Source organism: Lepeophtheirus salmonis, chromosome 7 (genome assembly GCF_016086655.4).
Source record: "Lepeophtheirus salmonis chromosome 7, UVic_Lsal_1.4, whole genome shotgun sequence".
NCBI lineage: Eukaryota > Metazoa > Arthropoda > Copepoda > Siphonostomatoida > Caligidae > Lepeophtheirus > Lepeophtheirus salmonis.
In genome coordinates this window covers 6,509,536-6,643,446 of record NC_052137.2, presented here as the reverse complement: position 1 = coordinate 6,643,446, position 133,911 = coordinate 6,509,536, and the positions used below count along the sequence as shown (strand labels likewise).

Sequence of the window (133,911 nt, the reverse complement as noted above, 5' to 3'; positions counted from 1 at the left end):
AGCCTTTTTCATAGAACCCTTGTTTCTGTCCAATGCTTCGGACTTGCTCACGGCGTGGACGGTGGTCCTGGAGACGCCCAACTACTTGGAGTACGCGAATAGAAATTCGTCAATCATGTTCAAGTGTCATTTTCTCGACTTGTATATAACCTAGACAGCTCAGGTTGGTTTTGTTTTGTAACTAGGCTTTAATATATCGATATATGGATTAATTTTAATAACTCAATCTTAATTAATTATTGAATTAGTATGTGATCGGATTTCAATGGACCACCCGGTTTATCTTATCCTAAAATCTATGAAAATATTTTATTACATCGTTGTACTATCGAATTTCCCTGTTGTGGATAAAAATTAACTATTTCAATTAGAAGAATTTTTTTCTTAATTTTCTAGTACTCAAATTGATCAAAAAAAAAAGAAAAATAATAATAATAATTTACAAATCTTCCAATTTTTAGGGATTTTCATAACATATTACTTTGATATAATTTAGATAAAACTGTCTTTTATTGACATCAAGTAGTATTCAATACAGATGTTAAGTCTGTTTTTATTCATAAAACCATTTGATGAAGTTTACTAAAAATTTAATAGAAATTTGTCCATTATATTTATTGGAAATATCAACCGTCCCCTTTTTACATTAAGTTCAAGAGCTTTTTTTTAAATTCCTGGAATGTCCGATTTTTAATGGGAAAAATTATGGAAAATTGATTAAATATCTATATTTTATTAAAAAAAATTAATTAAATTTTTCAAAAAAAAATTTTTTGAACTATAATTAAAAATAAAATTTAAACAAAAATTGAATTAGCTGTTACTAGCTATGGATTTTTGAAATTTTTTTCCAAAAAAATTAATATGGGAAATAGTTTTTTTATATTTGGAATTTAATTTTTCAATTTTTTTTAAACGGTGGGTGGTTTTTGAAATTTGTTTCCAAAAAAATTAAATTTTTGGGAATAGCTATAGATTTTTTTTTTCCAAAAATTTAATATTTGAAATTTAATTTTTAATTTTTTTTTTAAAATTTATTTATACAATTTGGTTTTCCAAAAAATTGTATTTCTATGAATAGTTGTGAATTTTTGATTTTTTTTAGTGAATTACTATGGATTTTTGAAATTTTTTGTTTTTTGATTTAAAAAAAAAACTACCCTCCCCCCTCCAAATATATATATATATAACCCTGTGGACGTCTCTGATGCCCCTGTTATCAAACCGTAAATCACAGATGGCATGCATACTGACTAACTCTCCCTTAATTTATAAATACATTATAGCATGTTAGTACATAGTGGTTAAACTAAGAAAATAAGGTTTAATATATAGAAATTAAGAAGGTAATCTATTGTATCATAAGTTTCCGTCACTTAATAATACATAATATTTATGTCTAATGACTTACACAAAGGGAAAAGGTATAATAAAATTTTTGGATTGATGTAAAGGGATTTACTAATTTGTCAAATTATCATTTAAATAGAATGGGCCATTTTTAAATGTAAACATTTTTTGAATCCATTCTGAATTAATGATATCAATTATGCTATGGCGAAAAGTTATGTTATACATAGTTTAATAATAAATAAAAAATAAATTCTGTTAGAGGGGTGAAAAAAAAAGAAAAAAAAAGAGAGAGAAGGAGCTAGAGCTGGGAACACTGAAATGAGGAAAGGATATCAATTATCCTCTTCTTTTGGCGTGAGCTTATATTGACTGGATTGCAAAATAATTTTCTTATATTTATAAGGTAAATGCTTCAAATTCAAACTTTAATACCTCATATCTCCCCCATTACAAAAAATAATTACATTTTTATTAAAATAAGGTGTAACAATTAAACAATTCTCCTTTCAATGACGTTGAGTTGGTATTATAAAATTTAGACTAATTTAATAATAAAACAGATTTATAAAATATAAACTATCACCACTCAAAGTAAAATGTGGCTAATTCATTCACAATTCAATCAAACTTTTTTTTTACAAAAAGCAGTTGAATTATTTTTTTGAAACTATTTTCCATTACCGAAATAACCTTTACACTTTCAAAATAGAACTTTCTCAAGATGTATTTCAGCAACCAGCTGTAATGGGTGTCAATAAACTATGAATAACTAATATGATGTCTTGGCTACCCTAATCCTCAATGTAGCGCCCCCCCCTTGGCAGCAATGATGGCTTCCAGGGGGCCGCAGAAGGCCTTGCAGCTATTGAAGATGGCGTCCTTGAGGTTGTTGAAATTTGGACGACGGACGGTGCAGTCTTTGGACTCAACCTGCACCCAAAAAGGGAAGCCCAATGGGTTGGCATTTGCTGAGTAGGGGGCCACATTTTCTTTGTCCAGGAAGGCAAGTTGTCGTCCAACCACTTCTGGCCCTTTTTTGGACGTGTGTGCTGGCGCACTATCCTGCTGGAACACTTAGTTCATGTCCGGATTTGGACCCATGGTAACAACTTCTCCCTTCATTGGTATCTTGCCAGGGTCCAAAAGTGCGCGGACCAAAATTCTTTGGTCAGGTTCAGATGCCATTTTCTCGGCTTCTAAGACACTTAGGAACATCCAAGGTTAATAGAAATACCAGTTTATACTATCATGTAATCGGGCTTGCTAGAATTTTCAATTTAATGTATCGAACCGACTGCTGGGCAACAAAAACAGATTTTGAGAAACACCCAACCCCTCATCCACCATGACGTCAATATTAAAAGCGTGGTCGAAGTCAAACATCAGCCGTACACACGTTTTAGTATAATCGTGTTTTTTTATTAACCTTGTGAAGATCTAGTTTTTTTTGTTTGTTTTAGTGTTTGACCGAAACAATTGTACTGCATTTACAGAAACCTTGATGTATGTAGCAACCGGTAATTATTTGTATCAAGTTGGCTCTTTGGTGCAAAAAAAAATTTTACCTCAGAAATGGCAGAAATTTGTTAGAATTTGGTTGAAAAAAGCGGAGTAGGTAGTTATTACTGTATGACGATTTTTGAAATAGCGTTACTTCGATAGAAAATTGATTTTATCCCGCACTTTTGCATGAATGTGCTTGGATACATATCTGTAATAGTGTATATTGTACATTTTTTAAATGTATTTGTTGTTAACCTGCAAAACATTAGTGTTGCTATCAATGATATCTCTCGTTTTTTCAAATTTCAAACGATTTAGCAAGCAAGGAGTTAGGGGCGTCCACAAGATTATATAAAATGGTGTCAATCCGTCGTATATTTTAGCTGGCCCGCTAATTTATAATTGGTAATATAAAGAAGGAATTTTCTTATCCTTAGCAGTTGCCATTATTATTTAATTCTTGACTAATGAACTTCTTTTCCTAAATGGATTTAATTATGTTCAAACCCTGATTGAAAATTTGTGTATGCTCTTAAAAGACGGAGCGTTACCCTGAGTATTTGTTGTGGAGTAATTCTAACAAATTTCCTTGTTTATCTTCTTTTCTCCTTCCTCACTTGTAACAACTGATGGATGCTGATCTAATGAAACGTCATGAACATTATTCTTTCTCTCCTCCTAACCATATCTTCAAATTTTCAGGGTTACCATGTTGATTTTCGGTTTCTTTTTTTTTAACATGCCCATTCTTCACTGGATTTTCATCATTTTCATTAGAATTTTTTTTTTAAATCAAAAATTTTTAAAAATTATACTTTAAATATTACATTTTTAGGAAAAAAATTAAAGCTATTCACTGAAAATTCGCAGCCATTAAGAAAAAAATAATTTTTTTGAAAAAAAAATTCAAATATGAAATTTTTTCTGATATTCTTTAAAATCAAAATGGTTCGTCTTCAAGAATAAAAGAATAATGACAACTGCTGTGGGAAATAAAAAAGTATGTTCAGACGAGCAGTTAAAAAAATCCGTTCCCACTTTCTATGACATATTTTATACACTTTTTGTTATATTTATATATGGAAAACTTCATTTGAACTCCAGTCAATCACAAAAAAAGAGCGCACTCCATATTCCTTTTTTAGTCTTCCCTCGCTAGCTGGAGAAAGAAAGAAAGAAAAATAAGAAAGAGAAATAAATAACACAAAGAAATAAAAAAAAATAAAAATACAAAGAAGTGAACTAAAGAACTAGCAAGAAGTGAGGAATGTATTCAATTTGAAATTTATTATTCCATTGCTCTGCAATCCAAGTCCCTGGATCATCATCATCACTGGAGTCTTCATCCTCTCCAAACCAAGGAATAGAAACAAACATCGTTCATAACATTGAGGGTCGGCTAAAGGCTTTAACTATGTACATTGAATGGATGACAAGTTTTTAATGGAGTTATTTAATTTATAATTACTCATTATTCATTAATTACATCTATTGATATTATCATCGAAATGGATTAAGTTAGACTTAGTGAGTATTTTTAGCCATTTCATAGAGTTTAAGGAGTAAAAAAAAGAGGTTTTATGGCAATTCATTTCCTTTTGTTGTAGACGGATCTAGGATAATTTTCCGTTGGACTAGTCCCTATGTAGGAAACTCTGTATCAAGCAAAAACATAGGCTGGAATTACTCTTTTTTCGATCCTTAATTCTACTCCGAGTCCAACACTCAGTGTTACACTTCCAACACTGTTCAAGTTGCCAACAACATGCTAAAAAATAAGTCGGATTTACGACCCTTATTGTTAGACTCATCGTAGAATTGTGAATCCACATTAGAGTAGTTATTCTCGTATGTAAATGCAGAGTGGAATTTGTGTTAATTTTCTTCCCTCAGCAATAACTTAAGCATTGTTGATGCCGATCCATATAGAGACCTAATCAATCAAATTTTATAAGAAGAAAAACCATTTTTGAATTATGATTAAATCAATAGGGGATTACTGCTTTGTGTTTCGATGTCCAAATAGAACAAATTAATGGGCTTAAAGCTTTACGGTGTATCACACTTTTATATCTTTGATGTCTAGCTTGATTGTTCATTTATCAAACACTTATTATATTAATATGAATAAAAAATATCGTTGACCCAGTGCGAAAACATGCTATCCGGACAAAAGCCTGATATTAAATATTTAATTTTCAATATTTAGGTGACTATACCTTCCCCAATATTAAAGCTAGGGGATGCAAATCCAGCGCTTAACTGTTTTGAATTGTATAATGTAGTGTACATTTCAAGGATATATAACTATTTTATTTAACTAAGACATGATGCAGTTTACTTAAAATGGTCTTGTGTATTCATACATCTAGCTATTGAAGTAAAATATTGTTATAATTATATTTGTTAAAGGGTCATGGATGACCGCAGCAAATAGTCGGTGTAAAATAGTCACATTTTCTATAAAGGAATACTAGATTACATTGTCAAACCCACATAGAATAGTATTGGACTGAATAGATTTATAGCACATCGCAGTTAGCTTATTGTCGCTTTTGAAATATGCAAAAAATATTGAGTTATTACAGAATGAGAATCTTCATCAATGGTTACTCCATAAAAGTGATTAAACTATGTATTTATGTGTTGCCAGTTAGTATGTTTCTGTGCTGGGTCAACGACATGTTAAAAAACTTGTGAAATGTGTCCTAAAACCACGAAAGATGATCACGTATTGACAAGAGACTTTCTTCTTCATCCCTAGTATATTGCCGTCAACTTAAAATAAAGCGCTGAACAGATAATCTGTAATGTAATAAGAATCCCGGATAATGTTCCACCTCCACAAAAGTTTATTTTATTTATAAACATTAATTATTATATATTTAGTTGACGGTATTATGATGGGTAACGCTAATTGCGTATTTACCTCTACTCTAAATCTGACCATATGCTTGGTAAAAGTGTGTTCACATGAAAAAGGCTCGAGTTTCTCATGGATTTTAAGACTCTGGTTATAATCAATAAAGAAAGAGTTGATTAGTATTACACATTTTAATGTAAAAATTCCTTTTTGATCCTTCAATTCTTGAGTCTTGAAACAATTTTTGATGGTCCAATGTTTCAATTGGTTATTATTTTAAAAACTCTAAGTGCTCAGCTTGTATATTTTAACCCTTGATGTGACCGAAAGTATGTCTTATTGGATTTGTTAACTGACGTCTCATCACAATGTTATATTGTTATTTTTTTCGTATCGAAAATACATTTTCAAGTTATGTTACTCATAATATGACCATATCCTTGGCTCGCATGAAAAAGCCAAGAAAAAGTGGATAAATCTTTGAAGCCTTGTGTACGTATTCTTTTTTCAGTTATATGTGTCAGTTTTTTTAACTCTATAACGTCATACGTATTATATTTGATACATAAATTTGAAATCCTTGTTTTGAACAGTTTGACAATTTTTCGATCCAAAAACTTGATGACAGCAATTGAAAATGTATTATCCATAGATCATAATTAAACAGGGGAAATGTGATTTTCTTACTGTTGACCTTTCAAACTGCCCCATAGAAAAAGCATTAAAACCACTTGTTTTACAAATGGTTTTATATAATGGTTCTATTGAGAAAATCTTTTTTTTTTAAATAAACATCCGTAAAAACAGCTAGTCAGTTGCTTTGAACAAAAAAAAAATCAATTTTTAACCAAAGTCCACAAATTTTCGCTTTCGAAGTGAAAAACATCATTACTTTTTTTTTAGAAATGGACAAGGATTCTAATTTATGAAAATTCTGATCATGCATTTTCTTTTTGGGCGTTATAAGGCTAAATTATTTGGATGGTTTAATGTCCATTTGATCATTGTATTAACTCATTTTGTAGATCTTGGGAAAGTGTGCTCCCTTGTTTGATTTGTTAACTCACTGAAACGTCCAATCCTAATTCATATTGTCTTCATTCCTCACTTTGCTTCAAACTAATTGTTGATGTTAATGTGTGAGACATAGTGTTATAAATTACTCAGTCGTTTGTGATCTGGAGAACATTGGAGAGTTCAAATTTTATTATTACATAGATAAATGAGTGTTTCTGCTTATATAATAATCGTTATCATCTCTTTGTAGTTGTGTAAACTTTTTTCAGTTTGTGTTCCTTGGTGCATGGGCAGAATTGATATTATCTATACCTAAATCTAGATTTCCCCCCATTGTATTGTGAGCTTTAAACTTCTTTTAAAATATTTTTTTAGGCGAACTCATAAACCTTTTTTTTTAAATTACTAGGTCTCCAAAATTATTGGAAAAAAACATGCAAGGATGACTACAAGCTCTTCAACATTAGTTGAAACTGTCTCCATTGATTATGAAGATTTTAATGAATCTTTCCTCACCTGTGGAACTTGTTTGTGTACGTGGATTTATTTCATTACAGTTTCTAACTTAATTTATATTTTATTTATATTTATTTCAGGCATGTATGATGGATCAGAACATACTCCAAAGCTTCTTCCCTGTTCCCATACTGTTTGTCTGCAATGTTTAGACCGTATCATTGCAACTTTTGCTCGAGATTCTGGACAGTTTCGTTGTCCAATATGCAGAGAACTCATAACCATCCCAAGAGGAGGTATTCAAGCTTTACCTCCATCTTTTTTAGTCAATCAACTTTTGGATTTGATGGCAAAGCAAAGGAGGGAAATTGTTCCTAAATGTTCAAATCATCCTAATCAAGAATTACTTTTTTGTGAAACGTGTGATAAAGTGTTTTGTAACCAGTGTACTGGTGGAAATCATGAAACGTCATCTGGTTTTCTGTCTGAAGGCTCTGATGGATCCAACTCGTCGACTCCAAAGCATATTTCTAAATTTATTTCCAATGACCATACCGTCATTCCCTTTGCCATTGCAATCAAAAGAATGTCAGAAATACTTATTTATAAAGCAAACGAATGTACTTCAAAAGTAAGAGTTAGCTTTAATTTCATGCTGCATAAATTGATTTTTATATATTATTTTATTTATTTCTGTGACAGCTAAATGATGCATGTGACGCTGTTAATTTAGAAGTCGATAACCTCGATCGTAACGCTAATGAAGCCTACAATGCTGTCAACCGGGAGTTTAAGCTTGTGTCCGAGGCTTTAGAAGCTGAAAGAAAAGATGTTATGGAGGCAGTCAAGAAAGCCAGAGATGAAAAAAAGAAAGTACTGGAGGAACAATTATCGTTGATTAACTCTGAAAAAACCAAAGTCGAGGCAGATATTAAGGTATTATATATTTTTTATAAATTTTAAGACTGAAGAACTAAACCCCTTGTGTTCGTTTTTTAGGCCTCTCAACAACAAATAGAAGTACGTAGTATAACCAAAAAGATAGCAGACTTGAACTGTAAGTTAGATGCCTTGTCTATGCTATCTGAACCTAGAGAAAACTCATTTATAGAATTTCATTTAAATAACAAGAAAGTGTCGGAAGGGCTCACCAAATTACTCTCAACTCTGGGCTCCATCAAGACAAGTAAAACATTTCCCTCTCTTTGCCTAGTCACAATGAATTCTCCTATAGCTCATATTGAAAACCTTGCCAAAGTTCAAGCCATTGATTATAACGGGTCTGTGCAATCCTTGGGAGGAGATCCTATTTCTGCAACTGTTTGGGACAGTTCTGGAAATGAGATTAAGTCCGTTCATTTAAAGGATAATTGTGATGGAACATATGATATCTGCTTTACTCTTCACCTTGTTGGAACATACTGTTTAAAAGTACTCATATTTGGTCGTCCAATTAAAGATATGCCCCTATTTTTCGATGTAAACGATCATAATCCTCCTACACTCAGCTTTGGATCTCGAGGAACTAAAGAAAAAGGATTTATGCAACCCTGTAATGTTGCTGTAGATACGTCTCATGGAAATGTATATGTGATAGACACCGGGAATTCTCGCATTAAAGTATTATCAGAAAATCTCAACTTTGTGAGGCATATCACAAATGAGGGTCTCGAAGGTAGATCCGTGACTGGAATATGCCTCAATGGAAGAACGTCTTGCAAAAGTTTATTTGTTATCAATTGGCGAACAAAGACCGTAACAGAACTAAGTATTTCAAGTGGAGAAACCCTCTTTTCCTTCACTCATCAGGATTTTCAAGAGCCGATCGATCTCGCTTATTGGAAGGCCTCTGAAGAAGAGGATGACAAAATTTTAGTTGCTGATAACGGATTAGGCACCATCCTAGTTTTTGATGCCAAATCGGGAGAAATATCTTTTAGTATTAAACCACCTTTTCCGAGTGCCATCGCAGCTTCATCAAATAAAGCCAAGAAAAGCATTGTTTCCAAGAATAATGCGAATAATATTAATAATTGTCAGAATCGAATCGAAAGATTTCGTGATTTAACAGCTGTTTGTGTTGCTCCTTCACGAGGAGACATACTTGTGGCTGCTAACTCTAATATCTTTATTTTTGATGGCCGTGGATCCTACCTTCGTAAGATTGAAACCTCCGAGAAAGGTCGTTTTGTTGGAGTAGCCGCCGATAGCTTTGGCTTTTTGCTCGCAACTCGTTCAGAAAAGGCTAAGTCTTTCATACAGGTATTTGACTTTGATAAAGGAACACAGTATTCTATCATAGATTCTTACGGATCAAAAATGAAGAGACCTACCGGTCTTGCCGTATTTCCCAATAAACATGTTCTTGTTGTTGATATTGGCAATGATTGTGTCAAAAAATATAGGTACTTATAATTAATTGAAATAATATGTCATTAAAAAAAAATAGAGCTTTATCTTTAAAATAATAGTTTTATGTATACCATAATATAATGTCATTATTACACTACTTTCTCCTTCAGTGAAATATATGATTTCTGGTTTTTTTCGTCAGACAGATGGGACAAAAATATAGATTTAGAAACTACTCAAAATAAGTTATTAGTCGTATTGTACAGTGATGTTAAATTTAATTTGTGCATTACAGTTTTTTTTGTAAATATTTTTCCTAAAATTTATATATATTTATGAATTAAATTCACAATTTCAATGATGAACAAAAGATATATCGATCTCACTTTTAATTTAAAACACAAATATATATTATCGACAAAGTTCGTCACTGTATTGGAGGTGTAATGATAATCATGGGATTTTTTTCCAATGTTCTTCTCTCTTTTTCTTTTAATAAATATTCCGTTGTGAGTCTTCTTTTACGAAGTCTCTGATAACTTTCAAAATTGATAGGTTCAGATGTTCGCCGGTTGTTTGAGGAAGGATCCGAAGAATTGGTCATTTCTACTTAAGATCCATGGAATAAATAAGATATTATTAAAATTAATTTTTTTTAGGAACAATTAATTTATTATTTGGGGAGGGAGAAAAAGCCGATTAATCAATTGATTTTTTGTTATTTGAAAGTAATCTTGAACCCCCAGTAATTTTTTTTTTTCGTAGAAAGCCAAGAATCAGCATTTAGAATTATGCGATTTCACATTATTATTGAATATTTATCTTAGGGAGTTTAATATTGTGGAATCATTTTCGTATAGGACAGGGGTCGCGATATTATTTCCAAAAAAAGAAGAATATAATTCTTAAATTTACATTACTTTGATTAGCATCAAAACTTAAATAATTATGAATGTACATATTATTTATAACTCTCTTCCGGATCATTTTAAAAATTATTTCCCATAACATAGCTTGATACGCTCTGGATATCTGTAATCTAACTTGGAAGATGCAGTTCTCGAATTTTCATGTGACAAACACTAAAAACCCATTTTGATACTAAAACACTTGGACAAGTTCTGGATTTCTAGGATGCATAAGTACCCACTGGTTGCTAAAGCAGCTTTAGATTTACTAATAACCTTGGCTCAACTGATTATGTGAGAATACTTTTTCCATATCAATTTATATCAAAATAAATACAGATCGCAGCTTAATGTGGAGAATGATCTTGGAGTTGCTGTCTCCAGAATTAAACTGAGAATAGACCTACTTTGCTCAATGCACATGCGTCATATTAAGACCCTGATTCGTTTATAAACCTATTTGCACATCCAGAGCCGGTAATGTTACTTGTTTGAATCTCAATTTTGAATTTATTTACCGCCAAAAAGAGAGTTTATATTATGGAAATGATTCCAATTAATACATACGAAATATATTAAATTATTTCGTCGTTTTATTTCTTATATATTTCAAAATATGTAGAATTAAAATCCTTATATATTTTTGAACAACATAGTCAAATAACTTATATTATTTACCTCTAGGTTTAACTTTATAGGGTTGATATACGGCCTTTAAGTCATTTATTTGCATCAAATTAACTCTAAATTTTATATTCATCTCTCAATGGTAAGTGTAGGAGTTGCATAGTGTCTAGCAACATATTTAAGGGTCAAACTAAGGGAAATTTGTGAACCACTGTTGTAGGCACAATGACGTTTTGTTTTATTTTATTAATGGTCGTCGATGCGTCAAGTTTTTAATTGATCGACAATAAATGTCGATCAAATAATTTTCTAAAAATTATGACTATTATAAGTCATTTCACATTCTTTTAATTACATTTATAATTATCAGCCCTGGTCAAAAGGAAAGGAGGGGACACTGAAGGCAAGGAAGGTAGGATTTAGTAGTTTTCAATTCTGATTGGCTTAAAAATAGAAGTTGCTACATGTTCCTCCAGATATACAGTCAGTTTAAACTAAAGGACTCTAGGCAAAGAGTGGACACTCAAGGCAAGGAAGGTAGGATTTAGTAGTTCTCAATTCTGATTAGCTTAAAATTAGAAGCTGCTACATGTTCCTCCAGACACGTAGACAGTTTGAACAGGCAGTCTCCCCCCTATTTAAAAGAGAAGAATAGGGCAACTACGTCACAACAATAACACGATATTATATGTCGATGTTAGGAACATAGTTTTCCTTGTCTTTTGATTGAATTGTTTATTTTTCCCTTGACCGCTCTTTCCCTAGAGCCCTTTTGTCAAAAGTATCCGTTAAAGAGAAAAGGTTTACCACATCTAGCCACATACCAGGTGGCTATACATAGTTTATTTCTATCACGTAATTCCAGACACAATATGTTTCGAATTCCGTGATTTCTATGAACTTTGGGGTACCATAATCTTCAAAACTATCCCTCTCAAAATAAGAAGATTCTGGGATTTAAAATATATGCCTTGTTTGTAGGAATGAAAACGTAATGGTTAATTAAATTTGAATCACGAAAACTATTAATGTGTCCTTTTCTTGTCCTCCAAAAAAATAAACTTATAATCAATATACAAAGTTTTTAATAATATATTGTCTATAGTGGTACATATAGCATTTTCACTGACGTCATAAATTGCATCATAATTGAAGGAAACACCATTTTGGGGGATCCACCTTGATATTCTACTAGATAAAAGATACAGATTTCCAATAAACCTTGATAAAACTCCATCAAATGGATTTATGAATAAAAAAGAATTGTCAATTGCATGGAATACTACTAAAATCAATTGATAAACTCTGATATTTAATTAAATCAAAGTAATATGTAATAAAAATGGCTAGATTTTTACTTTTATTTAGATCGATTAGGGACGAGACAAGTAGAATAATATAACAAAAATATAAAATTATTTCCATTCTAATAATTACCTTTTATATGCAATATGGAAATAAGATTATATAAAAATGTAATAACGTATTTTTAATACATTTTAGTGCCAGATATATAATAAAACTAGGCAGTTTTATGAAGGAGATAATTGTGATAGATGATAAGGTTTTGTCCTTTTATTTCTTGGTCTCATTTTCACTAATTTCCTTAGTAATATTGTTTGTATTAGTCCTAGGACTGATTGCCTTGCCAAACTTTTTCCCCCGACCCTTTCAGTCTTTTTTTATTATACCAGTCCGATCTTTTTTACCATTCAACGATCATAAGAACTGATACATCGATCTTTCAGTCCTACGGTCCTAACTATCTTTTTATTTTCTTCACTCATTGCTAGGATTGAAGAATGTAAGGACTAAGAAAACAATGACTGACAGCTGGAACGTATAACAATACGCTCTAGTCACGCATTTCCTACAGGTATCTTGTCACTTTGAAAGAGGTAATAATGATTCATTACCTCTTTCGTTGAAACAATATTAATTACTAATGAATTATTAGTGTTGAGACTCGGTCCATCAACGATTTTTTTCCGGTTCGATCTTAAGTTATTTTTTCTACACGGATTTGGCCCGATTTTTCGGTCCAGATCCCGGTCTCAGACGGTGGACCAATTTTATTCGGTCTCACTTTGTAGACCGATTTTGTTTTTGTCTCACTTTATGGACCTATTATTTTTTCGGTTTCAATTTATGAACCGATTTTTTTCGGTTTCATATAATACGAGAGACCATTTTTTTTTCTAGATCAACAATCATTCCTTTTTTTCAAACAATCTCAAAAGTACACGATAAGTTCTAGAACAAATACTGTATAAATATAAGAGACGGTGGGATCATAATTAATCCGAGCTATCTCTGTTTAAACGTCGTATAACGTCATTGTACTTGAAAAAACATATGATGTCATGTTATAAACAGTTTATCTGCAAAATCGGTCCAGACCGATTTTTTGGGGACCGAACTAGACGAATTTTTATATATGACAGGATTGATAGGTATCCAGTCTTTTAAGTTTTTTTAGACTGATCCAACACTACCAAGTATGAATAAAAAAGAGTTTAATTTCTATAAAACTTGTTTGTTTATGCCTCCATAATGGCTCACATCAACAATTCTGACATCACGTGAAAATGGTTTATACGTGTACGCCTTTACTTAAATGTCCAACACGCTTGAGTGAGGCCCATGACTATACAGGGAGTATAGTAATGGGCCTCACTCAAGCGTGTCCTGATTGTTGTTAAATATGAAATATTTTGTTCAAACGTTTATAGTCAAAATTATAACTTTAGTTTAATGTATTTAAAGGAAAAATATGTCTTTAAAAAAAATAATAATTGATTTTTTTTAAAAACATTCTGCCAAAAGATTAACTTCCCTGACATCCTAGTCACGGTCTCGGTCTGTGTTATCAAGGGTTAACATAAATTTAAAAACTTTTTTACTTGTTGATTTTGTTTTATAGAGGAAAAAATATCAGTAATAATTAATGTGCAAACTTTCTCAAATGGTATATAATCGGCTTGTTAATATATCGATTGGGCTCTAATTAAAATATTATATTCACTTATTTGATTTCATTTACCTTTGTTTTTTCTCCAATGCACTAAATACGGAGGTACGCCAATTTTTTCATTAGATTGGTTATATGACAAACTAAATACTGAAATAATGAGCATCTATTAGACTAAATCAATTCAAATAGTACCACCGGCAGGCTTCTTTAGAGAGGTATAGTATTGGGTAAAGAGATGAAGGACGTACTAATTATAAATTTGTGTTGACTTATTTGAAAGAATCTTTTTGGACATAAATAGATAATCAATTTCATTTCTGGTTCCTGGCTTATAAATAAAACGTACAATACACTTTTTGTAATCCGTACTACCCCATTAGGTATCAGGAATAACTGTGGTATGTCAACATAGAAACAAATTTGAATAAAAATCCGGAACATCATATAGGTATACACTGTACTGTGTAGAAAATAAGTATTTGACTCCTGGCGATTTTGTAAGTTTGCCGTCTGATAAAGAAAAGAACGGTCTAAAACTTTAATGGTAGGTTTATTTTTATAGTGGCTGACATTACATGGGCAAAAAATATAGTGTTGGGGGAAGAACAATGCTGAGTATAGTGTTGGATCGGCCTAAAAAGACCGCCGTCCTATCAGTCCCGTCCTAATACAGTGTGTCAGTCCTAAAAATAATCCTCATCATTCTTTTATGGAAAGTCCAACACTTGAAATACGTAGGTACTACTAACCACGTCATTTGAGTTGCTGAAGTTTCATCATAATTTATAACCTCTTTCAAAGAGACAAGATCCCAGATGTTAAAAGTAAGTATATTCTTCAATCCTAGCTAGGATTGAAGAATATAAAAGATTGTTAGGACGAAAAAATCGAGGTATCGGCCCTTAGGAACGTTGAACGGTAAAAAAAGGTCGCACAAAAAAAGGGGTTGGAGAAACTGATTAGAAAATCAACATTAGCTGAGTTTAACCCCAAATATTCGGCCCGATCCAGTCAATTATTAGGACCGGTCCTACCAGTCATTGGGACTGGTTTTTAAGACTGTCAGTCCTTTGGACTATCAATACTAGAGCTGATTTAAAAAAAGAAGAAATAAAGTTAAGTGATACCATCAAGGACCAAAATCTACAAGTTTTTGGACTGATACGCAGGACTGAACTGGACAGAAATGCAGTCTTAAATAAGGACTGACACAATACTACCAAGAACAACATCCGGAACGTGAAGGGGTGGAAACATTATGCCTTGGAGGGGTTTCTCAGCTATGATGAAAGGGTGACTCATCTTATCGAAGAGAGGATGAACGAGGCCCTCCACTGGAACATTTTGGGCGTCAAACTCTACCCCCAGGGTAGTGTCATTAAAAATGACCCGCGTAATGGGTTTTCCAGCGCAAGAATACATAAAATATACGACTAACGCAACAAATGAGATCTCAAGTAGAAGCACATTGAACTGGTCTAGCCAGTCTCTGAACCTCAAGCCCATAAAAAGTCTTATCAGTGGGCAAACTTACAAAATTGGCTAGGGATCAAATGCTTATTTCTTCCACTGTTTATATGGTTTGTGGCATAATAGTCATTGCCCCTCACACCCCTCTTTAGTGGAATTTTTATAGTTATAGAAAAAAAAAAAAAATCATAGCGTCTAAAAAATCTTTATTCGATTTGTCAATTATACAAATAAGGTTCTTCGTTTAAATTTTATCCCTTCCGAAAAATTTAATTTCTTAATAAAAAATAAATAAAAGACGTATTTGAGTCAGTTAGATGATTCAAATTAATGAGATGAGATAATCTACCCAACAATTTTAGGAATAGTATTAAACCATTATTCTTTTATTAGGCCAATCAATGTTGGCTACTTTAAGAGTACATTTGGGGACACACCCAAAGGGTGAATACAAGCCATTTCTTGATATCAATTGAAGATAACTAGTGTTGAATCATTCCATGGACTGATCACCTTATCAGTCTTTTTTTTTATCAATCCGATCTTTTTTACAATTCAACGATCCTAAGGACTGTGTTTTCAGCCTTAGCTATCTTTTTATTTTATTTTTCACTCATAGCTAAGATTTAAAGAATATAAGAACTAAGAAAATAATACATTCTAGTCACACATCTCCTACAGGTATCTTGTCTATTTGAAAGAGGTAATGAATTATGATGTAATTTCAGCAAACTCGAATGACAGTAACTACTACGTAATTTTAGCTGCTGTAGTTTCTACAAAAGACCAAGAATACTGTATATTGTGTATCTATATGATGTTTTGGATTTTTGTTCACACTCCATTTTGCGATAAATCATTCTAACTTGCTTTTATATTGATGACCCATGTATATACATATTTCATACATAGGAAAAGAGTTGTTAAATATCGGTTTTACATGACGTATATGTTCATAGAGGTTTTACATAATATTGACGAATCAATGAATAGATTTATGACGATAAGAGAACCCATTTACGTATCAAGTATTACGTATGTGTATTTTTCTATTTATAATAGATGAAGTATGTACCGGCCTTGGTGGTGAATGACTATTAAGCCAATTAAAGGGGGGTAAATATTTACCAGGCATACTTATTCGTCTCTCGGGGATTTTAGGTAAAGTTGTTACGTGTCTCTTTCGCACTCTTAATCCTGTCGAACCTGTTTGATGTATATTGAATATCTTGTAAAGTTCCTTCCGTATGGAACGATTTAGCAGCCCATAAAGGAATGGATGAGAGAAATAACCTAAATTTGAGGCCCAGTAGGAGATAGTATGTCCAATTTGTGAGCTGGATCCAGAGATTAAGCATTCAAGTGTTCTTACAGCATCTGGGAGAGAAATGATGAGGAAGAATCCCACAATTGAAACGAGAGTAAATATGCTTTTGATGGGGGAGCGGGCTTGGAGGTTCCAGAAGTTGTTGGTGCTTATTTTGCGTTGAAGCGTGCCGCTTCTTCGATTCAACTTTTATGAAACAAAAAGAATTAATATTACGTAGAATTATAACAAATATTTGATTTATAGAGATCATGCAATCACAAATCGAAACGAATTAAGTATTTAATCGTTGGGGCGTCCATAAAAATTTAATTTTTGAAATTTGTTTTCAAAAATTTAATTAAATTATTCAAATTTTTTTTACAAAAAAATTAGTTTTCTGTGACTGGTCATGGATTTTTGAAATTTATCACCAAAAAATGTGTAATATTTGAAGTTTTTATTTAATATGTGATGTTTTTTTCAAAGAAATTAAACTGTTTGAGAACAGCTAGGGATTTTTATAATCTTTTTCCAAAAAATTTATTGTTTGACATTTTTTTCAGAAAAATTTATTTTTTGAAATTTTTTTGTGAACAGCTGTGGATTTTTGAATTTTGTTTTCGTAAATTTAATTATTTATGAACAGTTTTTCCTGATTTTATTTCAAGATTTTTTTATATTGAGAACATAAATGAATAATTATTTATTATTAATGGTTTATGAATAAATAAGTCGAAACAATTTCTGGATGTTTGCTCTTGATTTTTTTTAAGTTGACCTACCACAAATTTTAATTATATACAATTTTTAAACGTGGAATTTTATACTGATATCCCATTTTTCCAAACTAATATTTCTATGGGAAGTCACTCAACCCTATTAAAACTATTTTTGCTGACATAATCAAATAGGGCTGAAAATTCCTTGGCAGAAGGGAAAACCTCTACGGCAAGGTTAATAGAAATACAAGGTATACCATAACGCGTGTACGACTGATGTTTGACTTCCACCACGCTTTTAATACTGACGTCATAGTGGATGAATGGTTGCTTGTTTTGTAAAAATCTGTTTTTCTTACCCAATAGTCGGTACGATACATGAAATTAAAAATTCTAGCAATAGTGACGTCATAGACTATGACTGGTTTTGTGTTTTGTCAAAATCTCCCTGTCTTTATAGCAGGCCTGATTACATTATTGGTCTATCCTTGTATTTCTATTAACCATCATCTACGGATACTTTGATGGATTAATCCTATACGTAAATAATAGAGTAATTACAGGTAATTTTCTACCGACTGCAATTTTCCCAGGGGCGTCCGCAGGGGGTGGGCTGGAGGGCATTGTACCTTGTTAAGTGAGTCTTATAACTTTATAAAGACTCTAATATTATAATTTACGATAATAAATGCTCAAAAACTGATGAGAAACAAATTGAACACAAACTAAACGTGAATAAAATGATTCTAAACACATGCATTTGGTGTAAATATTGCTATTTTCGAGGAATTAGTATTGTAAAGAGATCTAGGAAAGCTCGCCTTTGCAAAATTTGTCTTTTAAAAGTTTGCCGTGGGATTACTCACCCTAGGAAAATTCGCCTTGGGAAAAGCTCCACAGGTCGAGGAATCATTATCCTTTATTTTATGAATTGTAATTCTTAGAAATTTACAGAAAAAAAGGGTATTTTATATCGATTATTTAAAATATTATAGAATCAGCATGGGGATATATTTTTTTTTTGAATCGTTTCATCACTATTTTAAACATGGATCAATAAAAACTTTACATAACATAATATTTTTGTACATACCATGCCTTCCCCACATTTCGAAAATAAAAAATAAAAATAGATTTAAGTACCACTCACTTGTACATTTTCTATTTTTAACTTCTCAAATATCAACTTTGCTCCATTAAATAATGTCATTAGGGATTTACAAACTAATCTTGGTATAATTATGTGTAATAGGAATTCATCAAACCATGAATTCGGTATATATTTTGTATCCACTATGAATACTCAGAGGGGAGTCCGCAGGGGGTAGGCTGGAGGGGCTGTAGCCAGCACCCCAAATTAGGGAATTTTTGCTTTTTGCTAGAAAATTTAATATTTGAATTTTTTTTTCAAAATTTTTTATTTTTGACATTTAATTTTTGAAATTTTTTGAGAATAGACTAACTGTAATATTTTTAAAAATATAAATATTTTGAGAATAACTGTGGATTTTGGAATTTTTTTACAAAAAATTTTTATTTTTGGAATTTTTTTTTCAAAAAATTTAAATTTTTCGAATTTTTTTCTAAAAATTTTAATTTTTGGATTTAAAAAAAGAAAAAAAATCAAAAACCGAGCCCCTTCTCCCCCCACCAAATGAATAAATATATATTTAATCTTGCAGACGCCTCTGATATATTTGAATATGATTCAATCAAATGTACCTTTAGACTAAATCCAGTCAAACTGCAGCACCATAGAGATTTGGAGGGGGCCAGTAATCCCCCATAAGGACTTTTACAATATCCAACATTCTCCAAGCAAATGTTAATTTTGTTTCTTTTTGTCCAAGCAACCTTGATGAATGAATTAGAATGAATTGATAATTATATTGACGGATTCTTTCTATGGATTTACCTTGAAAATAGCACTGTAGCAAAAGACAACAATCAGGAGAGGGATTCCAAATGAGAGGAGTAGATAAAGTGTCGTGAAGAGAAGGCTTTTCTTTGTGATGAGTACACAGGCTCTCTGAGCCTCAATAAACTCAAACCTTAATAAGAATATAAAGTATTGATTTGATATATATGAGCATAGAGCAATTGTCGTTCATGAACAGTGTTGGCTCATATTACTTATTTGATTAATTCTCGAAGACGGAAAGGCTTAGTAACAGTGAGGGTTTGCTCGAGAGTTATAGGCAGTGCTGTATAATATAATAGGTATTTTTCGCGTTATTTTAATGTTTTATAAGAATTGTTACAATCCTCCGATTTAAATAAAGTATACCCCATTCTATTCGATAATTTGTCAGCAAGAATCTAACTTGATAATGCCCTTCTCGTAGAAAAACAACCAATTGTCAAGGGCGAATATTCAGGCTAAATTTGTACGCCCTACACGTTGAAGCAGGAAATACGAAATTACTTTTTCCATAACCTAATATTTCCTATCGGTATGTAAAAATAAAAGAGAGAGAAAATTAACATGATTTTGAACTATATATCCATATATCTTATTCATTATTGGTCACATCAAATAACACGATAAAGTGTTGCAAAGGTAGGAGTGTATACTGCAAACGCTTTTTTAAGTATTGCGCTAGGCATGTACAGTCGTGAATTACTGTGCGTCGAGTAAATTCGTCATATTTTACAGTTTTACTACCTGAAAGGTAAAGTATGTAATGTATATTTTGCAATACACTTTCGGTTCGTGTCGCACAACAGTGGCTCGAGCGATTTCGTTCTGTTGTAGTGGAGATGAATGATGTACACCGTACTGGCAGGCCTGTTGAAGAAAATCTCCCTAAAATCATAGAAAATATCGAGATAGACCGTCATGTTAGCAGTCGAAGTATTGCTCAGGAGCTGAACATCGATCATACAACCATTTTGAACCATTTGCAGAAGGCGGATACATAAAATAATCTCGAATAGGAAAGGAATCGTGTTTTATCAAGACAAAACCAGGCTGCACACATATTTTATGACGAGCCAGAGGCTCCGAGAGCTCGGATGGCAAGGTCTTATACATCCACCCTACAGTCTTACCGACTACCATCTATTCCTATCCATAGACTGCGCCCTTAGGGATACTAATTTGGCTTCAATTGAGGCCCTTGATAATTGTTTTTCCGAGTTTTTTGACAGTAGGTGCAAGGAATTCTACTAGAAGGACATTATGAAGTTGGATTATCGTAAGTAACAAGTTATCGAACAGAACATGTCATACTTGGCTTAAATCGGATGACTGCAACAATTTTCATAAAGCATTGAAATAAAGGGGAAAATATGAAATTACTTTTTCCCCAATATAATATTTTCTTACTTTTGTAAAGAAACAAAAAAAAAAAAAAAAAAATCCAATTTCAGGTGAGAAAATGTAAGATTTCGCCATTTACTTTTAAAAAATCTGCTTTATGAAAGTGAATTTTATGGCTGTACTAGCCCAGCATCGTATGCTCAGTCTATCCAGCCTTTGCAGCCCGCCTCACACCACTCTTTGCTTAAACTATAAAACCAAGTATCCAAACACGAACCACGTGATCAACTTTTATCTGAATTTACGATAATACATTTCTGTCAACCAAATGAATTAATATATAACATGAAGTACGCTATTAATAACTAACAGCCTCCAAGAAGTACCCTGGTACTGAGTGGTTCATTCAAATTTGAACACTTTGAATTTTAAACTTAAGATATAATTTATTTATTAAAAATAGAATTTCAACAAAATTAATAGGATAAATAGATGTGTGTGCCTGAGCTCTCTTAATCATTTATGTAACCGCCCTTAGCGGCAATAATGACTTTAGGGAATGGCAAAAAGCCTGGCACCCGCTGTGGGTGTAGTCCTCTGTCATGAGGGTATAGTGCTGGCTGACAGTGGCTTTGAAGGTCTAGGTGTTTGGATGACAGATACTGCAGGGTTTCCCCTCGACATGCATCCAAAAGTTGTAGTTGAAGGGGTTGGAATCCGAGCAATGTCATAAATATTTCAAAAGAACTCAAAAGCCTCATTCAAAAAAGTAATGCTACAGAGAATCTGGGTTTCTGTCATTCCTGGTGTTAAAAGTGGCCTCTCCAGCCTCACAAGGCTCTCTCCACCCACTTTTTTAATATATTTCTGGACAGTCTAGAGTGAAACTCCGAGATTTCTTGCCCTCATGGACATGAGAGGTTTGGCCTGGGCTGTTTTCTTTAACTCATCCGGCTTTAGTTTGGGCTTTTTGACAAATCCCTTCTTCCTCTCCAACGTTTCGGACTTGCTAACTTCGTAGAAGGTGGTCATGGAGTCGCCCAAAGGCTTGGAGTGTGCGAATGGAAATTCGTCGATCACGTTCAAGTGTCATTTCTTCGACTTTTTTGTAAGCTAGAATACTCAAGTTTGTTTTGTTTTGTACATATTTTCTTATGCTTTAATATATCGAAATATGAATTAATTTCAATCACTCAAACGTCCTCAAATATTGAATTAGTTAGTAGTAATATTGAATGGACCACTCGGTAACTATGCCACCTCCCCTTTTAATTGAACTTAAGAGATTAATTCTGCAAAGGAAAATGAAAATCCTTGTTTATCCAAGTTTTATAAATTCAAAAACTAATATGCTCAATACTTTAATTTAGATACATTACTTATTTCTTAGAATTGAGAGTAGTACTTTACTTTATATAACTTATTTTTCTATATACCCTTAAGAGATGAACAATCGGGAGGTATGTTTTTCAACTTTTGGTCGAATTTCGATTATGTAGATACTAAGTCTACTTTTTTAGTTATTTTGCATAAAATTATTTTGATTTTTGTAACCAAAATAAATAGTTTAAATTATTTTTACTTTTTTTAAATTATCCTATGGAACAAAAATAAAATAAAAAGTTACGAAATTTTGATGATCTGTGTATAGTGCGGATCATTTCTTTTACATATTCAGAAAGGAAAGATCAAAGGATTCTAATGCTTTCGAAAAAACTGTTTTAATATTTGCTATAGGTTAGAATAATGTCTATTATAATACATTGATGCAAAATAATGATTAATATGTTATTTTAATCTTTATTGAGTAAATAAAGAGCTTTTGTATTATTTTGAAATTTAAACGAGATGTGCTTCCTACGGATGACATTGTATGACAATGAAATTTTGCATAGGTTATTTTCTTATCCTATCACAATTATTTTTTTTAGACAAGCCGTCATCCAAATTTGAAAAAATTGAAAAACAAACCTACCTAATGAACAATGCTACATTCAATTCGGCGGGTTTTTTGGATTGAATAATGATTTGATTCATATTTGTTATTAATATACAATCTAACTTTTACAAACTAATTCAATTAAGTAATATATGTATAACCTTCCAACATTACCCCAGACAAAGTAGACAAAAAGGGTTCAATTCCGGCCTTTTAGCAGGCCACGAACTCGGTGGGATGTACATCACATTCTCAGAATCAAGAAAATTGAGTGTTCCTTTGCTTGTATGAAATAAAGGCTGTCTTGCTTCTAGATGCTAAGGCAGTCTTTCATGATACTGTGGATCTAGGGGAGGACTTTGATGCGTAGAACACAGATGTAGATCATAGTTAACGATAAAGGGCGGCATAATGTGACTTGACTTTGCTACTAACATAGTCAAGAATCATAACTTGCTGTGTGTACTAGACTCTCATGATCCTAGGGGCGTTATAAGGACTTTTGCCGACCATCTATTGCTCCTTGAGTTATGTTTCTGGGGTTGAGAGAAATTTTTCTCATCTGAGAAGAACTTGACAAAATCATTCAGAGGAGGCTTCTATTTAAGCTTGATTAAAGCCTTTTGTTCCGGTTACCCTTTTATACCTATTTGACAGGAAACATGCAAAGCTGTGGTACCATAGATCTTTATCGATGACACGATGGAAAGTTGAACAAGATGCTGCGTTGATGCTGTCAGCGATTGCCTTCATCGATTTACCGGAATTTTTCTCAATATTTTGTATAATTCTTCAACATTGCTTGATTTCGGACGATTTTGTCCGCTTCCGGAGGACAAAGCTTTAAAAAAATAACGTCAAATAGTTCTCGCCATGATGCTTGATAAGTTTTCTATATTTGTGGACGAATCAGGTAGTGCACCCGACCGCTATAGCCAAAAATGTGTGGTCTATCTTACCATTTTAATTGCACAAAGTTTTTGTTCCTGATTAAAAGAAGTATGTATATTGTCTCCATTAGCTTCTTTTAAAACTTATTTGTTGTGGGTTGTCATGAGACCAGAGGAAATTGGGATCGTTTAAAAAAACTACTCTTTAGTTTTATTAAAAGATATTGTAAATTTGTCGCTTTAATATGATTGTGTTTTATCTTCCTAAAATTGGTCAAAAGAAAACGGAAAGGCGTTTAAAAAGTGAATGATTAGACGAATTCAAAGGGAATGATTTAGTGAACTAAACTAATTAAAAAAAAAGAACGATTAAAGTGACCTAACGATTAAAAAAGGTGAACAACATCAAGCCTGCCTATACAACGTATATAGGTTAATATTTAGGTAATTACAACTCAAAAGACATACCTACATGAAAAAATGTTTTACAGGAGATAAATATTTTTTTTTTTTTTTCCAAGACGTCCAGTTGTAATTTCCTGTCAATAATTCTCTTAATTAGAAAAAATATATATATAATATGTTTATGTATTTAAAATTTAAAAAACATCAGTCAAAAATATCAATTTATCTTGTAAAAAAATAAATAAAACGCGTGCACTTAGAAATATGTACTTGCATAAATATTTCTGTGGGATATAGTATGAGGTCCTGTAAATTATTTAATGTCAATTCAGCATTTTCAGTTCCTCCAAAATGGAGAAAACTTACATTCATCAGCAAATTTTCAACAATTCCTCATACTGCGAAGACATTATTAATATAGAGGGCCTCTTGGATTTTAATCCAGATTTACTTCCGAATCCACAACCTCTAGAAGAATGCTACAAATATTTAGAAGACCCATCCGTACACAATGCTGCGACCTCCTACATCTCTTTGGACTCTCTCCTTCCAGAAGTCATACCTTCTTCATCACCTCCAAACAACACGACCCTTCTTCCAGAGGACCCATCAAACGGAGTCATAGAGCAAGTGAGTTCCTCTTCCTCCAACGAGTCTCAATTATTTGACGATGAAACAAATCTCCTACAATTAAGTGTTCGTGAGCTCAATCGTAAATTGAGCGGACTCTCCAAAGAAGAAATCCTGCAAGCCAAGCGAAAGAGAAGAACCCTCAAGAATCGTACCTATGCTCAAAACTGTCGCTCTAAAAGAATGAACCATCGGAAGGACATGGAAGAAATGAACAAGAAGTTATGTAGGGAGCTGGGTCTTCTTAAGTCGCAATTACATGCCGTCTCGGAAGAGAGGGATGATCTCAAGAAAAGACTCCAAGAATTGTTTCATTATCAAATTCATTAACTTTCCTTTGAAACAATATTTATTATTATCTAATAACATAATTGAATAAGACTCTATTTCCAAATGAAACGGTTCAAAATATATGTATAATATCCTCATAAACTTTTATGTGTTTTTTCCATGGATATTTCCCCTCTCTAATACAATTTTAAAAGTGTATTTATGTCATCACAGTTACTCATGATAGTTAAAAAAATGCAGGGTTCCAATGCTGCCCCTTTGATGCACTTTCTTGTGCAAATGCAGGTATTTAGGTAGGTGATTTTTTTTTGTTAGATAGCTTGTTCAAGCCTGTACTATTTGAAAAAAAAAAATCGAATCAATTGACGAGAATGTTTTCCCAAATATTTGAAAAAGGAACGGAGACCTCCTTGAAATCCATCCTGGGAGCCACAACATAACGATTCCTCGAACTTTGGGACTCAGTGAGACGTTCGTTCGCAAGGTAAGGCAGGAATTTGAGGCCTTTTAAGGACTCAGCTCGCTTCCACACCTCGAAACAAAGTATCACTTCGGTCCAGGACAACTTTTTGACGACTTAGTCAACCCCTCTCTAGTCTTCTTGAGCTCCAAAAAATGATTTTGGGCAACGAGTCTAAGCCTGACACAGCTAAAAAAGGCATTCATGCAAAATTACAACCTCTTAGATTCAACGGTGTGAGCAAGCATAAAGGACAAACATGCGCACACACACATAAACTCTATTTTATATAAATACAAATATACAGTTACTAGGAAAATTGCCCTTGAAATCTGAACACTAACTAATTCAAAATTTAATGAAGGTTGACTGATTGAAATTAATAAATATTTCCATATATTATGTCATAAAAAATAAGTTATAAAACAAATCTGAGCTCTCTGGCTTTGGTACAAGTTGAGAAAATGACACTTGAACGTGTTCGACGAAATTTATTTTGCACACTCGGAGTAGTTGGGTGTCTCCAGGACTACCGCCTACGCCGTCAGAAAAGTGGCGATGCAACTTTTGACACCAGCAATGACAGAAACCCATCTCATCCATTGCAAGACTCTTTCAAATGAGTCTTCTGATTTCTTTGGAACTCTTTTTTTTTTTTGACAATTTTGGCCCCCTACAGCCCTGATGCCAACCCCTTTAACTACACCTTTTAGATGCATGTCAATTGGAAGGCCTACAGTGTCTGCCATACAAACACTGAGCTCTTTAAAGCCAATGCCAGCCAATACTGGGGCGCTATGGCAGAAGACTACATCCACTGCGAGTGCCAGGGCTTCTGCCCCTGTCTGGAAGCTATCATTGCTGCTAAGGGGTCTACATTAATGATCAAGGAAGCTCATACATACATCTATTTATAGTATTAATTTTGTTGAAATTCTATTGTTTTTTAATAAATTATATATCTTGTTAAAATTTAAAGTGGTCTGGCCTTTTCATAATTTTTTTACCTGTGGTAGAGTTTGAAAAGTAGTGCTTTATGTATGCACGAGAGTTATGAGCAGTAAATAATGATTGTCGATTTAAATTTGTTAAAATAAAGCAGAAACCAATGATTATTCGATAACACAACTGTTTCACATTTCAAAACGAACTTCGTTTGCATGGATGAGGAATACATACCCTTTCGGACAGCATACAAACTGAATTAACCTGCCCGATAGAACAATTTTCCTGTACCAAATGGTTGGACAAGTGTTAATGTTAAAGCCCTGAAGGGCCAATTTATTCTATAGACATATTCTAGTCCATTGTAGGCTTTATATTCAAATTTGTGGGACGAGTTATGATAAAGATTTTAAACTATATCTAAAATTATTGGTTATTTGATTTAAGGGACTTATGTTGGCCTGATATGGCCCTTTCAAATAAAATCTGTCAATTTATTATTCTTTTATTGCCGCTATCAATTTTTGACACATTCAAGGGGTTCAAAAATAATTTGTGGATAGAAATTGAAGTGTAATAAAAAAAATAGTAATTTCAAAGAATTATTTATTTTTTGTATGTAGAACTTACCATGCAATGTTGAAGAAGAGAGGAAAAAGACCCAGAGAGAGCCCTATTGCCCAGGCAATCACTATCATCATAGATGATTTGAACTTTGTACTTAGATGTGCAAACTTAAGTGGCTTTACAATGACGACATATCTACATAACGAATGATTTGAACACATCTGAGCTTTGATCAAAGATCTACAGGGTTGATCTTATCTAGGGGTACACGTTTTATTTTTATCATTTTTTCAAGAGTAAAACTTTAGTGAGAGGTTTTGTGAGCGTATTTATTTAACAAAATCATCTGAAAAAGTGATCGGCACAACTTCTATTCAATATATGAGCCTTCACCTCTAATAAATGCCACAGTATGAGCCGTAAATACCTTGCAGGCCTTGACTATCTGTTAAAACTCGAGCTTGGTCAACTCCATCTTGATGGTATCACATAGTCTCTCCTCCAGACGCGTCTAGATAGAGTAGTACAAGGGTTTCGCTTCTGGAGGTCCAAAAAGTATGGAAAGTGGTTTTTCAGGAAGGCCTGGCTCTTAACACTCCGATGACACAGAGATCCGTCTTGAGTGAAAAAGAAGATATGTCTGAACTTTTATTTGGCCTAAGGTAGCACTTTCATATCCGAAAGTTCGATGTCAGCATCTGCATTGAGCCGTTCTTTCTTCTCCACAAAAATGGGAGGACAGACTCCATAACGCCCAAAACCATGGTTCCGATTGTACTTTTTTGTTCTAAAGACATGTATCACTGAAGCTGAGACATACATTGTCAGGATCCTCGGTTGTGAGGTAGTGGCTGTTCAGTTTTATTCACAGTGCCATCAAGAATGAAAAAATTTCATCAGAAAAGAGCAAAACTTTGCTCGAATTCTTGATGACCTTGAGAAAATTTAGAATCCGATTTGATTTTTGCTCTGTTCAAAGATAAGATCTCATGTTGTTCTCCTCCGGTATTTTTATAGACTGAATATAATAAAATGTGTACCACAAATAAGATCAACTCTGTATATTAGTTTGTCTACCTGTCCATTGCAATAAAAGCAATGGTGGAAATGGACACGGTATGCGTCAGAGTAGAAAGGAATCCAGTGAGTGTGCACCAAAATGTTCCAAAGTTCCAAATACTTGATTGAAAAATAAATAACAGAATGGAGAAAGGGGACACAAACGTATTGAAGATAAGGCTTGCAAGCAGTAGATTCAACACAAGTCTGAAAACAAAACATATAAAATGTAATAAATTGTACTATGAGCCGCTGAGCAATAGATACACACGCTCGCTATTTAAAATTTGTTATTTTCAGACAACCAAACAAACAGACAAACTTTAACGCAGGGTCGTACAGGTAAATCCGGACCATCTTTAACTACATCCTTAACAATATGAAAGCATTTAACAAGGTTATTTCATTTTTAATGTGAGAGGTAGAGCCTTAGGTTTAAGTTAGATACGTAACCTTTAATTCAAAACAAGTATTTTGGCCTTAGAGAGAGATAATGTCTCCCACGTCTATAAAACCAAGTTTCTGGCCAGGAGCATGACACTTTGGGTCATTGTTAAGTAACAGCATTGCTTTGAGCTAAAAGAGACGGTGGTTACCGACAGGTTCTGTGAACTCCTGTCTAACCAAGTGATACCTTGGATGAAAGCTGAGGCCAATGTTGTCGAGTTCCGGTTCCAACATTACTCGACCCCTTCTCACAAAGACGTGCAAGACACCAAATTTGTTCAAAGAAGAGAACCTGTCCCTGCATCATCAAGTACTCTGACCTTATATCACCCAGCAGACGTGGTCGATGCCTGCAAATCCTAGTATTGAGCGAATGATTGGCAAAGATGGCGGACATATTGAATGATCTTTTCTTTTGTACATATTATTAGAGCATATAAATAAAATTTCAAACCTCTAATTACTTTCCTTATTGATCAGGATGCAGTTAAAGATGATCCGGATTTACCTGAGCGATCCTGTATGAGATTGATAGGATTTACAATTATAAATTGTTTTTTTCTATTCAAAAATTCAAATATCGTTAGCTGATATGTTGTCTCTCAAGTACTAGGTCTACTTTATACCTTTAAATTATCTAAGCTGTACAGGGTAGGTGAGCAAAACATGGACTGTTAATTAATGTTTATTTTATCATTACTATGAAAAGATTTAAAGATTATTTTTTGATATTCTGTTTCCAACGTCCATTTTACATAAGCAAACGTTACTAATCTTTTAGTTATTTCTACATCATAAGCAAGCAAAAAGGCAGCGCATCTCAGATCTCCTAGATGCTTGAGTTGATGTGATGAAGATTGCATACATTGTTTAGTGTTCTAGGAGCCTGCTTTTATGTTGGTCAATATGACTTTTTTTTTTTTTTGAAGACCTCTCCAGGATGTCAGGAAGTGGAGGGCAAAATTTAAAAAAGAATAAGAGCTTCTTGTTAAGTTTGGAGAAGAATATAAAGGATGAATTAGCCTTTATCCAGAGACTTCTCTATCACTCCTAGGACCATCAAGAGTGCTATGAAGCACAAATTGGAATTAGTTTCTTTCACAAGGATCCCACGCCACATTCTAAAAGGGGCATGAAATCTAGGAGGCTCAAGAGGTGCAAGAAAATCAATATGGATCAATGGGTCAATTATGAAAATTTTCTCGGACAATCAGATTTTCACAGTTGATCAATTCCACAACCGCCGGACGACCGCTGTTTTTCGGTCTATTATTCAAAATATAAAATTATTGATGTATTTTTAAATCTCTCAAGTCCACGATTTGCTGCCCTAACTGCCCTTGTTATTTTACAATTTATATATATTAAATTGGTTTCACCAAGAAATTGTGATGGGTTTGAAATATGCTTAAGGAAAGTAACACCCGGGCTCTTTTCACCACCGGAAAGTGCACCTCCCTGTTTTCAAACCAATTGTATTTTTAAAACAAAACAAAAAAGTATAGATGGTTTGAAACAATTGTTAAGAGCAGAAATAATTAATTTACTAATATTTTTATATTCAATTTAAGGAAGTAAAAATATCTTAAGGCTATGTAGCAAGTTTGTTGTACTCGGTGATTCGGGTTAAATAAAGTGCTTCATTAAGCATAAGGAGCATTGCATGTCAAATGGAGACCCTTTTTCGCAAATTTTTGATATGTTCATCACCAATTTTGATTACTTTTAATGGGCGTGTTAATACCAACAAAATAACACCAGTTTAGACTTTTGCAAGCAAAAGGGCTCATTTTGGAGTCCCTTAAAGTTTGGCCTTTTTGAAAGATCCTCAAACTTTAGTAGGATATAACTCTGCTCAAACTCAACTGATTTCAGTTTTGCTCTAAAATACTAACCAGAACAAATGCTTTAAATTAACTTTTATTAAAAAAATAATATTCATGGAAAAAATTCCAATGGAACATTATTATACTAGATAACTAGCTTCAAGTTTGATTTTGCAAATTAGGAGGTTCATCTACTCATACACTTTAAGTATGTAAAAAAAAAAAAAAGATTAGAATCTCAATCTTCATTTAGGCTTATATTTGAAAAAGGTTATATTTGTCATAATATTAGATAAAGTAATCAGTTCTGAGCGCTTTTTGCTCGAAGTCTTCAGTTAGCTATATCTCACGATTAATACATTGTATAAAAAAAATCCTGTACAGTATTATGTTTGGTGAAGCCAGTTGTGTGTTTTAGTGTTCCATAATGAAAGTAACACTGAGAACAAGCTGAAAAGGCAGACGGCCAAAAAAAAAATTGTGCTGTTTATGGACACAATACAGTATCGAATGCAACAGAAAAGCTGTGGTTCCAACCATTCTGTTTTGGTAATATGGACATCGAAAATGTCAATAAATAATGGAAATCGTCGAGTTGGACTGGCATGTGAGCACTTATTCCCTTTCCTGGGAACTGAAGATAAGCCAGAAAACCGTTCGGAACCTTCTAAATCGGATAATCCTAACTATGTTAATTCTATTTTGAAAATAAAACAACAAAAAAAACCGCTCAGAACTTTTTACTTCACCTATTATGAATGCCTTATGTACCTTGATTTTGGATTTTTTTTTAAAAATATGCTAGGTTAAAAAGAGCTTTTTGTAAACGTTGAAAAATAAATACATCCGTTAAGGGGTTGAACGAGACACTCTTAGTCCAAAAAACTCACAAAATCGAGTCCTTACCCTACATTGCACAAAATATTTAAACACATCTAAAAGAAAAGAAAAAAAAATAGAGTATCCCACCTATTAGAAGGAGATTTGAATAGTTTCTTTTTCAAGAGTGTATATCCAATCAGAAGATTGACACAGTATCCAAGCATCCAAAGTAGTATCGAAAGGATGAGCTCCAATACATAAAACACACTCCATAATTGTTTTGTGTTCATGACCGTCCTCTTTCCTCAACCTCTGGGGAACCTTTAGTTTTATTGTTTTTTTTATTATTATTCATTGAACTATGATTGTACCAGCATATGTATATATTTAGATCTATGTTAATCTTACGTGAGGTGCATGCACTAGTATTGTCTCTTATTAGTAGGGATGAGAATTGTGTATATTTTGGGCATGTTAGGAAAAGAATCCGAAAATCAACATGGAAATGAACAATGACTCCAATTTGGATCCTTAATTCTACCATGAGTCCAAAAAGAGCTTACAATTATGACTCTGCAACAAATGCTCAGTGGGACTCTGTGTCTTTTATGAGCACATACGAATGCTCAATCAGGTTACGAATATAATTTAATGGTAAACTTTAATTGCTGAAGAAAGGAAAATTCCTTCTTCAGATTACTAATTCCAAAATAACAGACTATCTAAAAAAAAACCGATTTACATCAATACTTATTAGTTTCTTTCATTGTCATTAATCTGGTACAATAACTTGTTTTGTAGATTGGTAAAACAGTGCTTGCAATGATTACAAAAGCAAACAAAATTTTGAGTGGTTGAGGGGTCGAACATTGTCTAGCCAAATATTTTATGGGTGGAACTTGACAAAGTTTGGGAACCACTGCTTTAGGCAGCAATGATTACACAAGGAAACAGCATTTTTATTCCTTTTAAAAATCTTTTAATGTCCATATTCAATCCTTACAGTACTTGACACACTGATCACGAATATGTAATTCGATTTCGCATATCAAATCTGGGTTTTGATTTGAACTTTTTGATGTTTTTTTACCCTTTTTTCGCCTTCGAAGTAATCTCCATTGGATTCAATACACATATCCCAACATTTTTTACAGTCATCGAAATATTTTTATAGGCACTTTTTGGGATGGCTTTTAGCTCTTTCCGCGAATTTTGTTTTTTAAATAGATTCATAACGGGTTCCACGGAGTGGCAATTTAAGTTAAGGAAACAAAAAAAAGACATACGGAGCTAAATCAGGTGAATATGGTGGTTGATCGATGGTATTTATTGCGTGTTTGGCTTTGAATTCGATAACAATCGTGGCTTTGTACGATGGTGCGTTATAGTCGTGTTGTTTTTCCATAGTTCTGGCCGTTTTTGACCGATTTTCTCACGCAAACGCCTTAGCACGCCCGAACAGTATTCCTTATTGACCGTTTGTCCTTTTGGAACACATTCATGATGCACCATATCCCAAATATCAAATAAAAATCATGGAGCACTTGTGAGGTAGACTGACTTATCCAGCTTTTGTAAGCAAGCTGGCCTAAAGATCGCGCTCAAACTTGGTATCATAGTAAAAGATATTGCTACCAGCCAAGAAAAAAAATGTTTTTAAATCGCAATTTAAATGACCAATTCCCGGTACTTTTTTGACAGAATGTATAGAAGATAACTCAACAACAAATCCTCTGTTGTACTGATTGTTTTTTATGAGATTCCTCACACGTAGTTACTCAATAATTAGGTGTTCTCTCCTCAAAAATGGACAAATAATAATAACAGCTTGAGAAAAACGAAAAGAAACAGGTAGACTTTAGCTCATAGCTAAACCTCATTTAAAGCCAAAGGCAGGGGCGTCCGCAGGATGATATATATCATCTTTTTAAATATGAGTTGATTTAAATGCTTCTGAGATTTGATTTATTTTTACATTCTGGTTTTAGACAATTCTATACAAATACTATATTTCTTTAAAAATATGACACGCACTCTGGATTGTTTTGCTATTTCTTAGATCATACTTTCAACAATAGATTTATGTGGAACATACTTTGCTATTCTAATATAGATTGATTCGTTTTTTTATAGAAAGTTGCTTTCAATTATTGAAGTTAATAAATAACGTCAACTTGATAGACTTTATGTATAGAAAACCTTAATTTTATGATTAATTGCTCAACCCTACCAGAGGTTTTCTTTCTAAATCAATCTAATTGTGTTTTTTTATTGTAAACTACGCAACCTTTCATCTTAAAATACACACACACACAAAAAAAAGACTCAATATCATTCGATAGTTTGTCAATGATTCCCAACTATGAAGCTGTTATTCAATAATGATTGAAAAGTGTTTCCAGCTACCAATAGCAATTTTTAATTCAACCAATCAACGTTGACTAGGAGAAAAGAAGCATAAATATCGACAGGCGCGAACGAAATACACTTTATATTTTGTGTCAGCGATATATCGTCATGTTTCATGTCTGAGTTTACTTACCCGTTAAGATTAGAGATCAACAAACCACGACCAATTAATCCAGCCCACGTACGGCTGTACTGGAGTTCATTTGTTAATATATAACATTGGTATCTTGATAAAATGTGTTATTCATATTGGAAAATACTCATATCTCTCATTTTCCCCGGTTCTAATACGACTCGATCTATGAGTGTCTCACCGAATATTCTTAGGAGTTGGCCTCACTACAGCCAATAGCCTCTTCGTCTGACACATTATAGATAATAAAAAAGTCGAAATCACGGATCCACTTCAAGATATTATTCTTGTTCGTCAATTTATGGGTATTTTCGAATATATAAAGTAATTAAAAGGTAACGGAGAAGTGATTAGCACTTCTCTTTTCGAATCCCTGTCGTGAATGCTTATTATTTAATCAATCAAAAACACAATAACGGTACAAGATACGAACTATATACATGAATTTACAGGGTTGATCTTATATAATATTTTATTATTTTCAATTTTTGAAGAGTAAAATTTAAACGAAAGGTTTTGTGAGGACATATATTTAATAGAAGCATCTGAAAATAGTGTTTGGCTCAACTTTTTTTTCTATATGTGAACCCTCAGTTCTAATAATTGGCTCAATACGAGGCCTAAATCCCTTACATGCCTGCAATAGTCAGACTCGAGCTTGGTCCACTCCTTCTTCATGGAAGCCTCTACAGACTGGACACTCCTGTGAAGAGTAGCATACATAAGATTAGTTAAAGAAGTGATCTTAGTGGTGCAATGACACGGAGCTCCATCTTGAGGGAAAACAAAGTATCCTGAGCTCCTTGTATATGGCTATGTGGGACATACTGCATTAGAGAAGCTTTCAAAATTGTATTCCTTTGTTGGTCCATTTTACTCCCTCTGTTTTTTTTTCTTCTAAAATTGAGTCGAAACTTTACATAAGGAATCTTAAGTCACAAAACCGATCTTTTACCGAATTTGATAAATTTCTAATTTATTACAATTAAGTCTTCTACTTGATAAGATCAACCTTATTATTAATATATATATTATTATTATTTTCTTTTGCTAAATAGTACTAATTAATTTACCTATTTGCCGTGCTCAACGGTCGCTTGAATTAGCCAATAGACAACATAGCTACTCAATTTTTTTATTCACCCTGTGAAAAATTGACTCTCCTGAAATACCACAAAATATAAACTACATATGTACTTAGTCCACACTTGAAAATGTCAGCTTTGTTAAAACAACAACAACAAAAAAACACACATTTCCGAATGACTCAGGTAGTGAAATATTGCGAAATTTGTGTTTGAAAAAATATCTTACTTCAAAATCACTCGTAATATTTGTTATTAATGTTTATCCAAAGTATAAGACGTTGACACAAAGTCATACTTATGATTTGAACTCAAATTGCCTGTCTATATGTGGCTTTATGGTACCAAATTACGTAGCAAATGGTCTAGATACAGACCACTCTGCAAGAACCCTACAATTTTTTATTAACCCTTCTTGTAAGGGTATCGCAATAATCCAACTTCTTTTAACCTTGCTTGCCGTTTGCATAGTCTTGAGGTTTTACATACTGAGACTAAATCTGGAATTTTATGGCACATTCTTATTTTCGAACAGTGTTATTCCGTAAAAATATTATTATTTAAGTTATCTCTTTGTCATATTTTTTAAATAACAGCGGTGATCCACTAATCAGTTTAGTACAGAATGGAAATACGAAGTATTCAGCCACAAGAGGTTGAAGAGCATGTATATGTCGAGGGATAAAAATTACCAAGCTAAAAAGTAGTTTTGTTATGTTATTTAGCAAATGTTCAACGCCTTAAAGTTGAAAACTACCCTTCAGTGAACGAAAAAGAGGAAATTGAAGTAGCCCAATTTGTTACGAATATGAATTGACGTTTCTCTGATAAAGCAAAATTACAGTTTATTACTTAAAAATAAAACCATTATAAGAAATACAAATCCTTCCATGACAATGACGACAAAAAATTGTCATACAAATTCCTACTAATAGAAGATTAGGTCACTAAAAAGTTTTTGCGTTTCCTTGTAAAACTGATCGAAACCATGGCATTATTCCCTAACAATGCCAAGGCAATTATGATAATCATTCAGACAAGAGAGGATCCCAATCGACAGTTGTTTCAATTAAAACTACAACTTTTTTATAACATACTACGAGTAGTCGATAATTGTCTTGATCACTCACCAAAAAAGCAACAAAAACAATCGAATAATAAGAATCGGATTCTTCCCTTTGTGATTAAAACGTATATTGAAAAAAAATATAAATTATTCAGATTTGTTAAACAATATATCTACTCGTATTTTTTATGTTATGTAATAAAATAATCCATTATGTTTTATTCAAATGAGTTAACAAAAGATACTGTCCAATCTTCACCAAATTTTGAAGAGTTGTTCTAAAGGTTAAGGCCAATTGTATCAGTTACAAAAAAAATTATTTCCAATAGAATATTGGATTCTTAGATAAAATTAAGTTCGTAGCAATTTTTTTATAGATGCGTTTGCATATAAATTTGACACATAAAATTAATGTTTAATTGAAATTTATGTCAGTTTCTGAATATATTTTTTTCCCCCCACTTTTTTTCATAAAACGTCAATTTTCAATTTTTGAGAAGAAATGCCACAAAACGAAGCATTTTGGACATACAATTTTAGATTCGAACATTTAAATATAAGAATGTTCATTTTCCAGATTATTTTATTAAATAATAATAGTAATATTTGCAAAAATGAACCAGTTGCCCAGGGTCATTTTTTCGACAATATTATTTTCTATAACTTTTTTGTTTTTGCAAGTATGAAAAAAATATTGGTAGGTTTTTGTTTGTCTTTACAATCATAATTCTTTTAGACTCTTTTAGTACTTTTTTTTTTTTGCAAAATGAGTGGAAAATTTTTTTCCCAATTTTCTTGCCGTATTTGGTTTGACAATTTTTTGACAAAAATAAAAGATGTACTTTGCATCTAGACAATTTTTTTCATTCATATATATTGGTATTCTATTTCAAGTCTATAACACAATTTTTTTAAGATTAATAATAATACATAGATTATAATCAGTGTTGAAAATCCGGTGTATTGTTTACCTGGTCCGTTTTTTAGGAATTGGTAATCTGAAGAATGAACTTTTGTTTCTTTAACACTTGTCATTATTATTTAATTCCTGAGTAGTGAATATCCTTTCTTAAATGGATTCAATTAAATTCAAAACTTGATTGAATATTCGTGTCTGCAAATAAAAGACGTACCCCTGAGGATTTGTTGCGGAGTTATAATTGTAAGTCCTTTTTGGACTGAGAGTAGAATTGGGGATCGAAATCGGATTAATTCCAGCAAATGTCCTTGTTTATACCCTTTTCTCCTTCTTACCTTGTCAGAGCTGATTGTAGCTGATCTAATGAAACGTCATGAACATTATTCTTTCTATCCTCCAAAATATATATTCAAATCGTCAGGGTTACAATGCTAATTTTCAGTTTATTTTTTTTAACATGCCCATTCCACACTGGATTTTTATAATTAATTATAATGCTCGCCCGCACTTAATGGGCTCTAACCATTAAGAAGAAATAATATTGACCATTGTCAATGTGATTTCCCGCTCCCTCCTTGACCCGAACAACACCGGGTAAACATAGTTTGTAATCAATATATGATTCTTTTTCGGCCAAATGTCCGTTTGTCAAATGGTCCTTCGGAGAATTGTTCGTTTGGCCAATTGTCCTTCGTCCAAAATGTGTTTGCCCAATTGTGACAGAACATATTTTACACTCCTCCACCAATCATTATAAAGTAAATAAGAAGAATTCATGATTTACAAGGGATTTATTCAAATATTCATTGTTACACCTGTACATAACTCTAAATACGATGATAAATATCCTAAGTGAGTAGTAGTAGTTTCAAATTAAATACAACCATAAACATTAAATAAATAAAAGTATTTTAACACTCTTTTTATGTATCACAGATAAAAGGGGATTATAAATATAATGTTATCGTAGGGACTTGGGAGTAAGGGACACGACTTGGGAATAAAGAGAAATAGGAGAAGGGGGGCTAGGTCTCTATTAATGTAATTGGATTACTAAATAAATAATAGGCAATTTAATGGAGACTCTTTAGGAAATATGTAATATAAATAAATAAACGGACTGACGAATTAAATCAACATTATCTATGAAAAGAATAAATACGTAGTATGTTCTAAGAACAAGGACGTCCGCAGGATTATAAATAGGCAGGGGAGGGGCTTGGTTAAAAAAAAAAAAAAATGAAACTTCAAAAATAAAGTTTTGTATATTAAATTTTTTCAAAAAAATTAATATATCCAGAAGTATTCAAAAAAAAATTCAAATGTTAATTTTCTTGAAAAAAAATGCAGATATTAAATTTTTTAGAAAAAAAATTTCAAAAAGCTATTGCTATTCACAAAAAAAAAAAAAAAAAATCGACAAAAAATTAGAAAATCCACAGCTGTTAAAAAAAAGAATTTTTTTATATCAATTAACTTGAATAAAAAATTCAAATTATAAATGTTTTGGAAAAAAAAACAGCTGTTTGAAAAAAATTAAAATACAAATATTAATTTTTTTGGAAAAAAAAATGACAAATACATTTTTTGAAAATTCGGAGATGTGAAGGGACTACAGCCCCTCCAGTCCACTCCCTGCGGACGCCCTTGAAGAAGAAGCTCAACTTTTTTAGACAAAATAACAATAATTTAACTATGAATTCATTTGGCTTTTGCTAAATTTGACTTTTATATCACATGGTCATACAGCAATTTCGTATTCTTTGATATAAAGAGTTATTGATTATTTCCGTTTTTGTATCACGCACAAAAGTTGAATGAATGCAGTTAATCAAACAACTCTCTTTAATAAATTAATTGTTTAAAATATTTTAGAAGGATACTTGTTTGAAAATTATAAAAGAAATCTAATTAGATTCAAGTCAACAAACTTTTGACATTTGGATTGAGATGGTAAGATTTTGTTTACCCAGGGGAAATGTGAAAAAGACCTTTATTTTGTAATCTACAGACTATATGTGGTACGTCAGCATAAAAATAATCTTAATTTATAATGAATGAAGAATATACTTTTTGTCTTAATTAAATCTACTATATTTTTTCAACTTCACTTAATTTTGACTATGTGCAATTTTTCCTTCATAAAACCCCAAGCCCTTATGAATTTATTTATTTTTCAAAGCTATCGAACACCCACTGGGACATGCTGTAAATATTTGTCGTGCGTCCGCAGGGGGGCTGGAAGGGGTTGTAGTCCCCCCTCCCAAATTAAGGATTTTTTGCATTTACTGCAAGTTTTGCAGCAGAGCAAAAAGTCTAATATTGAAAATTTAATTTTTGAATTTTTTTTCCAAAAAAATTTAATATTTAGAATTTTATTTATCATTTTTTTTACAAAAAATTTAATTTTCCGTAATTAGCTATTGATTTTTTAATTTTTTTAATAAAAATTTAAAATTTAATTTTTCAATTTTTTTCCAATAAATAATATATATTTCAATTTTTTTGAATAACTATGGATTGAAATATATATAATCCTGCGGACGCCCTTGTGTGGTCTATATTTTGTCAATATTTAATAGACATAGCTATGTGACTCAATTATAAGTATTGTATTCAAATTTCTGGAATGATTTAAGATACTTAAGATGAAATAAAGTATATCAATTGCAGATGATTTATTGTATATATCAATTTTGACTACGTTAAGTGCAATTTGTGGAATGCATAAATGGTAATACAAAGCTTGTTTTTTCTTGAGGGGCCACATATGTAACTCTCAATAAACCCTCATATTTTTTAGCATCCAAGACTTCAAAATAATATTTTCTAAAAAGCTCTTTTTATAACAGCAATGAATTTATGTCTTTACTTTTGAATGAACTATTATTTTGATCAGTGTCATCAAAAAGGATGAATTTATTATAATTTTAAAGAAAAAGCCCCTTTTTCTATTTTTTTTTTTTTACTTACGCAGCATTTTCACCGATAATAAAAAGGATAAAAAATTAAATAGAATATTTTTTAAATCTGAAAAAAGTCTACAAGCTATGTCTAATATATATTTGTCCTTCATATGGATCCTTCAAGCCAAAAAGTAGACGTAAATCACGTGGATGGAATATAAATCATTATTTTGCAAAAATAAAACACTCTGTAGGCTACAAAATCAGACATTTTACTTTATAAAGGTCATTTTAATGGCCTTTAGCTTTAAAGCCATCGAGGGCACAACTTTTTAATCCAAAGGCAAAACAAATTTGGTCGACAAATCTTATTTAAAATTAAAATAATCAAATAATATATGTATTTTTTTGTAGAATATCAAATCACGTTTAGCTACTAGGCCTTTAGAAAAAGGTGTTGAACTTCACTTTTCGGGCTGAGGAATGAAGAGGGGGTCTGGGAGGGAAGCTATCCATTGATTAAGTATATATATATATATTTTTTTTTTTGAAGGATGAGATAAAAAGCCAACATTTTTTTTATGTTTGAGTATAAAAAGATATAATTTTTTTTTGTCTTCACTGGTATAAAAGATTGCCTGGACTAATGTTAGGGCTGAGCTGATAGTTATCAACTCAGATACAGGATGAATAAAAATGAAATAAATTATGATTAATATTTACCTGCTAAATAAAAAAGAGAAAGGCTTCTAATTCGTCAATTCTCTGTTAAAATTAAAACCTTTGGTATCTGACTCAATTTCTATCAGTGTGGTTTTTTTATATATAGAACAATCATCTACCTATTTTTATAAAGGGTCTCTTTTTATAAACGGGACTTATTTGGCTTTGATATTAGTTATAATTAATATATAAATTAATACTACAACAACATACTTCACTGCTTGGTAATTAATTAATTATCAATGGGGAATTATTCTACATAATAATAAGTTCGTGAATTATATGAGTATCTAATGAAAGCGACAAAAATGAACCAAACGCTGGTTGGATAATACATGGAATTCTAGATACATGGAAATCTATGGACGTCATTTTTGTCCCACTTGAGTCATAAATCCATCTTCTTATATCAACTCTCTTGGTGTATAATTTTTATTTAGATACGTTTCTACTTAAAATTCTTTAGAAATAAACATATTTGACGATATCTGTGTAATGTGTCTTTTGTTTAAAATTTTAGCAATTCAATTTGTTTAGAATAAAATTTGTAAAAAAAGAAAATAAATTGTGAGTAAGACCGATCTTGGTTGAAAAGTGTAGTTTGACATTTTAATATGTGAAACACAATATATTCAATTCTTATTTGACTCTCACTTATTATTCTACACATCATTTTCTTTTAACTCATATGGGAAAAAAAGGAAAAACACCGTCGCTAGTCCAGATATCTAGGGTTCCATGGATTTAGACATAATAAATTTGTAGTAATATTTGACAAACAAGTTTGAAAATTCTTCGACAATCTTGCTTTAATACACGTATCAAAGGAATCCATTTCAAGTTTCATCTCTTGTTCGAAGTGAGGGCTGATGTAATAGGTGACTTAATTTTTCTAGGCTTTTTCTCACCTGAATAGTTATGAACAAAATATTAGACTAGATACATATAACATCAACAACGCATGAATAATAAGATACATTGCAGAGATAGGGAAAAGTAATCATACTGCGAGTCCAAGTTGAGCATAACGTTCTTCCTCTCAACTCTAAGTCCTTAATATAATATTTTCATCTACCCAAGTTTGACTCCTCAATATTATTATGTCGTCCATTTTGAGACATTACATTTCTTATGAGCTCATTTCAATATTATATAGTATAGAGCCCAAATCTTTTCTTCAGTTTGATATAAAATAGCTTTCTAATTCAAGTAGAGTCGTAAGTTTTCAAAGTATGGACATGTCCCAACTCTGCTATAAGACAGGAAAAAGATCTTACCATAGATATTTGATTCACATTGCTGTCCAGCACTTTTTGAACCTTGTCTGTTGAATCGGAATTAAAAAGGGGACTCCAGTGGTTTACTGAAGGGCTGTTACCTGATTCAAAGTAATAGGACTCAACCTAAATATCAGTAGAAAAAAAATTGAAAGAATTATACGTATCTAGATAGAAGCTCGTAGCTATTGACATAAATGTTGTTGTCAAGTTTCGAAATACAAAGATGGTTGTCTTACTTTTAATAAATTAATTAAAAATAAAGCGTTGTTTTTTTAAATTTTTAATATTTAGTTGTAGAAAAATATTCTTTTATTAAAAGAAACAGAATTCCATTTTTTTGGGGGAAATTTTGAAATATATTTAGGGATTTGAAAATTGTCTAAATCTTCAAAAGTATAGATTAAAAAAAACCAACGAGTAAATAGTATTACACTTTCTTTAGTGATCTTTTTCAGTAGATATTTTGCCTATTAAATTTGCCAAGATATTAATTTTCTTATTATTTAGACTCACGAGAATTTAGACAATTTTCCTATCTTTAAATATATTGCATTATTAATAAATTGTTGACAAATGAAAAAATCTAGGCAAATTTTAATTTGATTCGACAATGATAAAGAAATTGAAAATTTGCATTTCTAACAAAAAATTAAATCAACTTAAGTCTCAAATTTTGAAAAGAAAGAATCAAACCAAATTTCTGCCTTTCCCCTTAAAAGAAAAATATGAGATATGGGCATTTAGGAACATTAATATAAAGGGGCCTACACAGAGGGTGGGTTGGAGGTGCTGTAGACCCCGCTCCAATATCCAAATTTTTTCCCCAAAAATTCAAATTCCAGTCAAGAGCTAAAAACTTTCAAATTTTTTAAAAATAAAATAAATTTAATATTTAAATTTTGTTAAAAAATTTAATTTTTTTTTTCAAAAAATTAAACTTTTGAAATTTTGTTACAAAAAATTTAATATTTGAAATTTCTTTTTTTGAAATTTTTTTTATAAAATTTAATTTTTCAATTTTTTTTTCAAAAAATTAAACTTTTTGTGAGCATCTGTTGATTTTTGGAACTTTTGTCGAAGAAGTTTGGTTTTTGGATTAAAAAAAAAAAAAAGATCCCCCACCCTCCAAAAAAAAGAAAAAATCATTATATTCCTGCAGACGCCTTTGATATAGGCATAAAAATAAACATTTTTATTGGCTACTACTGTATGTATAATCATCACCTGTTTCTGTAAATTTTCAATCCTGAAAACCAAATATATGGACGAGCAGAGCAGAAATACCAGCATTGTCAGAATCAACAGTATCAAAACTGTAGACTTCGATGGACTTGGAAAAAGGTCCATAAAACTCCAATTTCGAACGGTAAAACTCTCCATATTTTCATCTACAAAATAGAATCATTAAAATACTAAATAAAGTAGGTTTTCTAATAGTGTTGTGACCCGGTCAGAGGCCATTTTTTTCTGATTTGTGTTTGACTGATTTTACTAGACCGATTTGGACCGATATTTAAACGTTTTCTAATTATGGACCTGGTTTTTGATTTGATTTTAATGTAACCATTTTCTCCCTATCGTAGATATGCGAGTTTTATACATATGAGTAGAGTTGTAAATCGTAAGCATTTTTAGTATGAAACAAAAAAGAAAAATAATTTACAAGATAACTCAGACAATTTGAATGTTTGAGAGGAGAGGCGTTTAGCTGTCATGGCGTTAAATTAAATTATCTATGAGATGAAGGGAATAAGCACAACCCCCACTTTGAATCAAGCAAGGACTTAGAACACATTGAGGAATTACTTCGTTTTCGATCCTTAAATCTACTCTGAATCCAACATGGACTTACACTTATATAAAAATCGTGTGGATTTGGGCATTTTTAAAAAAAAAACCAAAAATCAACATGGTAATCTTAATAATTTGAAGAATGTTTTGGAGTAGAGGGGCTTAGCTGTCATGACGTTTCATTAGATCAGCTACAATCAGCTGTGACAAAGGAGGAGCGAAAAAAAGGATATAAACAAGGACATTTGCTATAATTACTCCAATGTCGATCTTCAATTCTACTATGAGTACAAAAAGTACTTACAATTATAACTTCAGGAGTTAAATAAGAAGGACAACTGCTAAGGAAAGAAAATTTATTCCTCAAGTGACCAATTCCAAAAAAACTTCCCACCTGGAAAATACACACGATTTACATCTCAACGTATAACTCCCCTTCAAATCCTCTTCCTTTTTATGAGCAAACAGATTAATGGAAACACGAGTTTGCCCTCCTTTAGTGTTAGAGTACCACTGTTATACTCAATGATGTCAAAATCTGTATGTCTTGCCTAGAAGTCGGTATGATACATCAAATTGAAAATTCTAGCAAGCCCGATTAAATGATGGGCTAACCTTGTATTTCTATTTACCTTTCCTTTATACTATCAACTAAGCATCAAACATATAACTCACCATGATTATTTTTGAATATTATCTTTTTTTATATATGACACGCTGAGTGTCACTCGGACTCTCATTTCTAGAGGAGAAAGATGTCATATTCTATCCTCCTATATCATAACATAATAGACAGCTTAAATAAGCTTTAATCAATAATACCATATGTCTCACTCCCACCCTCTTTTCATGCCCCATATGCTCAGCCCTACATATAAATCACAACTCAAAAGCGAGTAATCCACTTACAGACAGACAAACGATGCTTTATTTATATACATTATTTTCTTCTTGCCCTTATAACAGCACTACCCTTATCTCTCACTTATAATTTGACTGTGTCCAATCAAAGTATTACATAATCTCTTAATTATACGACGTCATTGTATCGATGTTTGCAACATTTCAAAACAAACCTGACGACATAAATAATTTATTCGTAAATTGAGGTCCCGGAAAACATTAGGATGGTCTCAAACCGGTCCAGGAATTCATACAGAAACCCAAAAACAGTTTCTACATAATTTGTACCTGGTGGTCTTGATAAATTGAGAAAATATTTAAAGACTTATAACGAACGAACTAGATGGATTAGAAGCATGACATGTTTTATTATTTGAAAGCTACATTGAATGCCATTGAATTATTTATAATGAGATCCATCTCCCTCGATAACTTCGGCCATAAGGACCCAGAAGCTTGGGCAGTCCAGGGGACCCTTGCAGATCCAGCATTGCCATTGTACGGGTTGACTTCTCCAAGGCCTCAACAGATGAATGATTCTGGATACAGGCCTCATGTTTGATCCTTCCCAAAGATATAAATCATATGTGTTCAGGTCCAGTATGTTTGCAGACCAAAAATCCGGGTTCCAAAAGTGAGGACATTTTGTGGCCAAGATATCTTGAATTTTTTTGGCTTTGTGGCACGTGAACTATCTTGTTGAAAGGTGTAATTTCTTCCTTGGGCTTCTCCATACATCAAGGGGATGTAAATTAAAAGTGCAGAAACAGAACCAGCATAATAGCAAAGCTGGATCCGTATGAGGTCGCCCGGGTCTGCCAAAACTTCCGGTGCAGTGTAAGTGAGGTTATCAAGAAGGCTGATCTCATTATGAATAATTGAATGTCATTAAATATAGCTTTCAAATAATAATTTTAAAAGATTTTAACAATTTATATGGTCATCCTGTAGTTGAATGCATGTACGTACCTATATGGGTAGTAAATTTTCCATTAGATCGAGGTGTGGTAGAGGTTGCTTTGGCTTGATAAAAGATAGTTCCACTCGTTTGACTTGTTCTTTTGACTAGAAATTCAGAATTTGGCTCAATGACAGATGGAACCTGGGGATTAGGGATTTGTTCATCATACTGGATCTCAGAGTCAGAAGACTCTTCATCATGCAGAAGAACCACATCATCTTCTTCCTCTTCGTCATCTAGCTCTGTGTCCAGAGCGTGAGTAGATCCACTGTTACCCTGCTAAATAATTACAGTTTTACGCTAAAGTAGCTTTAATTCATGCAGAATTTAAGCTTGAATAACCTTAGGAGACAACAAGACAGTTGAAAGAATAATGAAACAGTTCACTCATTCACGCAAACTCAGTCTAAAAATATAATTACAATAACTTAAGATGTGACTTTGATAGACTATGAGGAGAATAAAACAGTAACTGCTCCCTATAAAAAGCCCTTTTTAGGTGAAAAAATAAGATAATTTTAAGTTTAAGAAAAGAAAGAAAATAACAATTTGGTACTTGTACTTTGATCAGTTCTTTGAGTCCTGTTAATTATTTATTTTCATTAACAAGTGCTTGACATAATGATACTTTAAAAACCAGATGGCAATACAAGACAAACTGACTCAAGAGATGGGGATTTGGACTCGAGACTTGCGACTCGACTTGGACTTGAGTCCATATTTGAGTACACAATCAAATGTTCAAGATTTGGGGTTGACTCGAAAGGTACGAATCGTCAATGGACTTGGACTTCAAAGTAATTTCTATTTTTTCAGTGAATATAAGGTACTCATTAAAGTACTTGATGAGACTATTCAAGGACTAGGAATTGATCTAGACTTGTAATAAAACACTTGAGACTTGTCCTGGACTTGTAGTAAAAGGATTTAGACCCCCCTCCCCCGCCCTTCTCCCAATCCTATGCATGGACAAAACGTAGAGAAAAATAACGAACTTAAAATTAGAAAAGGGAGAACAATTGATGCTATAGTTCCTTTGTGCTCATTCTGTAATAGATCGTCGTGGTGTTCACATCTCTCTCTGAATGATTAATTCCCGCCTGCTTATAATGTATTTTTTTTTAGATGCTTAATAAAACCATCATATTTGATATAATTAAACATAATGGGCAATACTTTCTCTAGACCTATTCTATTTTAAATGTTAAAGGTTCTCTTTTCTAGAGCAGTTATTCATATTCTCTTCTAAGAATCATAAAAGGGTACGTTGACACGGGTTTTATATTTTATTCTTGCTGAAATTTCTAGTTTGAAGATAGTAAAAATAGCATGCAAACTATATTTAGGGCCTTTTTTCTCTGATATACTATTGTATATAATAAAATTATAATATTTTCCCTCGACTAATGCTATTGTATATGCAGAAGGTTTCCCTCTTTAAAGCAGTTATTCATAGTTCATATTAATTCAGTAGTCTCGCTCCCTCCTTTTCTTCGCGCTCTACAAAATGTCCATTCCTTCACATCTCTAACAATGACATAAGAAGATGAATATAACAGAGTAAACACTTTAGACCTATCCAAATTCAAGAATATGACTTTTTCCCTACTGATATGCTTGTCGCCTCTATTCCTTAGAGTCTATTTAGTAAAATAACTTACAGATGACAAGAGGAATTCTTCTTTACGTAGTACCCTTTTCCAAACTTTAGTCATGAACTTGAGCGTTGAGTCTCTTGAAAGCAGAGAAGAAAATACATGTTTTTCTTCTGATGTGGATAAACCAACTGCATTTGGAATAATTTTGGCTGTTTTCTCCTTTGACAACATAATCACAGAGCGGATCGGGATTTGCAGCTAGAAATGAATAATTCAATCAGTCATTTTTATAATGTGATTGGTATATCTAATCCTTTCACTTACTTTAGTGATATATCCAAATACATTTGAATAGAAAGCGAAATAATTATTGGTGATGTACATTTGACCTTGTAGAAGAATGTCTCCCACTAGAGCACAAGAATATCCTAGAATGGAATAAAAACATTGGTAAGAGCTGTTAAACAATATATATATATATAAATATGGGTATATTGTCAAAGTTTGTTTTTACGTCATATTTTCTCTTTGTTTTTAGTACTTGTCTATTTCAGGAGTTAATGGATTTGATGACATAGGAGTTAGGCTTCATGATACTTATTATCCTGTAATTATACTATAATAGTTCATGGTAGATCCGAAGAATTCCTAGTGCTGAACTTAATGAGATTATATCTCCTTCGGCCTCAGTCTACAGATTCACTATGAGCCCTCCCCCCCCCTAGTCCCCGGAATAATTGTCTATATATATCGAAAAAGTACGGATCCCTCTCCTCTTAATCTAATAATATATTCTTCGCCTTGTGAAGTTATTTCCGTTATTATTTGAATTTCAACTATCCCATTGTTGCTGTCTCCAATTTCCAGATATAAAGATAAATTTTGACCTTCTAAACTTTTACCATCTAAACAAAAAAAAAACACATTTGAATAAAGCCATTACAAAAGATAAAAGGCTCACGAGTGCAAATGTCTCCTCAACGTCATGAAAGCAGGCCCACCATTGATAGTTTTAAAGACAGTTATATATCAACTAAGAAACGCTAAAACATCACTTTTATAATAAAATATGAACTGATATCCATAGGAGATTTACCCGCGAGGATATTTCAACCACAATTTTTATTTTATTTTATGATGGCGGTTTCAAAGGCGTTCATAATATTTATCTAGCCCAACAATGCACATGAAAAGAGGAGGTGTCTTATTCTCTGTAAACATGCCTTGTTTAATAATAATTAATTCATTAACAAATAATCTTATCTTTTAATCTCTACAAATTTATTAAGAGTTCCTTTCATTGTTTAGTAGAAGGTGCACTGATCAAATATAAGTTTGCTGCATGTTATATTTTCTCTTTCTATATCGAAATTGGAGACAACGACAGTGGATAGTTGAAATTAGGTTATCACTTACCATATTACTTAATGAGAGTTGATCTCCACGGCTCAACTACAAGTCCTCCTCCCCCTCCCCCTGGGAATACTTCCAAGGAGAAAAACTCACAGCCTCCTCTATATAATGAGATCTTCAATTTACTTTATTGATCCTCCATAGTACTGATTGTCCAAATATCTCGAAAAAGTCTGTTTCTACTCGAACAATATGTTCCTTATAATATAATTCCCTTACTATGAAAAGGTTCGGTATCAATCATCAAAAATCTGACGTATGGGCAAAGTTATACAATGTACCCTATAAATAAATATATATAAAATATAGTATGTATTAGACTCGGTCCAAAAACGATATTTTTCGTTTTTTATAGAACGACTTGGACCAATAGCTTGGTCCAGACCCCGATCTCAGATCGTAGGCAAATACTGCAAAAATTATTTTATGAAATGTATTGGAAATTGAGAATACTATGTATAATAATGTTGTGGTTTATAAGTGTATTGCCCCAAATGCATCGTTATGTGGCATTTGTTCTTAAAAATTGGAAATCTACGTTTGGGGGAGGAAAAAAAAAGAGAAAAAGAAAGAAAAATAATTCAGAAATTATATATATTTCAGTTAACATCAATTTTGTGCGTGATATTTATATGCAAGCGAATCTCCAGACAAATTTTATTGAATCTACGAATCCAATTTTCAAATGGAAATCCATATTTGTTCACCTGAAAAAGACAAAACTGCAATTTTCACATATTTTTTTTTTTTTTGATCATAATTTTTTTAATGTTATATATTTTTAGAAAACTTCTTTTTTGGAACAGTTGTTTTTTACGAGACCAGTTAGTTTTTGAAACATAACTCAACCCCCTATCTAGTATCTTTGAGCTCCAAAAAGCAGTGTTTTGTCTTGGGTATAGAATAAGTCCCTCTTATATGACCTCCCCCCCTAAAAAAAACACACACACACAATAAAAAATCGGCATCCCCATCTTAGCCTGACCAGGTTCAAAAGAGGGATCCATGCAAAGTTTCAGGCTCATAAGTCCAACGATGTGGGCACCCATGAAGGAGACCACCTCCATTTTATATACATAGATATTAACAGATGGTTGATGGAAATTTTCTACCGATGGCCATTTTACGATGACGATATTCATGTGGACAATCATCGTAGAAGCTTAATTATGTGTTGTTCTTTGGGTTTAGTAATTAAATTTCCTTTTTCCTTCCCTTCAAACAAAAAACCCATGTTAACTCGAACTAAATGTATGGTAAAGTATGGAATACTTAGAAATTATCCAATGAGAAAAAAAAAAAAATAGAACATGTGCTATATCATTAAGTAGGTTCATATTATATACCTATGAGAATATACGGGATCTATTTATACATATAAACCTACTCTGCAAAACAACTTCATCCGCACATTGAGGAGAATGTTTAAAATTCTTAAGGAACTTCTTTTGACGAGAGCGACTTGAATTGGTGGATGTTGTTGGGACTTGATTTTCATCCGAGTCATTTTCAGAGTCAATGCTTTGACTCTGTAGATTTGCAGTTCCTCCAATTGAAGGAAGGGAGCTTGAAACAGTTGTCTTTGACGGTTGATGCCCTTTTTGTAATGATCCACATGTGCTTGAGGATTTGAGGTTGTTCCTGAAATATACAAATGGGATTAGTATATATTCATATTAGTACATAAGTACAATCAAATCAAGGCAACCATTACGATACAAATACATATGGTTACGCAAAGAATAAAAAACATTTTAATATCTTTGAATCTGAACAGGGACAAAACGAGTCTAATTATATATGTATTTACTAGCGGCTGTACAAGGCGTTGCTCGCAGTTATTAGCCGTCGACAAACATCAAGAACTTCAACTCAATGTCATATTATTAAAAAATAGATGAATATAGGAGTTCAAGTCTATATTTATAAAGCAACGTTTGCCTTATTTTTGTTCTGTCCTCTATACGGAGTGTTCCATTAAAATCGGAACACTTTGAATTTTAAACTTTAACAATTTATAATTTATTATTTAAGAATATAATTTTAAGAAAATGAATATAATAAATAAATGTGTATCTGAGGTATGTTAATCATAAATGTTACAATTACTTTTTAATGACAAAAAACAAAAATGTTTCACTCAATTCAGTTAAATTGACTCGACTACTCCCCGCTCAGATTGTATCTCATGGTCACATAATGAAATGCCTAATTTCATTAATGGAACATCCTTTTAGATTGAAGGAAGCAGGAGTTGATGATATTATAATTACTGGAAAGTGTATGAGCATATGTGCATTCAGACAATCTTTGATTAATTAAATTACGTAAGGTGTCTTGAGTTATTGCTACAGATACTCACTGCTACATTGTTCATTATTAAATAAAGTATTTAGGCAGTGAGTAGAATTTAAGGACTTCTCCAAAATGCGTTAGTCATACATCGTATAGAAAACAAAGGGAACCACTTTGTTTTATTAACATAGACCATCGTGGTGATTACATTATAATGATTTTGAATCAGGCTTGAAAGTAAAGGGACAAACGAGAGCTGTTTGTGCGTAAACCTTACCTTTTGAACCCATGAATGGAAAAAATCCTTTTGTTTTGCTCTTCAAAAATATATTTCTTTACGCAAAGATCAAAGCTAAAATTAAGAGACAAAATTGGAACGATGTAGCTAAATGGACAACAAACTTGGGAAAAATTATTCTTTTGAACTCAATGTGCATAGGTTTGATACTCAGTCGTTCCTAGAGACGGAAGTATACTTAATGAGTTATTGTAATATTATCATTTTTACTTATAATTAATCAGTGCAACTTCATCTGACCAATTAAAGGAACATTAAAAAAAAGTGACAAAATATAATCAATTTTTGTCATAAATTAATTGGCTACAAGAATACCTTTTTATACATAATCTTCATGAACTCTCAAAGTAAATTCTACTTAAACTACATGCCTAACGAGGTTAAACGATGAAATGACGTTACTTATAGTACCTCAAAATAGACATATTATGAGGGAAGCGTTTTTGCGGCTAACTAATTTGGGATAAGAATTGATCACGTGCTAATTATTTCGCGTTTTTTTTTTTAAATGAACGATTTAACTCCTGAACAATTTTTTTTTCAAAAATAAACAGAGGAACAAATGAATGGAAAGTGGATGAACGCGTTTAAACCTACTTTCAATATACCTGAGGCAGTATTTCTCATACTTTTTACTTCGTGTACCAACTCAGAAAGTGTCAACATATCCAAAAACAACCATTATTTACAACTTTTAAAGTTTGATAATTTAGATGACCTTCCAAAAAAATTATAACAATGTTTGAGGAGAACCCATGAGCTAGGGTATTTACTCAAATTGCCTGTAACTATGATAAAATTTTACACGACTATCATTTACCAATATAATTCTTCTATAATATTCATCAGGACCGTCATAACCTGGGCCTCAAATAAATTTGCTTCCTCGTAGTTTTGAGAAATTGATGAAAAAGTTAAGATTTCTTATTACAAACGTGTATCAAATTGGCGTTATTGAATAGGACTAATAATTGAAAATGATTTTGTATTAAAAACATAGAAAAACAAAACATACAAAAAACAATCAATATTTAATAAAATTCACAAGACCCTCCTGGGTGAGTAATAAGAATCGTTTAGCCTTGTTAAAAAGTTTTTTCGTATCTCATTTCCACATAAGTTTATATTATCCATGAACATGAAGTAGTGTATTCTTAGTCGAAAGTATTATGATAGTTAATGATAATTAGGTAAATACTTAAAGGATTTTATAAATGATTATACTACCCTGACATACAGAAAGAGAGAGAGAGATAGATAGAACCATATTTTAAATATTAATACTATTTAAAAGTTAGATCTGGATATTTCCTCAAGCGGGAATTTTCATATAAAGTAGGAACACTTTTAGCATATCCCTCATTTGGAATTATGTTTGGTCAGAGTGTTTACATGTCCACTGTGGAGACTCTAGCCTCCTTTTTTTTGGGAGGGGCTCAACGTTTCTAAATTATATCTTATTTATATATTTATAATTCTTTTTTTGGTCTTATCATATATGGAATCCAATATGGTAGAACAAATCAGTCTGGAATATTTTAGACGTATAAAATAATCAAGTTAGTTCCTAATATATTTTTTGGCCCCCTGAGCCTGTTTTTGACCGTAATAAAATCTCATATTTTTCTCTCTTTCCATATCTCTCTTCATCTCTCTGTGTTTCCCCACGTTGGCATCTTTATTATATCACGTAACCTTTCCTCCAAAAAGAAACAGAAAAAAGGCCCGAAATCATCTGGTAGTTAGCCAAATAAGTCAATCATACCAACCGCTATTTATATCTTAAATTCTTATTATTTCTTCAGCATTTTTTAAATAAACTACATATTGTTAAAATCTACGTAGTATTTTATTCGATACTGTATTAGAATATTCCTTATTAATATTTGATTAAAAGAGTAGCTATGATTAGTTATTATATTATGTCTGTGAAGAAACAGCCAAAATTTATTCATACAAATAATTAAATGGCCAATATGTATAAATATTATATAAACGACTATGGATCTATGTACAAGAGATTGTATCCTTGTTCTTTTGGAAAGGGAGCATATATACAGAATAACTAATTACTTTGTGTAGATATGAAAAAGAATAAATTATGAAATAGACATGACATATCAAGGGAGAAGAAGGAATCGAGAGCTGACAACAAATAAATAGGGTATTTTTGTGTTAGCAAAGTAACACCGTGTTCCCTCATCATTTCTCCCTTTTTATGTTTATACATCTCTTTCTTTCCTTTCTCTACCTTCATTCTTTGTTTCTATTACCCTCTATTCATGATTTTAACACGGAAACCCTCTAATTGTATATATATATAAAATAAACCTATTTATTTATAAGTAGTTTTATAACATTATTGATAACTTTTTGGGGTAAGCCCTTCCTAATTATGAAAGCTATAACCACACCTGCCCGCCTGATATATAAAGTATACACTGAGTAGGGACACAAAACCAGCAGTAGCATGACTAAATTACAAAAACGTGGTCTCTATGGAATCAATGAAAGACAACTCAAAAAAATTTGTGGCATTTTTAAATACTATATTTTTTATTTAATATGTTCAATTTCACATGCAATAAAAACTTCCGCGAACAGCTCATGCCGATAAAGGTCGTGCCCATGGGATACCTTGCTGTCATGATGACACATTGGAGCAATCCAAATTTCGCTGCAAACTCCAGGGGGTTGAGGTCAGGCTGGAGGAGGGCTGTATGAAGAAAGCCCAAAAGTAAGTCATATTGTTGCTGGGGAAGTTTGGGTTTTTCTGGTTGGTATAGGGCTGTATGTATTTTTTAATGTTATAGGCAGTCCGGATGGAGATGCCATGGGTCTTTTGAGCCTTCTTGGCACTGAGAACAGCGCAGAGGAGATCACAAGCACATTACCTTTTTTTTTTTTTTTTGCAGCTTCGACATTTTTACACTTAGAGCCATGGAATAAAACAAAACTCATTTATTTTCATTTCAGCTGTTGTTTGGCTATATAATAAAAACATTGTTATTAATATTGCTGCAAGTTTTGGGTCCCCACTCTTAAAGAATACATTTTTTAGGCCATATTTCAATATAAATCATTCTAGTAAAGTTTTAATTTATTACTATAAATTTGTATACACAAAAAAAAATCCATATCCATGTCTTTTACATAAACTTTCCTCATAAATTAATGTACATAAATGTTATATACTGCATACCCTATTTTTTTGTTTTCCTTGGATACAAAAAATTTTCAATATCAGGTAAAATAATCCACTTTGTTAGATATTCGGAATTTACCTTTTTTTTTAACTTTAAATGGATTCAAAATTAAATCCGCACTTCAAATAAAGCAAAAAAAGTATCTGTATTTCAGTTTTACATTTCACAGTCTGATGAAATCTAGAATAAAAATCTTTCGAACTTTCAATGACTTAGAAGTGAGGCTCAAGCATTTCCATCCAATTTCAAGCTATGATAAGGCATAACACACGTGGTATTTATCACGTTTTGTTACTCTTATTTTCAATCAATTCAGTATGTATTGGGCCAACCGATAGTATTTACTCATCTCTACCATGTAAATGTTGACAAAATAAGAGATATTTTGTTACAATAGCTTTAGAACAAATAATTAGCTGTCGATTTGTACGAAAAACATTGTCCTAGTCGCCACCATGATCACAGAGTACGAGAAGAGGATAAAGATTCAAGCGCTCCTTCACGCAGGAAGGCCATCTGTAAGTAGACAAGGGACTTTAAGAAGGATATTTACAATATCTCCATGCTATTGAAGGCGGCAAGGACCTCAAACACTCTCCAGGAGCAGGCAGGAAAACTTTTCGTGCCTGTCAACCCCCTGAAGTTGCCCTTAAAAAAAATCCAAATTCATCAATTAATGACATTACCAGAAAGATTAACATGTTCCCATCAGTGGTGTTCAGGGCTCTAAAAAAAGGCAGGAGGAAAGTCTCTGAGGCGTACTCCGCGGCCTCTGTTGATAAAACACTTTGTCTGTTATGATGAGTAAATAATAACGGTTGGCGCGGTACAAATGTGGCTTATTTAGTATAATAATGCTTCAAATATGAAGCGCAGAACACCATCAGTAAGACATTCAATTTGCCAAAAATGCCACTTAAGAGTAGAACAATGGTGTACCTTTATAGTTAGACAGCTGTTATCAAAATAAACCCGCCTGTTTTTAAAGAATGGAAATGAGTTTTTTTAAAGTTTAAAGAACGTTCTAGATCATTCACATTTGTACTCTTATAATGAATAATTTGAGTACTTATATATAAGGTTGGGAAAAAATAATTTCGTATTTCCCGCCTTTTATATCTGGCTCAATATTCGTCACATCGGATCACACTATAAGGTGTATTAAATGTGTGAGTGTATACGAAAAACAACGTGGCTCCTCCGTTCAGAATTGAATCCAATTAGTAAATTGCAATGTCCAATTTTGAAAACATTACACTCCACAGAAATAAAGTCAACACGGCTCTAAATGAATTTTATTTTTTGGCTTGCGTTTTGTCATTGTTCAATCATTTGTAGCTCTTAATTAGATAATTATTTCACAAATTTGATATATCTTACTTTTGGATATGTTTTTAAAGTGAGGTTATTTTTTTTATTTTCGCCTTCTTTTTTTCTTTTTTGTGATTGTCCTATTTATTACTAATAAAAAAATAGTCCATGGCTCCAAAACTTTTCCCTAGACGCAGTGCTTACATATTTAGTAAAAAGGTGCATTATTTTGAAAGGCTAGGGTTTGTACAATAGATAAAAAAAAATTCCGTACTTATAATACTTGAAATCCTGTTTGAATGGTATCATGAAAGTGATGATGTCGTATAATAGTGTTATATCGAATTAATTTCAATGTATAATGACTCTATGGATTCCTCCAAGCAGTTAGAAAAAATAATTATACTTAGGTGTCTTATAGAGCCACCTTTTTATAACTAAAACCTCGTTTTCACCTACTTAACATCCTGTTATATTTTTTAAATCTATCGTATGTACATAATTTGAATGATTTTAGATAGTTTTTGATCTAGAAAATCAGCATTTCCTTTCGTTAAATTTATGTATTGAGTTTCCTAAGCTTGAATGTATCTCACAACTTTTTTTCCAAAAAAGAGAAAGGAAAAAAATAAGTAGGCAATTAGAGTTGAATCGATCCCAGGACTGAATTTCTAAATGGTCATTTTTTTAAATCATCTGCCTTTTCTCTTCTGTTCTATATGAAACGAAAAAAAAACGACTTTAAATATACTCATGTCGTAGTTTTTTATTGGATTTTATCCACACTGAAATTAGTGTCTGCAAAGGAAGAAACAAAGACCGATTATGAATTCAGATCGATCTGACGATATTGACAGTTACACCTTTTTTCTTTATTGTGGAGTTATTCTCAACAAGCAGTAATACCCAGCATTTCTGGAGTTATTAGGCGGCGTCGAACAGCAAACTTTGCATTTAAATTCAGCTTGTCCTATTGAGCAAAAGCTAATTCAATTTCCACCAATCAACGTTCAGAACACTGATGAGAGGAAAAGAAGCAGAAAAGTCGTTAAACGAATAATTCAAGAATTTTTTTTCTCTCTTGTCATTGTCATGCAAAAAAAAAACAGTTGTTGACAAATACAGAGTTGTGCCACAAAACTTGGACTCCAGGGGTTGCTTTAATTAAAAATAAATACAACAATAACAATATGGTGTATGGTCCTTGTGTATAATGAAAATCCGAAGTATCCTTCACTGCCCCTCTGATGGTCCTAGCAGAAGTCGTTGGCGAGGCGATTCATCGATTTGGAGAGTCTTCATTGATCTTCATCTCCTAGCTGGACAGAAACTCTGGATCACTCCGTAAATTGTGCTCTCCATTTCCAGCTTTCTTGAAGATGTTTTCTTGAAAAACCAGGCTCCTGGATCACTTCACAATGTCTATAATCATCGCACCCTCAACTTCAGCATCCAGGAGATCTGATATGCGCTGCCTTTCGGCTTCTCGCTCGCTCATGATGACGGAATGTTAATTATAGTTTGTTTATGCAGAAAGAATAAATGCACCAGAATGTCGAAATATAATCACTAAACCTTCCTATATCAATAAGAAAATTAATATTGATTAATAATCCACTTTTTGCTACTCAACCCTCTACGTTTCGTCTAGTACTGGCTGACGAAAATAAGGCTATGTCGCATGGGCAATGTATGATATTCAAAACTAATCTACATATTTATTACAAATTAATTTCATTAACTAAAAAAAATATTTTTGTAATCACAGTAAAAAAATAAAATAATTTTCTGGCAATCCGTATAGTAAAAAAACAAAAATATTCATAGACATTATACTTACAACAGACAATACGTCGTTTGGTATTTCCCTTTCCCAGTGGAGTTACATTCATATTTGGAGTTGTATCTCGGTATTTGAGATACAACACCAAATATTGATTGATTTTTGGTATTAGACTGATTTCCACCACGATTTCAGACCATATACCAAAATTTAATCGTTTAAAATCGTGGACTGCTCAAACTATGGACAGATTTTCTCCCCACTCCTGATTTATATATGAGTTGTATGATTTATGCAACACATTTAACTCCATTCTTCATTATTGTAGGCCTATTTTTACAATTTGAAACACACATGACATCATCAACAGTTTATCTATCAACTGATTTATATGAGACTGATCCAGACCGAATTTTTTCTTTCAGACCGCTATAGGCCAAACTTATATATAGTAGATAATTAAAAATCATCACGGAGTCAAACAGGTCCAAGATTTTTAGAGGAATAGATCTGTTGATAGTTTGATCAGAAATAAATCATACTACTTTCTAAATACATTATCATAATGACAGATTGTTCCAAAATGGCATGTTGGCAGCGAGCCAATCCTGAGTCATTTCAGAGGTATGGGCAGGTCTTTCAGATCTTTTCCCTCCTTGAAAGGCTTCAGGACCTTGAACACAGTAGTCCTGGATAGTCTAGTGTCCTTGATTATCTCCTTGACAGACCTACCGGCTCGGAGGAGAGTGGCAACCATATGACGTTTGGCCTCGTCATTCATCGTAAACGACTTTGTTTGACGCGAGTAAGAAAAACAAAAACAAAGTTTTACCGAGTTACTTGTACTAGAATTTTTTATTTCCGGTCATGGAACCTCGAGATATAAGCGTTTAAAAATTAGTCCGCGTATTTATGCAACTACCGGTATACAAGGAATTATTCACACCTTGGAGTTTAACCAATCTAGGTATAGAATACAAATAAGAATATTTCAGTTTTTGGAGTAGAATTAAATCCTACAGGAATGGAGAGAGAGTACTTTGGTGTCACCCTTCAACCCTAAAGCAAGCCAGAATATTTTTTCAAAAATTTAGTACAGATTAGATTTGTATTTTTCCATGAATATTCATCAACTTCTATCTACAAATTATTATCATAAATCCTTTGGGTGTGCCACAAGTAGACTTAAAGTACCCAAAATCGATCGCTACAAAGAAAGAATTTGAAAGGTACATTTTTTAAAAGAAAGAAGACATATCGGCCGCTTTAAGTGTCATAAATCAAATAAATTGTCTAGGCAAGGACAGTCCAATATATGGACCCAGGCTGAATTGCCGCCCACTATTTATTCTCACTTCAAGTTGTATTTTTTTACAAAAATTATCGCTCTGGGATAATGTGATAGCAGATAAAAAAAAAATTATTTATGGATTGATTTTCTAAAATTAAAGGTAATTCGATCAAATAAATGCAGTAGAGGAAAACATCCTGGAGATGCCCCTGAACATGGTCGCCAGATTGGTCTTTTTTTAAGCTGTTTGAAATAAAAAATTAGATTTAGTCAAAATTTAAAATGAATATGTATTAATAATTTTGTTTTATAATTCCATTTTTCATGAAATTTAATTGAATAGGTTCTGTGGCCCATTATATATAAAGGTTGTAAATCCTTGACTTAAACTATAGGTAAAGTTCTTGGGTATCTTAACTCATTCCATTCATTTGAATACAAAGCCTATAATTGTCTTTAATATGTTTATATAATATTGGGCTGTATATATAAATACCACATGAGCTGAAAAGTACTGGGATTCATACATATATGTCACCATTTTTTTTATTCAACTCATTCAAGACACCTTTCAAAATTTCATGACAATCTGTTTTTTTAGTTTTGTGAGTTATTGTGCTAGGTCTTTTGTTATTTCCAAAACAATGGATCAAAAACAATTTAATATTTTAAATTTTCGCTGCTTCTTGTTGAGAAAAACTAACCTTCTAGTTAAGCAATCCCTAGAAACTGTTATTTGGACTCTGATCCATAGTACGAATGAATAAATATTTATTATAATTTAAAAATGTAATTTTAAACAAGCCCTGGACTTTTTAGGCCATTTGTTATGAAGTAAAAAAAATAAATTGGGACATTCTTCTTTACTTTATATTTCCTCAAGATTTTTTTTATATTGACACACCACAAACGTGACTTAAAGGCTCAAAAAGTAATAACATTATATGCAGGTTATTAATGAAAACTAAATGTCAAGGAGGGATATACAAAGGTCATATTTGTTTTTCCTTCAGCTTTTAACATTCAATATCGGTCAAATAAAAGTCTCAAAAAAGAAAGTGCATTAAATATACCTTCAGAAATAATAATTGCTTCAAAATACACACTTTCATATAACCATGGTTTCCCATATAACCAAATCCAAACAAAAATATGTCGTAGTATATTATGTACAAACACATTATAATATTACAGCCTTATTAAAAAGTATTTTCTTTGAGGGGCTTTTATCGAAGTTAAGTCTGATTATGGAAAGAGGTAAAAGGTCTCTCTGGAGAGGTTAAAAAAATGATACAAAGTCTGTGAGGAGATAATGATGTGGTTTGGAGGCCTCCTCACCTCACACGATTTACCCCCCCCCTCCGTTGAGGTAAACATACATCTTTTCACACCAGCCCACCATCATTTTTACACTTCGTTTTTGCTTGAAACTCATAGAGAAAACTTAACTCTCTCTTTCAAGAAGTTAAAATATTTGGAGATACCTCTATGGTGTTAACATACCTAATATAATACTTAAGATATTATATTTCTATATGTTCCAAATTTGTCTGAATCACCGCAGAAAGCAAGACGCCCTTCTCTCCCCCCAAAAAAAAAAAAGTACAACTTCCAAGCTTTTCTTAAGATTTTGCAGCCTCTGACTGGCTTGATGAGTATTCGATATATCAACAAGATTGCCAATCCATACTTGAAAAATCCCTTCAGCTACATTTCTAACTCACGCCATTAGAAAACACAATCTTTATTGAATACTGCTATCCTCATGTGTTTGTTTTCTTTTTCATTTTAAAATACAATCACTTCCATCCAAGGAACTCCCCTGACCAATTTTTTCCTACTTTCCTAGCCTACAAGGTCCCCTTGTCTTAGGCCCAGTAAGAAAGTTATTCCTGTTACTCCATGTCTTTTGGCCTGCCTACAAATCTTAGATGAACACACTCTTTTTTCTACTATTTATTTGGGAACCACAGGATTTTTGTAGAAAGTTGAACAAAGATATTTCAAATATTAAGTCTTTTTGGGAAAAACTCTTAAATTTATGGAATAGTTTGACTTATATAATATTATTGTTTCTAAAATGAAAACAAATAAAAAGATTGTTATTTACTTTCAAAAGCAAACTTACTTTGAAGTTTGGGAAGTCTTAAGTGTCAATTTATCATAGCTGAAATGAAATTTTTATTCAGAAAAGCGTTTAATGTAAATTTATCAGACCCAACAAATCAAATAATCATTTAAAGCATTTGACATTTACTTATGCCTATAAGATTCCGTAGATTTTCGAGTGTCATTTGAAATCAATGTTTCAGAGTTTTTCTTATTTTAACAACTTTAGTTGAAATGTCTACAAAAATCCCATGGCTTGCAAAGAAAACCCGTTTAAAAAATGAGCATTCTATTAACCCACATATCCATAATATTCAGATATTTTTTTTAGTATGCTCGTACGTCGTACATAAATCAACCAGAATTAATTAAAAAACTCCTTCTTAAAAAAAAAAAAAACTAATAAAAAACTTCAAGCTTGAACAGAGTTTCCTTATAAAACATCAAAACACTTTGATTGAATGATAATTAGTTTATACTTTGATAGAAAGTTTCACCGTTTCTCATAAGCACACATACACACAAGTACTCGATACTTCAATGATCTCTTCTCATGAATGAAAGGATAATAAGAACAGTTTGAGAAAATATAAAAGCGTTGTTCAGGCTCTTAACAATAACACAAAATCACACGCTAAAAAAATGCTTATGATTTACAAGCCTATAAATACATACTCTCCTTTTCTTTTCTATATTCATATAAGGGGCGGATCTTTTGCTAAACACGCCAATTCTTAGAAACCAGATTTACTACCAAGGTGATCCCTGATAGGTGGGGTGCTATTATTAAAAGAGTTTTTGTTCTTATAAAAGGGGGTTGTTAAATTTCCCAACATGGCCTATATTAGGAATACTGACGTCATGCAAAACGCTATATTTGTACCGTTACTATATTTATAAAGGAAGTTGTTCTGTGCGATGGAATGTTTATATGTCTGAATGAATGTATGGATGAAAAATAGTCACGGGGTGTACTCTATGTATATAGTGCTTTCTAATATATATCATAAACATATTTTGATCGAAGAAAAAACAAAATGAAGTTGTATGGATGTGTATATAGCATCAAACGTGAATACTGTATACAGTGCTCCCAGATTTATAGTATATCATATCCATATTTCGGATTTAATAAATAACAATGTAGTCGTATTAATTAAATATTGTAGGCGTGTGGGTGCATGTAGCATCGAATGCAAACACTGTTTCTATTTGTTTTTGCCACCTTATGTATATAATAATTCATTTGCATTTCCAGTATACAATGTTACGATTTGAATAAAATATACAGGCTGCAAAAATGAATTAATCATTGAAGGCGGTTTGTATTTAGCATAACGGGAGCACTGGTGTATTTGTTTTTGTTAGTGAGTAATCGAGAGACTAAAGTACGCATTAAATCTTCTTTTTTTTTTCTTACTCTCAGGCTCTTTTTATTTCATTTTCGAGTACACAGCACGTCATATGAATGGATTGACATGTTGAATAGTTACGTGGGAGTGTGCTCAAGAAAAACAAATTGTTAAAATGAGGATTTCTTAAAGAGTTCTCTTCTATGTATATCTTTCAAGTAAAATGTATCTTTTAGCCTACAGCTAATTACTCTTGACAAGGCCGGGTACTACCGCTTTTAAATAATAATAAAAGAACACATCTGCTCACCTCTCATTCTCAACATTTCCAGTGGACTCTTGTTGATCGTACATCTCGTAACTGCTCTCACTCAAGGGAAGGCCTTTATGCTCCGATTTTGGACTATTGGTGGATAAGACAGAGGAAGATGAGTACTGACCCGCTCCACTAGAATCCCTTTGATTATTACTATTTGACATTGAAGAATTGGAGTGGGATATACTATTAGGATTTGGGTGTATGACGAGTCCCCCACATTGGCACCTATAAGAAAAAAAAAGTATGATCCAAAATTATAATTTGCTACTTTGCTGAATCGAGGGTATACATGTGGTATATTATAACCAATTATAAATATAGCATGTGCACAAAAATGGTTGAAATTTATTTATTATTAAAATATAATTAACATTTAAAGTTTTAAAACAATTAAAATATTTAATAATCTTGGATATAAGTATATTATTGACATACGTTAACTTTTTTAACATACAAAGGAGATTCCCTTCACACTTCTCCGTCTCCCACACATCCTCAATCAGCGTGCGCGTACGTACGTACGTAGTGGTTGTGTTGGAGAGGATCCCCAGACTATCTACTGGTAGCTTGGCACCCTTAAGGTGAATGGAAAACAAAAAATGAATGGCGACCGCCAACCTAACTAATTGCTTGAAATGTTATACCGGTTGCAAATTTAAATATGGGATTTTTTTAAAATTTTAAAGAATTATGAAGAATCACTATCCAAGTTTCGTAAAAAATAAGTATCCAACTGTGATTGAACTGCGTTGTTTTCAATTATCTAAATGGTTTTTGTAGATGTCAAACCAAATTATCAATAAGATATCAGGCATGCAACACGCCAATGCAAAAGTTTGTATCCCAGTCAATTTATACACATAATAAAACAAAATATTTTTGGGAAGAGTGGATCTTGATGATGTCTATACTACTAAAATCACCCATAAATATTTGTACAAAAAAACTAATAACTTCCGTCCTCGTCTGACTTTAAATTTTTGAATATTGAATATGTGGGCTAAAAGTCCACTAAATTTGAATGTTCTCAACGAACGGATAACTATTTTATTAAATTATGTTCGTCACTATGCAGCCTAAAACGCATTATTGACGCCAAAGGACTTAATATTTAATCAAATATATTTATAAGATAGATAAACTTATATTTTAAAAAAATTGTAAAAATGATTGATTTACATATATGTATGTATATTGACACCGAAAAAAGGGATTTAAATATGTATTAAGGCCGAAAAAAGGGTTTGAATAAATGTAAATTAAATATGTTACTCTATTTAGAAAGACCGCAAAAATTGGTCTATTTATTGAGACTGAAAAAATCAGTTTATTTATATAGACTGAAAAATAAGTATATATATTGAAACAAAAAAATAGATTTATATTGTGATGTTGACAAAAAATGTTGTATTGATTGAGACTGAAATAAATCGCTTCATAGATTGAGACCAAAAGGAATTGGTCTATCTAGGTATTGAGACCCAAAAATTGGTCCAGTATTTGGTCTCTATATTATGCCATGCCCATATCATTTGAAAATGCAATTTCTTAATTTTAAAGTTGAGGCGGAAATACTTTGTGATTTAAATAGAAGACGATTGATTATCCTTGAAAACAGGAAGAAAACAGAATCAAATCAACGTTGAGAGGAATAAATAACAAATTGAAATTGCATTTCAATTGCAGATTTTCGCTAATTATATTTTTTATCTCGAGACCATCTCAAAATTTTGGTTGGATATTCAACAACCCAATCCAATCCCTTGTAGATTGTCAGTATTTGACCATTCTAAAGCAATTTGAATAATTAAAAATAAAAGGTTTGGTGGGTGATGAAGAATAATTTCATAAAGTGGTTGTTCTTTTTGAACTTTTACGAAGGAAAAAAGGAGCTACCTCGGAAATCAAAGTAATTCACTTTGCATTGTTAAACTCAAAAGTCCTTATTATAATCAGGATGACGTCGTACAAACCTATGATAGTTGAAGAAATGAGAGCTATAATCCACAAGATTTGTACCTTCAGGACTAAAAGTTCCAAACATCGGAGAATATACATGGTTCACATTACCAGAAAAAATCAAATAACTTCTCTCAATGGCTTCCTACAAGGGAAGAGTTTTTAACATAATTATAAAGAATTTTAGGAAAGGCTTGACATGTTATGTTTTTTAATTATTCTACCTTTTATATCCTGCTTTTTATATAGAGTTTTTAGTTTAAGCTTAAAATATAATGTTTGTTTCAAATGTATCAATACGTAATTTTCCCGGAGTTTTATATTATATTTATACTAAGGAACTTAATGATACTACAAATCGGTGTAGAGGGTCATACATTTATGACGATCAGTTGACGAGGGGCTGCCGATTTAAAGATTTATTTGGGATGAGGGGGAAGAATGGGTATAATATATTTTGGAGTCAACTCCAATGAGAACTGATCAGCAAAACTTTCCCAATATGAAGTTTATCAGTATGGGTGTACGAAAGGAAAGGGAGCTGGAAGACGGTTATTCCCTAACAAACGAAGGATTTTTTGGTTTTATAGTAGGAAATTTATTCGGTTGGTAAAAAAGTTTTATGGTAAAATGGAGAGTAAATTATTTTTATATGGATTTCTTTTCTAAAACAACATTATGCAGCGGAGGCAAAATTTTAATTTTGGAACCTTTTCAAAAAAGTTCCAATTCCAAGACCCCCCCTACAAAAAAATTATATATATATATAATCCTGCAGACGCCCCCTGATCAGTGATCTTATAGGTCACCAATACATTTTTTTACAAATACAAGGGGGGCTCTAAAAATTAAAGACGTCAAATCAGAGGGGGATATCAATTTTTGGACAAAACCAGACAGGGAAGGAAAGTATCAAAAAGGTACTTTTTAGGGACATCCTAAAGGTATAATCCCTATATATAAAGACTGTAAAAATAGGTCTAAATATGGAAACAGAAAACATTTGTTTACTAGACGAAAAAAATTGTAAGGGGTGTGTGCATGATTATATTTTGGAAGGGCCTTAATTTTTGGGATTTTTTCTTTCTCAAAAATAAAAATGTTTTGTATAAAAATTTGAAAAATTAAATTTCTTATAAAAAAATTTCAAATTTTGGGGAAAATTTTAAAAATCCACAACAAAAATTCAACAATCAATCACAAACAAACATATTTTGTGGTTAAATTAAAAAAATAAAATTTTTAGGAAAAAAATTCATTTATCAAAATTTTGGTGAAAATTTTCAAAAGTTCATCGCTATTTACAGAAATTTAAATTTGTAGAAAAAAAGATTCATAAATTAAATTAAATTTGAAATATTAAATTTTTGGAATTTTTTTTCAAATATTAAATTTTCTAGTAACACGCAAAAATACTTTTAGGGCCTCAAATCGGAAACAAATACATTTTTGGTTTACTGTCTTAGATCACAGTCCTAATAGAAATATCGGTTCAAATCAGTATAGAAAAAAACACTTAAGACACAAAAGGGGAGAATATTCAGGTTTGGACCGAGTCTCAACACTAATAAGTATACATGTATATATTTGTCATTATGTTGTATATGAACAAATGCAATAGACCTCTAGGCATATCAGTACTTAAGTATCATTTAACATTAGTGTCTACACAATCATCTATTATATCATCATTCATGTCCATTAGCTTTCTTTTCAATTACATCTGCACAATTATGATAATATCTACGCCAAAACAATTAAGAAGGCTGAACAAAGGACAATTACATATTCAGTGGGTTGCACGTAGTGATGGGAGGATGTTAAAAAAAAAATCCCTTTGCCAGTTCCGATGCCATTATCGCAAAAATCACCCATGCCGATTCTTTAATATTTAAAAAAATAGTTAAAAAATACTATTTTGCTATCAAACTTTGTTTTTGAGATTTTTTTTTTTGTAAAAAAACCAATGGCTGTTCACAAAAAATTAGATTTTTTGGAAAAAGAATATCAAAAATCTACAACTGTTCACAAAAATAATACTTTTTTTTTCTATTTCAAAAATTAAGTTTATAATAAAAAAGTTTTGAAAAAAGAAAAAATCAAATATTGAATTTTTTAAAGAAGAATAAAAAAAAAAAGTGATTAACAGAAATTAATTTTTTTGGAAGAAAAATTTTCAAGTCAAAAGCAAAAATTCCTTTATTTTTTTTTTTTTTTTTTTTTTTTTTTTGGGGGTGTTTTTATCATATCTTAGAACAGTAATGAAGAGCTTAAATAATAATAATTGTTACAAAATCGTAAATTAAACATTTTTTCAACGTTGCCGATCCCGATTCCAGAAAAAACACCCGATTCTTCGATTCCAAATAATCGTTACATCTCTAGTTGCATGGAAATAAAGATACTTCTGTTAACTCTTATAACTCGAGGCTGAGCGAACCTATTTCTAAACTTGAAATTGTGTCCGAAACTGCTCAACTTTTATTTGTTTTTATAATTAAAGATCACTTGAGACACTCCAGGAGCAGGCAGAAAACCCTCTGTGTCTGTCAACCACCTAAGGCCGGCCTTCAAGAAAATGCTGAATTCCTTAATTACTGATATGGCCAGGAAGATTAACAAGCCCCATCAGTGGTATCCAGTGTTTTAAAAAAGGCAGAAGGAAAGTATCTGCAGTGTATTCCACCTCAAGAGGAACCTGTTGACTCATTGGGATCTTTTCTGATGAGAAGAACTTTATTATTGACCTTGCCTTCAACAAGCAGAATGATCCAGTAGTGCCATTTGGGGATCAAGAAGAGTAGCACTGATATGTCTCCAACACCAAGCACCCTGCTTCAGTGATGATGTTTGGCCTGGTTGTATCCAATGGGAAGGCCATGAATCCAGTGTGGTTCCCTTTAGAATACAGCCTGAAACGTCAAAACTACGGTGACGAAAGTTTTCCTACTGATCCATTCCATCGTTGGCAATTCTCACAAGATGAAGCACCTGCCACACAACGCCAAGAAAACCCAAAAGTAGCTGCAGCCCAACATGCACTTCTGAAAAAAGGACTCGTGGCCACTGCAGAGCCTAGACCTAAACTCCCTAGACACTTTCATCAAGGAGACGTCACAACAGTACCTACGTCTGAAGACCTCTGTTAAAGAAGCCTGGGCCTCCATGAGGCCTGAGTACATCCAAAGGGGTCGCAGAAGTTTCTGCCACTGCTTGGAGCTCACCATCAATTCTGAGGGCGGATATATTGACTAAAACATGTTCTTTGGGTTCCAATTAATAGTTAATAAACTTGTTTCCTAATTCACCCATAGTCCTCTCATGGACTTTAATAATTTATCTGTTAAAAGGGGTAAATAATCATAGTTGACCCGGTAGAGGCGCTATATAATTCTTCTGAGCATTCGCCTTTTTTAAGCAACAAGCTACAGACAGTCACCACCTTGCAGATAATCTATATTTTTTTACTTTGTTCACGCCCAATTGAAAAGTGACGAAATACTTATGGAACCCCCGATACGTATATTCAGAAGAAATCAAGGGCCAAGTTTTAAATGTAGGTCTTGAAAAATACTTACGACTATTGATTGAATGTCCTTAATGTTTGTATGTAAAGTATATCGTACTGCATTATAACGAATTTAAAAACTGCGTCTATCTGGGAAGAGTATGTTATTAAATGACGGAATAGTCAAACTTACATATATATAATATATACACGACATTGAATGTTGCAGTGACTTCTATCATAAAACAACTACAAAAAGACTTGGAAATATCAATTAAAAAAATATGACATGGAACGAGTGTAATACTTTTTGTGTTTGCAATATGAACTTTGTCATGTATTTTCCAAAGCTCTTATTATTATTTTATTCAACTGAGTATAAAAGTAGTCATTAGGGCGTAAAAGACAATGTTTGAATTGTTTGGGGGTAATTATAAGTGTATATCCTTGATAGACTAACCAAGAGTAGAATTGAAAGATCCACATTGGGATAATTCCTGTCTTTATCCTTGCTAGATACGGAGCAGGATTTTTGTGTTTATTTCCTAAATCTCGTAGCTGCTTCCAACTAATTTAATAACACGTCATGACAACTACGCTAAACTCCTACAGAACATTTTTTTTTGCATGGTGGCAGATCATATCTATTACAACTCTGATATAGGAGTAACTCCACTCTATTTATTTACAAGGTAAGGAATAGGGTTTTGCCTTAAGATCGTTTCTCACCTTCTCATAGCTTCTTCTTTTCCTAAAAAAATACGACTGTAAGTGAGAAAAAATAGTGGTCTGCATTCTAACATTAAGCGGGCCGCAATGTCACGGGTTGACATCCCTGAGCTTATTACAATCATTACCGTTGCTACTAGAGAGATTTCTCATCTGATGATGAGCGAATCAAAGAAATATAAAAGTTTATTTACCTGGATTAAGATGACATATTTCAATTCTATTAATAACAGTATATTAGGATGTCAACATAATCCATTCGTATACAAGTTTATTTGTTAAGGGCTCGACCCTATAACGCAATTGAGCTTTTGAGAATGAGGGGCTATAGCTTGTATAGACTAGAGTGCGCCATCGCTGGAAGTGGGGAGGACAAACTATATATTAATTACGTCATTAGGGGATTTTGGGTGATGGAAGGTGGTGTTGGGATTTTTGACAGCATGTTTTTTTTTATTAATGTCAAATTTGACAAGGGAAATGACTTTTTTGAAAATTATTAGAGTTAACTTTTTTGTCAGGGATCAAATTTAAGCCTTGTTAAAAATGAAAATATTATAGAAACTTGATGTTTAAATTTTTTGGAGAGTACGAAAAATATTTACAAATGTGATACAACACATATATTAAAAATATCCATCTTAATCTCTGTATCTCTTATTAATTTTTTCACGAATAAAACAGAAAACAAATCAAATACAATTAAATACTCATTGGAAAATGAAAAAAGAACTACAAAGTTGTAAGACAACAGAAAACATGAGATATTATACCTTGTCAAACAAAACCCATAAGTTTCTGCAATGTAGGTAGCAACGTTAAAAGAAACAGTCAATTCATTTAAAATTCTAGAAGACAAAGGTGCATTCAAATATATGATCGTAAAACCTGGATAGTATAAGTGTTTATATGGTATTAATTTTCCTTGTTCATTTTCCTTGTTTGATTGAGTCTAAACCATAAATTTATTTTATGAAGGAGTGTTAATTTCTCAAGTATTTTCTTATCTTTACAATTGAATGATTCTTTTTTTACATTTTTTTTTAATCATCAAGATGTTAAATTTCAAAAGGTTTTATATATATTCAACAGATAAAGAGCTATTCTTGTAAAAAAATATGTGGCGTATCAACTTATGAACAATCTTGGACATAAGTCAAGAAGTAGAGAAAATCTCGATTTTATTTTCACTGCATATATGTATATCTACATACAGTCCAATACTTCATTCACATATTCGAGTCAATTACAGGCCTAGTATAACAAATTTCTGGGATTAGATCAAATAACCAGTAATATTAAGTATGGTTCAGAACTTTTATTTCATTTTTGAGCTTTATATTAGACCTGACACGACCTTTTGAATTCAATTTGTCAATTTATCTTTCTTTTATTGTGACAATCAATTTAGGCTAATTTGAGAGTAATTTACGGCCCACACGCAAAAGGAAATCTGAATAATTTCCTGATGGAAATTGAAAATAATGAATGCATAAAAAAGCCAAGAATATTAGCTATAGTTTAGAGTCTTTATTTGATATCAGAGACGTATATTGACCCCCAAATGGCCTTTTCAAATAAAATATATCCATTTCTGATTATTTTATTATTTCTGTGACAAACAATTTGGCTACTTTAAGTTCAGCTTCCGACACACCCAAAATATGAGTAAGACATTGCTGTGTTTTTTTTTTTTTGTCCTTATTTATTCAGTCCAATCCAGTCTTAGGAACGCTCCTGAGGACTGTTGGTTCTTGGGACCGGTACTTAGCTTTTGGTCCGTGTAATTTTTAATAAAAATATCAATGATTTATGAATCCAAATAATATTTATTAGATTTGTATTAAGATTAATACAAATATCTTGCAAAAAAATATTCTTTTTTTCATCATAATACAATATAATACAAACAATTTATATTGTTACAAAGTTATATAATTTATTCCATCTAATAACGGAATATTAAAAAAGGGGAAACATCCTCAATGACGTCACGAGAGATCGATTTTACTTTTTTTTAAGGGCCGACAAGTGGGACTGAAGTGGACCATGGTCCTAAGTAAGGACATACACAACGCTGATAGAAATGGTGAATAATTCGTCTAACAATACAAATGTAAACTGCGGTCCTAAATATGGACAGACACAATTCAAATATAATTGAGAATAATTTGTCTCACAATACAAATATAATCTACACTCCACTTTGAGAAAAATAATTTTTAGTTAATAAAGATAGGCAGGGTATTGGATCAGGATCTAAAAAACTCGGCTACATAATAAATAAACTACAGTCCTTCAGCTACTCAAAGCTTTTACGGATCTTAAAAAAGATCCCATGGATAATCCAGATCTTGAAAACCTTAACTGTTGAACGTCCGACCCGACTTGTTTGGAGATACAATGCACAAGGATCGCTGGACAGCTCGAACTAAAGCTTAAATCAAAAGAAAATGATGCCACTGAGTAATTTGAATTTTTACACAGAAATTTGGCTTCCTCTTGGTGTTTAATATTTGCGATTCTGTCACGTTTTTACGTTTTAGGGCGTGTCAATGACTACTCTTGTATATCCAACAGTCTCTTTTCAAATGTTATTATAACAATAATTATATTGCAAATAATAACTAATAATTATATTTCAAATAATAACTAACAATTATATTTGGAATAACTACTAACAATTATATTTCGAATAATAACTAATAATTATATTTCGAATAATAACTAATAATTATTTTACAATAGTAATAACAATGGATCAATCATTGTTTTGGCATCAGTAATCAGTAAAAATGTAACTTTACTCCTTGGCTCCGAAATTTGGTTACAATGCTCATAAAATTCGAGACAATTATAAGTCTAATTTTGGTTTCGGATTTGAATCTGAAAGTTTGTCAAATATTTACGTTTAAAGATTATGACCGAGCCATAGCACATATGTCAATAATATGATCAATGATTAAACATTTAAATACCTCTGCAACGAAGTTGAATGGAGGTTATGTCGTTGCCTCTGTTTGTATGTTTGTTATTCACCAGGATTACGGTAAAATATACAAATCGATTTTGATCAAACTTGGTAGGAACATTATATATGGCCACAGTAAGAGGATACTAAATTTTGAGATATCAAGGTCAAAGTCAAGATAACACAAAATATAAAAAATGCATTATCATCGACCATAGCTTTGGACTAAATTAAGAAACACAACTCAATTTGATTTTAGAAGTAGGTTTTGCGCTCTACCAAGAGTCAATTTTGGTTTATTATATGTTTTTCGAATAAAAAGATCGTTATATCAATGAAATAAAGTTGTACACGTGTACAAAAACAATTATACCAATAATTACACCATTAATAATATATCAACTATCAAAATAATATTCAATTACCCTCATCACAACTAAACAAACATTCAAGTGCTCAACGCAAGTATGTAATTACCTAAAGTATTGCAAGTTGATGACTAAATGTTTTTGTCTTTTTATATATCCCAAATATTACAAATGAAATTTTAGAAAAATGCCAACATCTTCAAGATTTCTAAAAATAAAATAAAATTACATCATTTTTAATACAAAACATTGTTAGTTTCGAAATTGTTTTGAATTTTTTAAAACAATTTTGACAACAGGCTTTAGATAGCAGGTGTGGAACATATACCTACCTGACTATATGCTAACAATTAAATGCCAAACATTTAAACTTGTTTAGTGTGAGTCAGGCTGGCATATAGCTGTTAAAAACATGGTGACTCATAGACAACATAACAATGCTCTCTATTATTATATATGGTGGAGAAAATAAGGCTTTGATCCCTTGCCGATTTTGTAAGTTTGGCACTGACGAAGAAATGTCATGGAGTCACCTTGCCAGTCTCTCGACATCAATCGCATAGAAAATGTTTATCAATGGCCAAACTTACAAAGTCAGCAAGGTGTCAAATACTAATTTCCTACACAATACAGTGTACATATATTCGTATATATGAACCATCATATCCCAGAATAGAAGACATGGACTTCACTCCATATTTTGAAGACTTGTCTTTAAAATGGTCTTGGACTTGTAACTAAGGTCAAGAAAACTTTAACACTTTGCACCTTATGAACTATTGCGATGGTCTTGAAATGAACTCGAATGAAGTCTAAGACACAATGAAAGCCTTCAACATAACTTAAACTTGAGACTCGTCTTGGTGGGATTTCCCCACTTCTACTATATGCCAACTATATGCCGAATTTTTTGCTGGGTAGTCTACTCTAAATTCTTCTTCATTGAAAAAATTTATCTCAGTTTTTCTTAAACAAGTTAGAACTTATATACGTAGACTTTAGGATATACTTAAAAAATAAATGTTTTTATTTTCATTCTTTTCTCAAGGGGCTCTTATAGTGAAAATGAATATATTCCTGTGCCAAAAATTGTCACTTATGAGCAAGAGTTAGACGTGACCTAAGTTGGCTCTTAAACTTTTTACTAAAATGGTATTACAATTGCTGACATTTTTATTACACAGCACAAATGAAACGTTGAAGTAATGTAAATTTATCCACTACAGAGAAGCGAAAGGTACGCCAATTAACAAAAATAGCCTCACAGAAAAGAAAGTTATTGCGATAAAATGTATTTATGAATACAGACATGATTTACATAACTTTAGATTATTAAAAAAAATGGAGATATCGGGTTTTTTGTTTGCTTCATTTCTTTAATATAGAGCAAAACATTAAATATTAATTTAAGTTCAAAAAAATTTCCAGAGCAAAGTTATATTAAGAAGGGAACAAAATGGGGAATGATAGGACCATTTTAAGATAAATGTTTATTTCTAAGGGCTACCCTAATATACAGAGTGGGCCAGATAAATCGGAAAAATGGTAAAAGGCTTATAACAAACCAGGATTAATATAAGGTTAGACCATCATGTAATCGGGCTTTTTAGAATTTTCAATCTGGTAGGTTGTACGGACTACCGGGCAAGACACGCGGATTTTAATAAAACACACAACCATTCATGGTCTATGACGTCACTGTTTATAGAATTTTCAATTTAATGTATCGTACCTACTGCTGGGTAAGAGACATCCGACCAGTAGTTCATATTGCTACCCAATCCACTCTTGTACAATATTAGCAGTATGGGCCGGAGCCCCGGCCTTTTGAAATACGTACTTGGCCTTGTTGTACTTCTTCATGGTCTTGGTGATTTATGGGACCACATTATCCTTCAACACCATCAAGTAGTCAGTCGGAGGTAACTGGTATCCAACAGGAAACCAAATTAGAGGCATTTTTTCTCCATTTGATGTCACAACCCTCAACATCATCAGAGAGCCCGGATTTCTCTTATACACTTTTAATATTGACGTCATAGTAGATGAGTGGTTGTGCGTTTTTCAAAATATGGTTCTCTTGCTCAGAAACAGATTTTGAGAAAACAGACAATCACTCATCTACTATGAAATATTAAAAGGCCTCAGTTGTGACCTTGTGCAAACGAACTTGATTACTATTCTACGGATAATGGATCCATCTCTTAATACAGGCATCACAGTCCACAGACGAAATTCTACGGATAATGGACTTCTTCAGGCAAGACGGTCTCAAAGGTCTCATGCTCCACCCACTTTCATGATAGAAATAGCATGGGTTCAGTTTCGAGGTGCTTCCGTGCATAAAACCAGTGCTCCAAAAGTGAGGACATTTTTGGCCATGACATGCAGCACTTTTTGCCCTTGTGAGCCTGTGCACTGTCATTTTAGAAGGTGTAATTTCTTCCATGGACTTCGTCCTTTACCCAGGGAATATAAATTAAAATTTCAAAACCAGTACAATGGTGAAACTTCCGGCCCCATGTGGCTAAGGTTATGAAGAGAGGTGAATTTCATTATAAATAATTGAATGCCATTTAACATACCTTTCAAATAATAATAAAATTATGATTCTACCCCACCTAGTTCGTTCGTTATAAGCCTTTAAATATTTTACCAATTTATCTGGACCACCCTGTACATAATTAATTTTTGTTGTGAAACAAAAAAGAAGCCTGATGTGGAAAAATGGAATATAAATATTATTATATAAACTGCTGAAACTTTCTTTTAACTTCAAATAGGATAAAAAATAAATCGGAGATATATAAATATATAATATGTATAACATACATATATCCAACTGGATGGATGCTATATACAGCCTAAATCATTCTCTCTTTTCATGCCAAAAAAAAGAAAAAAATATATATCTACTCTAATATATTATACTATGTAGCAAGTCAATACAAAAGCAAGTTGAAAGGATTTTTCTCAAAGTTTATATCCTTTGACGAATTATCGTCAATTTATAAGAAGAAATTATTCTAATTACCATTTGGATGTGTCGTAAATATCATTTAAAGACCACAAAATTGATAATCAAAATAAAAGAATGAAAAATGGACAGATTTTATGATTGAAAGGAGCCATATCGGGGCCAATATACGTCTCTTAAATGAAATAATGCTTGTAAACTATAGCTAAAACTCTTGGGTTTCTTAAATCAAATATATACACCGGGTATAGAAAAGAACTGAGTCCTGCCTCTAAGTAGTCATTAAAATACTCATAATTAATCAGGATGATGTTGTACATAGAATATTTCATTATAGAATATTTTTTTACTATAACAATACACATTAACTATGAATCTGGCCAACATCAGCCTCAATGGCAGCCTCCAACCGCCTACGGAACCCCTTGCACACATTGGCAACGTAGTCCTTTTTCATGATCCTCCACTGCTGGTAAACGGCGATCTTCATTGCATCAATGTTCGGGTGGCAGCCTTTTCAGGCCTTTTTCTCAATTTGCCACCAAATAGAGTAATCCAGGGGATTCATATCTGGGCTCTGAGGGGGTAAAAGTTCTTGGACCAGAAATTCATGTTGATACCCATCCACTCTTGTACAGTATTAGCAGTATGGGACGGAGCCCGTACTGCCGAAATACGTACTTGACCTTGTTGAACTTCTTCATGATCTTGATGATCTATGGGTCTACATTATCCTCCAACACCATCAAGTAGTCGGCTGCAAGTAACTGGTATCCAAAAGGAAACCAAATCGGAGGCACTTTTTGTCCGTTTAATGCCCAAAACCCCAACATCCTCCCAGAGGCCGGATTTTTGGTCTTGGTGACTGTCCTGATGCTACTGTCAGCCTCGCCAAAGTATACCACCCGATCATTTTACTAGTTATAGACGGGATCAACGGTAAAGTTTTTTTCCTTGGTGAAAAAAATTACTCTGTTGCTGTTGAGCTTTAGATCATTCAAGAGTTCTTGACATCGCTGAAGACAGAGTTCTTTGTGACGTTAGGACAGGAGTGGCCTCTCAATTCTTTTAAGCGCCCATCCTCAAGCGTTTCAAATGGTGTTTCCCACAATAGACCAATACACCTTCTTCTCCTTGTTGTACTCTGACATATTTTTTTGTTTGGTTGGCCTGAAAGGCCTCCATGATGCTTTTAGGCTTCACTTTGGTTGGCCATTTTTATGTTTACAACATGCACATTAATCAAAGGCTTAGAATCTTATCTATTCAAAAATAATCGGAACTTTCAGATTTAATCAACAACACCTATTCAAAACTGTATATTTAGGAGGCCTCATTACTTTTTCTACAACCGGTAGATTGGTTCGAAAGAATACGAATACATAATTTTGATCCAAAAGTCCATATTTATTAAAATTTAAAACAGACAGGAAGGCCTCAAAAGTGAATGGAGATACTCTATTAACCCGAAAACAGAAGAGTTTCAAAGGTTAAATAATTATAATATGTGGTTTTTCTACACAAAAGCATGCTCGAATGATTTTTCTAAAAATTGAGTGTAGATTACATTATTAATATAATAATTATTCTCAATTTCTATCAACGAACTATTTTTGGACCTGCTAATTGCACTCTTAAACTAACTGAAATGAATAGATTTTATTTGAAAGGATATATTTAAGTCTCTTATTCAAATAAATATTTAAAACTACATATAATTTACTCGAATATGTCTATGGCATATTTGGTTCTTATCTATATATGAAATAAAAAAATCCCATTTCCTTGATTTTTAGAAATGGAAAAGGATTCAAATTTGAAAAAAATAGAAAACTCTGAACACAAATTTTCATAAGTAGATTGTCACGATAAACGAATGAGAATTTAACTAATTTTATTTGAAAGGCCATATCGGGGCCTATATTATTATCTTTAATGAAATAAATGTTTTAAACCTTTAGTAAATTTATTGGGTACCTTAAATCATCCCGGTAATTTGAATAATAATGTCGAAAACAATTTCTATGAAATATTGAGTTGTATGGTTATCTGAAGTAGTTTATTGTAGTGTTGTGTGGACGTTTATCAAAATTTAGAGGTTATTATGTAGTTCTGTCAACACAAAAACAAGCTAGAATGATTTTATCAAAATTTAGCCTGGATGACATTTGTGTTCTTCAGCGAATTATTATCATCAATTTCTACGAACAAATGATTATTTTAACTATGTGAGTGCGAAGATTTGTCACAATCAAAGAGTGATAAATCGACAGATTTTTTATTTCAAAGAAGTCAAATCGAGGATTGTTTAAGTCTTTTTCCTTATAAAGGTTTTAAACTATTGCTTAAATCTCATTCTACAAATTTCAAGTCAAAGTCTATAATTGACTCAAATATGTCTATGAAACAATCGGCTGTATAATTGATATGTGGGTCGTCATTATAAAAGAAACCTAGATTGATTTTTCTCAAAATTGAGTGTATGTAAAGGACATTTGTATTCTCCGACGAATACAAGTTCCTTTCTATCAACAAAGTATTCTTATTTACCATTCAAACTGTGCCTCAAACTACACTTTTATATTAACCAAAGTTAATCGTCACAATACAAGAATGACAAATGGACAGAACTTATTTGTAAGAGGCCGTATCAGAACCAAACCCGGGCCAACTGCTATTTTTGACTCATCTCTATTATGAAAATTTTTAGAGGTTAACAGTCATTTTTTACAATTTTTCCTCCTATGAGCAATGTTGTAGAACATCTAATTACCTGTCAATTGCTAAGAAAAACATTGTCCCAGTTGCAACCATGGGCACACCGTAGGGGAAGATGATTGAAAAAGCAGTGTTCCTCCTCACGGGATTGTCCCAGAAGGACATCTGGGAGCAGACTGGGGCCTCAAGGAAGACTATTTACAATGCATTATGCAGTTAAAGGTCACTCTCCAGGAACAGGCGGGAAACCCTCCGTGTTCGTCAACCGCCTGAACATTGTTCATAGGGAAATTGTAAAAAATGACTCTTAACCTCTCAAAATTGGAATAATAAAGAAAAGTAAATAATAACGGCCTTGCCCGGTATATTTTCTTTATATCAAATAAAGATTATAAACTATACTTAAAATTATGGGGTATCTTATCTCCTCCCAGTCATTTCAATAATAAACTTACATTTGATTCTTTTATATCTATTAAATATTGGACTCTGCGTATTTTCAACAAATTTGACAACAAAACATTAGTTAGAGGGTTATTATTGACATCATAACCTTAGAGGGCCTTTTCTGCTCCCACTCCTTACCCCTTTTCAGGGGATTTTTTTTATAGTTATCGCGATAGAAAGTTTGGCTTTGTCCAAAAAAAATTAAACATCATAATGTTTTTCTAAAATATATATCTACAATTTGTTTTTGTCAACTTTGACAATTATGGTTTTAAAGGCCATTTTTTAAGAAAAAGAATTTAATACAAATTGAATGTTGTTAACATAAAGTTCATTTTTACAAAAAAAAAAAAAAAAAAACGCTGATGTTTCGACAAATTTGGTCACAAGATTTTAGCTAGAAGGACTTTCAGTGTGGCGCCTTTTTTTATAGAAACAACATACAAATTTTTAAAAAAAATTGGTTTTAATTGTAAAAAAAAGTCCAAAATGTGGCAACAAAAATATTTATCACGATAAATTCTCTTATTCTCTGGAAAATTTTAAATATCATCTTTTTCATTAAAAAATGTCTCCAATTTATCTTTTTAATGAAAACATTATTTTTCTTGTGAAACAAAAATAAGGTCAAAAAATGTCAAATTGAACATTTATCTAAAAACAAATACATTCTTTCAATATTGTCAAAAAAACAACAACCAAGGGTGCTACCCCCTCCCAAAATAATATCTCCTGGTGTCTTTGATGTCGTCATCATCATAAAATTTGGCCACCTCTTCGTGCAAATAAATACCCCCCCAAGTCACGGGCCTAACTTCCTCCGATTATAAAAACTACAATTATATGGCTTAATGATAGAAATGAGCGCAAGGTATACAAATGTATTCAGACTCAACTTTAAGAAAAATCCTTCCCGCTTCCTTTTGTGTTGAAGGGCCACATATTCCCCATTTAAGATGGTTGTTCATATATATATACATATAATATATAGATAGATAGTTGCAAGATAAAACAAAGGCAAGAGGGGGGGATGTTAAGACAATTGGATGCTACTAAAGGCCCAAATTGTTTTGGATTTGTTTTACTAATTTTTTTACCTTATCTGTAATTACTCTTTGGTGATCCAAGGTGGTTTGAAAAACAACAAATGTACAAGCATGCATGTACCATGATATGTTTGAATGAATGAATGATTAAGAGAGATGGAGGGGGAAGGGGGGTAAGAGAGAGAAAAGAAGAGAGGAAGTCGTATAACTGAGAGAAGGATTTTTAATAAAACAATGCCTATATAATGTAATCATATATAAAATGACTTGCGGATTTCTTTTAGAGACAAAAAAAAAAAAGATGTGTTTAAATACAAAACACTCATTTTAGGTCATATATTTTACAAGGCTATATGTATATAAATTCTTACCTTTCATTCTTGAGTTTGACACCACTGCTATTGTTATTCCGCCCGTTGGCATGACTGTTGCTGACACTCGTAGGGATCATGTTAGCACTGTTGCTATTGGGATTACTCCCGGGTCCTCCTCCGTTCCGTATCTGTTGCTCCTTTCCCACAGAGCCTCCGGTATGGGCTTCATCCAATACTCCCATTTTCATGATGGAAATGAGTCGATGCTTTTTGTTTTGAAAGCGTTGCAAGAGATGATACAGTGGCACAAAAAGAAAAGATGTATTCACATCTTATGTTATTCACTATTTCTCGTAAATGAATCCAATTTTTTCTTCTTCTTTTTTTTTTAAAGAGAAGGAGAAAAAAAGGACCCTAATGAAGGGGGAAGGGGGGGACTCTCCTCTTTATATAACACACTGGAGAGACCTTTCTCTTTTTCCCTATTCTCTTTTTTTCTCTGTTAGATCAGCCTATGAATGTAAGGCCGGTGTTTTATTTGAAAAACTACCATCATCAGCTATATTTCTCTCCACGGCCACATGCATACTTATTTCTAAATTCATTTTTTTATTATTTGAGTGGCTCTATATTATATTTTTCTTCTTCAAGGAAAGAGTAGAACAAGAAACTTCTACGTGGATCTAACTTTCTGTCTCTCTATTTTCCCTTCTACTCGAATAAACATTCTTTAATATTTATTCATTCTTTTTAGAAAGGGTAAAAATGCTATCTTCTTATATATATAAAGTCAGAATTTTAATATTAGTCATGTACCACAAGCAAAACTCGTAAATTGGTACTCAAGTTTTATGAAGTAAAGAAAAAAAAACGCATAAAACTCGGCTCGTGGGCAAAAAAAGTAAAGTATTGCTCGGAGATCGTCAAAGCTTGGGTTTCTTCTTAGAGCTCATTACAACATGTAAATCTTCCTAGACTTACTTGGATTTTCCTTGCAAAATGTAGAATATATGCTTTCCTACAGATAGAAATGTGTATTCATAATCCCTGTTTGAGTTTTTAAAGGCTAGCGGGAGTACTCGACATTGTTTCGAATTACTTAATCTATTTTTCTATATATTATGATTAATATTGTACATTCATGTTAATAAGCCTCAGTTCCACTAAAAACATATTTGTTAGAAGTTATGACCAGACTATAGTAAAATATTCATTTATTGACTATATATAATGTTTAATTACGCTTATAACCACGATTCAAATAAGGTAAACTAATTTTTAGATTAGTTTGTGGAACATACATTATGATAACAATTTTTTGTGGTCATCAGTACCTTATATTAAATGTATAATAGTCTTTCTTGTATACTCTAGAGAACTACACAAATTTCTAAATGACAATTTTCAATAATTCATTAAAAAATATCATTTTTTGACTGACGAGTTTTTAGGAAGCAAAAAGTGTTAGGGTGCGTATCGAGTAGTGTTAAGACTCGGTCCAGCACCAATTTTTTTTTTTTTTCGTTTTGGTCTTAATGGATTTTTTCTCGACTGATTGGGACTGATTTTTAGGTCCAGACCGTGGACCGATTTTTTTTTTTTGTGTCACTTTTGTAGACCGATTTTGATTCGGTCTCACTCTATGGACCGACTTTTTTGGTGTCAATATAAGGACTGATTTTTTTCGGTGTCAATTTATGAACCGATTTTATTTCGGTCCCATAAATTATGGAAACACCATTTTTTTCAAAATGAACTGTATAAAAGACGGCGGGATCGAAGTTAAGCTGAGTTATATCTGTTTAAACTTCGTATAACGTCATTGTACTTGAAAAAATATATGATGTCATGGTATTAACAAATTATCTGTAAAATCGGTCCAGACCGATTTTTTTGGGACCGAACTTGACCAAATTTTTCCTTTGGGCCGAACAAGACCGAACTTTTCTTTTGAACCGATCTAGGCCAAATTTTTATGTGACAACGGTCCAGATCGAACTTTTTGTTGGACCGAATTAGTTCGGTACAACAAAAAATATAACAGTCTAGTAACGAGACAAGTAACGAGTATTCAAGCAAGCAACGAGGAATTCCTCGAGAATTTTTTTTAAAACACGAAAATACACATGTATTAAAATTCAGCTCGCGGCACATCACTAATTTATATGATTTCATCATTATTTGTAAAATGTCTTTAGGCATTTTATATAGCCTGTATATCATACATAGATCTATATATTATAAAAGGTCTTGTATATCCTCAAAATGGTCCATTTTAGATTCTAGTAATAATAGTTATCATCAATTTTCATCATAGGTCTCTTAATATATATATTATATAATTATAGTTGTATAAAGATATGACCTTCGACGAGCGCAAGACTTTTTGTAGTTCCAATTTCAATAGATTTTATAATATTTTAGAAAAGAGTTAACATTATTCTTGTATTTTTAAAGTGAAAACATCTAAGTATAAATTGTGTGGAATGAGGTATTTTTTAGTTGGTACACTGAAAAGGGACTGTTCTCTTACAAAATGTTGTTATTTTTTCCCCATTTCTTTTTTTTGTACCTTAATACAACTGTATTTCAACTTATTATTTTATTTAAAAAAAAACCATTAATTTTAATTTTTGAACATATTAAATACAATATTCTAAATTATTATCGTGAAATCGTGTTCTTGTGCATCTAAATTTATAGAAGGTGACAATTAAAGATTGTCAAGAACCAATTTCCTTCATTTTTTCATTCACTGCTTGATCTGTTCTTATTAATCCAAAATGACGGAAATGAATTGTTGTAGCAGTATTGTTTACACTACATTATCATCGAAAAAATTATTTAAAAAAAGTTGTTTCAGTTGTTGTCACTTGCCGCTGAAATAATCGAACATTTCCTCCCAAATTTACCTTCTTCCATAGCCATGCGTCCACGTTCGAATGTCAGGGGGACTGATGTAGCCAAGCTACTTGATGGCTCGACCTAGCAAGCAGTTGCTACTGAACTTGGGGTCAGCTCAGAGATGGTCTTCAGCTCACAAGAGAGGAGAGAGCCAAGAAGACAACCAATTCCAGGTCATCCTTCTTTAATCCACCCAATTACCAAGCAAGTCATCCCATTGAGTATTGAGAAAAGACGCAAATCCACAAGGAACTTAGACTGACTGCAATGGTTTACAAGGTGTCCAATAAGACTGTGAGTAAATACTTAGTGAAATCTGTTGTTGCTAAGGCCTACAAGCAGTCTCCCAAGCTCCTGTTGACAGGCCAAATGAAGAAAATTAGGATTGCCTTCGCCAAGGACAAGCTGGGATGAAGTTGAAAGCTTCTCAAAAAATTCGCAAAACGATTGGGTATGGGCCAAGGAAAAGGATGCTGTTCTCCACTTGCCAATTGTGAAGCACCCTCTAAAAATCATGGATTGGGAAGCTTTTGGGACTCTGGAAGTGATTGATCTTCACATAGTGGACTGGAAGAAGAAGATTGGTAGTGTATACTATCAGACCAAGATTCTTGAGAAGTTTGCTCTGCCTGCCATGAGTCGTTCGAGCTCCAGGAGAACAATTCCTACCCAAGATTGTTCCATCACCTTATTTGGCTATCTTCATGCAAGACAATGGTCCATCTTATGCTTCAATATCTACTGAAAAGTGGCGATCTGAGCATCTACCTGACTCTTGGGAGAAAGGCCAATGGCCTGGGTACAGTCCAGACTCGAATCCATTAGAAAATATGTTGGGGCATCATGAAGGATAATAGTAACAGTCTACCCCTTGCATATCAAAGGAGAAGCTAATCAAAGAGGTAACATCTGTATGGAAAACTTTGGATCCTAGAGTCCTGAAGAATCTTGCTACTGGCATACTCTGGAGGATGAAGGAAGTCGGCAAGAATAAAGGAAGATTCATTGGTTGATGTACCGCCTTTCCATACTTTGTTGTTAATGAAATATTCTTCTTTTTCCAATTGGATAATCTTTAATTGGCACCCTCTATATCATAACTTGTATTTTTGCAGTTAGTTCCTTTATTCCCACTTAATATTGGCTAGTATAAAAATAACAAAAATCTTCATACTCAAGAGTAAATTAAAATTGAAAAACAAAACAAAAAAAGCAACATTTTTTTCGTTCAAAATTGGCTTTTTTTATATTTGTTTTATGGATTGGAGTCCCTATACCAATTTTAAATCCATTGCTTAGTATGAAGCAATCTAAAATTAAAACACAAAATTGTTTCTGATCCATTGTTTTGTTAATAATAAAAGGATCGTCACACTTTGCACAGTAAATCACAGACTAAAGAACAGATACTCATCAATTTTGACAGCTGTCTTTTAAAGGTTGTTACTAACTGAAAATGAGGGGAATTTAAAAAATAGCACCATCAATGTGTGGAGCCTTGGACTTTTCAGCCCATGTGTTATAACTAATAACTACCAACTGCTATAAATTAAATCTATATTTATAGTCTCTACATTCAAATGTACTTATATAGGCTATAAAATATACAGGGTAGGGCAGCAAAACGTGGACTGTTAATAAATGTTTATTTTATCATTACTATGAAAAGTTTTATTGATAATTTTTAGTTATTCTGTTTCCCTCACCCTTTTTACTTAAACAAACTATACTAATCATTTAGTCATTTCATCATCATGGGCCAGCAACAAGCAAAAAAGCAGCACATCTCAGATCTCCTGGATACTGGAGTTGATGTGATGAAGATTACGGACATTGTTAAGTGTTCGTGGAGCCAAGTTTTTAAGTTGACCAAGATGACCTCTCCAGGATGTTTGGAAGTGGAGGGATAATTCAAAGAGGGATACTAAGTTCTTGTTAAGTTTGAAGAAGAATATAAAGGAGGACCCCACTAAGTCAATAAATGTCCTCTTAGGACCATCGGGAGGCCTATAAAGCACAACTTGGGCCTTGGGTGTACCGGTACTTTAGCAGTACTAGTGTACTGCTAAAGTCGCCTTCTGACAGAGGACATGAAAGCCAGGAGGCTGGAGAGGTGCAAGATAATCCTCATATGGATCAAGTCAAATGGGTTAATTTTCTTGGACAAGAAGATTTTCTCAATTGATCAATTCCACAACCCCCAGAACATCCGCTGGCTTGCAGAAATAAAAGAAGATATCCAAAGGGGTTTCTACACCAAATATCCAGCCCAAACAATGGTCCTTGGTGTTGTGGCCTCTGATGGGAAAAAGATGCCTCCGTTTTTTTCAAGGCTGGACAGAAAATTGGCCAGAAGGCCCACTATAAGGTGCTTAGGTACAACATCTTGCTATGACTGAAGACCAACAATGCGGAGAGTAACTATGTGTGGACTATGGACATCGCCCCCTCTCACGTGTCTGCCGAAAGTTTTTATGTAGATCAAATGGCTCGATTCTGTCGAAAGAGATATGGCTCCGTTTCTCAACAGATTTGAACCCACTGTACTTTTCTATATTGGGCACTTTGGAGTGGGAAGCCAATAGGATCTCCCACCCAAATGTGGACTCACTGAAGTCCTCCATATTGGCTGTATGGGACAACTTGTAACAAGATTTTGTCATCAACTCCTGCTGGCCTTCAGGAGACGTGTAAAGGCTGTGAATGATAATGGTTAATGAAGGTGGCGATATTGAGTAAAAAAAGTTTTTTTTTTGTTTTTGTTTTTTTGCCTATTATTGAAAATATAAAATTATTGATGTATTTCTAAAGCAATCTCTCCTGTGCACGTTTTGCCGCCCTACCCTGTAGATGTTGTCTACAAGTAGGAGCCAAAAAGATAATAATTATAAGTTTAAATGAAAGATTTAAAGTACCTATGAGATGGATAATGTAATAATTGATTTTTCCATAGGTGATCGATATATTAATAGTGTATGATAGGTTTAGCTTGTTTGTGGGAGCCATAATAGTCTTAAGTATTTTGTGTGTTCTGCAATTTTTTGCTATAGGTCTCTTCAGTTTTTTTTTCATAACCATATACACATGATTCATCACCAGTTATGACCCATTTGAGAAAATCAGGAGCATCATTGACGTCTGTCAAAAGCTCATTAGTGATGCTCATGCGACGATTATTTTTGCCAAAATTACAGCAGTTCTGGAACAAACTTATCAAACAGTCGTCTCATACCCAAAAAATTACAAAAAAATTCATGGCACGAGGCAACTGATATGTCAATATCCTCATCAACTTTTTGGGTAGTCATTCGACTATTTTCAAACCCAATTTTCAACATGTTTCGGCGTCCAGAGCGAGGCTTGTCATTGGCATGTTTCTGTCCATCTGATAAGAGTTTGTAGCAATTATAAACATTTTCACCAATTGCCAGTGTCAACATTTCACGTATATGGAGGGAGCCCTTAATTACATTTTTTACACAAAGTTAGAATTAAATTCTTTGATCCATGTTTTTCATTAGCAAAAAAATCCCCGAACACACAAAATATGCCGTAATACATTTACTTCTAACCGTTATGCCTTTCACAAACAAACTAAACACATTATATAGCTTTAAACAATACATATTTGTTCCTTTTTTTTAATATACAGGGTGACCCATCTAGCGGTTGCATTTTAAACTACCTTTTTTTTACGTTTGACAGCTGTAGTAAAATTCTCAATGTGTCTAATATTTTTTACAAGGTCTACGGTTTACGAAATGGTAAAGTTTACGCTCGAAGAAAATTTGGAAATACTGAAAATCGCAGATGAACATTTTGACCGAAAAATCCTCTTTTCGGATGAGGCGCATTTCCGCCTCGGCGCTTATGTCAATAAATAAAACTGCCGAATTTCGGGATCAGAAAATCTGCACGCAACTTTGGAATAGCCAATGCATCCGAGCAACTGTTTGGTGTGGAATGTGGGCCGGCGGGATCATCGGCCCATTTTTCTTCGAAAACGAGCAAGGAGCTGCCGTTACGGTCAATGGTGAGCGCTATCGTGCCATGTTGGAAGATTTTTTTGTTTCCCCAAATGGAAAAGGAAGACATCGACGACATTTGGTTCCAACAAGATGGATCTACGTGCCACACAGCCAACGTCATCGACAATGGCATCATAAGCCGAAACGGCAATGTCAACTGGCCACCTCGTAGCTGCGATTTGACTCCGTTGGACTATTGTTTTGTGGGGAACCGTCAAGGATAAATGTTACGCCAACCATTCAGAGACGATTAACGATTTGAAACACGAAATTGGATTCGCCATTACAGCTATTGTAGCTCACACAATCGAAAATGTATTGAAAAATTGGGTCGACAGAATGGGCTACTGTAAGGCCAGCCACGGCGGCCATATGAATGAAATGGTATTCCATCATTAACCGGAATGTTGAGGCTTTCAAATAAATAAAAAATTATTGAAAAATATTCATCTGTCCTTTTTTTATAGCAATATCAAAAGAAAAAAGTTTTGTGGGCTACTGTTTAATAACATAAAAAAATCTAGCATACCGAATATGCGTTGCCCCAAAATTTAAAAAGTAACCTTACTCTTTGAATTTACCTCGTATTATGTAGCACATTATAAAGTACAAATCCCTATAGTTAAATTACTCATAAATACATAATAATCATGTAATTTTAATAGATCAAAATAAAATGATAGGTTCAAAATATAGTTGGTAATTAGAATTACCAATGTTGTAATGATATAATACATTTTAAGACGAAGAAATAGCAACATATACAATTTGCTTATTCCTGTTGCAACTTGTACAAACATTGATTCTTGTTTGCACTATTTATATGTATTCTAGTTAATTCATAATTCTACTCATTCAGAGACATGTGTTATTAAAAATATTTTTTTTTTAGTATATAAAAATAAAATTGCAATAGTATGATTAATTATAACTATTTAAAAAAAAATGTTACCGATTTGTCATAATTATCGACAGTAGACCTTTTTTTTTTTTAATATTTAATTATTCACTGGGGCTACTTCATAAAAGGTTTCCCCAGAGAACCATATACATAAATTAAATATTTATGCGTATTTCTATTTTTAATAACACGTTGGTTAACATGAAGAGTTTAAAAAAAAAAAAGATTATCTGCAGTATTGGGAAAATAATCCAACACACTTTTCTCAAAAAAAAATTGACCTTTGACAATACTTTGTTAATCACGATTGGAAATTTAAGAGAAGCTTTTGTTTACCTATATCTAGAAAGAAAGAAGCCTTCCAAAAAAGTTCGAATCTTAGATGGGATTATAAGCATAAGGGGATTTATAAAGCCCTAAAACGTAACCAAGACAATGGAAGTGCTCATCTAAAGCCTCGTAAAAAGAGAATTTGCCTAGTGAGGACACCTCAACTCATTAAATCCGCAAGAAAACTATGCTCAATCAATGAATAGGATGGTTCATTCAGTAGGAATGAGGTTAATTATTAATGGAATCTGAAGATAAATAGCTACAGACCCAGATACCCACATTAACTTTTTGACAATCATAATAAACATGCGAAAATGTATTGGGCAAAATTTAGTTTTTTATCCGTTAGAGTTTTTTATTATTTCTACCTTCAAGTAAATAACAATTCTAGCAACTAGCTATAAACACGAATATATTCGTGTATTAGTAAAAAAATATAGCTACAGTGTAGAAAGTACAATATATATTATATCATATTCTTCTAATTCTAGTATTAATAAATATTAAATATAGCTTAGTTATTTTAGTGAGAAATTAGTATTTTGTCAACTTGTCCTTCAAAGGAGGACACGAACTTTTTGCCCATATCAAGGGTAATTACTAACTTTAGAGAGGAACTCTGCTAGTCAACTTATCCCTTATCCAACTTATTGACAATTTTCCTTGCTTGAACCTCCCATCTGAAAAAGAGATGCCAACCCCAGATGAAGTTTATTTTCATCTGAGAAAATGTATTTCCTTATAAAACAAAGGGTCTCCTCCGAGAAGGGGACAGCCGGTTCCTTTGCTCTAATAGAATCGAAAGATTCACTGACCTGATGTGAAGGTATTTCCTTCTTAGGTGGTGGAAGGCTTACCATACTTATTTTTGGCCGTACAAAGGACGACTTCGAAGGAAAAAAGACTATCAATAGACACCCTTCCACAACTTCATTGTATTAATCTTCCTCGGGGACATCCACACAGGAATCAAACTCCTCCAAAACATGAGGACAAGATTGTTCAACTAGTTCTCCGACAGCCGGCAGCATAACCTTAAAATCTTTGCAGGGGAAACAATTGGAAGATACTGACAAAGCTTTTGAAGAATTTTCGTTGTTTTCCAAATTAGTCTCAGCAAGATTAAAAAGCTCGTTTGCTCCCTTAAAGGACAGGTTGTAGAGCTTAAAAACTAAACCATTATCAGAAAACTCCAATAGATGCATCTTTATACCTCACGTAGTTTATTTCTAACTAAAAAATGTAAAATAATTAACTCAACTTTACTTTATGAATATTTATAAAGGCAAGAATATAGATAAACACTTGTTATCGTAAATATATCGTAGGAATCGTAGGAATGGCGTCGTAAAAAAGAAACATCTTGCTAAAAAATATGATAAATACTGACCATAATATTTACTCAGGCTAATCGCCGCGTTTCCCTATTTGGTTTAAAGCTTTAATTCTTCAGATTACCTATTACAAAAAAAAAAAAAACTGACTGACTAAAATATTGACAGGATTTATATCACTACAAATGATACTAATGAATTATTTTATATTCTCCTTCACAAGAAATAACACCCTCGACACACCGGCAAACAGATTGACAGCTCTCCATGATGAAGACTGCGCCAAGAAGTCCCAGTCTGCAAGTCTAGGGGGCTGAGGTCAGGCCTGAAGTAGGGTCAAATGGAGGAAGGACAGAAGCTAAGCAATTTTATTATTTCAGAAGTTTTAGTACTTATCTGCACTATTGGGCTGCAATGGATTTTTTGATGTTGTAGACATTCCGGATGGAGATAACAACGGTCTATCCAGCATTCTCAGTAGTGCTTTTTTGTTGTTGCTCCGATATTTTTATTCATAGATACATGAAACAAAAAACAAAACTGTTTATTTTGGTTTGTTTCAGATGTCATTTAGTTGCGTTATGAAACCTTGTAAATAAAAATAACGAGGATCTAATCGTAATTAAATGTTTTTGGAGTCTCCAATATTGTTGTGTCGTTCCTTATTTAGCACCGTGGGCCAGTCCAGTCCCACTTGTGCTCCTTAAAGAAGGTAAGCTCGATCGCTCGCGACGTCAATAAGGGTGTTTTTTATTCCATTATTTACGAGTAGTGGAATAAATTGTTTAATGAAATAATATCACAGTATAATATGTTCGTATTATAATGAGAGAAAAAAACTATTTTTGCAAACTATGTGCAATAATCGTAATACATATTTCATATATCTTATTTGGCTTAATAACCCATGGATATTTGTATGAAGAATTTCAAGGACTGACAGGCAAGGACCGTCCTAAAGATCGACAGTCCTAAGGAGCAATAGCCCCGATCCTATAACTGGAGTGGACTAGACAGAATACATAAGGACCAACACAACAATATAATCCCTTTGATAGGTAGAAGGTCTCAATGGTTTCTTTCTACAGAAATAGTAATAAAAAAATAGAAACCATTTTCCTTAATTAGACATTACTTTTTATTCATCCATTATTTCCATATTCTAAATTAATTATGTATGTACGATAGCTCATCAAAAACCAATATCCTTTAGTTGTTTAGTAAGGAATAATTGATTCCTTAGACAAAAAAACAAGATACCGAGTGTTGCATACAAATTAGTACACTTTCCAATTATAATTTTAGTAGCTTATTTCTTTAATAAAGAGGAGGAGGGGCTACAGTGTATGATTTTCAATTTTCTTCACACACTCTTTGAGAACAATTATTTCTGAATGGTCATGACAGCTAAGCTACTTTTCTACAAACATTATTCAAATTGCCATGGTGACCACGTTAATTAATAATTTCTTTTAGGTTTACACACGGGTAAATCATATTATTTACATTAATAGTTTGTTTGTTTTTGTTAGTAAGCACTCTAGTCCTTATATAGTACTGTCTCGTAATGGTCCAGGTCAGTCCTAGAGTAGCTATATATCGCCTTCCCGGACTGTTAATATTAGAGTAACGCGGTTATACTCTATGACGTCATATCTGTCTGCCTTGACCAGCAGTCGGTAAGGTACATGAAATTGAAAATTCTAGCAAGTCCGATTATATGATGGTATAATTTTATATTTCTACTAACCCTGATGTTGAATACATTGAGTATCAGTTTCTTTTGTTTTTACAAGCTGGGAGATCATATTATTTTCATCAGAGGTGTGTTTGTTTTATTATTGAGCGCTCTAGAGACCAAGGTACTCATCAGTCATCCCAATTAGTGTTGCGTCAGTCCTTATTTAGAAGTGAAGACTTTAGTCCAGTTTGGTCTCTGTAAGTTCCAGTTCAATCCTGTATCCTAAAACTTATAAAGTTTGGTCTGTGATGACGTCACTAACTTTTTCCTTCTTACTTATCTTATAAATTAGTTAAGTTAAATTAAATTATTATTGTATTTTTTTAACTAGTTGAATTAAAGTTAATTTCTATTTCTATAAAAATTAACTAGTTAAGTTAAAGTTAATTTTGAGTGTGTTTTTTTTAATCTTTAAGTTTAAGTTAATTAACTTTAGAGTCATTTAAGTTAAATTAAAGTGTCCTAAAATGATACTCTCAATTTTTATAAAATGATGTCCAATTTTTCAAGTTATTTTTGATTTTTTTAATAACCTCAAAGGAGAGGCAGTACTTGTATTCAAGGCAAACTCCAGTTTATTTAAAATAGCCTCCCTCCTTAAAAAAAAATAGGTGTCACCCAACCTTCGTTAATATAAAATTAATTTCGATATTAAAAAATAACTATTTAAGTAAGTCCATTGAGAAATTTTTCGTGGCTTTATAATAAAGATTATTCTGTCAGTCTCTCTGGCTAAAATTTTCTCCACTTTCAATTGAACGATCAAGAAAAAAATACAATTTCAAGTTACTACTAAAATGGAAGTCAAAGAAAACTAAAATTTTATATTTTTGAGTATCAATCTAATCTTAAAATATATGTAAGATTATAAAAATATGGGAGATAATATAAAAATGAGATTTTCTACGACACTGAGAAAATAACCTTTTGATCGATTTGATGTTGAAAAATTTAATAAAACAAATAGTGTCGACACATTGTTTAACTAAATCATAGGAGAACTAACGGCTATTTCAACTTAGAATAACAAAATAAGTTTAACTCTAACTGATTAATTTAATCAAGTTAATTTAAAATTAAGATAATGTTGTTAAGTTAAAAGTTAATTTTGATAACTTAAAAATGAACTAGTAATGTTGAAATTGAAAGAACGCTGTTTAAATAATTAACTAGTTAATTTAAAATTTAACTAACTTAATTTATTTACTTATCTCAGATAAGTGGCATGAACATGCCAACTTTGATTATTTTAAATCAATTCCCCCGTGCATTTCATTGTTATGAAATTAATTGAAAAAAAGAAGTTTATAACCTTAACTTGGTCCAAAAAAAAAGGAAAGAAAAGATGAGTGCACGTTCTATGAATAGAGTACTCCTTCATTTAATATTCAGTTGTTGTTGTTTTTTTAATATTTTGTGAAATACACTTGCTTTATTATTGATTAACATTGTATGCAATATTTAACAAATACATCTTTATCGATTTACTCCCTTAATATATTTTCATATATCTTTCAAAATTAATTAATGTCATTCCCTTTCTTCTAAATACTTTGTACATATGGTTAGAATATAATTAATCATTATAAATATAACGAAATATGATAATTAAAAATAAAGGTGGAAAATAACTTTTGAACGCTGGCAAAAAACCAACGGAGGAAAAGTTGTGACCATGGGTGACCCCAAATAAAGGGCATGAATTAAATATAGTACCAAAAGGACGGTGTGCTTCACACACTCCAAAAAGGTCAAGAAGTGGTTTGAAGACAACTTGCCTTTCTGACCAAAGAAAATGTGGCCCCTTAGCCAGCAGATGCCAACCTATTCGACTTTACTTTTTGGCTGTATGTAGAGTCCGTCACCCAAATATCAACAACCTCAAGGATACTGTCAAGCAGCACTGGGACTGAGGACTACATCTGCAATGTTTGCAAGGAGGCTCTCTGTAAGCCATCATTGCTGCCAAGGGGGCTACATCTTTGTTATTTTTATTTCATTGACATATCCTATTACAACTGGTTGCTGAAATACATCTCCTTGTTCTAAATTGAAAGTGTAAAGATTTTTTCGCCGCACCCAGTATTTCAAAACTCTATCAAAGGGTACTTTTATTTTCCGTAGAAGTACATTACTTAGAGAAATGTTATGATTCCTGAAATTCAAACGTCATGTACTCTAGTCCGTCAATAACTCTAATTAATTTCTTCTTTCATTTAAGGAACTCGTGATATTTTTGAATAGAATGATGTAATAGTTCATCAAAAACATATTTGGTACGTCAACATAAAAAAAATCTTACACAAAAATCAGGAAAGAGAGAATATCCCAACATATTTTTTTACTTCATTGATAGACACAGCTCAATAATTCATAGACGCATATGAGTGAATTATAGGCTAACTATTCAAATTTGTGCTATGAGTTAAGATACTCAAGAATTGTAGCTATAGATTAGAATCTTTATACACTTAAAGAGACTTATATTGGGCCTTATATAGCCACTTTTAAAAAGTATCTGTAAATTTATCGTTCTTTTAGTGGGAGGATTAATTTTGGCTACTTTAAGAGTGCAATTTGGTACCTACCCAAAGGGTTAAAAAGAGTAATTTGAAAATAGAAATTGGCAATTATTCGTCCAATAATACAAAAGTAATATATACTTAATTTTTGTGAAAATTCCTTTTAGCTTGCTTCGTGAAAAAAATCAAGGCAAAGATAAAATCCCCACTGATTTTTTTTTAAATGTTACTTTAATTGGTTTAATTACTCCATCTAACCTTGGAATCTTTTGGTGAACCCATAGACATACACCCCAATATTTCGTAGACATATTTGAATGAATTTTTAGGCTTACTATTCAAATTACTGGGATGACTTAAGATGCCCAATAATTTTTGCTATAGTTTAAAATCTATATTTGATTTAAGAGACTAATATAGGCCCGGATATGGCCTCTCAAATAAAATTGATTGATTTTTTATTGAGGATCCACATCGGGGTAATTGTAGCCTTTATGTTCTTGCTTTCTCTCACGATTGCTTGCAGCTGATCAGATAAAACATTATGGCAACTAAGCTGCTCTCCTCTACAACATAAGAAATAACAATCGAAACTTTTGCTACAAATGACCAGAGGAGTATAAAAGATGTCGTAAAACGTAACAGTTAGCTATAAAAATCGGGAGAGCTGAAAATAGCTATCGATTCAGGGATGTCGACGGGCTTATTTTATATATTTAAAAATGTAAAAATTACATTTGTCTGATAAAAATGGAAAAATTAAATCTTTTGAAAAAAAAAATTGTGAAAAAAAAAATTCAAAAATCAATAGCAATTGACAAAAATTAAATTTTTTTAGAAAAAAAAGTTCAAAAAATCCAGAGCTGCCAATAAAAAATGAGATTTTTTCGGGAAAAAAATCTTTAATAATTAAATTTCAAATATCAAATTTTTCAGAATTTTTTTAAAAAAATTCATAACTTAAGACAAAAAATTAAAATTTTTGGGAAAAAATTCAAAAATCCACAGCTACTTTCAATATATACTAGCAAAGGGTCCCTCGTTACAGGGCTGAATAGAGGGGGGGTGGGGGATATAAACAAAAAATGAAGGTAAAAGAACATTGACAGAGGGAGAAGAGAATAAATTTAATAAAACATTTTATTTCGGTAAAACAGGCTTTAAATGACCTTGGAGGGCCAAAAAACGTCATAGGAACATGCTTTGTTATTTTTTAAAACTACCTGGTAAATTTCAGACTGATTAGTTCGGCCTTTTTGGATTACATTTGTGATATCCCTAAAAACAGACGGATAAATATACATAAGACATTATTAGCTCTTAGCCAAAAAACCAATAATTGAAATTATCATTGATAGTTTGGGTGTACAACGGTAAGTAAATACTTATATATATCTATAGAATATGATAAACAATTTGAAGAGGGATCATACATTTTTTTGGCGGGAAAGGACTCAAGCCACCCCAAAAAGGGCATAGCGAAGCCACTGATTCGAGGAATGACTTTTATTATAGGGATCAACTAATATATACTGTTCAGAAACATCATAGTTGTATGCTTATAAATATTAGAGATGAAAATTATGTGAAAAAAAGGCATGTTAAAAAAAGCCGAAACTCAACATGGTAACCCTGACAATTTGTCAAAAAAAGTTCAAAAGAACTCAAAAGAGTCTTACAACAGAAAAGATGGATTTTTTTTCATTGCTGTTGCCAAAAGTGGCCTCTACACCCTCACAAGGCTCTTTCCAAAGACTTTTTTGATAGCTCTCTGGATAGCCTGGTGTGAAACACAGAGATCTCTTGCATGGGCCCTCATGGACTTGAGGGGATAAGTCAGGTCTGTTTTCTTGTACTCCTCCGGATCCAGTTTGGCCTTTTTGACAGACCCTTCTTCCTCTCCAACGTTTCAGACTTGCTCAAGGCACTGACGGTAGTCCTGGACACATCCAACTGCTATGACTATGACTATGGAAATTTGTGGATCACGTTCAAGTGTCATTTTCTCGACTTTGACGTTTGCTAGAGAGCTAAAGTTTGTTCTGTTTTGTAACTAATTGTTTATGGTTGATTATATCGAAATATGACTTAATTTAAATAACTCAACCTTAATTAATAATTAAATTAGTAAATGTTTAGATTTCAATGGACCACCTGGTATTTTGTCAACATACATATTTATAAAAACTACAATATGATCGTTTTGGTCAACTGAGACGGCTTCAACTTCATCATCACAGTATGTTTTTGATCTCTATAAATATAAACAGGACTTGTATGGATATCTGTGCATAACTAATTCAAAAATTAATGAAGGTTGAGTGATTGAAGTTAATTTATGTTTCGATATATTTTAAAGATAGACAATTAGTTGCAATACAAAGCAAATCTGAGCTCTCTAGCCTAGGTACAAGTCAAGAAAATGACACTTGAACGTGATCGACAAATTTCCATCCGCGCACTCCAAGCAGTTGGGTGTCTCCAGGACCACCGTCTACGTAACCGTCTAAGTAACGTTGGAGATGAAGAAAAGCTCTGCTGAAAAGATCAAGCTGGAGAGTTAAAAAAACAGCCCACACCAATCCTCCAGAGTCAATGATGGTTCATGCAAGAGATCATGGAGTTTTACAGCAAACTGTCCAGAGATCTATACAAAAATTGGATGGAAAGAGCTTTGTGTCAGTCAGCACTTGGACGCCATGATAGTGTACTGCATCTGCAGCGGGTTCCAGACCTTTCACCACCGTCTAGAAAGCCATCGTTACCGCTAAGGCGGCTACAATAATCATTAAGAGAATTCAGACACACATCTATTTATAGTATTAATTTTGTTGAAATTATATTTTTAATTAATAAATTATATATTGTTGAAGTTTAAAATTCAAAGTTTTCAGATTTTAATCGACCACTGGGTCTAGTGTTTTTGGTTTCTTCAATTATTTGAACTTCCCCAAAAGGGATTGAGCCATCTTGCAGCTTATTTTATTAGTATTATTTGTTTCCTCACATCCTGTCAGATGGCTAACATATCCAAAAAAGAGTACAAACATATTTGAATGTATAAATCATATATTGTATTTCATATTTAACTGATTGGAATTAATAAATAAATAATACGATGATATCATAAAATACAGAGAATATATTAATTGACTTAAAAATGAGTTGCTATACTAATAAAGATGTATGCATTATTTCATTATGGATTATTAATCAACAATAGCAAATGAAGTAGAAGACATTAATCAACTATAATTATTGATATGATACCAATGAGTTCATCATTGGTCCAACAGAGTCAATATAACCAGCAATATCAGAGGCTAACACAGTTCCTTGCTCAATGGCAGTACAAGGACGACACATACAGTCTGAAGGAGCCTTTGTAGTTACTTTTCGAACCTTGGGTTGTCCAGGTGATGAATTTGGACAAAAGAGATCAACAACGGCCTTTCTCTCTCCACTCTCCTGACAACACATGCAGGATCTTTCCGTGAGCCAGAATTTAGAACCAGATACCTTTGTAAAAAAAAAAAAATAATAATAAGGAATGTTGAAACGATTTGAAAACGAGATGATGGAATACTTGAACATAAGAGGTACATTGCCCAGTGCATGCAAATGAGGGTATTGGTTTGGAAATGCATCCTGGATGTTCTAATACGTGTATGACGGGGGTGAGATGACATTCATCACATGATACGGAGTGGAGAATAAATGTAATGGCGAGGACGAGTAATAACCTGTAAGAAATGATTGCAGTGCCTTTAATAAAGCTCTCACGTGACGTCACAATTTTAATTTTGTCAATTTGTAGGGTCTAAATTCCTTAGGAATCAAATAATAACGAAAGAAGCTTAGAAAAAGAAAAATCACACTTGAGGTTGCCAACTCAAAAAAAAAAAAAGGAAAAAAGAAAACCGGGCGAGCTAAAAAAATAAACAACCAATCAGCGTCAATGTTAATTGAGCTATAACTAGGAATTAGATTTTTGGAGTGAGTAAGGAGAACAGGGAGGGAAACTGTTGTATGATTTTGAAGGGAAGAAATGAATTATTGCAATAAAGAGGAAAACCATTTACATTTGCATTAATGTCATTTATTTCATCATGCATTTTTAAAACAATTCACACCAAAGATAGACAATAATTCTTATTAAAAAGAGGAAGATGTTAACACCATGACAATCTACATAGATGAAAGTAATATTATCCGCCAGTATTTAAAAAAAAAGAAAAAAATAATAACATCGTCATCCTGATAATTTGAAGAATGTTTGGGAGAAGAGCAGCTTAGCTGTCATGACGACTCATTAAATTAGCTGATAGCAGCTATAAGATGCAGGAAATAAATGGAAATCTGAATCCGTTTCTAGCAATGATATATAGTCAGGAATTATTAGAATTATTATATAGATCCTCAAGTCTATTCCGAGTCGAACAAAGACTTACACTAAAACTCTGCAACAAATCGTCAATGTTACTTTTTCGTCTTTACAGCACTTGTGATTACTTTATAACTTTAATTTATATGTTCTCCCTTGAAGAATATAACAATAACATCCTTGGAAAATAAAAAAACATATTTTGATGAAGTAAATACAAAAAGTTTTTTATCTATGACGATAATTAAAGAATGAAAAAAAGAAAAAAAAAAAAGCACTTGCATAAACTATTTTCCTTGAATAATCTCTAAACTTTGTTTTTTCTTTACATAAATACCATCCCTAATTTTAACACAAATGTAACTTAAATTTATGTCATAACTCTTCTGAACAATTATGAAAGATCCAGGATAGGACCTTTGTGTTCTAAAGCAGTATACCTGGAAATCCCAAGTTGATTGATGAATTCACTTCTTTTTTTTTTTCCTATTTCTATTCTATACTCGTTTGTAAAGCATTGCTTAGTTTTGTGCCTTCTACTTCCACTTGTTAATAATGTATATTATACTCACATTATTTACGAAGAGATATGGTTGCTTGACTGTCCAAACGACGAATGTGATCAACACTGAGAACATTACTGTATTTTAAGGGATGGAAATCTCTGCGTATCATACTTTCTAATGTTATCCAATGACCTAAAAAAATAGGGTTGAATTGAGGACATCAAATAATATTAGTTAATAACTCTGAGTAAAACCTTCCCTAGGGGGTCCAATCTTAATGGCTAATAATGAATGCATCATCACACCAGTCGAAAATGTTCTCCACAAAAATATCAATCAAAAGCTCTAGAATTGTATTTTTTTAAAAGTCAAGAGCATTTATTTTATGTCTAATAACCTTGGGTATGACTTTGTAATGTAATATATTGATGATGTTGTTTGAATTAAAGGGTCATCAGACCACTTTATAAGTCATACATATTTTTTTAAATATTATAAAATGAAGAAAATGTTAACTAATTAGTTACAGTTGCTGGTCTGTGTCCCGTGCAAGCCAATTTGATGATGATCGACCTCCGGATCTTCTACATCGTAAATACTTGTTTTGAAGTATAAGTCGAGCACAACCACCTTAAAGCTAACACTCAACCTCTCACTTTAAAATTAAAAAACAAGTTAAATGTTCTCCTTATCGTTCAGGATGTAGTAGAAAATGGACCGAATTTACCTGAACAGCCCAGTATACAGGGTGAGAAAGCATTACTTCCTCTTTACAAAAAAAAAACAAACAATATAACAAATTTAATATATCAGAAAGCTTATTGTTCTTTCATAACGATAATACACATTCAAAATTTCGATCAACACAGTTTTGACTAACCAAGAAAACTTTAGAATCTTGCCTCTAGAATTACAACACATCCATCAGTTACTACTTATACAGCCTAATTGGCATGCATTATAAAAAAAGAAGGCATATTGTTGTACCTTGTATAAAAAAAATATCTTTTCAAGCAATAAATCTTAATAATAACTTTTTATTTTTAATTTATATGTCTTCATTCTACGAGAAACTAAATTTTTTTCAGAAAAAGATACAAAAATCATTAAAATATGTTTAGAATCTGGAAACATGTACCTACAAGCGATATTTTATGTTTCATTTCTTTTACCGGATGGTCCATTGAAATATGAACACTTATTAGTCAAATACTTAATGACGGTTAATTGATTGAAATTCATTCCCATTTTGATATTTTGAGGCATCAGCAACTAGTTACAAAACATAACAAACCTGAGCTCTGTACCTTACATACAAGTCGAGAAAATGACACTTGAACGGGATTGACAAATTTGTAATCGCGCATTCCATGCAGTTGGGCGACTCTAGGACCACCGTCTACAATGTAAGCAAGTATGAAACGTTGGAGAGGACCAAGGGCCAAACTGGATTCGGAGGAGTAAAACAAAAACCCCAGGCTTATCCCCTCAGGTCCATTAGGGGCCATACAAGAGATCTCGGAGTGTCACACACGACTATTCAGAGAGCTATCAAAAAGTGGGTGGAATGAACCTTGTGAGGGTGGACACTTTTGACACCATCAATGAAAAAAACCCATTTGGGCTTGCCATAATTTTTTTATTTGAAGTACCGTACCGCGCGACTGCTGGGCAAGGCAGACAAATATTCCTACACTTGGTAGAAGTTATACTCTTGACGTCACTATTTAAAAGCGTGGTGGAAGTCAAACATTTGTAGGAAAAGCGTTATAGTATAAAGCGTATTTCTATTAACCTTGGCCAGATGGAGTTGCACTGATTAGGTATAAGTAAAAATTATTGTATTACAAATTTAATATCGTGCCAGTCCTTATATATTCGATCCAGTCCAGTCTTAGGCCCGGTCCTTAGGACTGTCGATCATTGAAACCAGTCTTTAAGACCGTAGTTCCTTCGAATCTTTCATAAAAAAAATCGAGGGTTTATTAAGACAATTAAGAATTATGAAATATGTATGAAGATTACTGAACATGTCTTGGCAAAAAAATTATTTGTTTCATTATAATACGAACATATTATATTGATACTTAGTTACATATAATTTATTCTATTATTTAAAGGAATAATAATAAGGAGGAAAAACACCCTCATTGACGTCACAAGGGATAGATTTTACATTCTTAAAGGAACGACAAGTGAGACTGGACCACCGTCCAGGTGGTCCTATATAAGGACACAAGCAACCCTAATTACAATTACTCCCTCTGTAATCTTCTTTGAAGTCCATATACATTTCCTTCTCTAGGAACGACGGGGGCGCAAAGTAATAATATTACTTTACTTATTTTTCGATATTCTTCATTAAGAGATGAACAATGGTAGAGTCAATTCGACGAGTTTCTTTTATTGAATAGTGATTAGGTTAATATTTGTAAATTAATATACAGTCCTACTCTTTAAAATCTAATTTCAACTAATTTTTCTGTATTAGCCTTTTCTTTTAAAATCATTGATTATTTTATTGTATGTAGTTGGATCCTCTGAATCAAACTAGAAAATATTGTTTTTACACATTAACAATAATGAAGTAGTTTCTAACTCTGCATCGTTGAATTTACAGTCCTAATTTATTCCTCACGTATACTTCCAAAACATTTTAGTACATGGCTCACAGGGAGTTTATTATTTGTATAAATAATACAAAATCAATGCAGGTTCTACCCATAACTTTTCCAACTTACGTTTTTGGACATAAAAAATGTTTTAAAGCTTTTGCATTATATAATTTACAAGCTTTTTTTTAACTTAACTCCTTGTCGAATTGAGTATTTAAAACATTCTGATAAATAGGTAAAACTCCCTCACGTCTTGAAAGCGAATTATCGTTTATATATAGCCTTTGCTGGTCGTGTATATCATCAACTTGTGTATCATACAATCACATATCTAAATTTGAGTAATTTTTAAAGAAAAAAAAAACCTATCTATAAAAATTGAAAAGGAAGAACAGTTGATGCGTGTGCTCTTTCTTCTTTTTTGTTCAAAATTTAATCACTTGTCATGGAGTTAACTTCTCCCTCTGAAGTATGCATTATTTCATATCTTTGGTGTATATTGTATTAAAAATGCGTAATAAAATAAATATATACATGAATTTAAATACATAGTTTTCCTGCTCAAATGCTATTTTAAATATTAAAGGGTCTCCTTTTAAAAGCAGTAATTCATTTTTTAACCCAAAAATCATAAAACAACCAGCTGATACTAACAAGGGTCTTCATTCAATTATACCATATGTTTCGACCCCGCCCACTTTTTTTCATTAAAAATTACTCAACTCAGTCCCGATAATTACATACTTGACTTTATTGTTTCGAGTCTTTTGATCGGATTAAGACATTTTAAGTAATGACATATTGTATTAAGTAATATATGTTAATACGTTATTATATATTAGTCAATGAAAAAGTAATTTTCTTGTAGAGATTATTGTTGGAAATGATCACAGAATATTAATTCTGGATTGGTCAAAAAAAAAAAAAAAAAAAAAAGACTGTAGTTCTATCAGTCCGGTTCCAATTTAATGTATCGTTTCTAGAACCGGTCCTTCTCGTTTTTATGGTAGTATTTGCAACACTTTTATTTGCGTATAATGGGATAAATTTATCGAATATAAAATAATAATTGAGACTTCAGCTAAAAGCTGACAGCTGAAACTTTGATTACAAGCAAAACAAGCTTGTTATATTAAAAGGGACAGCGAGAGAGAGACAATAATGTAAAAGTAATAGCTTTTACCAACGGAAGATTGACACCATCAGCAATTGCCAGGCACCTTAGGATCACAAGGTCGACGGTGTACATACTCAAAAAGCATGTTGATTCTGGTAACAATCCTGACAGAAAAACTGGAGGCGGCCGCCAGCTTTAGGTCGAATCCAAGGACATCATAAAGGCGATCGACATCGGGCAAAAGAAGTCCGCAACGCCTTGCATAAGAGTTTGGCAATTCCATTCCGATACATTCCTTGGATCAATGATAACTTATCTGGGGGGAATATATTGCTTCAGAAGGATGGAGCACCTGCTCATACCCCCAACATCCTGGAAAGCTTTATTCATGAAACCCTCCCCTTCCGGTCCCATAAGCCCCCATCTAAATCCATTGGACTTCACTGTGTGGGCATACTTCGAGTGTAAGTCCTTGTTGGACTCGTAGTAGAATGAAGATCAACATTAGAGTAGTTCCTGCCTATATCATTGATAGATACAGAGTGAGACTTGAGATTATTTACTTTATATCATAGCTGTTCACAGCTAATTTAATGAAACGTTATGACAGCTATGCTGTTCTTTTCCCAAACATTCTTCAATTTGTTAGGTTTTTCGGTTTCTATTTTTATTATATAGGGACGGAGCAAACTATTTTCATATATGACTATTACAATAATAAATTAGGAACTAACGCGTTACTAACCAAAACTCTATTGAACACAGCTAAGAGATACCTTAAATCAAGAATACAAAGCATTTACTAAGATGATATAAAAGCTATCTTGTCTGCTACTATACTCAATTCAATTTGAGATCACACATTAAAAGTTACTTTGATGTTCCCAATATTTCTTATTTCTTGCTCAATAACCCAGATTAAAATAGAAATATGATAAATATACAAAAATGAAAAAAATGTCGATAATAACATTTTGATGATTTTGTTGTATTGGAAGACCATTGAAAATTTTGCATTATTTCTGTTGAAAAGTATACGTAATATTTGTCTTGAAACTTCAGTAAAATTACTGACTGTTTCAGATAAATAGTCCTCAGAGGATAACACTTAACAATTTATTATTGTAATTTTTTTAAAGTTACTTATAAAATTTACCAACTTATTACTATAGAGATGTAGACAAAAACACTTTTATTCTATGTGTCCTCCATTTTTGTCAAGTACTTTTCCATACAACCTCTGAAAGCCCTACTTCTGCAGGATCAAGATTCCTGGCTGCTGAGGATATGGATCGCTTTAGAGAGGTAATATTATTATGGTGAGTCCTGCAAGCATTGGCTTTCAACCTTCCCTAAAGATAGTAATCGCTTGGATTTAAATCTGGGGAATTTGGAGGCCAAACCGCAGATAGCCAAAATATCTTCAACCATTCAATTGTTCTCTGGGCTTTGTGTGTTGATGTAGTGCCATGCTGGAATGTGTTAGGCCTGCCAGTAGTCACAGTCTTCATCCAGGGTAGAAGAATGGTTTCTAGGACATCTATGTCATCATCTTGGTGGACTCAGAGGCTAACATTAAAGAAATAAGGATCCATAACATGGATTTCACTGCTGATGAAGCCCAAAGCTATAATAGCAGTCGGATTTTTATTTCTGAAGACTGCAGGAACTTTGTGAACATCTTGGGAGACCCACCTACCATTTTGGCTGTTCAATAGTCGATCTAAATTGAAGACTTTTTCATCAGAAAAGAATCAAAGATTGCAGATTTTGTAAAAAAAAAAGAAGAAACCCATGAAACATTTATCCATGTGGGAACTGTTCATTTAGAAAATGTCAGGCAGGTGAGAACAAACAAGGCAACCGTTTACAATTTCAAGCCAAGAAAAATTCCCAAAAGACATGACCTGGACTAATTACGAGAAGATCATGAAGGGGCAATTGATTATATACGTGCATCACGCTCTCCCAGATCGAAAGTATTTCTTGTATCCACCCCCACAACTTAAAAGTGGCTCAAAAGTTATTGGAGGACAATGCACCTTTTTGGAGCAAGTTGATGTACCCCCTTCTACATTCCAGATCTCAACCCTCTGGATTATGTCTTCTGGTCACAAATTGAAAATACTTTTTTTGGACTTTAGATAATATTTATTCCAGAAAGAAAGGAAGATGTCTTAATATATTTATATATATTTCAACTCTCAAGATAGGTAATTGAAAACTAGACACCTTGAATCTAGAAGTTGAGATTCAGACCTCCTCTTCTCAGTGATTACAGTCCTACATCAAATACGAAGAAATTACCATACAATATAATTGAAGTCCAGCCAAATAAGTTTAAAAACATTGACAAGTTGAGCATGTCTACATAAAGTTTATTTGAATATATTCGTCAAAGTTACTAAGTCTAAAATGATAGGAATTTATCGATATTGAATGGCCTGGGACTGCAAATTAATATTGATGAATGATGGAAGACCTAAGAGAAAAGTTTATCATCACAGTGTAGCCCTTTTTTAGGACTAAAACGAATGACAAGTACCTTTATACATAATATTTATTGTCGTATCCATAGATGAAAATAATTAGTGATGAACATTGTGTGTATCTTGAGGATGTCAAAAAAAGAAACCGAAAATGAACTTGGTAACCCTGACAATTTGAATAATATTTCGGAGGAGAGCAACTTAGCTGTCATGGCGTTTCATAAGATCAGCTACAATCAGCTGTGACAAAGAAGGAGGGGGAGAAGGAAATAAAAAAGGACATTTTCTAGAATTACTCCGATGTCGATCACCTATTCTACTCTGAGTCCAACAAGGCCTTACAGTATTAACTCTGGAACAATCCTCATGGTTCGGCTTAGTCTTTTATGAGCACAATGAGCTTTTATGTACAATCAGGTTTTGAATATAATCGAATCTATTTAGGAAAGGAATTTCACTACTCAGGAGTAAAATAATAATGACAAAAGCTTAGGATAATAAAATTTATTCTTCAGATTACCACTTTCCAAAAATAAGGGGCCACCTTAAAATTACACAGGATATACATCACTAAAAACAGTACTATAATAAAAGAGGTCCAGCTTTTTGTAGTAGCTGAAGTGTAAGTGGAGCAGAATTGTGGTTCGACATCGGGGTAATTCCTGCCTGTATCATTGGTAGATACAGAATGGGGTTTTTGTTTATTTCAGCTTCTCTGATACTAGATACTTGCTACTAATTCAATGAAACGTCATGACAGCGATGCTGTTATCCCCCCAAAACTTCTTCAAATTGTCAGTGTGACCATGTTAAGGAGAGTATATCTTGATCCGAACACACAAAATAATACATTTTTCAACAATGAGGGACATATTAAGCTGTGAACTCCTAACTAAATAGTTTAGCAAAGCCTATATCCAGGGGCCGTCCACAAGGGAGGACTGGAGGGGCTGTAGTCCCACTCTTAATTAAGGATATTGATTCTTACAAGAATATTTAACATTACAATTTTTGTCTGACAAGCTATGGATTTTTGAAATTTTTCTCGGAAAAATTTAATATTTGAAATATTTTTGGGGAAAAAATTGGATTTAAAATTTAATTTTCGAATTTTTTTTTCATAACATTTAATTTTTTGTGAAAAGCTTTGAATTTTCTAAAAGAATTTCCAAAAATATTTATCATTTTTTTTTTTTTTTCAAAAAAATCTAAGAACAAGCACCTTCTCCCCAGAAATTATTAATAAATATATATATATTCCCGATACCTTACATAATGTTATTACTAAGTTGCTATTAAAAAGTTATCTCACTCTCCAGATCTAAATCCCCGAATGGAAGGGCCAATAGAAAAAAAAAATACTAACCAAAAATTAATCAAGGAGTTCACTTCCTTCACTCGCATAGTGAAGTTTGGAAGGTCCTTGGAAAAATAATTAAAGTAAAATTTGAATTTATTATACCCTCCATAAAGGTTGAATCTGAAGAAAAAGTGTTCAATAGTTCACCTTCTGTTCAATACCGAGAAGACATCAAAAGAGCTTGACTGCCTCTGTACGAATGACAATATTTAAAAAAAAATGATTTTCATTTACCATTTCTTTTCATTTTCTACTAATTATAATTATTTTTTTTACTAGAATGGAAAATTTCACGAGGAAACTGATGGACGTACATTTTTTATGTGGTATTATTGACAGTAGACCAGCTTAAAAAATAAACTTTGGATCCGTAGCTTAATAACTCTGAGCTTTAAGGAATTAAATAGAAATAAATTAGTATTTGGATGTATTTTTAATCATATACATATTTATAAATAAATTTTACCTTCTACACATTTTTTTAAAAGATTTACAAGTGTAAATTAGATTACAATTAATCTTTAGATTGTTAAAATTAAAAAATATTATTAGAACTCATTGGCTCTGCATTTTCACGGACGCCATAAATTGCATTATAATTGAAGGAAACGCCATTTTGGAGCCTCAAAGTTGATATTTTAACAACATCAAATACACAAATTTTCAATAATACTCCATCAGATGGCTTTAGTTTTAAGAAAAGACTTAAAACTTGCATTGAATACTACTTAATGCTAATGATAAAGTAATATTTAGTAAAAATCCCTAAAAATGGTTAAATCTATAATTTTTTTTTGATCCATTGGGAACGAGAAAATTAGGATAATTAGAGATAAAATATCTTATTCTTTCCATTAGAGTTGTTAATTTTTATCTACAATATGGAAATAAGATTATATAACGATATAATAACATATTTTTAATGCATTTTAGGGTCTGATGTACAATAAAACTATACAATAGAGGAATACTTTTTTCATAAGACAGTGAGGTTTAAATCCTTTTACTTGATTGACTATTCCCCTCATTATTAATTAAAAAATATTCCTGTTATATAGCTTGCTTGTTTAGGTCTATAAAATGTCCGACATTAACTATATTGATCGAGTGAAACTGCTCCTTAGTAAGATTAAAAAACGGAACATTTATATTCTTCGTAACCTGTCATGACGTCACCAAGAGTAAAAAATATTAGTATTTTAAACAATAACAATCTTTTGCACGTGTTCAAGGAATTGTTTAAGAAATATACTAATTAATAATTATAAAAGTAATTCAGACGGACTCAAAATGGGTCGCCTTGACAGAACGAGAACTCGTTTGAGAAATAAGTTGGAGAAAAAGGTTATAGAACGGGAAATTCAAGGCAATGTTGACTCTTTTGTGGAGAGTGCATCCGAGTCTATTAACAGATATGATTATTTTGAGGCTCAAGGATGTCTTCAAAAGGCACTAGCTATAAATAATGATCACCCCAAGGTCTTGGAACTATCTGCATTTCTACTCTTGGAGGTGGTTTCGGTTATTTAATAATTATTTATTTATATTGATTGAATCTTTCTTTTCTTCCAGGGAGGTGAAGTTGAAAAGGCAGGAGAGTTCTTGAACAAGGCCATTGCCATTCAACCCGAGGTTGGCTATGAAAAGTACTTCACTCTTGCGCAACTCTCTTCTGGGAAGGAGTCTCTGGACATTTATTCAAAAGGAATTGATGTACTGACCCGACTAAAGCCGGACTCTGAAAATATCAGAGCTTTATCTAATGCGTACGTTTCCATTGCTGAACTCTATACTACGGATCTTTGCGACGATCCCAATGCTGAAAAAGAATGTGTAAAGGCGATTAAGAGTTCAGTAGATGCAGATGGGGAAAATCCAGAAGCCCTGCAAATGAAAGCCAGATTTCATCTTATAAAACAGGAGTTTGATGTATGTATTCTACACAAAAACTAAAAATGTGTAAGATAGGCCCTAATAGTGGGGTACATTGTACGCTATACTTTCTACCTCGAATTCGATGACAACAACAGTGAATAGTTTATATTCAATTATCGCTACCTTTTAATACTTATGAAATGACTTCGCTAAGTGTAAAGAAGCGACACATTACAGAGCAAAGATTGTACTATTGGGAGTAGGAGATGGATCTCTACTTAATCGATCACAATTGCTCGAATAAATTTTCACGTTGGGCTAAACAATCATTGGAGTTGGTATTGTATATTTCTATTTATGTGCATAGTCACTCTCTGTTTGATGACATAGAATCTCCACGATACCTATTACGTTCATCCTGTAATTGCTAATGGAGATACAAGAAAAAGTCATAGTGCTTTACTAAAGGAGATGGGATCTCTTCCTTCCTCATCCCTTAGTCCACAATTGAGTCTGAACTCCATAAGACTCAAACTCACAAACTCCTCCAAATGATGAGTCCTTCCATTTACTTTGTATGATTTTTCTAAGTGCTAATTGTCCAAATGTCTCGAAAAAGTTTAGATCCCTCTCCTATAATTAAATTCCAAATATCCGCTATCGCTGTCTCCAATTTCGAGATACAAAGAAAAAATTGACGTAGTCATGAATAAATTGTGGAAATATTGGATAAAATTGATATTTTAGCTCATATTCTTATGATTATTGTACCACAACTCGCTTAAACTTGACTAGGTACAATTTCAAATCGGATTAACTTATAAAAAATTGAAGATATAATTACTGGCAAGTCGACTCTTTGTTGCTATTATTCATATGGCCTTAGAGATCATATCAAACATTTATTTTTTGAAAATATAATTATTGATCACATCTATCAAATGTAATTTTTATTTACTAATAGTAGCTAACGGGAAAATTGTAGAAAAATATCAATTATCGGCAGACGAATCCCTAATGCAGTGTTTCCCAAACTTTTCATCAATCTAAAGCCCTGCAACATTTATTTTCAATATTATAAACCTAATGTTTTTTTTAAACCCTTAAAGATGCACCGTTGAGCACAAAGGTTCCAAAGAGCCCCAGTTGGGAACCAATACCCTACTGTATAATTATTATTTATCTTATTTTATAAAATTCATTCATTTTAGGTGTATTTTAAATATGTAAGTTATCTATAATAATCAATATTTTGACCATCTTTTCAGGAAGCTCGAACTGCTATGTCAGCGAGTTTAGCATTGTGGCTTCCAGCCTACGAAAACGTAATATCAAATAATCAGGAAGCAGGATCTGTTGATCCTGTGGAAGTGTGTGCTGTACCATATGAGTCTCGTATAGCAGCAGTGAAGTTATGCTTGGAACTAGAGGATTTTGACTCTGCTACTAGAATATGTGATGGAATGGTGGAAGAGGATGATACGGTAGTGGATACATGGTATCTTTTAGGTTGGACCTATCAACTACGCTCTACAAATGATGAGGATTATAAGAGCAATGCGCGGTATTATTTAAACAAAGCAAAGGTAGTGCATAGTTCGAATCCTACTCCAGATCTTCAAATGATGGAACATATTGATGAGTTATTAAGTGAGCTTGGCCCTGAGCCTGAAGAGGATAAAGAAGAAGTTAACGATGTTGAAAGTGCAATTGATAATCCAGAAAATTGGGAGACATCTGACGAAGAGGAAGAAGATCAAATGGATTCTTAAACTTGTCTATTTAAGAATATGATTAATACTAATAATCTTGTACAATTATTATCATTCAGGAATTGAATTTATCGTTAATAATTAATTTTCAATGTTATGTTCCTTAAACAAATCATTCACAGGATTTGTATCATCGGTTATGTAAATGATCAAGAGTTATTCATTCTTATTTAAAATAAAAGCTAGGTTCTTACATAGTTCATATTTAAAATTTGTTATTGGCGAAAGAAAATATGATTTCTATTAGAGTTAAATATTATCTATCTTTTTATAATTCTCGGGACTTATCGTCCGATTACGCTTTTAAAAATTATCGATTATGTATATTTATATATATTTCAGTTTGTTAGCTTAAACCAAAAACAAATTCCTGCATAGTTTAGTCTCCTAATTGATTGGGAAGCCTTGTTGAAAAAAAATCGAAGACTTGATAAACATCGTTTCACCTCCGTTGAAGTAGGTTGAATTGGGGAAAGATACTCTATTAAATGTCCAAGGACTAAAGCATTCAACAAGTTCTCACCCAGATAATATTAAGCTATGGTATTTTTCAAAATTTTATGAGTATTAAATGAGTTTTCAAATATTTAAGAAACAAACCTAATTATCAAGTATTCTGTTAGCTTGTTTGGATAGTTCAGAGCTCTTGTAGTTGAAGCTTGTTCTTGAAAAAATTAAATTTTCATGTTCCTTGAGCCTCAAACTTTTTCTTTCTAAAATAGTCTTTTGAACAATATAATTGAAAGATTGATATATTTAGTCTAATTAATAGGAATCCCAAAATCTATTAATTTTTTAATCCAATTTCACAATCATGAAAATACTGTATGGGAGAGGTTTAAAAAATATGAAATTTGAAGATTGTAATTGCTACCTGAAAATATCTTTTTTATTTATCAAAGCTGTTATCATTATTCTTGAAGAGAGATCAAGTATAAAATAATCACTACTGCATGGAAGACGAAGAGTAAGTTTGAGGATTTGTTATAGAGTTATAAGTGCAAGTCCTTGTTGGACTCGGAGTAGCATTCAGGATTAACATCTCTGTAATTCCTGCCTATATCATTCCTAGAATACGGAGTGGGGTTTGTGTATTTTTCCTTCATGTCATAGTTTTATGATGTCTCTCTTCTCAAATATTTTTCAAATCGTCAGGGTGACCATGTTAATTTTCGGTTTATTTTTTTTAAAAACAGACATGGGTTCCATATTAATTGAATCTCTGTGTATAAATACAAGCATATGCGAAAGATATAACACATAAAAAAGTCAATAAATCTCTTGGGAATCAAGAACACAATTTTTTTAGAATGATTGAGTCGATCACTGCTAAGAATCAAAACAAATTTTTATGGTTTTTTCTTCTTTTTATTTAAAAAAATGAGCTTATCGAAGGGTTTATTTTGATTGGAGTAAAAAGCTCTAAATCCCTCAGAGGCATTTAAATTCATATTTGATTCTTTATTTGAATCAACAATGTTTCAGTCCGGAAAGATCAACAACTCCATTATAGTAAAAATGTTGCTCTTATCTGTTGTTAGTGTTGGATCGGTCCCAAGACTGATTTCCTAATTAGTCTTTTCTTTATGTGTCCAATTTTTTTACCACTCAACAGTACATTGGACCGATTAGTCACTCCTGCGGTCCTAGCTAACTATCATTTTATTTCCTTAACTACTAGCTAGGATTGGAGAAAATAATGGCCTTTAATTGTAACATACACGAATATTATACTATCTAGACAGGAGTGTTGGCAGGACTTATCTTCTTTTTTTGGGGAAGGGCTTTTTAAAGAAGAGACATATATAAAAATAATTTTTTTTAGGATTTTTTCTACAAAAAAAAACACAATATTACTTTAAAATATTTAATCCTGAAGAAGAAAATATATAGCAAAAATCATTTTATTTACAGCCCCCTGCAGACGCCTCTGGGTCAGTATTCTGCCCACCAAAGTCTTTCTCTGGATCTGCAGCATCATGAAAGACCGACCTTGGATATGGCAGCAAGATGTAGTACCCTGAATATTATCTATGTCTGCCGAGTTTTTGACCTCCTAACTTAACGGAAATGAACCCTTTATACTATTTTGACTAAGGCAATGTTGAACGAGTTTCCAATAAAGGTTCAATCAGCACCACAAGATCCCTGAGATTTTGGATAAGAAGAGTATTCCGGGACTTTACCAAGTGAGACGGTCAAGAAAGTCGTAGAATGTTTCCGGAAACGCTTTGAACGTGTGGTCATTTTATTGATTGAATGGCAAATTTATGTAAAAATGTTGATTTCTTTGAAAATTTTAATAAAATAGTCACTCTAGCGGGTTACTTTTTACCCGGCTTGCAAACGTTTAGATGAACTAGTCTCAATGTTTAAAAACTTATTTAGGAGATAAATTTCGACTAATTAACTTTTACATTTTACTAGGATGCACCTGTATTAAACATTTTAATTAAAATATTACTCTTTAAATAACTCTAGAATTTAGTCAAACTTGTCGATAGACTACGTTCAAAGTTCTATCCCTAAGGGTAGTTAGAAATTTGTTTCTCCTTTAACTGTAATGAAGATACATACTAAGAAAAAATTGCTAATCCTATTCCCAATTCCCCTTTTTAATTCGTTTATTTTGTGCATTTTCGAATCAACAAATAATACCTTTAAAAAAAACTTCAGAGATACTTGGAATCGATCTTGATTTATGAAAAAAAAAATCAACTTATTCGCCAAAAAAACAAACTTTCCCTCTAGAGCCCAGGAATCTGGTCTGATCAGAATTAAATATGGCTCTAGGAACGTAACTTGGTATTCTGAACAACTTTTATTTATGTCTAAAGCCTGTATCTGTCTCCGTCTTTGAAATAAATACACTGGTTATGATTTTTTATTAGTGGACACTGGACTTCCATAAATTAATATTATATATATTCTATTTAATTGTATTAAATAATACATAGTAGTTACACTTTTCTTCATTTGACATAGGTATACAATATATTTTATTTAGAGAATACTCATTCTTTATGGTTCAAATTATTAATCAGTATCAGTTTTTTTAGCGCAAAAAAATCCATATTCATATTTGAATTAATATAAATGAAGTTAATTCCAAATATGGTACATCCATATGCATTTTATAGGCTTACTTAAATCAATAATAACTAATCACTTAAATACGAAAGAATTTGAACTTTTTGACAAAATAAAACTTAAGTGTGTCTGTACTCAATTCATTTATAATTTTGGGAATTCATTATCCAAAAAATTGGAATAAGAAAAGCAAGACTTTTATGTTCTATAATACTTTATATACAGAGATCCTTCTATTGGCTCAGAGATTGTTAAATACAAAATAAGTTCGATGAAGAAACAAAAGACTATGACATCACTTTCTTGAAGATTTTCGCTACATGCTTCACTTTATCAGTTTTAAAGGGTAGTGCTAAAATTTCTACGCGAGGAATGACGAGGACTTTGAACCCACGAGATTTGAGAAGTCTGATCTTTAAATCTAATATTCCACCAAACGAACCATTATGGTTAGTGTCCAAATATCCTGCTGGCACCATAGCTAATCTGCAAAGTCCATTTATGAATCAATATTTATTGTATTTATGTATCTATGCAGTGGCGTCTCTAGCCCCCTTTTTTTCTGAATACCCCCCCATTATTTTCTAACCAATTTATACATATGTGTTCGGTTAAAGACATATAGAGAAAACTGGTGGCTCCAGTTGACACATCATAAGTCACACAAGAGATGTTGATTAAGGAAGTTCCTGACTTCTTCCCAAAGATGTGTAGGCCTCCCCACTCACCTGATACCGTACCAATGGACTAGACCATGTTTGGACGTTTCAACTTGGACCAGATATTAATCAAAAACACCTGTTAAAAGTTCAGAGGGAAGCTGGATGGATTGAGTGAAAATTGTCTGTCTTAATTTAGATCACATTTATTGAAAGTACAAAATTAAATAACAATGCCTGTTTCAGGTTATTACCGAGTGCCTCATCTTAAACGAACGCGCCTTTATAAGTAATTGTAGTGCAGTATCGATTATTTTTAGGGCTAAGCTCCCCAAATGTATGAAAGCTAGCAACGCCCCTGTATCTATGTATATTTTAATATTTTGGTACCTTTCAAAATCGTCTGGCAGAGAAGTATAGTTTTCTTGAGTGGGAACTCCAAATATCCCGTACCTTTTAATATCCATTGGTTGTAAACTTTTCTTATGGATCACAGCCTCTGCTCCAATACAGAATCCCATTCCAGTATCAGGATAAACTTTAGCATGATTTGGAGGTGAAGCAAACCTTGAGAAAATATCAATACAAACAGAAGTAAACGAGTCCTTTTTAGAAAACATATTGTTATCACAAAGCAAGGGAGAGCCTGCCATATCAATTGTAGGACCTTTTAGTGGATAAGATATATTCGAAAATGGAATTGAATATATGTTTTCGTATAAAAATCTTACCTTTGTACTCCTTGTCAATAAACTGCGCAATGGCATTGATATTCAATAATTTGCGAATTTGTCCGACATTCTTACAATCACTTTTATCTGCACAATATAAGAAGCAGGGCTTTATAAACAAATAAAGGGGATACATCAAACTTACTGATGATCTTATCAATAAAATCTTCATTCAATACTGACTCTAAAAGATTTTGGTTACTAAACCCTAACAGTGAGAGTGACCACACAATATCGAGCCATACTCCAACCCGTCTCTCTTCAACAATTTTCTCCGTAACTTCTTCATAAGACGTCATTTTGGAAACAAGGAACTACAAAAAGAGAAAAAAAGAAGTAAACTTTTAGATCATAAATGTAGGTATCCCCTTGTTCTTAGCTCACGTTTAAAATATTAGTATGAGATTTGCTATCTATAGGATTATAATTCAAATAAGCCGAAGAAACAGCATATGAATGAAAGGTTTTGAAGACGAGGGATTCCAAATCTTGCGCAAGTGCATTCGATATTTTTTCCAAAAGCCGTTCATCAAAATGTCTCAGTCGACCCATATGTGAGACTAAACGGCCTGTTACTAATTCATTACAAACTTGTTCATCTACATCATTAGCAACAATGTCAACCAATTTTTGTATTAATATCTGAATAATAGAGAAGGAAGTAGATAAATTATTTTTTTTGTAACTTTGACTAAATTTATAAAATACTTTGTCAGTGAATGAAAGTGAGGAGATAACAAAAAGTGCATCACAAGCTTGAGTCGAGTCTAGCCCGTCGGTGTTTTTTTTTAGACGAAACAATAATGTTTTTAAAATATGCATTGGACGATGACCAGCCTCAACATAGGCTTCTAAAATTCGTACGTTATCCACCGGACAATAATCTTGGGCTTCATTCATAATTCTATTTTCAATTTCCTGAATAGTAGATTTTTCAAAAACGTCGTAGTAGTAGAGGATCATTTTTGCTATATTATGAGAATCAGATTCCGTGGATAGACTCTCAGGACACTTCACGGCTTCTTCATCGGGCATAGCTTCAACTTCATTGGAAGGGAAGGCATCAATATTCTTTATGTCTAAGGCTGTACTACTCATAGTCATGGATTGGCGTCCAAATTCACGTTTTTGACTTTGGTCCTGTATTAAAAAATGGGACATGCGTTAATGCTTACGATCAATCACGATGAGCTTTTGAAATAAATAATGATCAACTAGTTCTAGTGCTGTGTCGACTCTTTTTAATGAACGTACTGAACCGACCTCACATTTCACACGTGATTGATGATTAAACTTGAATTCAAACACGCGTGCAACATGGGTCAATTGAAAAAAAACAACAATACAACGTGTTTAATAAATAATAACTATTAGTAAGGGTGATAATTTTGGTAAGAATAGAAAAACGTGCGAGGAGATCTTCTTCTATCAATCATGAACGTTATCATTCCCGCCTTTATTATTCAATATTAATATAATAATATTAGATGGTGATAGTCGATAGAGAACTGAATAAAATGCCTAAAATAACGTCGCCTTCTGTCTGGATTTCTGAAAATGGAGGCCTAGGAATTTGGAAAATACTTACCGGATGAGAAACAGATGGTTTGTCGGATTTGTCGATATAAATGTGCCTTTAGTCCTCTGTCTAGAATTACACGCCACTCATTATCCTCATCTCATAATAAGAGTATCGATATTCATCTATAAAATCAATTTAACGATGAATACATCAAGTCAGACTTTAACTCTGATCTCACAACGATGCTTATTGCATGTAATATAACCTTATCCATTGCTAATCATCTACGTTCAAAAAATTTATGGAGAAATACACGGGTAAACATATCCCTTCCCGAGGAACCATCATTAAATTAATGGAGGATGTTGTTACTGATGTCATTTATAGAAATACATATAAAAATGTTTTGAGTCATCCACACCAAATGACGATCAAGTTATCAGTAAAAAGTATAAAATATTTACTAATTTCGAAATGGAACTCTGAATTTTGTACTATCTCACAGTAAGTATTCAATTTTTTTTTTAAATCTAACCATAAAATATGATTCTATTTTAGCTAAACATATCAAGAATTATGATACACAACTCAGTAAAGGGCAAAAACAACTGCTTAAATGGTCACAACAACGGGGTAGTAGCTTTGGATGGTTTGCAACTAGTTTGTCTGAGACTACTTACTTTGCTTTAAGACTTGGGTATGATAATTAGGTTTTCCAATATTACATAGTCAATAAATATTACTTTTTTATCACTTAAGGCTTAGCTATGGTTGATGGGCTCTAAGAAGGGGTGTTCATAAAACTCATAAAAGGCAAAAAAAACTGTTCAAATGGTCACAACAACGAGGGTAGTTACATTGGGTGTTGCATTATAATTTAATAATTGTGTATATCCTTCATGATAATAGTATGTTGTTATATAAGCATACCTAAATAACGGGGGGAAATCATTTTTGATGCTCTTAATAGGGAGTAATATCGCCGGACATTACTACATAATTAGCTTTGCTCTAAATCTTTACGATGAATTTATTTCTAACATTTGTTTATTAATATATTTATTGTCTAATTTTATGATTTTGACATTTACTTTATTATTAATAATTAGTTAGATCTCATCGGTAGAGATATATCTATCCTGTGCACAATTGTATATAGCAACTTCCACATGAAGAAGAGGGGTGATTATCTTTTTCATTAAACTCCACGTCTCGCTTGTGTATTGCAACCTAAAGTTATGACATATTTAACTGAATTCCGATGTTAGAACAAGAAAAAATTATCTGGATCAATCTATTATTTCAATATTCTGTATTTATAATTTATTATTATTAATAGTTATATGATTTTAATTGTTTAATTTTGTATATTTAACTTAAAAGTTTAATGGTTTATTTTTTTAGTATGTAGATTATATTTAATTAAAGCCTTCTTTTTTAAACTTTGAGCTTCAAATATATTTCAAATACTCTACTTTGTCGTTTCATTAGCTATTATTCTGAGAATAAGGTTCAGTATGAATTACAATTTCATGGAGTGTGACGTTTTCAAATCTACTGTAACGGATAAAAAACGTCGAAGTCAATTATACGTAGTATATCTTCATTAAACATTTTGCTAATAAATACATTTGTTATACCATCAAAAATCATAATAAAGCAGGCAGATGATAATCATATCAGTATTTTAAACAATGATACCATATTTCTTTTTTTTTCCCTCCTCCTTGCAAGCGTTTTTCTCTACAATATTGTCAACTATAACTATAAGATAATAACTAAAGTTGATAATATTGTAGAGAAAAACGGGTGCAAGGAGAAGGGGGGTGGGAATACATATCGTGTCATTGTTTAAAATACTGATGTGATTATCATCTGCCTGCTTTATTATCAATCAGGGCCGTACGTCAGTATTGCGCTTTGTCCGCTTCAGCGGACCAAAAGAAAAAAAACCTTACTCAACCGTCCACCAATCATATAGGTTTGTAAATATAGATGAATTAAGTCATAATTAATTATTAAAATCTATTATATATATGTATCTTATGACCAACTCATAATAGTACTGAGTCATTATAATAAAATTACATATTTGTAGCACGTCCACCCAAAAGGAAGCTAGATAATTTTTCTCAAAATTGAACATGGAATACATTTTACAACAAATTATAGTTCATTTAAATGAAAAAATGATTCTTATTAATCCTTTGGAGGCACCACAAATTGTACTTAAAGTAGCCAAAATTCACCGGCACATTTATAGAATTAGTAAATTAATAAATTATATCTCTAAGACAATATTGGGGCCAAATTAAGTCAGATAGATAAAACGGAGGTTTTAAACTACACTTAGCACTCTCGGGTATCTCAATTCATCGCAGAAATTTGAATTCAAATCCTGTAATTTACCGTAATATCTCTTTCAAATATTGCCTGTCATTTTATAAATATAAATGATTGAACCTTTGAATATAAAACGCGTTTTCCGCTTCCCGTGATACATTTCTGATAATTAATAAATTACTGCAATGATTTCAAGAGTACTTTACAGCCAAAAATAAAAACAAAGACGCACACAACATTTTTCGTATGGATTTAAAGTACTTCACATTGAGTGGATATTTGAGTTAGATATTACGTTTAACGTTACTGGTTGCAAATGTGAAGTACTTTACAGCAAAAAAAAAAGAAAAGACGCACACAACATTTTTCGTATGGAGTACTCTTGAAATATTTAAGAGGGTGAGAATTTGTTTCATTGAATATAAGATAACTTAAATTATTACTGCTTAAAAGGGACATAAATAATAGTTATGTACTTTTTAGAGTGGATTGTTGCAGTAATTTATTAATTATCAGAAATGTATCACGGGAAGCGGAAAACGCATTTTAACAGAGAGTTGGTGATTTGTTCTATCTATCAGAAGGAAATACAGAAGGATAACTTTAATGATCACAAAGTTAAACTCCATAAGAATGACCCCAGCTGCAAGTATCAAGTGAAAATTGATCATAAGAAGCAGAAAACATTGAACTTTGCTGTTAGAAAACTTCCTCTGCTACATCCTCATCCTCAGTCACTGCCTCCTCCTGTCCCAATGACCCTGCTCCAGTTGAGGCCTTACTGCCTGAACCAAGATCTGAAAAGTCCGTTTCTGCTGAAGAGAAAGTTACTGCAGACACAGAAAATAATGGCGACTCATCAAATTACCCCAGCGGACGGATTTCTCATGGAATAAGACTTCCTAATCTCGAAATCGGACCAATCTTCTCTCCCGAGCAGCTCTCTGTAGTCAACAACAACAATATTCCCTCTGCAGAGGACTCTGAGACTAGCGACAATGTCCAGGGAGGTGAGAAGAGCAAGACTGAGGAGATGGAGTTTGTGGACGGAGGCCCAGAGTACCCTGTCGTCTTCACGAGCCAGCTGGGTGACCCGATACTTACCAGGCGGGAGCCAAAGCGGAAGGACATCCAGACCAGAACCAGAGTGGAGACTGAGCGGGAAACTGTGCCTAAAGTCGAGAGAGATCATCCTCTACAGCCCAAGTTACAAACATACAGTCCTCAGATAGATGATAAATACTCCAGAAACTTTCAATATGATTGGTTCCGTAAGTTCCCGTGGCTAGAATATGACGAGATTGAAAAGTCAGCCAAGTGTTTCGCCTGTTCCAAATTTTCCATTTCCAACCTTGGGAAATTTGAGTTCAAAACATGGAAAAACAGTTCCTTGTTGAAAGTTCATTCTAACAACAAAAAACACAAACTGTCGATGGAAAAGTGGATCAATTTCCTCACATCAAAGAGGAAAGAATACCTCGGTTCTCCGCCATGTTCAGTCTCAACATGCTGAGGAAGTCGTGAAGTGGCGAGCTTATTTGAGGTATCTTTTCCAAACTGTTGGGTTCCTCGCAAAGCAAAGATTGGCGTTTAGGGGCGATTCTGAAGCAAGAGAAAAGTTGACTGAATCTAATGAAAACAATCGAGGAAACTTCTTGGAGCTTTTGTCACTGCGTTCACACGACAATCATATTCTCAAAGATAAACTGGAGGCCGAAGTCAAAAAATTTGGTTAAGCTGGGGCAGGTTTTGCCAAATGGTCGTCACCTGACATCCAAAATGAGCTGATAGAGATTATAGCATCCAAAGTGACGGAAAATATAATTGAAGATGTCAAGACTTGTGCCGGCGATGATGACTACTGGTTCTCTGTGATTGTTGATGAGACATCAGATATGTCAAACACGGAGCAGTTCAGTCTGTAACTGGGATATCTGACAAGTAAAGGCATCAAGAAAGAGAGCTTCCTCAAGTTTGTAAAAGTTACCCAGACTGACGGCAAATATTTGTTTGAGAAGCTTCACGAGGCTGTCAAGGATCTCGGCCTTACCCCCGCCCGCACTGTCTCCCTGGCCGCGGACGGTGCCTCCAACATATCCGGCATCAAGAAGGGTCTTGCCGCCAGGTGGAAGGAAACAGCCCCACTGTGTGTCTACATCCACTGCTACGCCCATTTCCTCAATCTAGTCAAGGATCTTCTCTCAGATATAACCCTGTTGAGAAATACAATGGGGACAGTACAAATTTTATACAACTTCATTGAAGGGTCACCAAAGAGGTCAGCAATCTACAAGTAAAGATGAGAAGCATGCCAAGGTGATGACCCTGAAGAACCAGTCTGCTACCCACTGGAGTCTCTGCTACGATGCTGTACACGCTGTATCTCTAGGGATGGTCAGAATCATGAAGACCCTCATAATAATGAGAAAAGATAAAGATACATTGTGGAGTCCAACAGCAACTTCTCTGCTCAACAGCATCTTTAGTCACGAATTTGTTTTCGGCATTGAACTGTTGAAAACACTCCTCAGACACACATCTAGCTTGTCAGATGAACTTCAAGGCAGAAAGGTTGACCTAACAAAGGCCCGGAAATACGTCAACCTAGTGATTAGGACTCTTGAAGATCTTAAGGATGAGAAAATCTTTGAATCAATCTGGAAACTTGCTGAGTTGAAGTTGTCTGAGATGGAATCAGTATTTGACCAGGAGGACTCAATTGATTTGGAATTCAAGGAGGCGAAGATTCCAAGGAGAATAAAGTGGAAAAGAACAACTGAATCCTACTTCCGTGAAACACATTTTGATGTTGCAATCAATAAGATTGTATTAGAGCTTGAGAGCAGATTTGCCACCGACGATACAAACATCACAATGGATCTCATTGCAATCGTCAATGACAGTGAAGTTGAGACCTGTGTCATTGAGGGTATCGCCAAGCACTACAGACTTGAACTCGAGCAGCTCCAGTCAAACCATGCAATCTTCTAGCAATTCAAGGTTAATATTATAATGTTTCATTTTGCATTATATGTTTAAAATTTATGTTTCTCTAGGTAGATATTGACACAGAAGACATGGTTTCGTCACAAATTGCAGCGGAGTTAATAAGCTCGGGAGTGTTCCGCCTGATGCCGGAGTTATACAAGGTGATCGTTATCCTGGCCTCAATGCTCATCAGCAGCTGTGAGGCGGAGCGGTCATTCTCCTGTCTCAGAAGGCTCAAGAACCACATGAGGACCACCATGGACCAGGAGAGGCTCTCCTCCCTCACCCTCTTGAACATGGACAGGGTGATGGTGGACAAGGTACTCCATGAAGACATGGACAGTTTGATTGACACCTTTGCGTCAAGGAAAGAGAGGAAAAACTTCTTCTTCTAATCATGATAAAGAACACAGGCATTTTTTCTTCATTTTTTTCAAACACATCACCACGTATACATGCGAGCTAAGAACATCAAGACTTGTGAACATAATTTATTTTCTGTCGATGTAACCGTTTCATGGTATATTATAATCTCGTTCATTATCTTCATCCGTTATTATTTTAAAAATATTTAAGGGGGTTTAAATTGTTTGACTTAATTGTATAGTTCAAAAATTTTCTCTCATTCTTGCACCGTGCATTTTATACTCCTTCCTTTATGAATAGGTCGGCATTGACTTTCCGTCTAGAGTTTTTCCTTTTCATTTTATTTTTCCCAAAGTTTGCCTGAAGAAAATAATGGTCAGACAGTCCATTGGACGATATTCTTGCAAGATTTAATCTATGCTGTAGCATTTGCCCTGTTTAAATATCCCACGTTCACCACTGAAAATCAACCGTTCACCCTTGTAAAGCGGACCGAAAAATCTTCCTGACATACGGCACTGGTTGTAAGCATTAGATGTATCTGATCTGGTACTGCTCTACTGAATTCTTAGCTTCTTCATCGTAAAATTCATGGCAATCAGAAAAAACTGATAGATTTTGCTGCAAATGTAGCTGAAGTTCTTTGTAAAATTTCGTGTTGTACTGCCACAAAATCAAATATGTCCAAATTATCATGTTTTTATTCAATATGATAGACGGAATGGAGTTTATTACTCGATGAATTGGAAGGAGAAGGAACAAAGATGCAGGGATGCTATTGGATGATATCTGTGCATTGCAGTGAATGTGGCATATCACTTTCTTTCACTAAGGAAAATTATATAATAAATTTCCAAATCAACATCATGCAAACTTTCCAGACATCTATGGTGCTTGTTGGACAAACTTGTATCACTCGCATTTTTTTATGGTTGAGTAAGTTTGTCGTTAACGAATGAGTAACCACAGCTACAATTTCTTCTACAAGTAGTTCAAGACCATTAGAGATTGTATTCTGACTCAAAGAAGAAAACTTTAAAAAATATACACGAGCTATTTTTAATTATTATGCTTATAAATTTTTAAACGTTTAGACGACATCATCCTTTTAATAAGTCGAAAAAATCCGCACACCCTTGTCAATACAATGCAAAGGCCAATCAATACTGTTCTTGAACGGAGAAAAGAAAAAGGATTTACCTTTAATCCATCAAAATCAAGCGCTATTGTCTTTTCGAAAGCTTATAAACTAAATCAAAATACTTTCCAAAATTACAAATGGATGGCAAAGTGATGGAATATGCCATACATTTGATGCAACTAGGTGTGACTTTTGATAAGGACTCACCTGGACAGAGCATTTGAAAAAGAACAAAAAAAAACCTACAAGTGTTCTCAGATATGGAATATGGCCAATGCAATCATAGGACACAAATGGGGACCTCAGACATGGTTCTCTGGTTGTATGAGGCTATGATCAGACCAATCATCTCGTATGGGTGTCTAGTAAGGGGACATGCGATCACTACAAAGAAAAATGCAAGGAAAATATGAAGCACCATTCAAAGGAAATCACTCTTGGGAAGGACTCATACGTTTCGGTCGACACCAACCGCAGGAATGGGGGCAGTTTCGGGTATTGCTCCTCTGAACATATACATTAAGGAACAGGGAACGAAATCAAGATAGAGAACGAAGCATTTCTTACGTGATACTTGGGATGAAATTTTCAATCTTCCAAAACGTCGTGGGTATCAGTTCCATGGTGATGAAATACTTATACAAAACCATTATTGAAGTCAAATTTGAGAAAAATAGTAAAAGCGGACAAGGATTATTATTGAAAATATTAGACGCGCCTTCTGCAACATTTCTAACGTATTACCACCCAACCTTTGATATTTTCGTCAGATTTGGGAGTAATAATTAACTTTATCTATGTAGGTTTTTCTCCTTATTTCATGAATATCAACATTTATTTGTAGGATAATTCGATACATTTGTGAACGTGTATTAAAACTATAATACCATTATACTCATGGTCCAATAAATATTGAAGAACTCCGTGTTTCTATAAATGTTAAAATTTTAACTGACAAAAATTAACAACAATCTTGTAGAATCGTTGAACCATTATGATATTGCTCCTGACAAGATGGGATAATTGTAAAGGATATTGTTTAATATCTGCTAACTCCTGTGAACACACTCTTTACACAATATCGAAACAAATTCAAAGATATATCACTTCAATGTTGAGTGTGACGTACGTAGCTAAACTATCTAATCATTTTTCGAACGGCTGGGGGAATTGTTTACTTAGTTGGTAATATCCAATGTCCTTTATCGGTCTAGCGCTTCCGGTTCTTTAAGAGTCGGGGTAGATCATGGATCCAGGTCCGCTAATAAGCTTGTGAACGTTTTCGACCCCCATTTTACCTTAAATAAATAACTTTCATGATTAACTTACAGATTCAGATTTATGTTCAATCCTTTATCTTCTTCAAAAACTTAACTTTTCATAATTATTAAATATCGCTCTTGACAAAGATCAAGTTCTTGAGGACAAAGAAAATATGAAACATTTACGAACATTATAGAGGTGTCGTCTTGAGCAAAGCTGTTGGACACGTCGTTATATTTATTGTATCACACAACCTTTCCTCTAAAAAGGAATAGAAAAAGGCCCAAAATCATCTGGTAGTTAGCCAAATAATTCAATCATACCAACTGATATATACTTGCAGACTATCACATTATTTCTTCCCCATTTTTAAAATAAATTACATAGTATTTTATTCGATACTGTATTTTACTATTGCTTAGTAATTTTTGATTATAATAGTAGTTATTATATTATGTCTATGAATAAATAGCCCAAATTTCTTAATCGAAATAATAAAATGTAAAAATATATATTTTTTAAACGACGAGGGATCAACAAGAAATTGTATTCCCGTTCTTTTGGAAACGGAGTATAACTATAGAATAACTTATCATTTTGTGTATATATGAAAAAGAATCAACTATGAAATAGCCATGACGTATCAAGGGAGAAGTGGAAATCGACAGCGGACAACAAAATACATTGGGTATTTTTGTGCTTGCGAGGAAACACCGGGTGAAAGGACAAACTCCTTTTGATAATATTTTTGCCAGTGTGAGTACTTTTTCTATACGCTGTTCTAAATTGGGTTGGTAAATGGTTGAAGCTCCCGCCATTTTGATACTTTACTCCATTGAAGAAAATTTTTAAATGGTCTGGTACCATTTTATATGTTGACAAACAATCCATCGATAAATGACCCGAAAGCATAAAGCTTAAGTGTATTTCGTTTCACGTAGTCCAAGATAAAATAACATTAACACCACACATTTAAATTTTCACTCAAAATTTCTGATCCAGAAGGATCCTTCTGTTGAATAAAATTTCTCTTATTTGCCTTAAAGCTTCTCTTGCTACCTAAATATTTGAAGCTTGCAATTGATTTTTGTATCCTTTAACATGGTTCGATCTTGAATTAAGTTATTAAATTGATTGTCATGGAGCTCAATGAAGTAAGCCGTAGTAAAAAAATATGGACTGGTGAATCCATTGAGCTTAATATGATTCAAAACTCTTACTAGCAATGAGGATTGAGTCAGTCAAGATGGATTCAATAATTTTTTCTTGCCAACCCTGTTAATCACGTTGATATCCCTGAATGCTCCCCGAATTAATTTAAACATATAAGCATCGTCAATAATATCCTATGGGAAAGCTTTATACTACCATTGAACTTGTGTTCTAGTCATAGTAGACTCGCCAAATGTCACAATCGACATTTCAAATGCCTTGGGAACCTTTATTACAATTTTTTAGGCAAAATCTTTTTATTAGTAAAAAACAAACTAAATACAAACAGTCAAATTAAATGTAGGCTTATTATTCAAATTTTTGGAATGAGTTGATATATCCAAGACTTTTAGCTAAAGGTCAAAGCATTTTATTTTATATAAGATAATACTGAAGATACCTGCACTAGTCGAAAAAATAAATAAATAGAATCTATTGGCGAATTTGTTGTCCGAAATATTTGGAAAAGGTAACAAGCCCTTTTTAAAATCCGCGCCGGGAGCGACGACATTATAATTTATCGAACTCTGGTACTCAGTGAGACGTTCGTTTACTAGGGTAGGGGGGAATTTAAGGCCTCTGAAGTTGATTTTGTCTGCCACACCTACAAACACGAATTTTGAATGCCTACAAGATAGTTTTGACGACTTCATCTGGCTGGACTTTCTGACTCCAAACTCTCTAGATCTGAAACTGATGGATTTTTTTGTTTGCGGAGTGAGATCGACTGAGAAAACAACTGAACCCCTTGCAACACCAAGATGAACTTATCAGTTGGTTCCAGAAGGAATTTGTAGGATTTGTCAAGGGACCAAGTGGTGAAGGATTGCTCACGCTTTCGCCCTCGTATAGAGACTGTAATTGAGACTGGAGGTGATTTTATCAATTAAAATAAATCAGAACCCATCAAGCTTTCAGAATCTGGTATTATTTTTTTTTAATCTGAAAACTGGTTGGAGAGAAAAATTGCATTTGAAAAAAATCCCATCATTTTCGCGGGACAGATAGCTTGCACACCCTGTATATTATACATACATAAATATGTATTTTATACTATTGATATATGTACAAACCATAATAAAATGACAAAGCAGTTTTTTGGACTTACATGTGGTATTTTGAGAAATTTTTTATCTTTAGCTCATAAAAATTTTATTACGAGTAGACTGGCTTAACGGTTTGTTAATATTTATTTTTGTTGTTATGAGGGACTTACTGGATAATTGAAATCATAATTAGTCATTAATCTACTAAACAGATGATTATAATAATATTCTTCTTGAAAATGATTTCAATTTCTACAATTGCATTAAAAAAAAATAAAAAAAATAACATTCTGCAAAGAAAAATTCGCAAAATCGTGTACACACATAATATATTTTGATTCCAGACTGTAGGTAATAAAATAAATATAAAATACATCTTACAAAAAAATTGCATAATCATGTTTTTTTCTGGGCTTCCTCTTAAAATGCTTCAAATCAAAGATGGATTAATTTAATAGAAGTATTGTCACGATGCAAATATTTTGTACCGGTTCGAGCATCAAAATTACTATTGGTATTTCGATATTTTTTGACAAGAAATAGAAAAAAAAATTATATTTGCTGACAGTGTCTTTCTTTTAATGATGGAGGCATCAAGGATTCGATGCTGTTGTGTGAATTGGCAGATACCTTCCTTTCTAACTTCCACTTAAAAGAAGTAATCCATGGGATTCATATATGTGGAGTTAGAGGCCCAGGTATGGGGTTCCAAAAATTGCACCTTCTCTTCTTCCATCAAGTTTTGGGTCTTGCAGGCCTTTTGAGAGGAAATGAGTCTTGTTGAAACAGGAAATTGCCACCATTGGCGTCAGCTTTCAACCTAAGTATCACTTGGTCAGACAGGAGTTCACAGTAACTCTCGGTACCCACCCTTCCCTTTGACTCAAAGAGGACATTAGCTCTATCCCTGGTCAACCATCTCCCGTTCTGAATGTTATGGGAGTTGTCTACAGTCCCTTGATTCTCATCCAAATAAAAGATGATTCGGTTCCAATGCGACTTCAATCGGCGATTTTATTCCATGGGCAGCCTGGATGGCCTTCATTTAGTCTGTACGGATATGTTTTTCGTAGAGGCGGTATGAACTCATTCCCAGATCAGTATTTATAGCCCTGGAGGCTGTTGCAACGCTTGTATGGACTTTTTTGCAAGAACGTTAGTCAAAGTTCCAGGCAATTACTTCAAGGAACGTTTCAGGGCTACGAGGAATATGGGAGTGCGTTTTTTATCACTTCAGGACTTGTGGGCTTTTATCTTATATATTTAAAAAAAAGTTTATATAGTATAGAGTTGTATAAAATATTTCATTCATATCAGTATTGACTAGCTACGTGTGACTGTGCTCATGAAAAACGTAGAGTAACACTTATAAGTTATAGAAGATATATCTTCTATTTTAAGAAAACAAAGTTAGTCTTTTTGTCAACGCCTCATGGTTCTGTGCAATGCCGGATACTAGGGCTATGATATGGTGGTCATTTACTCATTTATAGAGTCCTTTACGGCATTAACACTTGGAAGTGGGATTTTGGAGCCCTGGGACTCTTTAAGTTTTAACTTTTTTAGAAAATATAATGCGGACCACTTTTTTTTTCAATTTTTCATAACTAAAAAAGTATTTTTTTAATAAATGGTATACATATGTGGCATGTCAACAAAAAACCAAGCTTGATAAAATTGATTTCTCTCTCCCCCCCTCCGCTGTTTTACTTCAGAAAGGAAGGATCCTATGATATTTACAGGCCATTTTACGAGTAATACAGCCCGATATCAACAAAATATTATTATTCCGAATGGGGTTATTATAGGCAAGGCTTTGAGCTTTTTCATGAAGCTATTTTATCAAAATTTTAGGCATTATAAATGTTTTTTTATGTTAAAGCCAATGCATTTCCATCTTTAACATTTTACATTGAATTTCGGTCATAAAAAACGGCGGCTTCCACATAAACAATAAAAATAGTATTATTATTAATCTAAATTATATAGTAGAATTTTATCAGTTTTTACAGCAATTATGGACTGCTTTTATGCTGACACGTTTTATCATATGACTTTTTTCGGAAGAAAAAGTTCTTAGTGTTTGAGCATATATTAAAGGTTGAATAAATTATAGATTGTATTATATTTTTGTTTAAATGGGGGTATGGGCTCAAAAATTTGATGACATTAATGATGGGATTTTGGTAAAGAAAAGTTTGGTCATTAAAAAAAGGAAAAACAGTTTCTGCGTGTGCTCTTTTTTGTTCATTCTTTAATAGATTGCAGTGATATATATGGATTTGAGTATAGTTATTCATTATTTTCCCCTTTCTTTAACTTATTTGAAATGTAGAAGTTTCTTTTTTGTTCAACAGTTATTCTTTTTTTCTCCTCCCTTAAAATCATTTCAAGCAATTGATAAAAACAAGGGGTTTAATTAAGTAATAACACTATCCAACAAGATCCTCCTTTTTTTTAATGCACAAGAACAGCATATGCATAACTGAGTAGAGTTTAATCTCTTAGTTCCCAATATGCCCTTATTTTTTCTCTCGAAGACTCATGACCTTTATAAATAGGCCATACATTTCTAATTTTTTTTTTGCTATTTCTTACGTTCAAAGCTGTTTAAAGCCCTTGGTCTTGAAGATCAGTATAAATTATGTTAATATATATTTTAAAGACGAATGTTAAAAAACTCTAAAACCATTTTTAAAATGTCTACATCATATTTATAACTCGAATTATCTTTGTTTGAAGTGGAGAAAAGGTGCTTTTTATTCAAAGCCTCATAGCATGCAGGTGAATAAGTTTAAAAGTATCTCATTGTAGAGCTGAAAGTATGGACTTTAATTTAAAAAATTAAAAAAAGACTCTCCCCAAAAATGCTCTACCATCTTTGTAAATTTTAAAAAATGCCATGACAATATTTCAAGGATAAAACTTATTTTTGAATTGATTTCGTAATATAATCATATAATTCGAGTTATAAGTATGATGCAGCCATTTTAAGAATGGTTGTAGAACTTTTTAACATTTGGCTTTAAAATATATTCACATAATTGTTCCTTATCTTCAATATCGAGGGCTTAAAATAGCTTTGAACCTTAAAAATGGTCAAAAATAATATAAAATGACTGGCCTATTTCTAAAGGCCACGAGGCTCTGAGAAAAAACTCTATTAAATGGAGCATATACTATTTTTGTATTATTTTTTGCTGTTGAATAGTGCAATACACGTCTAACTTCCATTTTTTCCTCGTACTCTCCAAAAAAATCATCCCTGTATTCGAGGGTCGTTTAAAAAGTTGGCGTAAAGTCCGATAGATGGCACTACTGGCCTGTATCGAGGTTATGTTTAGTTTGTAGCATCTGTGATAGGTCAATTTCTTTATACTTGACATACTAGTAGGTACTAGATACAAGTTTTGAGACTCCGTCCAAGACCAAATTTTTTCCCCTGTTCTTTTGTTAAGAAATTTTTTTCCCCCTATTAACTAAACTTTAATTTTTCCTTTTCCCTATGACATTACATACGTATTAAGGATGAGACTCACTCCAAGACTGATTTATTTACCGGTTCAGTCTTAACTGATTTTTTAAGAACATTTGGACAAATATTTTGGTCCAAGTCGTGATCTCAGACGAAAGTAAAATGGTTTTCAAATCGTGATCTGATTGACTGTTTTGCTTCATGATGCCCTCTTCCTGCCTGGATCTCAACCCCCTGAACTTTTGTGTTTTAGGATGTCTTTGAGTAGAATATCTACTGCCCTTCTCATCCAAATTTGGATTCGCTCCAAGCTGCCATCATGAAAGTGGTGTACGTCATGGAACAGCTTCCATCGTCAAGAGCTGCCAATCTGTTAGTGGCGGGTCGAAGGCTGTTATTGCTTGTGAGGGAAGACATATTGAATAAAAAATGTAGGTAATATTGTATTTAAACATACAAGGTTATTTAGATACACGTTGACAAAGTTCATTTTTGCAGCCATTAATCAACCATTGATTTTTTTATGACACTTAAATTTTCTTAAATCGATTGATGTTTCCCTCTCCCCAGCAACTATATCAAGGGATAAGTCACAATCAGTTTTCACTCAGTCAAGATGGAGGCTTGAAGAGAAATAGTTATTGAGCTCATACAAAAACTAATGAAGCCACCAGAAATTAGGAGCACCCTGGTGGCACATTTTCCCGCCAATTTATTCACAAACCCATCAAACGGTATGAAAAGACTTATAGTAATCAAAATGGGCATGTAGCACCAAATCATCGCACTGTAAGGACCCCTAAAGTTGTATAGGCCATCCGTGCCAATATTTAGAGGAACCCAAGATCAGCTCATAAATTGCAAGCTGAACATAATATTTTGTGTAGTTCTGTACTCAGGATCTCAAAATGCAATTTATAAAGCTTTAGTCCCAGCCGTTCATAACTAAGCAACAACGGCAGTGTACTGTATAAAACGAAGTCTAATTTTGTTTCAAAGTTTTACACGACGCACGGAAATTATCTTCTCTGGCGAGAAAAAGTTTGACCTAGATACCATGTTCAACTGTAAAAATGACTGAATCATAGCTGGTCCAGATAGTGAGGTTCCATCAGATTTAAGGGCAGTCATCAATTTCTATATTTGCAGCTTTGTTGATGGTATGGGGTGTAATTTCAAGTCAAGGCTTCAAGTTTTCGTTAGTTTTCTTCAAAAGGGTGTTCAGATGAACCAAGAACGTTACATATCCAAAATTTTGGAGCATGTTGTCCCCTAAAACGTCTTATTTTTGAAACATAAGTAATAGATTTTGTAAACGATGTTCAGAACAACCCTATTTAGAAAATTGGGTTTTAACTATCCTATTTTGAATCCATACAAATTACGTTTTTCGTAATTTAGTGATGCTACTGCAAGTTTTGGGCTCACACTCTTATTTATTATCTTTTTTCGGAAAAAGATTTAAAAAAAAAAAAAATGCTGAAAAAAAAAAAAAATCTCAATGTGAGTAACATACACCAATTATTTTATATTGAATAATATTATCATTCAGGTAATTACATATTATTTTGGTGCAAAATGGTGCCACTCTCTGGCATTATGCTTACGAACGAATATAAGTAAACAATGTTTAAGCCCCATTGTCTTTCTGTGGAAAATGTAATTTACACTTCTTGATCAGAATCGATATTACTGTGAGTAGGGCTCATGTCATAGATAAATATGATTTAAAAAAATCAACATGAATTGAATTTTGTATTTTCACCAAATAAATTTCTGTTCTGAATCGAGAATTGGCGTCAACAAAGAGGGAGGTAGAAGAAAATATATAAATAGAGTAACTAATTAAATATTTCCCAGTAACATTTTCCATTTTCTAGGAAGTTACGAAAATAGAACAGGGAAATTAATTAAAACAGTGGAACACACAAAAGTGAAGCTATGCATGAAATTGTTATGATTATAACTAAAAAAATCTCTAGTAGATAATGCCCTAGTCTTTGAAATTTATGTCCTATTTTTTTCAGTGATGATTTTTAAGCTCTCTTGTAGCATGAATCACATATGTGGCCCGTCAACACAAAAACAAGCCAGAAGTGGTTTTCTCAAATTTGAACGTGGATTACATTTGTATCATTCTACAAATGATGATCAATTTCTATGAACGATTTTTTCTTATTAACCCTTTTGGTGTCCTACAAATTACACTTAAATTAGATAAAAGTCACGTGGGAACATACAAAAAAGGCAGGGACATTGAGGAAAAAGTTTTTTTCTTCATATCATCTATATATTTTACTTCATAAGAAAGGATCGAATGATTTTTTATACTAATGTACCTTTTTATCTGACAAATATTATATTTCATTAACGGTTTATTATAGGTATTATTGAGCTGAAGGCCTAATAAGTAATTTTATTTCTATGTTTAACATAGACACTGCCAAATGACCACTTTGACATAATTTTTTTTAACAATATTTGATGATGATTAATGTGGCAATGCCATGTAATTATGAGATTAAAGATTTTTATCTTTTTTTTTTTTTGCCAAAAGGAATAAAAAATTAAGGCTAAAATTTTGAAAAATGAGCACCTAAAATATAAAAATTTAGCAGTTTCTATTTAAAGAAAAATATATAATTATAATAAAAATTTAAAGTAATTAGTGTTCTTTCACATTGGTCATAATTCTCTTATAAATTTTACTATATTAAATCCACAATTCAAGATTTTATTCCGATAATATTTGCCTTCGATCAGTATTGGTAGTTTGAAACATATTAAAAGACGTCCACATTAGTATTTGAAGGGAATTTTATGTCGGCGAGATTTTCAGAAGTCTTGTTAAATGGAAGATCTCATCAGCAGTAGCAATGATATTACGCCCAACCTTTTGCATAAATAGAAGATGATGATTTGGCAGTCTTGCGCAAAAGTATTTCTCATTTGTTTCAAAATGCAATGGGGATTATTTCAGAGTACATTTTGTGGGGAATTTCTCCTTCTTCCAATTGGCTGCTGTCTAGATTTAGTTCCTGGCATATGCGATTATGTAATCATACACCTGATTTCATTATATACATATTTTACTTCCAAAAAGAGAGGTATATTTCCCTCGAAAAATATCATCAAATAGTCATCAAAACTTGTTGTGTAATCTAACTAGAACCCAAATTTTCTATATTTATTTCATACCGGCTTAGAAAAATGAACAACTTTCATACAAAAAAAAAAGGCAAAATGAGGATTTTTTCCAAAAAAAAAGTCAAATTGAGAATTTTTGAGCGATTTAGGAATCGCTCAAAAATCTAAAGTTCAGTAATTAGGATTACCATTCATCCTATACCAATTTTAAAAGATAAAGTATTTGCAACAAATTACAATCATTAAGCGTTCATTAATTATTAATTAACTCATTTTATTATTAGGATCTTTCAACAGTTGGATCGAATCGCTATTAGAACCATTGTAATATAAATAATTACAACTGCCCAATAATTACAATACAATAATTAGAAAGAGATAAAATGATTAAAGTAGAAAGGGTGTCTGAAATTAATCTAATTAATGAACAGTTAATTATTGATATATGTAGCAAATATTTAAGCATTTTATATTTTGAAGTTGGAGTAAGATGAATGGGAATTATAATTATTAAGTATTGAAGCGTGAATCATCATCAAATATTGGGTGTTTTTAAAACCTGTGCTAATTCATTCTGAAATAGTAACAATCAAACAAGTATAAAAGTTTAAAAAAATATATAATTTTATAAGTCAGATAAATTATTTGCCAACAATAAAATGATTTGATACAAAAATCCAAATCCCTAATTAATGAAAGTTTCCATATATTTTTTTGCCCTGTTTAGAATAGTTGCGTTTCCATTTTCTTTGACTTGATTGCATACACACAATACTGCTTCTTGGTTTCACTTACTTTTGATGTATGGACGAAACTATCTTCTCTTTTTCCAATGGCCTTCCAAAAAAATTCCATAATACGACTGTATTTGTAGTATTTTAAACGTAGCAATGTCGGGGGTGTTTGCAAAGGGGATGAAGGGGCTGTATCCCCCCCACACCCCCAATTGAAGAATTTTTTGTTAAAAAAGGGTCATTTGAAGCCCTTTTTAACTTTAATTATGTCATAGAAGCTTCAAATGCGGTACTTTCATCGCTCAATCACATTTAAACGTCCTCAAAGTGCTATATTTAAAGATGAAAATACGTATTTTCAGTCATTTTGGACGCCAAGTTGTTAAAAAGGGTTCGGAAGCAAAACGTGGACTATTAATAGATGCTAATTATAGAATTAAAATAGATAAGTTTTGTGGTTTTTCCCTCCATATTCCGAATCTCCTGTCCTTTCTGTATAAGGAAACAATAATAAATATTTCTCAAATCTTTCATTATGAGTGAGCAAGAAGCAAAAAGGCAGAGGATATAAGACCTTTTGTATGCCAAAATGGAGGTGGCGGAGATTATGGACATTGTGAATTGATCCAGGAGCCTCATTTTCAGTGTGGCCAAGATGAAAAAGGATGGAAAGGACCTCTCCAGGAAAGAAGGAAGTGGGGGACACAACTTGAAAAGGGATTTGACGGCAAGAAGATACCTCCCTTCTTTTTTAAGGTTGGGAGAAAATCGGTAAGAGGCCTACTACAAGGTGCTGAGGTTCACCATACTGCCATGGCTCAAGGCCATCTACCCAGAGGATAACTATGTGTGAACCCACGATGGTGCACCCTCACAAACCTCGGCCAAATGCCAGAAATTCTGCGCCGACAACATGGCTGGTTTTTGGTTCAAGGACATGTGGCCATCCTCTTCGCCCGATTTGAACCTGTTGGACTTTGCTATGTGAGGCACTTTGGAGAGGGAGAATAACCAGACATCTCAACCGAACG

General features: G+C 32.7%; 7 protein-coding genes across 11 annotated transcripts; 3 read left to right on the top strand and 4 right to left on the bottom strand.

Moving 5' to 3' along the window:
* The first annotated feature begins 4,044 nt into the window (after window positions 1-4,044).
* Window positions 4,045-9,914, top strand: LOC121121328 (tripartite motif-containing protein 2). Of its 3 annotated transcripts, XM_071890214.1 has the most exons (7): window positions 4,045-4,383; window positions 7,146-7,269; window positions 7,333-7,823; window positions 7,895-8,128; window positions 8,192-8,378; window positions 8,427-9,597; window positions 9,715-9,914. In XM_071890214.1, the coding sequence occupies exons 2-7, from the start codon at window positions 7,179-7,181 to the stop codon at window positions 9,881-9,883; spliced, it is 2,343 nt and encodes a 780-aa protein (XP_071746315.1). In that variant the 5' UTR covers window positions 4,045-4,383; window positions 7,146-7,178; the 3' UTR covers window positions 9,884-9,914. The 3 variants fall into 3 exon arrangements, with proteins under 3 accessions (XP_071746315.1, XP_040572148.1, XP_071746314.1); XM_040716214.2 differs by having other exon boundaries at window positions 8,192-9,597; XM_071890213.1 differs by having other exon boundaries at window positions 4,082-4,383; window positions 4,464-7,269; window positions 8,192-9,597.
* LOC121121329 (uncharacterized) lies at window positions 9,803-21,845 on the bottom strand. The gene is made up of 7 exons (XM_071890084.1): window positions 21,717-21,845; window positions 20,254-20,357; window positions 19,467-19,602; window positions 19,274-19,405; window positions 16,652-17,036; window positions 14,123-14,200; window positions 9,803-10,150 (listed from the first exon to the last, which is right to left on the bottom strand). The coding sequence occupies exons 1-7, from the start codon at window positions 21,843-21,845 to the stop codon at window positions 9,972-9,974; spliced, it is 1,143 nt and encodes a 380-aa protein (XP_071746185.1). The 3' UTR covers window positions 9,803-9,971.
* Window positions 21,846-24,393: 2,548 nt separating this feature from the next.
* LOC121121331 (uncharacterized) lies at window positions 24,394-25,007 on the top strand. Its single transcript, XM_040716217.2, has one exon. It carries the CDS (start codon window positions 24,399-24,401, stop codon window positions 25,005-25,007), a length of 609 nt encoding a protein of 202 aa, XP_040572151.1. The 5' UTR covers window positions 24,394-24,398.
* A 14,126-nt stretch (window positions 25,008-39,133) lies between these two features.
* LOC121121957 (uncharacterized) lies at window positions 39,134-79,742 on the bottom strand. 2 transcript variants are annotated; one of them, XM_040716951.2, is made up of 9 exons: window positions 79,340-79,666; window positions 62,237-62,470; window positions 49,669-49,922; window positions 47,193-47,296; window positions 46,932-47,126; window positions 45,279-45,546; window positions 42,840-43,003; window positions 41,613-41,738; window positions 39,134-41,243 (listed from the first exon to the last, which is right to left on the bottom strand). In XM_040716951.2, the coding sequence occupies exons 1-9, from the start codon at window positions 79,528-79,530 to the stop codon at window positions 41,172-41,174; spliced, it is 1,608 nt and encodes a 535-aa protein (XP_040572885.1). In that variant the 5' UTR covers window positions 79,531-79,666; the 3' UTR covers window positions 39,134-41,171. The 2 variants fall into 2 exon arrangements, with proteins under 2 accessions (XP_040572885.1, XP_040572884.1); XM_040716950.2 differs by having other exon boundaries at window positions 39,652-41,243; window positions 45,279-45,549; window positions 79,340-79,742.
* Window positions 79,743-96,096: 16,354 nt separating this feature from the next.
* On the bottom strand, window positions 96,097-98,125 carry Burs (Cuticle-tanning hormone bursicon). Its single transcript, XM_040716430.1, has 3 exons — window positions 98,002-98,125; window positions 96,632-96,788; window positions 96,097-96,564 (listed from the first exon to the last, which is right to left on the bottom strand). Coding segments are annotated over exons 1-3 (423 nt in total). The 5' UTR covers window positions 98,004-98,125; the 3' UTR covers window positions 96,097-96,300.
* Window positions 98,126-106,704: 8,579 nt separating this feature from the next.
* On the top strand, window positions 106,705-109,356 carry LOC121121549 (uncharacterized). 2 transcript variants are annotated; one of them, XM_040716505.2, is made up of 3 exons: window positions 106,705-107,028; window positions 107,089-107,445; window positions 108,660-109,356. In XM_040716505.2, exons 1-3 carry the CDS (start codon window positions 106,807-106,809, stop codon window positions 109,161-109,163), a joined length of 1,083 nt encoding a protein of 360 aa, XP_040572439.1. In that variant the 5' UTR covers window positions 106,705-106,806; the 3' UTR covers window positions 109,164-109,356. The 2 variants fall into 2 exon arrangements, with proteins under 2 accessions (XP_040572439.1, XP_040572438.1); XM_040716504.2 differs by having other exon boundaries at window positions 106,710-107,037.
* Window positions 109,357-112,066: 2,710 nt separating this feature from the next.
* Window positions 112,067-115,255, bottom strand: LOC121121971 (FAST kinase domain-containing protein 4). Its single transcript, XM_040716973.2, has 7 exons — window positions 115,232-115,255; window positions 114,352-114,783; window positions 114,028-114,285; window positions 113,789-113,957; window positions 113,644-113,730; window positions 113,303-113,579; window positions 112,067-112,739 (listed from the first exon to the last, which is right to left on the bottom strand). The coding sequence occupies exons 2-7, from the start codon at window positions 114,745-114,747 to the stop codon at window positions 112,541-112,543; spliced, it is 1,386 nt and encodes a 461-aa protein (XP_040572907.1). The 5' UTR covers window positions 114,748-114,783; window positions 115,232-115,255; the 3' UTR covers window positions 112,067-112,540.
* Between the last annotated feature and the right edge of the window lie 18,656 nt (window positions 115,256-133,911).

What these genes read in the sequence shown, in the direction of transcription:
- LOC121121328 (XM_040716214.2), top strand. Translation starts at nt 7,179, where the DNA reads ATGACTACAAGCTCTTCAACATTAGTTGAAACTGTCTCCATTGATTAT. An exon ending in CACCTGTGGAACTTGTTTGT is followed by an intron (nt 7,270 to 7,332) that starts GTACGTGGATTT and finishes TATTTATTTCAG; the next exon opens with GCATGTATGATGGATCAGAA. An exon ending in AAGTCGAGGCAGATATTAAG is followed by an intron (nt 8,129 to 8,191) that starts GTATTATATATT and finishes TTCGTTTTTTAG; the next exon opens with GCCTCTCAACAACAAATAGA.
- LOC121121329 (XM_071890084.1), bottom strand. Translation starts at nt 21,845, where the DNA reads ATGACCACCTTCTACGAAGTTAGCAAGTCCGAAACGTTGGAGAGGAAG. An exon ending in AACCTCTCATGTCCATGAGG is followed by an intron (nt 20,358 to 21,716) that starts GCAAGAAATCTC and finishes CTATGATTTTAG; the next exon opens with GGAGATTTTCTTCAACAGGC. An exon ending in GCATTGGAGAAAAAACAAAG is followed by an intron (nt 10,151 to 14,122) that starts GTAAATGAAATC and finishes GATCTTAAGTAG; the next exon opens with AAATGACCAATTCTTCGGAT.
- LOC121121331 (XM_040716217.2), top strand. Translation starts at nt 24,399, where the DNA reads ATGGAGAAAACTTACATTCATCAGCAAATTTTCAACAATTCCTCATAC.
- LOC121121957 (XM_040716950.2), bottom strand. Translation starts at nt 79,530, where the DNA reads ATGAAAATGGGAGTATTGGATGAAGCCCATACCGGAGGCTCTGTGGGA. An exon ending in GGATGAAGTTGTTTTGCAGA is followed by an intron (nt 47,297 to 49,668) that starts GTAGGTTTATAT and finishes ATTCCATTCTAG; the next exon opens with GATATTCTTGTGCTCTAGTG. An exon ending in AAAATTTACTACCCATATAG is followed by an intron (nt 43,004 to 45,278) that starts GTACGTACATGC and finishes TCTATTTTGTAG; the next exon opens with ATGAAAATATGGAGAGTTTT.
- Burs (XM_040716430.1), bottom strand. An exon ending in AATGTACCTCTTATGTTCAA is followed by an intron (nt 96,565 to 96,631) that starts GTATTCCATCAT and finishes TTTTTTACAAAG; the next exon opens with GTATCTGGTTCTAAATTCTG.
- LOC121121549 (XM_040716504.2), top strand. Translation starts at nt 106,807, where the DNA reads ATGGGTCGCCTTGACAGAACGAGAACTCGTTTGAGAAATAAGTTGGAG. An exon ending in TACTCTTGGAGGTGGTTTCG is followed by an intron (nt 107,038 to 107,088) that starts GTTATTTAATAA and finishes CTTTTCTTCCAG; the next exon opens with GGAGGTGAAGTTGAAAAGGC. An exon ending in TTATAAAACAGGAGTTTGAT is followed by an intron (nt 107,446 to 108,659) that starts GTATGTATTCTA and finishes CCATCTTTTCAG; the next exon opens with GAAGCTCGAACTGCTATGTC.
- LOC121121971 (XM_040716973.2), bottom strand. Translation starts at nt 114,747, where the DNA reads ATGACTATGAGTAGTACAGCCTTAGACATAAAGAATATTGATGCCTTC. An exon ending in CACTTTCATTCACTGACAAA is followed by an intron (nt 114,286 to 114,351) that starts GTATTTTATAAA and finishes TCTATTATTCAG; the next exon opens with ATATTAATACAAAAATTGGT. An exon ending in CTGCCAGACGATTTTGAAAG is followed by an intron (nt 112,740 to 113,302) that starts GTACCAAAATAT and finishes TGGACTTTGCAG; the next exon opens with ATTAGCTATGGTGCCAGCAG.